At 39.8% G+C, this 117,635-nt stretch overlaps 6 protein-coding genes across 12 annotated transcripts; 3 read left to right on the forward strand and 3 right to left on the reverse strand.

Moving 5' to 3' along the window:
* Window positions 1–12,468: 12,468 nt before the first annotated feature.
* On the forward strand, window positions 12,469–29,962 carry kita (KIT proto-oncogene, receptor tyrosine kinase a). 2 transcript variants are annotated; one of them, XM_026345414.1, is made up of 21 exons: window positions 12,469–12,812; window positions 15,200–15,454; window positions 17,190–17,474; window positions 17,637–17,776; window positions 18,337–18,529; window positions 18,895–19,081; window positions 19,778–19,893; window positions 20,120–20,234; window positions 21,339–21,523; window positions 22,910–23,016; window positions 23,183–23,309; window positions 23,846–23,950; window positions 24,308–24,418; window positions 24,564–24,705; window positions 24,874–24,968; window positions 25,078–25,208; window positions 25,484–25,606; window positions 26,229–26,340; window positions 26,432–26,531; window positions 26,821–26,926; window positions 27,785–29,962. In XM_026345414.1, the coding sequence occupies exons 1-21, from the start codon at window positions 12,758–12,760 to the stop codon at window positions 27,911–27,913; spliced, it is 2,919 nt and encodes a 972-aa protein (XP_026201199.1). In that variant the 5' UTR covers window positions 12,469–12,757; the 3' UTR covers window positions 27,914–29,962. The 2 variants fall into 2 exon arrangements, with proteins under 2 accessions (XP_026201199.1, XP_026201200.1); XM_026345415.1 differs by having other exon boundaries at window positions 18,358–18,529.
* Window positions 29,963–47,283: 17,321 nt separating this feature from the next.
* Window positions 47,284–61,887, reverse strand: kdr (kinase insert domain receptor (a type III receptor tyrosine kinase)). The gene is made up of 30 exons (XM_026345331.1): window positions 61,576–61,887; window positions 60,688–60,781; window positions 60,395–60,597; window positions 59,883–60,004; window positions 58,657–58,825; window positions 58,260–58,399; window positions 57,732–57,903; window positions 57,001–57,115; window positions 56,738–56,904; window positions 56,488–56,644; window positions 55,572–55,692; window positions 55,354–55,465; window positions 54,917–55,261; window positions 54,427–54,573; window positions 54,211–54,342; window positions 52,032–52,138; window positions 51,485–51,620; window positions 50,990–51,094; window positions 50,760–50,873; window positions 50,509–50,597; window positions 50,075–50,231; window positions 49,892–49,983; window positions 49,657–49,779; window positions 49,467–49,578; window positions 49,281–49,380; window positions 49,080–49,185; window positions 48,626–48,768; window positions 48,462–48,534; window positions 48,131–48,216; window positions 47,284–48,034 (listed from the first exon to the last, which is right to left on the reverse strand). The coding sequence occupies exons 1-30, from the start codon at window positions 61,670–61,672 to the stop codon at window positions 47,818–47,820; spliced, it is 4,053 nt and encodes a 1,350-aa protein (XP_026201116.1). The 5' UTR covers window positions 61,673–61,887; the 3' UTR covers window positions 47,284–47,817.
* A 3,437-nt stretch (window positions 61,888–65,324) lies between these two features.
* Window positions 65,325–67,070, forward strand: srd5a3 (steroid 5 alpha-reductase 3). Its single transcript, XM_026345393.1, has 5 exons — window positions 65,325–65,561; window positions 65,687–65,838; window positions 65,929–66,114; window positions 66,198–66,323; window positions 66,460–67,070. The coding sequence occupies exons 1-5, from the start codon at window positions 65,350–65,352 to the stop codon at window positions 66,717–66,719; spliced, it is 936 nt and encodes a 311-aa protein (XP_026201178.1). The 5' UTR covers window positions 65,325–65,349; the 3' UTR covers window positions 66,720–67,070.
* Window positions 67,071–68,275: 1,205 nt separating this feature from the next.
* tmem165 (transmembrane protein 165) lies at window positions 68,276–73,519 on the forward strand. The gene is made up of 6 exons (XM_026345394.1): window positions 68,276–68,607; window positions 69,002–69,227; window positions 69,327–69,502; window positions 69,992–70,174; window positions 70,429–70,534; window positions 72,084–73,519. Exons 1-6 carry the CDS (start codon window positions 68,458–68,460, stop codon window positions 72,158–72,160), a joined length of 918 nt encoding a protein of 305 aa, XP_026201179.1. The 5' UTR covers window positions 68,276–68,457; the 3' UTR covers window positions 72,161–73,519.
* Window positions 73,520–78,044: 4,525 nt separating this feature from the next.
* clocka (clock circadian regulator a) lies at window positions 78,045–104,867 on the reverse strand. 6 transcript variants are annotated; one of them, XM_026345350.1, is made up of 25 exons: window positions 104,812–104,867; window positions 104,278–104,482; window positions 99,014–99,100; window positions 98,130–98,227; window positions 89,380–89,580; window positions 89,195–89,286; window positions 88,192–88,251; window positions 87,885–88,033; window positions 87,678–87,769; window positions 87,496–87,585; window positions 87,205–87,325; window positions 86,950–87,063; window positions 86,741–86,859; window positions 86,071–86,153; window positions 84,726–84,832; window positions 84,460–84,607; window positions 84,281–84,359; window positions 84,011–84,152; window positions 83,799–83,899; window positions 83,579–83,686; window positions 82,261–82,419; window positions 81,905–82,114; window positions 81,586–81,773; window positions 81,089–81,368; window positions 78,045–79,192 (listed from the first exon to the last, which is right to left on the reverse strand). In XM_026345350.1, exons 6-25 carry the CDS (start codon window positions 89,212–89,214, stop codon window positions 78,956–78,958), a joined length of 2,607 nt encoding a protein of 868 aa, XP_026201135.1. In that variant the 5' UTR covers window positions 89,215–89,286; window positions 89,380–89,580; window positions 98,130–98,227; window positions 99,014–99,100; window positions 104,278–104,482; window positions 104,812–104,867; the 3' UTR covers window positions 78,045–78,955. The 6 variants fall into 6 exon arrangements, with proteins under 6 accessions (XP_026201135.1, XP_026201140.1, XP_026201139.1 ...); XM_026345355.1 differs by lacking the exon at window positions 104,812–104,867 and having other exon boundaries at window positions 81,905–82,066; window positions 104,278–104,672; XM_026345354.1 differs by lacking the exon at window positions 104,812–104,867 and having other exon boundaries at window positions 81,586–81,746; window positions 104,278–104,672.
* Window positions 104,868–107,593: 2,726 nt separating this feature from the next.
* Window positions 107,594–111,135, reverse strand: nmu (neuromedin U). Its single transcript, XM_026345411.1, has 8 exons — window positions 110,945–111,135; window positions 109,876–109,931; window positions 109,753–109,800; window positions 109,586–109,639; window positions 109,445–109,474; window positions 108,447–108,521; window positions 107,709–107,762; window positions 107,594–107,629 (listed from the first exon to the last, which is right to left on the reverse strand). Exons 1-8 carry the CDS (start codon window positions 111,090–111,092, stop codon window positions 107,594–107,596), a joined length of 501 nt encoding a protein of 166 aa, XP_026201196.1. The 5' UTR covers window positions 111,093–111,135.
* Between the last annotated feature and the right edge of the window lie 6,500 nt (window positions 111,136–117,635).

Raw genomic sequence — 117,635 nt, forward strand, 5'->3', positions numbered from 1 at the left:
ACTAAACGCTTTGAGAATCAAGCTGACACCAGATTTGATTTAAAATGACAAATAAAGATCTCTTTTAACAATATGGAAAGAGTCAGTGAGATGTTACCAGATCATAAGTCATAGAAGAGATTGAGGGAAATTTGATTGTATCATGTTTTACTTTCCAAGAGTGAGAGGGAATCTGATTTTGATATATTTGGGTGCACGAGTGAGTGTGAGACAATTAGATTAGGAATCTCTTTGGTTTGTTTGATATGTAACATCAGTCTCCTTTGTGAAACTCGATGCCTTGTTGCCATCCGTACGGTCTCCATCCTATGCTCCTCTGGGAGCGCTGGTCCAGCAGCAGTCTGGGGTTTGGACAGATCCGCTGTAAAATGGATTTGTCTCTTGGCCGCAGCGTGTCCTCGAGGCCAGTGTCCCATTTCAACGTTTTCCTCTGAGGGGCTGTGTGTGCTTCCCAGGCTTTTTGTTTAACAGAGGGCATCACATCCAGATTAAAACACAGTTTCTGTGAGAGGTAGTGCCATCGATTTGTCCCACTATAAGCTGTGAAAATAAACAGTTGTCACATTACATAAACTGTACTTAAAACACACTTACCATACATACTGTACTGTATATGCTGTTGAACCACTAAAACCCAGTTGACCTTGTATCTAATTTATAGCTGCAATCACATAGACCTTGTTGTTGGGAACATGCTACAAGCCAAAAAAATAAGCTAACTCATGACTATGAAGCAAGTTGCTTTCAGGAATCATATGAGGCTGCTCAAGGCTACAGCACAGGATACTCAACAGTACTTTTAAGGCCTCCTTTTCTATTTATTCTTTTACCCAGCCAACTTTCGTCTGGTACCACTTTCTCCTTAAAGATGAGACAACCAGTTGGAAACAAGGAATTTCAGGACACATGCAATTCAAATGTCTCTACTTATCTTGAAGTTCAAGAAAATTTAATAAAGATCTTCAGAAAACTCAGGAACTTCATTTGTTTTCATGCACTGTTTTGTTTAGTCGTTCATCTTTTTAAATACTATATAACACTGTATAATACTGTACTATATTACAGTATTAGCAGCCCTTTTTTAGGATTTTTCTTCAAGCATTACTGTTAATTCACGGGTTGGGCCAAAGTTTAGGCAGCTTCACTGTTTTCGATTGGATTAATCCTGTGTCTATTTGTGGGTAAAGCTCAGTGACACCAGACTACAATTCAAAGTTTATGTGTAGATGACACACTCACTGTTTAACTTGTTCCTATCTAATCATTCACCCCCTCAACTTTAACAGTAACTGGAGATTTCATTCAGATTTGTCAGCATACTAAAGACACTGTATATTTTAATGTGCTTTGAAGCCTAATGTTAATTGTTCATGAGAGAAAAGTTAATTTGAAAAGTAAGTCTTTGATAGTTCAGCTTTGACAAGCACTCTTGGTCTTGGACTATAGTGGTACCTGTTGAGGATACAGGACACCCAGCTACTCAGTTCACCTGTGCCTACACCACTGCGGTCACATAGTATCTTTAAACATTTATGTGCCCAGTCTGCCTCATGTTACAGTACTTCCTGAATCCTGAATGTCCACACTCCGTTGATGAGATGTTGAAAATGTTTCTTGAAACTTCTCGAGCTGCGTGGAAAAACAACTTTTCAGTATGCTGACGATCTGTCCTCACCATGTCTTTGTCTTCTCTGCCCCTAAGCCAAATGTAGGAACCAAGCAAACAGTCGCTCTCTACTGCTTCCAAACTTGTACAAAGGAACAACAGTCATGACATCTTCATCCGCCTCAAACTGAGGGGCTGTGTGCTTCTCTCCAAACACACACACACATACACACACACACACAGACACACACATTTTGGAAATTCTGGACAGAGTGATGATTGTTTTTTTTGTTTTGTTTTTTTTATTGCATTTTTCACTTCTTCCCCTCACCAGCTCTCCATTTATAGTTTTCAGTCTCAAACACTGTGGCTCTTATTTCTTCCTGGAGGGTTTGACCTGGATACAACAATGTTTACTCAAAGTAATTGTGCATGTGGCTTGTTTTTTCCCAACTTTTTAGGGAGGGCTTGTTTTTGCAGAGAACTGTTTTTGCTAGTTCATGTGTGGGATTGTGTGTGTGTATTTAGGGGGGTGGGTGCGGTGGGGGTTGCGCTCGTGCGTTCGCTTGCCTGTGTAGATACATGTGCACTTGTGTGCCAATGTAGTAGTCATGTGATATTTGACTTGTGGCCCTGGCCTGAGGATGACAACCTAACATTCATGTGATCAGCGACCGAGGGCTTTGGCGGTGCTCTGTAGCAGCCTCGGGCTTAAGTGGGGGAGATACTCTTTTATATGCCAGACTGACAGAAATAAACTGTCTGAAGTCACCAAAGTGCATCTGTTTCCTAAGTGGTTTGATCCGCCCTCCGTGCAAACAGTCATAACTACACATATTTCTTTTGTGCACTGTTGGCCTTTTTTAATCAGTCTTAGTGAAGATGGTTTTAATCCTAAAGTGATCTGGAAGAACCGGGAGGCAGGGACTCAGTGTTTTCTTTTTTTTTCTTTTTGCATCAATTTTCTCAGCACAAAATAATGCAAAGTTGCTTGCAGCATCCAGTTTTCTATTTCCCAATGGTGATAATAACTTTAAGATGGTCATTCAATTCCAAAAGATATCTTACAGTACATGTAGAAATCTATTTATTGTAAGGTTTGTTTAAATGATCTCTCACCCTCAGAGTACTGCTCCCACTAGCATAATTTGCTTTAAGGGTTAAATGGCAACTGAGCAACAAAAAACACATTATGTAAATAAGCAATAACAGACAAAGTGAACACATGTCAAATCCACAACACAAATATAAAAACAGAAACAGAAATGCCATATACACATACCACTGATTAATTCCCTCAATGTTCTGTGCACAGCATGTTACTGAATCAGCTGTCATTACTCACACTTCAACACTTAACATGCTGATGTTGTCTTCAACAACATAATTGTCCAAGATGTCACTTTCAAGTAGGAACATTATGTTAGAAGTATTTATAATTGACTGACACATCATCTAACCCAAAGGTTGATAATTAAATAATAATGTGAAAGCAATCATGTCATGTATTTACTGGTCCTAAGTGTTATTGTAGGTATTTTACTGGCATCTCTCCTTGTTTCCCTGTTGTAGTGTCTCCTGAAAGCTAAATCTACAATATCTACAGACCCTGCTTGCATGTTTTGGTGAAGCAGCAGTTTAATTATCTTTAAACATTCACAGCATACAGGTAAGAATGACACATGAGAATATGTGTGTTTAGCAGTTCTCTCACTGGGCAAACGCATTAGTTATTAATATTTATTATTTCCAAATGCGTAACCTTATTTGAGCATGTGTCCCACTCAGGTCCCCTAGTTTGAATTGTCCTAGGCACACCCCTGCTAGCTGTATATGTTTTCTAACTTGCAGTGTGTTGAGCTCTTGTGGCCACTACAGTCACATCTGGTTTGAACAAAACACTCTGTGATACCAAGAGACCACAGTTCAGTGTCATGTGTAGAGCAGAACAATCAAATTTGTTGCTTCTGATCTTGCAGCTGCTTAAGTGTCAGTTGTTTTGCAGAGACTATCGCCGCACAGTGTAAGCGTCTTAGCATCCAAATGAGAAGAACATTGTGGTTTTTACAGACTAACATGCAGCGATCACAATGATTTCACAGTGACATTGTTTAAATCTCCATGTTATGCTTTTCATTTGGCAGCAGTTGGAGCTTGTCAGGGGGTAACAGATAACCTTTTATTGATTTACTCAGGCGTTGGTCAACATTTCATTATGAATAATCCCATTACATTTATGTCTTGTTGAAATCTGATTAAAAATACACACAGAATAAAGGGTGACAATACACACAAAATGACACTCTAAGTACTTTTTAAATTACTTGTACATATTAAATAATGAGTGTGCAGACAGAGTACCAATAGACAAATAGACCTCTAACCTCTAACCCTAACCATTAGATGAAAGCGCGGTTCTTTTACCTACTGTAAACTCTAATGTAGACTCTAGCTAGACAGTGGAAGAATGTAAAAGCAACCACTTTATTTTACAGCCCATATACACTTACTTACTCTGAAATAAGAGAATTTCTTGTTTCCTTTTTATGTGCTGACAAATTGACAACGATTGTCAATTTGCCATTGTCCATTTGGCAGTCTTGCATGCACATAGAAGGGTAGTGTGCTTGTCCACAGCCAGGGCATTTAATCAAAGTGACAGCTGTTAAGTTAGTTAAGAGATGTGATTGTTATAAGGCCGATGTAAAGGGGGCAGCTCACAGACTCTAAGGAGGGAGCAGTTTGAGCAGGATCTGATTTTTCTTAAGTTAAACTCCCACCATCAATCACTGAAGCATAATGTAAAGTACCAAAGAGAAAAGCGTCAGGAGGCTGCCCCCTCTCACTCCGAAGTCAGATTTTAACACCGTTGTGTCCAGGCATTGCATTTTGGTGCTAAAACAGCATCGGTATGAGACACATAGATATGTCAATCCACTGTGTGTGTGTGTGTGTGTGTGTTGTAACAAGACCATTAAGAAAAACTTAGCCTATTAATTTCACCTGACTTTGAAGTTTCTTTGCCTAACCCTAAAACATTTCTGTTGGTGCATAAAGTGATGTGTCCACCCTGTAACTGATTGTTTATGATCGTTTTTGTGACACACTCGATGCGTCCAATGGTATCTTTAGTGTCAGGATGAGTTGCCAAGTGGGGAGCATCTTTATGTGATGCTGTGGCATCAGAACACGTACCACGAACACACGCACTCTTCAATAAATCTTTAAATTCCGATAACATCCATCCATCCATGCATTATACTAACCACTTTTCCTTTTAATGGTGACAGAAGTGATGGAGCTCATAGCAGTCAGTGGGTGAAAGGCAGGGTACACCCTAGATAGGTCGCCAATCTGTCACAGGGCCAACACAAAGATACAGACAAACATTCACACTCACGCTCACACCTATGAGCATTTTAGAGTCATCAGTTAACCTAACATGCATGAAGCCCGAGTACCCGGAGAGAACCCACGTACACACGGTGAGAACATGCAAACTCCACAAACAAAGGCACCCAGCCAGGTAGAGGTCCTTCTAGCTGTGAGGCAACGGTGCTAACCACCACACCAACATGTTGGCAATGCAACATAGTTGTAAATAAATAAAGAAGAAGTAACATAATAATAAAAAGGAACTTCAGACATTTAAGCAAATAAAGAAAACAGTAGCAGTAAGAGTAGGAATTCTTCCTCATTTCACCACAAAAAGGGAAAAAATACATTTGATATTTAAGATGATTTAATATGTTGTTGAATGTTTTAACCAGGTGGTGAAGAGAAGTCCAGAACACCATCGTTTCATTACTGCATTAAAATATATCCTGGTCAAATGCTTTCCACAAATCCTCTGATACTATGATGGATGGTATGTTGTTTTCTTTGGCTTTACGCACCAAACTGAACAGTGTGCAAACATTTTCAGAGGAGTGTCTCCCTGTAATTAATCCAGTTTGGGCAGGGTGGATAACAGTTTTTCATCTATGTGACAGCCACAGACAGTGAATATTATACTGTATACAATATATAATAAAGTCATATGTCTGTATTAATAAAGTACATCATTCTTGTTTGGTTTAGGAATTAGTGTTATTAAGGGAGTGTTTATATGTTTGGGCGAGACAAAGGTTTCTTGAAACATTCTGTTGAATAGTAGAGATAAGAGATGCCAGAAACATTTATAATACTCAGCAGTGGATCAGTCTGGTCCAGGCGCCTTGTTGTTTTGCATGGACAACAGTCATTCCTTTAATAAACATAATTTTTTAACTGATGATTATCTTCATACATTACAATTGGTAGTGAGACACTATGGAAATCTCAGGTACAGTGCATCAGACTTCTTGAAAATGTTAACCATTTAAAATAGAAACAGCTTGATACTATTCAAAACTCTGATTTACAATAGATCCCCGAGTGTCTTTGAGCTTGAGAAAGAATGTCCACTGTCATAATATTCTGTGAAGTCCTTGTGAGTAGTGTGTCGGAGCTACAGAGGTGCACAGTACAAGCACTTCTTCATTTGTATTTAGCAGAGCTCTGGGAAAAACAAGCCACAGTCAGCTAGGAGGAACTAAAGCAAACAGCATATACAGTAACACGCTGCCATTTTCTATAAATAAAAAGTTCAATGCAAATTCAGATTCTATTACTGCTTATCTAATGCCTGAATGGAAAGTCAAATTCAAATACAAACATCTTTACACAAAGACTTGCAGGTGTTAGTCATAGCCTGTCAGAAAACCACTGTGGGAAATTACTTTAGATCAGGTTTCTTTGGTGTGTGAAGTGTGTGAATTGTCGTAGTGATTAAATAGTTAATTATATTTGTTTTACCCTCATCCAGTTTTCTGGATCTGCACATTTGCAGCTTTGAAGTAAGTTTATTTCTAACAAGCTGAGTAGGTCCTATCCTCTGTGATCCACAAACCAATTAACTTCTCTCCCAGACACACCCTGTTGTCCTCGTGCACTGTTTCTTATCTGTACTATAATAGTGCTCTGTAACAGCACAAATCTTCCATGTTTTTACACAAAATTCAACTAGAAGCATCAAGTGACCCTGACACTCTAAGACACCGCAGATAAACAGATACTGGTCAACACATGCCTCAAATTTCATTTGACTGATTTGGCACAATGAGATCATAAATTCTTCACACTACAGCTCTGATTATAAACCAGAACAGATGGAAAAATATCACACACTCTACTGCCTTTATTGAAACATCTTTTTTTCCTCTCCTGAATGATGATTATATGAAATAGCCATAAATGATCTGACAAGATTCAACACATATTGCATTTGTTAATCCATCCATTTTCACAATGAGATGCTCCTGTTCTGCAGATGCAATATGGTATTTTGATACCTAGGTTATTTCACTATACTTTCATTGGTTATATCAATATTGGTATAGGCAGACAAGCCCTGCAGCAAATCCTGCAGGAGCCCCACTGAAGTTTATTGTCACAAGCTTTTTTTCACCTGCCTGTTCCCAAGAAAATCTGAAACAAAAATAAAAGGCAATGGATGGATTTAATCTGAAACCGGGCTCAGTGGAGTAAATAAACTGTCATAAAAACACCTCTTCTCTCAAGGCAGCTATTTCCAGTCATATCTACGTCGTAAATGTGTCTGAACTCAAGCAACACACGACCTTCCCTCTCTGGGAAAATGGATTTTTAAATCCCACAGTGTGATGCATAACTGACAGCTGGACCGCCTCGATGTGGAGTATAGTATAGTATAGCTGTGTCAGACCTGTTACTTCCTCTCTTGTGACTCTCAGAAACCCATTGCAGACTGTTAGTATCATGTTGACAGGTTTATGGCTCATGACAAACAAAGCATTATATTTGGAAAAGATTGCAACAAGTTCAGGAGACATGTATAAAATTGAAGGAAGTGCAAAGTTGGCAACTCACACCACAGAGTACAGCAAGTGATAAGCACTGAGTTTTCACACAGGCGTCTTTTTAAAAGCAGAATCCTTCTGACTCGTCATCCCGGGAACCATAAAGGGTCCAATGAGGAACTGAGAAAGAAAAAAATGTGTGTTAGAGATGGATGGAGTGTAGAGCTCTCAGTTCTTCATTAGCTATTACTAGGATATAACATACCTTTACGTACATTTCACAGTTGCTGAGGTTTTTTTACCCAGAACCAGACATTTCAACTGTTTTAGTGATGCTAGAGGGATAAAGGGATTACCGAAGTCATGGGGAGAATCCATCATGTGGGGACCATAAATGTTTGCACAATCGTTATGCAAATCTATCTCTTGGATGTTGATAATGTTTCCTGGACAAGTAAAAATGCTAACTTGCTTTTAGAATTGGGGGGAAAGTCTGAGGATTATCCTCTGGGGCCCAATGATTATGATGTATTGACTTTCACATTAGTCCATCGTCCAATAGTTCCAATAGTTGTTGAGATATTTCAGTCCAAATAGAAGTGGTGGACCAACCAACCAGACACACCAATGCTGATCTGCCCACAGCCAGCTGGAATGACTTTTCAGAAAAACTGATGATCAGCAAAGGAGATCCAACAAACACTGCAATCATTGGGAACATTTTGTTCACCTGCTGTCCTGAGTCTTCCCTCATCCCCTAATGTTGTATGAAGCAACAGTGTGGAAGATGTTATTAACAATGACACATACATAAGCTGTATAAAGCGTTCATACCCAAGTTCAAAGTTCAAGTTCAAGTTCAAGTTGGAAGTGTGTGGCTCTCCTACATTTATTTCATAAATGTAAACAAGTTCTATTCCGACATCATTCCAGTCTGTATCATGACTGTTTTCATGTCATTGTTAACATGGGCACATCTATAGTTTCCTTACTGTTGTGCTGGCTGCTGTGTAACATTATGAAATCAGTGAACCCCTACATTCATTCATTTTGTTCTTCCCCCCAGAAGTTCTGTCTGCCTCTCACACATTAATAGCAGCTCCCTGACCCCTGAAAAGTGTATTGAAAGCTGTACCATCACCTTTCTTCTTCAAAGTGCTCCCATCATTTATCATCTACGTTAAGAAAGTAACGTCTACATAGAAGATGTGATGTGAGCAGCCTGTTACCACTACTGTGTCATTATGTGTGAACATTAACAATTATGCTGCAGTTCTCACAGCGGCTGTTCAACAACGTTTACATAGCTCTGAGTTAATAAATGCATTGGTTTTGTAGTCTTTATGTTAGAGGCCCATTGGCTTTGGGTTTTTTGTAAGAGTTCTGCTCATGGAAGACATTATCAAATGTTTCTAAAAACACAAGAATGGTTTCTGGCCTGTATCTGGTACAAATCTTTAAATTGTGGCCAAGATTCCATCACGTCTTGAAGAAAAGTCATTCATTGTGTTTGTTATAGCCAATATTGTCTCTGGTATGTACACCCAGCAAACTCCCACCATCCTCCCCCCAGTCTCCATGTCAGTTTCTTTGTTTTTCATCCACATTGTGTGTAACAAATTTGTTTAACTCCCATTGCTTTGTTTCTCATCTGTATGTGTGTGAGTGTCAGTGTTTTGCTGGAATGCCAGCGTCCTTTTGTGAACCAGGATGTGTCTGTGGCCCCTCAACACTTCCATGCTTTAACTATGGGCACCGTGGAACCCTAAATTCACCCAAGGTGACCTTCTGGTTAGGTCAAATGCCCTGTGGCATGTAGCACTCTGTGGTGACCTCTTTTGGGAACAATGAAGCATATCTCTGAACATAGCCCGAACCCTTCACACAGTATGGATGCCCTCGAGGAGCTTATAAATGCCACATCTGTGTTTGACCTTCCTATTTTGAGCATTCACCAGGCTCCATTTACCTGCATTTCCCCCACATATTCAATTAGGTATATAAAATGTATTAACACAGTATTTAAAATGGTTGGTTAGCTACCTAGCATCACCATAAGCACAGAGGTGCATGTTAATCCCATTCTGGGAAGTCAGACCTAACAACCAGAAATCTAAGAGTAAGTATGATTCATGGGGTCACACACGCAGCACAAAACCTTTATTTGAAGAAACGTCAGGCAAGGAGAGTGTTGAGTTGGACGAAAGTTGGTCTAAATCTAAATATGATTCATTTTCCTCTCTTAGCAGGAAATAAAATGTGTTCTCACCATTGCAATGCTATGGAGCCAACTTCTTGTCACCTCCCTGTATCACTTACTCTGTGTTTAGAGAATCGTCACGATGTCTCTTATATTACTTATGTTTAGTAGGTTGTAACTTTTCCAACCATGCAGTTCTGTGACAATCAGATGTATTATATTATTATTAGGTATTACAGAACACAGGATATGTGATTACAGATCCGCAGGTGAAAGCTTCTCCAAGTGTGCCCAGTATTTTGCAACTTTATCTGTTTCCATTTGTTTCCAACAGTTTGAACTCATTTCATGACTTTAACTGTAGCCCGAGTGCATTCATTTTGTTGATCAGTTTTCTTCTTGTCTTACAAACAAGAAACAAAGAATAGTTATTTTGGTATCAGTACTCAGTTGAAGGCTCCTAAGGGGGTATTGAGCAAATCACAAGCACGCAAGTTTTCACTAGCCTGAGTTCCCTAAAAGGTTGCAAGGTTCGTTCACAGTTTTACCAAAATTGATAGTGACTAAAGGAGCAGCAGAGTCCGGTGTCCATAAAAGGCCAGGTGTGGCACATGCAAACATTATTTAGCATGAAGACAGCTATCATGTTCCTACTTCCCTCTCATAGCATCCCTGTGTATTCCCCTTCTCTTTCCCACCACACAAATCATAGGAAATGTTTTGGACACAGAAACAGTTAATTCTTTGTTTTGGTATCCAAGAGATACTGATGCTTCCTTGTTGTGTGCACGGCACAGAGCACACACTAACCCCCCCCCACATCATGTTTTTCTGGGTAGATATTTTGCACTGGATAAAGAAAAAATTATATATAGCTTGTTTGTTTGCAGTATGTACTTTACAATATCATGTGAAAAAAACAATTTTCCATATAACAATATGAGGTAATATAACAAGTAGTATTGAGATAATAGAATCCATCTTTTTTAAGTGATGACTAATGTATTCATACACTTTATATGAACAAAAATCAAATGGAATAACGTCTATGATATATTACATTTATCATTCTAAATGTATTAAAGCTTGACTTGCTCATGTCACAAATTCACCATGTCATTCATTGCTATGACACCACCCATTTCTCTTGGTTCTCTAGTCTGCAGGGAGCTTCATTGTGGGATATGCCACTTACAGCATGCTGTGAAATATTTGATTTTCCCTTTCAACGGCTGTGTTTCTGAATAACCATTTTCTGACTATAAGAACTATAAACTACAAAAACCTGCAACAGCATCCTCTCATCAGCTGCTGTGTTTTTACATGCTGGTCAGACAAAAGTTATTTTGTGTTACCCTAAAAGACATTTATGTGAATGGGAAAATCGATGTGTGATAATTGATGGGTCTTTTACAGGAGTTAATGCTTTGAGAAAGTTAAATTAGAGATTTGGTTTCAGCGTGTGAGCCATCTGAGCTCTTAAGAGTGGTCTGTGGTGCTGTGCGTTATGAGAAATAATTTTGGAAGATCTTAAATGACAGAAGAAATCCATCCCGGTTTGAATTTATGGTTCATACTTTTCATGTGGTGCAGTATTTTTACAGCAATGTTTTTCACTAGTTTATTGTTTACAGGTCAAAAAGGGAAGATTTGCTCTGCAAACAGAAAGAAAACGGGTGTAAACGTTCACTTTTCTTTCTCCTCGTCAGTTAAAACAATGTGTTGCTGCAGTGTTTACAAGTTGTGACATTTCTATTTGCTTGCTATTTCAGATGGTTCTCTGGGGAACCATGTCAGGAGGCTTGTGTTAAATAAATATGTTAATAAAACAGTGATTTTCATGCACTTGTGGCACTCATGAACATGCACACAAACTACAAACCAATAAGCAAATGATGTGTATTTACTGTTGTAGTTATAAATATAAGGTACGAGAGTTACACTTGACATTTTTGTCAAATGGGCTTACCATTAAACTCTGTAGTTGTGCATCAATTGAGCAATCAGCCATGGCGTTATCTGCTTCCTCCACATGTTATTATAGCCAGGGTTTATTTTGATTGATTACCTGCCTCCTGGGCAGCTGATCGATTTCTTGTTTTAAAATTTTTAACTGGTTTAGTAGAGACATATATGGCCTCGGGTTAAACATGCCAGAGCAGACATGTTTGTTATCATTTGTTAAACATGTAGACAAAGTATTTTATTAATCAAACACAGTGTTTTGGTTGCGGGTGTGTTTGGACAAGGCGATACCCACAACCAAAGTCATTTGCATGTGCATGTGACGTTTGTCAGAAAATGTGACAGTGACACATACTTACACACACACACACACACACACACACACACACACTACACTATACTATATATAAGCAAATAAAAGCCATCGAGTGTCACAACATTATAGAAGTTATAGATAATAAAGGCAAACCTAAATAAAAATCATACATTTAATACAAACCTACTAAACTTGTTTTAAATTAATTAAATTAAATTATTCACATAATTGTGTTAGGAATACTCCAGAAATGGTGCACATTTGTAACACGACCAGATTGGACTTTGGTCTACTTGCAAACTATACCTCTACTATAATTTAAGGTGCGCGGCCTATGGCGTCATGCAAAACATTTGAAATCTATAATCTAACAACATAAACATATATAAACTGGACAGGTCGCATCGTTGTCTCGATCAGTCAGCGTGACTGAGCTCGGTTTTCTTGTCAGGAAGCACACAACACGTCCCAAACGCCTCCCTGTGTGTGTGTGTGTGTGTATCGTGTGATAATAGGCTGCTCCTCCACTGGTTCATAAACATGTTGACGCACAGTCAGCCAGAGATACCTGGTCGCTGTGCACGGTCCACCCTGGCGCGCTCCAGGAAAACAGCATGTTTGCAGACAGACGACGGTTGCTGCAGTTGCGAACTGTTCTGAGCATCTGTGCCTTTAAAGACTTGTAAGTGCGCCTCTACCAGAGCCCGTACTCAACTTCCCACAACTCCGACGCGCTCGACGAGTAGAGTAGAGCTACCTTGACCAGAAAGGCACGAGCTCACCTTCACGGCTAGACCCATGGAATAATAACTATGGAATATCACTGGATACTTCTGTCTGTCTTTTTACACTTAACCTTCCATCCAGGTAGGTTTGCATTTAATGCGCCAGTTTGCGCAGTCAACTTGTTGAACCACCACAGGATCGTCTGTGTTTTTTTTTGTTTTTTTTTGACTACATTAAATACAGCTAAGACCACGATCATTCATATTACGGACAACTGAAGTTACGCACACTTTTCTTTGTTCTGGGAAGAGGCGCAGACAGATCTAAAGGTTGCTGATAAGACGAGCTGAAGTCACTGAAACCTAATGAGGAAAGTGGATACCTTAGCTGATGATCTGGATACCAAGCGCGCTGCTTTATTAATTAATGTTCTATTCAGAGAACAGGGCGCCATTAACAAAAAAAGTAATCAAACTGTGGAATGAAAGTAGGATGCTAGAGGATATGTCTGCGATTAGACTTTGTGATTGTGCTATGTTGAATGCACATGAATGCGGCAGGTTCATGAGGTTTTCCTCCTCTTTGAGAGACACATAACCGTCTTTATGGAAACATACTGGCAACTCCTGATTCCTAGGAAGCATGCAGACGAGCGGCTGCTCTCTCCAGGACTGGCTTTAGCTGGAGTCGCATCCTTATGTAATTCCTCACTTTTTGGACATAACCTTGTCTCATGTGTGACTTTGACGCGGAGCCCTTTATTGCATTTCCCCTCACTCCGCGTTGGTTTGTTGCGCTTTGTTCTGAGGGAATAGCTTTTTGGAAAAACACATTGCAACTATTATAGCTTGGCATCATCTTCTGAGTGTGGCTGCAGAGGTCAAGATCCATAAACACCCATCTGTATTTTTACGGGCTGTTACACTAATGCTGTAGCTGTTACTTTCTGTATGCATAGTGTTTATTAGTCTGCTCACAGGAAACAATTCAGTCTGTTAACTTTTTGTTTTCTCGGGAAACAGAGTGTGGGCTTTCCCTCAGAGATAGCTCGCAAATTTATGGAAATCAGTCGAGCCGTTTTTACTGATACAAGCGGTCAACCACAAACTTTGCGCTCCTTGGCGCACTCGGTGCGTCCGCGGAGCCTCGTGCTGCTCCGGGCGCCTTCAGGTGGACTCGGGTTTCTGCCTCTAATTCTATCTTATCGATAGTGATGTGATGCGCCCGCGATAGACCGTGGATACTCACGCCATGTTGATATCAGCAGGGAATCTGAGTGACTGCCACGTCTCCAGGCACTGTGCACAGGCTTACCTGTCATGTGATGAAATAAGGCACGCCATGAAGTTTGCCTTAAGTCCGTTTACGCACGCTACAGACCTAGTTAACTTTTATCAGGTATCCCGAGGCTCTCTGGGCGTCCAATAAAAAAACATATAAAGAATAATTTAAAGAATACCTGACTTGAAGAACGCGTTCCTTTACGTTCAACATACGTCAAATATGTACGTAAACATATACAGAAGGAAAAAAACATTAGTGACAGTGTCTAGACCCGTATTTGCCTACTGGTGCACTGCTATTTGCTGTTCTGTGATTCTGCGAATTTAAGCGTTTAAAGATGTCTCCAGACCCTCCCGCCTTCGTGGTGGATGTATATTGTCTTTGAAGGCAGTGAAAAGGCGACAGATGTCCTTCTTATGTGAAACGTATTCATTGTACCCAAAGATGGATGGGTGGTGGGTGTGAAGGAGCAGCTCTGCAGTGTCCCCAGTGGAAGCTGCAGCCATAGTCCTGCACTTGAGTGGATATAGTGGGTTGAATGCCCCCACCCCAATGATGTTTTCTCAGGGAACAAAACAAATTACTTGCTACGTCCCCACACCTGTTTTCAGTTGATGCAGCAAATGCAATATATTTGGCTTAGCATGCTCTTTAGAAATCCACAGCCATGGCTTCATGTCGAGCTAATGCTACACACATTTGTTTGCTTTTATACCGTGACTGGGATAATGCGATAGAAGAGCTTTCATGTGTACCTGTGTTTAATATTATAGATAGCCCTGTGATTACAAGGATCTGTTCCGATGTCTCAGGTATCTCAAAATATTCCTTTGTATGTGTGAACACTGCCCATTTTTATCCTTTAAACAGCCAATCAAAGGAAGTTCAACTCTGAGGCTACATTCCACATTAAGGGATTATAACCTTTATTTGTGAATGTTAGGAACCATCACTTTGACAGGAGTTTGTCGAAAGGCCTGTTCAGATTGGCTGAGAAAGCCTTCGCAGATCCGGTGTTTTGAAACTTTTGCTGGGACAATGTTAACATTGGGTCCAGGTATTGTTGTATCTTTAAAATGATCTGATGCATGTGAATCTTCTGAGGGTGTAAGATGTAGGCATTTTACAAAAGGATTTCTTGTATTGAAAGCACCCCTCCTCTGATCAGCTCACTTTTCCATTAAGGCAGCATGTTTTTTTGCATGTTTGCTGTGCAGTAGAACATCTTCTCTATCTCGTTGCAGGCAACAGCAAGCCCGTTATCACCCCCTTTGAACAGGACCACCTCGTCATCGATCTCAACAAATCATTTGAGCTGCGTTGCCAGGGCGAGAAGGAGATGCAGTGGTTGAAGGACCGGCGGAAGGTGCGGGGGGAGAAAGCGGTCGATGGCATGTCCACACTGCACATCAGCAAGGCTCAACTTGTTCACATGGGCCGCTACACCTGCTTGGAGAAGAACTCGGGGGAGCAAGTCTCCATCTATGTCTATGTCAGAGGTATAGGTGGATGTAAATGTTTATCTAGGGATGTATCTCACTGATTAAATGACTGTGTGGTGTTTGCGTATGATAGAGACAAGAACGATGATTGAAATCTAGAGCAGGTGGAAACAGTCTGCCTGCTAGAGCTGAGGAAATCATCTGGCATTACTCACTGCAGTGACAGAGAGTAGTGTGTGTGGGTGTGTTTGCAGAAGAAGGTGTTTGTAACTTTGCCCTGGAAAGGTACAGAACATACAGTAGCTATTTACTGAGTGCATAACTGAGGTCTACTGGGTTTCCTCTTCTGTGTGACTCCACATTACTTTGGCCCAGTGCCATCACTGCAGGCTTCTCCTTTTTTTTGTGGAGGTATCTTTCTCTCGACATTACACACATCTACCTTTGAGGCAACAAACCATTTTTTAGATGAGAGGCTTAGATGTAGCATTGCTAAATATCACTTAGCCCTCTGATGGATTTGTGCCGGATGTAAATTTGAAAGTAATATTTTACTAACTGGATTGACTATTCAAAATATGACGGCTCTTTTAATGTTTGTGTTTAGATACTCTAAGTAAAACTGAAAAAGGCAGCCATGAGCCATCTGTCTGTGTGCCTGTGATTTCAACAAATCTGGAAGAAGTAGAAGTGTGAAATGTCTCCATCTCAAGTTGTAATCTTTACAAATTCAAAGAGTTATTTACAAAGATGAGCAAACCTTTCATTTTACAAGAAAAAATAGGTTTCATTTGGAGTCATGTTTGTTTTCACCTTGCAAATATGTTATATGTAAATGTTTGGTTGTAACAGAGTTTAAATGACAGTGCGCCCACTAGATTTTATTTAACTGGTGATAGAAGAGACCAGCCATTGTAAAAAGCAAGCAGTTCCTAGCGATCTATCCGACGTAGCGTAGCGTGGAGTGTGTTTATGTGTTTTTATCCAGGTGTAATTATTGTTGCTTTTGGTGACCTGTATTTATTTTAATATGCCCCATAATACACATAATAATAAAATAATACATTTATTTAAAGAGCACCTCTCTAATTATCTGTTACAAAGTGCTTCACACAAGAAATAAAAAACACAGGTAACCAAACAAATCCATGTAATTATTACCAGCCTCAGGATGGGACAGGTGAGAAGAGAGAGGGGAGAGAGGGGGGAGCCAAAGGGGGAGAAAGACAAGGAGGGGCACTCTTTCCTCCTGCTCTTTAGGCGGTCTCTTCCTGTGCCTTTTTCTGGTCCCCTCCTCCCCGTGTGGTGGGTCTGTTGTGGTCCCTAGGGCAATGTGGCTGGTCTGTTGGGGTGTGCTCTGCTTTGTCCATGCTGAGACGGGTGTCCGGGGGTGTTGTGTCCCCCTTGGGGCATGGTGGGCTCCTCGCTGGCCAGGTGCACGTGCTCGGATCCTTGGGGTTAGTCCTCGCACTGGGGGGATTGTATGCTCCTGCCTTTCCTGGGATGCACCTGTTCTGGCCCACTCACAAACCAACCTACACCCACACACACTCCCACAGACACCTACCCATCCAGACATAAATCTGCACCTGTACACACAAACATGCATCATATTTCAAAGGGTTAAAGTAACACTTCATAAAACTAAAACTGCTCTGGTAGCTGTTATACCGTGTAGACTTGTTTTACTGGATAATAGGTTTCACAAAACAAAGCGTTAACAACTCTGTGTGCAGACCTGCTTACACCTCTGACACCACCTCTGATATGCAGTTGTGTGTTTTTTTGGCAGATCCTAATAATCCCTTCAGGAGATCATTGGTGAATAACATTCTTACTCGTGAGGGAGAAAATGCTTCCATGTCCTGCCTGGCAACTGATCCAAGTCTGGAAAACCTGCACTTGGAAACATGCTCCGGCACAGCACTGGCCTCTGGTCTCCAATACACTGTCAGCCTGGAGCAAGGCATCATCATCCAGAACACGCAAAAGACCTATGAAGGTTGCTATGTGTGCACAGGAAGACTCGGGGAAAAGCACGTCCGATCACATGACTACACACTGATAGTGAAACCAGGTAAAATTGTGTGTTGTTGGGCCTGTATACTTACATTCCTCTGTTTTTTTCTGTCGATTCTTATCGAAGAATTTGACAAAGTCTTAAACCTTACACACTGTAAAGTGCCTTGAGATGATGGTTCAAATTCAATTATTATTATTATTTTTTTTGTCTTTACAGTCCCCATCGCTCCTCCGACAATCGAGATGGACACCCACAAAAGAGTGATTCTTACTCGGGGTGAGCGGCTTTCCCTCACCTGTAACACCACCAACGTCAACGGTGACATCAAGCTGGAGTGGGTCACCCCGCCTGGCTCGGTGAGACCCTTCTTCCTTTGCTTTGCTGTGTGCTTTGCTGCTGCTCGTTTTTATGTATTGAACTGTGCAAAAACACTGCAGTCGGACTATAGATTGCTGCCTTGTAAGATCAACCACATTGATCAGTCCAAAGAGCTATTTGACTTAACAATTAGGAGGAGTCAGCCACTAAATGTCAGCTGTCCTGAGGGTTTCTAGTGTTTGTAGTGTTTTTTCTAGTTTATAGATTACTTGTGATAAGCTGGAAGTCTGTCCCAATTAAGCTGACTTTTTCTTGTTTTATAATTTCCCCTGTTTTTTTGTTTGTTTTTCCGGAGAGCTTGTCTTCCTGTGTAGGCAGCAGTCTGTTCTTATGAGTCAGGGTGAAAGGGGTCACGCTGTCTAGGCTTCAAGGTCTTGCCTGTGTGTGTACCATGCAGCCTTTCATGTGTATATATGTGTGTGTCTGCAAGCAGTCGTGTGTATGTGCGCCAAATGTATGTCTGTGTCAGTATTTCTGTGCTTGGCGAGGATAGACATGCAGACGGGGTTAATCTTTAGAGATCTCTGGGCGTTGACAGGGTGCCGTCTGGTATCCACAGCAACCAGCAAAGTTTGACGCTGCTTCCCATATCTTGACGGAGCACTTCACTCACGTGCGCAGCTCCACATTGCACATCGCAGAGGTCAGGCCACAAGACACTGGGAGGTACCAATGTAAAGCTGAGAATGACAGAGGGGTCAGCAGTCAGTCAGTGTGGCTTGACGTTTATGGTGAGTACATAAAGACATTAGCCCTAATTAAAGCTGCAGGAACTAACTTACTGTGCACTCATAAAAATGTAAGCAAATAAATGTCAACAGGCTAATGTGATCTGTCAATCATTCATAGTTAGGCATTCATAGACATGTCTTTACTTTTTGTTTCCTGAATGCTCATGTCTCACTTTACAGAATCACTTATAGCTCAGCTTTCAAAATCACTGGATGTCAAAGTAATATGTTGGCTTTTAAAGAAATGCATATATTCACTTCTTGCTGAGATTTAGATTCAATTGTCTTAATTTTATTTATATAGCGGTATTGATTTTCTGCAACGTCTGTAACTATATCTAATTTCTTTCTTTCTTATTTTACAGAAAAAGGGTTCATCATCGTGAAACCCACAAACAACCGAACGATTCATGTCCGTTCAGGTGAGAGTTTGACCTTAACTGTTGACATGGAGGCTTATCCAAAACCACACACTTTCTCCTGGAGGTTCATGGGCCACGAGTTGAGGAACACAACTGACCACGTAATCACCACACACAGCCATGAATACAGGTATGACAACACACTAACACATGCCTGCTTTAAGTGCTTAGTTTGCCCACGTTTTACCACATAGATGAATGTTCATTACCTTTGCTCAGAAGAATTTAACACCTTTGCTTGGCTGCAGGTGCTGATGCACCAGCTGCACTTATTACATGTCCTTGTGAAGTACAGCTGAAATTCTAAAAGCGTCCCGGGTTCTACAGTGAAACGGGAACTGTCACGTTGTAAATAGCTTTCACAGGAAAATGAACCGTGAAATATTTGCAGTATTAACTCGGTTCTGCACATAGAGGTGTTACTGGTGTTCAGAATAATGCATTTTAGCTCACGGTTCCTGATGTCTGTTACAAATATATATATTTTTTATATGAAGGCTAGAAAATACCCTTTAAGCCACAGTAGACATGAATCCCTTAAGTCAAAAACCAATAAATCCATATTAGCAGCTGTAGAGAACAGAATTGATTTCTACTGTAGCCCCAAGAGCATTTGCATGTACAAGAAAGTGCAATGGTATAATATATTTATTTATGGTTTGCATGTGCAATGAACAGCTGTGCATAAAAGCAAACGACTGGTTATAATCTAAAATACAAATTTAAACTTTTTGGTTTGGACTCTTTTGTAGTAATAAACTATTAAATCATTAATTGAAAATTAACAAAAGAATTAGAGCTAAGAATGTAATTTTTACCTGTTTAGGTTCATCAGTGAGTTGAGGCTTGTGCGACTGAAAACGTCAGAGAGTGGAGTTTACAGCTTCCGAGCCTCCAACAGTGACGCTTCAGTAAATCAGACATTCAACATCTACGTGATCAGTAAGTTGTTTCAAAGCTTTCGTTAAAGGTTTTCTGTTCCCTTAAGCCACATCATATGTTTCATTCCACCACATTTCATTGATCTTCGGTAGCTGATGTGCAATCCGTTCAACCTTTTCTTTGAGAAATTAAATCTGCCTGCCCCTCACCCTGCATCATGTATCCTTCTCTTTCCTTTCATTTCTATCTCCCCGTAAATGCTCTTACATCAACTTGTACACACTAGGTAAACCTGAGATCGTATCTCACGAGGGTCCAGTTGATGGACAAGTTCGCTGTGTAGCCGAGGGGTTCCCTGCCCCCCAGATCACCTGGTACTACTGTGAGCAGCCGTATGTCAGGTGAGGCCCTGAAGACCTTGATTATCATCTATTTCTATCAAGGTTACAACTGCTTTGGTTGTTTTTGATGAAAGGTTTATTTGTTTTTGTTCTGTTTTTGGTTTGGCTAATTTGGGAAACGTGATGTCATCTCTCCCTGCACCGATCAGAGCTCAGAGCTTATTTGAATATGCTATCAGGGAATATGCAAATAACCCTCGAGTTAAACTTTAAATACAAAATAACTGAAGGATTATTTTCAGTCTTTAACCACTGTTGCTTACATTTTTTAAAGAGATTTAAAACAACATATGAATGAGAACTACTAAAGATTAAAGTTTTACAAAAAGCATGAGAAGTGCAACACGAGGGTCCTAAAGGTCACACATGCTGGATAGTGGAAAGATGATGACGGTGGAATGTGGGATTTGACCAAGCTGCCTTTTGATTGGCTGACAGTGATAAGATGACCCCCATGTGACAAGCAATTGCAAAGAGGTGACTTGTGATTGGTAGGGGGCCGGGACATCTGCCCAGATACAAGTGGATATGGTTCATCTGTGTCATATATAAAGTGTGTTGAAGGAGGAGCACCTAGTTGCTATAGCAACATAAATCCCAAGCAGCACATGCAATGAATCATAAGTGATTATCCAAACTTTATCCAGTCATTTTTTAATTATAATCAAATCCACTTAATGATCATTACAAACAGACACGCAAATGCATGGACAGAAACAAAAAGTATTGTGACCTGAGTTAGCCTGTGACCAGAGAACGTTTAAATAAGTGGCTGTGGTGCAGTGCTGTGAAATATGGATCCCTGGGCTTATTTTACACATTTCACCTCTGTTTCATGGTGACAGAGAGAACTCCTCATTACTGTTATGGCTTCTGGTGAAACTAACTGCAAAGAACTGGTGCATGAGGACTTGTCTCTGCTGTTCTACATATGGTGTCAAGTTGTTGTTCACACAACTCTTTCCATGACACGGGAAAGGAATGAGTCTCTTACGGAGACTTACTACAAGAGAGATGACAGAGTGTCCTGACAAGAGACAGTTGATGAACAGCCCAGTGATCCCATCAGACCTTTGTCAACATTGTATAATCTTCTGCCTTCAGGTGCTCCCAACAGGTGAATGCCACACAGCAGGAGCACAATGTCATCACCATCGTATTGTTCAGCCCCATGTTTGGGAAAACAGAGGTGGAGAGTCGGGTGAACATCAGCAGAGGACGGTACAATACTCTCGAATGTGTGGCTACAGTGGAGGGAGAGCAGGCCTACACACTTTTCTCTATTAGTGGTGAGTGGAGTCATGACACATACGTCCACACATGTTGTCTGTCCTAAGGCCTATATGGTCCTGAGGGCATGTCAGCAGCATGTTTTTATCAGTGGACTGATGTAATCCTTCGCATGTCCTCACCTTGCAGACGTGAAAATCAGTTTTCAGTTTGCAATTCTTTATTCGTCCTGTTTTAGTTTCCAAAAGACTTTGCACGAGCAGCCTCAGTGACATAAATTCTTTCACCTGCCTGTGACTCTCTGCACTGTGGACAGAAAAAACAAAGTTATCTCAGCAGTTCTGTTCCTCAGTAAACCCCGCATTGGATTTATTTGCCAGCTCAAAATATTTACTAAAAGCATGATTTCAGCATGGATTAACCTGTAAGTGGAGTTTTACAACTGCAGTAGAAGTTGGTCTGTAATATGTTAGGTAAACATTAACACGGAGAGTTACCTCAGAGAAGATGTTGTCACATACAAAAAGGAATTAGCTTTAGTCCATTGTTTACTTTCTGCCTCCAAATCTGTTCTGTTGTAACGGCTTCCCCATCTGCTGTGCTCTGTCGGTGTGAGTGCAGGAACTGAAAGTACAGCAAAGTTTGCCTGAACCTGGAGAGCCAGGTTTATTTAGGACATGATGGGCTAACTGTGGCTACAGCGGGTATGTGGGTGAGCATTATGAGGGAGGAGAGTGTCTGCAGCCAGGCAGGACGACAAGCCTTTGGGAGCGTGTGCCCAGCATTTTTGTGCTTCACAGAGTAACAGCAGACCAGGCGGAGGCGCTGAGAGTGTGGAGCGCAGTGGGAGTCCTGGCGGTGCTGGGCGTTCTGGGGCTGTGGGAGGCTTGGAGGTGTCAGTGAGCTGCGGCAGAGAACACACGCAGCTTTAGAAGCCACTGACAGGTTTACAGGGGATTAGTTCCTGCAGACTCTGCATTCTCAGATTTGAAGTGGAGAGAAAGCTTCTTAACTCTAAAGAGCTTATTACACCCTACTGTACAGAGGAGCAAAACAATAAGGCATCACAAACAGCCAGACACAAAGGAACAGAACACTGATTACATGTAATTACTCACTGCCACAGCTGTAAAATCAACCACAATAAAGTAAAATACTGGATTGCCAAAGGGGGTTTTTAGAAAGCTAAAACAATAAGGTGCAGAATTTGTAAAGTAGAATAAAGCAGAAAACTCTGGTATGTATACATAGTGTATATAATTGGATTAGTTTGCTGTGATTTGGCCAAAGTGGGCTTCACTGTGACTTAGCCTTCTCTGGCTTACTTTAATACCCCTTTGCAATGTCATTCAGAGTGTAAACATGGGAAACCAACGAAAGAGTCTCTGATTGACTCTATTGTCACTGATCTCCCATCTAACTTTATTGTTTCTGTCTCCCTGCAGAGAGAATTGTTCCACATGATCTTTTCACCCCTCTGCTAATTGGCTCTGTATCAGCAGCGGGCATCCTCTGTCTCATCGTTATCATGCTGTTCTACAAGTACATGCAGGTAAGACAGCTCTGCAGTTTTCCTGCATGGCACACCCTCTCTCATCAAATAGAGACATAACAAGGTCCAGAAAAAGAGTAGAGGATGTTGAAACCCTTTTGTGCTAATGATGTTTTGTTTTTGTTTTTGTGTTTTTTTAACTATTTGTCATCTGCCTTCATGCCAGAAACCCAAATACCAGGTTCAGTGGAAAGTCATTGAGGGCATCCATGGAAACAACTATGTGTATATTGACCCCAGCCAGCTCCCATATGATCACCAGTGGGAGTTTCCACGAAACAACTTGCGTTTCGGTGAGCCCTTTGCCTTCTTTTATCCGAATCATCTGCGGTGCCTGCTTTATCGGACATACTGTGCAGCACTGAGTCGTACATCCTGGTCGTCATGTGCTAGGTGTAAAACGCCATAGGAGCAGCGTGATATGGAGATAAATGGGGGTTTGTCTCAGTAATAAAGCCTAACAGTGCAGTTGGCATGACATCATCTCTGCCACCCTCAGGCTACTTCACGCTGATTGACACACTCTGTTTTCTGAGTATATGGACATAGCATTAAGGCTCTCGTCACATCTGTGGTTTACCGAATAACCAGTTCTATGGCTCATTAATGATGTAAACCCACTCCCTCACTGCAAACAAAATATTGTTGACATATTCTGGGTGTTGTTTTTAACAAACCACCTAAAACAGGATCCTGCATGTCCTGGTGCCTTCGCTCACAGCCCGGGGGCTAAAACTGGTGTTGTCCTAGGAACGCTGGCACGGGGCCAGATTGTGGGAGGGAAGCAGGATGGGTAATAACAGTTTTGTGTCTGTCTTCTCGTCTACAGGCAAGACGCTAGGATCTGGTGCGTTTGGAAAAGTGGTGGAAGCTACCGCATATGGACTCTCCAAAGCAGATTCAGTCATGACGGTGGCTGTAAAAATGCTCAAATGTAAGCACTGTCAACACACATGCAAATGAAGTGGGACCAACACAGTGTAGCTATTTTGGCTGAGTTTGCATAGCTGCTGTGCACTTTTCAGACATGAATTGTGAATAAATAATTTGCTCGCAGGTGTTTCAGACACAAGCAGCTACAGTATTATGTGGCTATTTCTATTCGGTGGTTTGCACACCACTGATAGATACACTATATGTAACAGTCGCCTATTTTATTTCATTTAGCAACTGCCTGCAGTATTTTTAAACCTGCCAAGAACAGCTCGTAATATGTAATCATAGTTCCTCGTTAGCTAAGTTTGCTCTTAATCCTTTTGTAAATGCTGATTGTGTTCCTTTTTTTCCACAGCAAGTGCACATGCCACGGAGAAAGAGGCACTCATGTCAGAGCTGAAAGTCCTCAGTTACTTGGGGAACCACATGAATATTGTCAACCTTTTGGGAGCCTGCACTGTTGGAGGTGTGCCAGCCATGTTGTCCTTCTTTATCGTTTAGGTTTCAGATTTTTACAGAGTTTAAGGAGATGAATCATACTATGATCCTAGCTGTCTGCATAGTGCTCTCTGTCACCTCATTATTCAAGCAGTGTTCCTCTTTGTCTGCAGGCCCTACACTGGTGATCACGGAGTACTGCTGCTTTGGAGACCTTCTTAACTTCCTGCGCAGGAAGAGAGAGTCCTTCATTAGCTTTAAGCTGGAGGAAGACTGCTACTACCGCAATGTCACACCGCAGAGCGACGCCGCCGGGTCAGGTTCTTTTTAGTGTGGAAAGAGTCGTTTATTGTGTGTGGAGGAGAATAGAGAGTACTAGTATTTACTATCCAGAACATGCGTAGGAGGAGGGTATTTGGACAGCAGCGTGCCTATGTGTGGCTGTGCTCAGCTGAGACCAGACTGCTCCTTTCCTCTTCACAGTGACAGCTTGAACGGCTACATGACCATGAGGCCTTCTGTTGCTGGCAACCCACTGTTCAGCTCGTCCTCAGAGAAGAGGCGCTCACTACGCAAAGGCAAGCAAGCCAGCCATTCATCAGATTTCTCAGTCTTAAAATATACAGTAGTTAACACGTGGCTTATGTAATTTCAGAAAGATAATCGTCGTCCTGTTTGTCTCCTCAGGTGGCTCCTACGTTGAAGCAGACACTGAGAGTGACTTGTTTGATGAGGACAGTATGTCCATAGACACCGAAGACCTTCTCAGCTTCTCATACCAAGTGGCCAAAGGCATGGAGTTCTTAGCCTCGAAAAATGTGAGCATCAGCCTGAGTGTGCATATTTTAGAATAACAACTGTCAGACTACACATGTTGGAGCATGCTGCTAAAACATTTATCAGTTGTGGATGCAAAGGTACTGTGACCGGTAGGCTCAAGTATCAGTGGTTGTGTGCTACAGTTTCAGGCGTGGAAATTCAGTACCTAACTCCATTAGAGAAGCACTTCATTCAGAACTAATGCTGTATTATTGATTGTTCATGTATATAGCATATACCATGAGAATTTAAAGTTAGTGCCTTTATTTCACAGTGTATCCACAGAGATCTGGCAGCCAGAAATATCCTCCTGACTGAGGGAAGAGTGGCAAAGATCTGTGATTTCGGCCTGGCTCGGGACATCACCACAGACTCCAACTATGTAGTTAAAGGAAATGTAAGTCTGTGGCATTTGGTAATTTTAAATGACATGCAGGAAATGTTATTGGTGGGACCCTGCTTTGTCCATTATAACTGTGATGTACTGTCTCTTTAGGGTGAAAAGGGGAATATGGAATATGGTTTAAACACCTCATGTGACATAACTGAAATTTAGAAATGACATTACATTAATATTAAGTTAGCATAATGAGTTAGTTCCCACTTGGTCTAAGTATATCTGATTCTCTACTTTTTAAATGCTTCCACTTAACTAAAATAAAAAACTAAATACAACAAAGTTTCTCATTGGTACAGTTGTACTGTGCTGACTCATCTGTTTGATATAGACAAATGTTGAAATAAATCATTGGCCTTAAGCAAAACACAGAGCATATTAAACAGTTGCTGTGGCTCATGGCAATGAGTGTGTGTGTGAGCCAAACTGATCTGTGTGCCTTTAGATCTTCAAAGGAGCACTGTATCTGCATACCTTTAATTTGGTGTGTTCACCCAGCAGTTGTCAGTCACGAACATCTTTAAACTTAGTATTGGGGAAAAAAAGAACAAGGGAAGGTTGCAAAATGTCGATGATGAGCCTTCCAGCCAAACCTTCATTTCACTGAGAGTTTTTCTTTCAGGCTCGTCTCCCTGTGAAGTGGATGTCTCCAGAAAGTATCTTTGAGTGTGTGTACACATTTGAGAGTGACGTGTGGTCCTATGGCATCTTGCTCTGGGAAATCTTCTCCCTAGGTATGTGTAGCCATTAATTCTGTGTATATTTGTCTAACTATCTGTGTTTTCAGAGGTGTTCAGTGTAACCGAATCTCTCCACTCAATGTAGGAAACAGTCCATATCCTGGTATGCCTGTAGATGCCAAGTTCTACAAACTGATAAAAGAAGGATACAGAATGGATGCTCCAGAGTTTGCGCCCAGTGAAATGTGAGTTGTTGGTGTGAAATATGAATGCAAGAGTTCATAAAATGAACCTAGGAATGAAGGTGTGGCTCTGAGGATGGAGATGGTGAGACTATGAAAGAATGCAGTGTGGGGTATTTGAATAACAGCCTGTTCTCATCCTGTTGCATTTGGCTGTTCACAAGCATAAAAATGAGAACATGGAAAACTTATAGGTGGAACTAAAAACATAAAGCAATATGCACACACGCACACAAAAAAAAGGGATGTAATAAGTGTAGACAAATAAAAGTGTTTGTATGCTGCTGTGCAGGTATCAGATTATGAGGTCCTGCTGGGAAGCTGACCCCTTCAACAGACCCCCCTTCAGGAAGGTTGTGGAAAGGATTGAACAGCAGCTGTCAGATGCTACGAAGCATGTAAGTGGTCCACACTGACAGTGCTCACTTTCAGTGCACAAGGTTCAAAATTACATTCCTTCAAAATAATGACCCATGTGGTCTTCACAGGCCGTTTAGCAGGATTAGGAGGTGCTTACAAAATGCTGATGTGACCCTCCAGACAAGACAAAATACACATTGATCAAGAGAAGTCTAAGCAATGACGTCTATTCTACTGTATCTGTTAAACGAATGCTGACATGCACAGAGCTTACTTCTCTCTGAAGACGTTTTATTCTTTGAGTAGATGATGAATTAGGCATGTGATCCCGGGAAAGCACAGTTTTAGCACAGTCACCTCCTGAGTGTGTGGACTTTGTTCAGTCAAAGGTCTAGAGCCTCTCACAGCATGAGCAGATGTGTTTGAATCCTCAGCTCATCTGATTTACTCATGCCACATATGAGGGTGTCCATTGTTCTCATAACTGTTCTTAAATACCCAAAGCAGCTTTAACCATTCAGGAAATCAAGGGTAGCTGGACATTTTTGGATAAATGCTGGAAATGGGGAAATGGCAAGCTTGGCTCAAAGGTTAATTAGCAAATGTTTGCATGGTAACATAGCAAAAACGATTCCCTCTATACACCGGCATGTAAACATTGTGGAGACTTAAAGCCTTGTTTAGCTTTAAACACAGAGAGACTAGTTGTTTCTTGTCTGTATACTAAACTAACTTCAGGCTCTATAATTAAAGGAGGTGACTTTGAGCTTCCAGTAATCCGAAAGAGATCAGAAGAATCCTGAAATGTCACTCAGATGTTTGAAACTGCAGCGCTGAAACAATACACTGTACAACAATGACAAACTTTCCTCTTTCCACCTCTTTGTTACCTTCAGATTTATTTGAACTTCAGCTCCAAGCTCCCTGTGACGCCCAGAGCCAGGGAGGAGCCAAGTTCTCAGCCCTTACTGGTCCAGCACGAGGTCTTCCTGGAGGGGACAACCCTCAGAGCCCAACGGGTTTAACGACCCACCCGACCTGTCTGGCTGCCTCATGAAGTGCCTGTAATGTTCCGCCACAACCCACTACATCTGCGCGACGCGCTGGAACCCACAGCATTTGTTGTCATATGTTGCAGATGGAAAGGTAATTGCCATCTATTGCCGGCAAGAAAAACAAAGGACAAATGGCTTTTATTGTTGTTACTGCCTACTGATTAGAGGGAGAACAGTTGGGCTAATGATCCCCTGCTCACAGCAAAGAACTGTCAAGGTGCTGGGGAGGTTGATGGGACATCGACCATTACTCTGAATCTGTCATTAAGTACATTATTACACTGTTTTGTCATTGTCAGATTTTTCAGTTCCATTTTTTTCGACCACATTTCATAAAAGTTGTTCTGTTGTTTGTTTGTTTTTTTTGGCACTCCATATATAACTGTTTCTGTCTGTCTACTGGAGGTTGATTTTTCTTTCTACGTTTTCTGTTTTGTTATCTTGTGTTATTTTTCTGTCATAGAAATGTATGTAATGTTTCTACATTTGGTTGACTGTTGCAGTTGTTGGAGGGGAAAAAAAAAACCTCTCCACATCATTCTGTACCCCACATAATGCAGCTTTCATTTTTGTTTTGTTTTGTTTTGTTTTTTTACTCTTTATTGTCAGTATTATTTCCAACTGTTCCGATCTATGTTTATGTGAAGGAGATACTTTTCAGGGGCCAATATAAGAGATATTGAGACACTGGTAAATAAGCTATTAGACAGCGTGGTCACTCATGCTTAGAGTCCGTAAGTGCTTCAAGGTGATTAGGAGAGACATTTCTGCTCTTTTTATCTTATGGTTTTACTACACACACAGCAAAAAAAAAAAAACAGTTTTGACTGGATTTGTTAACACACATTTTACTATGGATAAAACCTTGATCCATGGTAACACTACACACAGCTGTTTTCAGAGATATGGTACGCTAGCTTTTAATTTATGTGCTTGTTGACTGTATATGTGTACATATGTGAAAGTAATGATAATAGTCATTGCTGTAATATGATGAGATGGGAGGAGTTAAGCGTTTGACAAAGAATATAACCTGTGAAGCCTGCCGCTGTCAGCATTCTTCTTAGCTTTGTTACATTAGAAGGCAATGCAGGTGTATTGTTTCCCTTTTTTTACGACAGCTGGACTGCTGGAGAGTTCTCTTGTAATGGTGTAAATAACAGTTTCTGTGATTCCTCACCTGCTACTTCCACTGTATTATCGTTGTTTACAAGCATAACACAGGTACTGCCGTTTCCGAGATGTGTTTTTTCTGCTTTTCACCTTCTTCCCCTACATGAAACGGGAACCTTTATGTTTTGGTTGACAGGCTGTTGGTGTGTTTTTGCCCACGCTACCACTGTAGTTCTCCACTGGAGAGTACACAGTGTGTTAGTGGTTAAAGTCAGTGCGGTGCTGACGTGAAATGCCATCTATTAGGCTGCAGTATTCCCTGAAGTGACGAGCTGGAGGAAAGTACAGGGTCTTCAAGGCTCTTTGTCCAGGTGTCAACACTGAGTGCAGAGCTCAGACTCAGTGTGTTGGTCATCTCATTGTTCTCGGGCCAGTAGCTGGTTTCCCAGCTGTCCCTCTCTTCTTTCTTTGTCTCCAGCTGTTTCCTCCATCAGAAGTGGGACTTTCAGCACCTCTCAGCCAGTAGTCTGCATCAGTCCAGACCATTATGATTCCCCTCTTCCCGCTGGTGGATGTTGTTGTGAAGAGCACCAGGAAAGTGTCCTGTTTGTGTGTATGATTATGTGTCTGTGTGTGTGTGTGCGTGTGCATGTCTGTATGACTGCTGAAGATTTATTGTTAAGAGGTGCCACTACTAACTAGTCATCAAGTCATGTAGGCTACTAAAATCCCACAGTCTTACTGCTCTGTCTTTTTGTAAATATAAATGTGCGTATATTGTAAAGCAGTGTCGATGCTTTTGAGAATGTTTATCTTAATGAAGATATGGTACACTGATGCAGAGTTTTATTATGCTGTATTTTCTTATGTGTGTGCAAATTCTGTAATATAGACTGAACTGGAAAAGCTGTTTGTTTCTCTGTCACCACGGTAGCTTAAACAGTAGACATCGCTTTGGCTAGTATCTTAATTTTGGCAAATTCATCACTTGAACCAGTTCTTTCACTTGGTAAGTGCTACAGAAACACTGCTCCCGATGGTCAAATCTGATCAATATTCGTTGTCATTTCATAAAAATACAAGAGCATTTTTTATCCAGAAAGCAGATGATTCAGAAGCATAGAGATTTTTCCATTGCTTCCCTGAAACTTTTTTCAGGGAGTTTTCCTGCATTTTGCTACATATTTATTAAAGTCTTAGTGCTCCTGTGTAAATTTAATGTGTTGCTATGTGTCAATGTAAATAAAATTGTGTATATTGACTTCACAATTAAGTTTTCTGTGTCATTATTTGTCAGCATGCATGATGCTCAACATACTGTCATTATGTGCATCTCTGGTCATTTAAAGAATTCAGCATTGTAATAGAAGGAAATCTTGTCACAATTGACGTATGACAGTCATTATATTTTTACATTTTTTGGTGTGTGTGTGTGTGTGTGTGTGTGTGTGTGTGTGTGTGTGCTTGTAGCAGGCTGTCCCCTGAGGCAGTTGTCACAAGTGAGTCAGATCATGTCTATGTTGCCGTGAAATGGAGGTTAAATTGCTGGATCTCAGTTTTGCCCCACGCTAATGTAAAATTCAGTAATGGATGACACACTATCTGATTTCTTAAGCCATTATTCCTGCTCTACTCTAAATCTGTTGGCTCCAGCCCAGAAAGGGACATCTGGCCGTGAGGGGAAAGCCACGAGGCGGACAGTAGCACTTGGATCAGACAGGCCCCGTGCACAAATTTGCGTGGGCAGAGTCCATTGTTTGAGGATCTAACTGATAGGAGACAAGCAGGAAATCCCACCATTGAGGCAGAGTGGCTGAAAGCAAATATTTGTTACTCAGACTTAGGTAAAGTCTTGAAGAAAGAGGTTAATCTATGTGGTATTATGTATTTAGTACAACAACAACAATACTCAACAAAACACACACATGTGCATTAACTAAATCTTTTATTATCTTGCCTTCACAATTGGCTGTTTAGATACTGTTGCTCTGATGAACATATTTATGCTGTTTTGCTAATGAACAGTCAGTTTGAGTGAATATAGAATAGAGAGTGATTATGATGCTTTGAAATGCTGATTAACCTGTCAAAATACAACCATAAATGTAATCTGTCATCGCTTTTCTTCCTCCTACCAACCAGTGCTTTTCCAAAGCGGCATAATCACATTGACTCGAGGGCTAAGAGCTGTGTACTGTGCAGAATATTCACATTGTGATGAATATGATAAAGCAAGCGTGCTAAATCCTGACATTTGAACTTTGTGTCACTCAGTAAAGCCATCATTCATCTTGACTCATTTGTCTCTTTTCTCTCTTTCTTCTTCTGGAGCGATGCGCTGGGACGTGAGCCGAGTCCAGAACAACAGATGCGCTTGTATTTTGTTAAATCTGAAAAAAAATAAGAACATGTGCATGTGCTGCAACCCCTGAGTTTTGTGTAACAGATCCCCTGTCAATATGTGGTGGATGAAATTGCTCAACTCGCTGTGGTTCCTTGCTGGGGTTGTAAATTTGATAAGCATGTCACTCCCCTTTCCGACACTGGTGGTGGTAAATCTGGCAGTTTAATATGAAACACCTCCTGTGTTTAATCTTAAGATGAGAAAGAAACAGACAAGCTTTTGCACTGTGGCCAGTACAAAGATTAGAGATGGGAACGTGACTTCTTGTGCTATCTGATTGTCTATATTGCGGAATTTCCAGAAAGGAAAATTTAGCAGCTGATACGCAGAAACTTTATTGCCTTCAGGGTCAGTAATCACAAATTTATTTAAAGAAAGGGAACATTTGACAGCACACCTTTAGGGCTTCTATTAAATTACATTCTTTGACCAGATCACAATGTCTTTCATCAGCATCATGTGATGCTTCATGCCTCACCATGTGACGCTCGAGCTCCATCTTTTTTTTCTGAGAGCTGCTATGTAACGGAGATAGGATCAAGGCTTCAGTGAGAAAAAAAGGCCTGTCTTGATGCAGAGCAGAACTCATTCCCATAGCCACTAGCTTCCCACGGCTTTGTGGAGCTGAATGCTGGTATTGTCACAGACATACTTCAGCTTGAAGAACTCATAAACTGGTCATTTGACTGAATACATATTTACTTTATCTGTTAGTGAACATTTCTAATAGTAAAACAATGTGCTTGTTTGAGGGCAACATGGGTGCCACATATGGGTTACTTATTGGGTCACCACCACTTCCCATATTTGCTCAAGCTGCTCAGGAAACATGCACCCCTGTGTGTACTCTGACCGAGGGGTCCTACTGAGGCCTGCAAGCCAGAAGCTCTGAGATACACAGACCACAAAGGGATTAGGCAGAGATGGGTGAGTGAGGACATGTAGTGCATGTTTATGTGTGTGCAGAAGGCTTGTAAGGGTGTGTTTGTGTGGCTGATGGGGGGGGGGGGGGGGGGGCAACATTTTATCTAAGGTACACTGCACTTCCTCATGTTAAGAGTGAACCTTCTGCTCCCAGAGTCAGGTCAGTAACAGCCAGTCCCAGGCTGGCAGAGCTCAGGACCCCAGCAGATGGCCGCCATGACTCTGCTGCTAACATAAAAACACTGAGCAAACGTGATGGACAAACAAGTTTTTTGTGTTATGTTTAATTTTGAACATTTTATAGGTTTATGACATTGAAAGACATCACAGACATTGTCTTGTTTGGTGAAACCAGAAAAGAAGTGACTGATTATACTTAGCTTCATATTGTAGATGTAATGTTATGCGATGCCAAACATCTCCATGTTCCCGCTTTCTATTTAAAGGGGCCGGTTGACAATTTTGGAAATAAACTCATTTGTTCCCCAGTAGAAAGTTAAATAAAAAAAACATAGGCAATCATTTAGATATGTCTCCATTAAACATGAAGCTGCAGTCGGCAACTGCTTAGCTTATTATAAAGACTGGAGGGGCAGAAGCTGGCATGGCTCAGTCCAAAGGTAATAAAAGCCACATATCATTGTGTTTAATGTTTAAAATCTCATTGAGATTTAATATTAATGAACACCATATGCCGTAAGCCCTAGAAGTTTGTAGGCTAAACTCCATAGCTTGAAAGAAGTAGTGAGTTGAGGGGTTATAGTGGGGTCATATCATGAATGTAATAAGAGCAGGACAGACGAGACTGAATGCTGCAGATTCTAGACAGCAGAGATTACAGGTAGATCACTGAAAGAATGAAGAGAACATGGGTGAGTTTTACACACGTGGATGAAACTGCATAGCAGTCATGCAAGTACCAGCAGCATGAAGACAGTAAATCAAACTGCACTTTTTCCGATATAGTGAAACTGAGCTGTATACAAAGTGCATCTCTCAACAATCGCCTCTAGTTCTCGGGGGTCAGCTTGGCGTGCCATGGCTCCAACATGCTCAAATTGACAACATGCTTATATTTAGCAGGTAGAGTCCTGTCCATGACATATATTAAAGAAGCTGGAAGAATGGTGGGGCCATGTCAGAGCGTTCACCTGGGGGCACTTGGGCCTAGTTTGCTATGCATAATATTTATGCACAATACTTGCTTGTTAAAAAGCACAACAGATACCAACATCCTCCAGGTGATTATTAATCTGCCACATTGTTTGTGGCAGCACACACAAGGGTACCATGGCAACCTGTATCTGTACTTGTGCCATTTCAAACTGGCCCATATTCCTGAGAAACAGGATAAAGGATCTGTTTAAACTGCTGCGAATGTTGTGGTGAATCACACAATGAACTGATGTCTCCAACTCAGTTTAAAGAACTATGTGTGTGTCAGTCTATGCTTCCGACCCCACTTTTGGAAACTCTAGGAACCACAAGTACGTCCCAATACTTCATTCATGCTATTGTGTAGAAAGTATGGGTGCATGCAATTCTTGGCAAGCTGGAAGAGTTGGAATTACACCGACTGCTACTGTACTCTTATGTTCTGTGCTGTGTGCGTCAACCTGATGTGGCTGTAACTCTATTCCAGCCGCATGATTGGTTTGGTATCTTCTTTCTACTGTGTGACTTTAAAAATATTAATTTCACTTAGAGCCCTCATGCAGGCACATAATAAATTAGCATTTCAGTGTTTAGTGCATTTTCCTCTCTAGCATCTCCACAGACATCTCAGCTGTTCAATGAGGCCGTTTTGTGCTGTGAAACATTTTCCCCAGCCTCTCCGTGTGCTGGAACAGTCCACTGGTTAAAAAGATATCACCTGTCTGCTTATCAAATATTTAAGTGGTGCTGCACGGTTGACAAAAGGTATTGAGTTAATTTTAATCTCCAGTTTCCTTGGATCTGGTTCTAAGATGTGATGTGGCATTTGTTCTATTGTGTGCTCCACAGTGTGATCTTTGACTTTTAAGAAGCTGTGCATTGTCACGATGCAATTGAACCAAGGTGATTGCAGTGCACTGTGATTGATCATCAATGATAGATCTAATTATTCGAAAGTTGGATACTTACTTCTTACAAGGGGAAATATACATTTTGTCATCTTTATTTACAAAGATTATATTATCACATCTCCACTTTCATTTCATTCTCAGAGACATTAATTCCCACGTGTATAAAAAAAAATCTTCAGAATTATGTGAGAATGTCCTCACATCAGCTGACACTCTGTAGAAGTTGGGTGATAGAATAGGACAATGACACAAAACACACAACATTACGGCTTCAGAAAACCAAAATCTGCCTTTTGGAGTGTCCAAGTCAGAGCCCAGACCTCAACCTAATAGAGATGTTGAAAGAGGAGAAAGAAAAGAACAGCAGGCGACAAAAACAACAACAAGCAGCAAGAGTTCTGCTGGGAAAATATGGTGCTATGAGGTCTTTAAGATAAGATTGAGCCTGATTATTAAGTGCTTTATATGTGAGGACAAGTATGTTAAATTCAATTCTGGATTTTACAGGGAGCCAATAGAGAAAAACTAACATAGGAGAAATATGATCTCTCTTGCTAATTCCAGTCAGAACTCTGGCTGCAGCATTTTGGATTACCTGGAGACTTTCTAAGGAGTTATTGGGACAAACCATTAACAATCCAAAGAATATGACAGAGCTAAAGCAGTTCTGCAGGAAGAATGGGATAAAATCCCTTCTGAATTTGGTCAGGTCTGATCCACAGCTAAAGGATGAGGCTGGTTGAAGTTACTGGGTTCACATACTTTTTTCCATTAGCACTGAGGTTTTTATGGTTGTTCTCAAAAAAGACATGAAAAAACAGCATTTTTTTAATGTTATTATTTTAGGCACATTTTATTTGTTAATACTCTTGACTTAGATTAAGACCAGATCACATTTTATAACAAATTAATGCAGAAAACAATGAAATTCCACTTTGCATTCCTTGCCACTGTATCATACACCTCTAAAAGATTATTTTACTCTCTTCAGATTTCTGTTGTCAACGTCTTTTAACCTTGATAATTTTGCGTGAATGATATGTGTCTTTAAAAGTTCCAAAATATTATTTTTTGCTTTTTTTGTTTTAAACAAAATTATTTCAAAAGTGTGTTTTTGAGTTGGGGTTTTGTAAAACATATGTATAATATTGACACGTTTTGTAGCATATGATGTATGTCACCATATGTTGAGGCAGCTCAGATATTGAGTGCTCTCAACTGTGCTCTGAACTCCCTCAGCCCCATCACATATGTGTGTGAGGAGAGAGGAACGTCCATGAGCGCGTGTCCTAGAAGTTAACCAGGGTGTGGAGGCCTTTAGCTAGATGATGCATGTGAGCAGTTCACATCTGAAAGTTTGAGAATGTACATGTACAAAAAATCTATAAGAAAACTATTGCTATTCAAGTTATTTTAACTTTTTTCTATTGATGGAAATAGATATAGGCTTTCTTTTTTGCGAATGACTTGATCCCATTTACACCTGGTTGCTGCCCAGTACAGCCACAGTCTGATCTGCTGACCACTGAGTAGCTCCACTGGCTCGCTCTGCTAAGCTTCAGGCCCCACTTATCCAGATTACAGCATAAGCCCAGTGATTTATGTTTTTGTTATTGCCAACAAATACTATAAAAAGAATAAAACCAGTAATGAACTGTGTCTACTTACTGTAATGTCTGAGGATACAGCATGTTATTTTAGCTTATTCATCTGTGCTATGGAGCTCTACTGCTGTTTCAATATCAGTGAGTCACAAAGCTGCACTCAGTGACATGTCCTCACACTAAATATTTTTTAAAGAAGACTTTCATGGGCTAAAAATTACCATAATCTTTTACAATCTCTGAACTGAACATCTGCAAGAGTCAAATAAAAAGTGAGGGTTGGTGAGCTCTTTTTTTTCTTTGACAAAAATGCTACATGCTTATCATATTTTATCATATTTAAAGACTATAAATAAGCTAAAATTCTGGATTCTGGATTCAGAAGTTACCAGCCCCGTCCTTTACCTTAACTCCTTCATACAGAAGGTCAGATCTCTGAGAGTTGTCTCTAAAGCACTGAAGCCCACATTCAGGTAATCCTCAGGAACTAAAAGACTCATAGAAGCCTAAATCAACTTGCTGCAACTTGCCCACTTGAAGGTTTCTAAGGGGGCAGTGCACTGCAACCTAACACTTTGCAAAAATGACCACATGATCAGACCATGAATGCATCAAGCTTTGTTCACAGAGTCTCAGAGAACAGGGAGCCCTCGCTGAAAAACCCAGCCCAAGCTTTTGGCCTTTCTTCCCTTCCTCACAAGTGGTTTAGAGCCTGATACTTGTAAATAAAATTTACGGAGGATTGTAAATGTGTGTTTCATTCTCTGGTGAAATGTTTGCTCAGCTGATATTTGCTCTCCAGATGAGAACTCATATTATTAGATTATTAGAATGTCCATTGCAATGAATGGCAAAACTAAACAAATGTAAAATGTCAAGAAGTCTCTTTTTTGCTATATTCATGTATGCAGATTCATCTTAAAGTAGTAATGAACAGTTAACAAAGTAAAAGTTAGGTCATCTAACAATAAGAGGAAGTCTCACAATATTTAAGAGGTCCAAGATCTTTCAAACTTCTCTGTATGTGCACATGCTTACTTCAGTGCGCGTGTGTGAGTTTGTGTATATGAGTCTACACATGCAGTGAATTAACACAGTTTAAATGATAAAAGTTTACATTTTTATTGGTCTACAGCAAAAACAAAATGTCATGTCCGTTCCAATGGAACCAGGGTGTGAAGGGTCTGTTAATTCATGCAATAGTTGTCAAAACAACAAATGTCTGGCTCATGCTGGTGAAAGTGAGAAAGCCAATGGAATCACCAAAGTTAGGAGAATTCCCTCTCTGGGGATCTGTACACATGTTCACTGCGATTCATCATTTCATCATTTTCAAGCTAATTTAGGCAGACTTTGTCGTCATGCCACTAGCAAGGGTAAAATATCACAAATAAAGTAAGTAAAGTAAGATGGTTTGCTGATTATAATGAGACAGTTTTGTCATTACAGATAACATGAAGATGCTCCTGCTAATTAGCATCATTACTATATCAGCATAACTGTGAGAAGTTATTTCTGTAATGATTGCAGCTGTGCGCTGCTGCAGAAAACAGGGGTTACGTTAAAGGGTTTAGTTCAAACTAACACTTTCTAACTCCTGTAAAAACAGCCCTGCGTGTTTTAACACACAGTGCTCATTTTCCAGTGTGTGACGCTGAGGAAACATAAAGCTGCAGCTGCATGTAACAAACTGAGACACTGATGATGATTGTGACATCTGCAGTTACCTGTCTGGTATTTTGGTATTTGTTGTCACATACCAGACGTGTTTTTTTTTTTTTTTTTTCTTTGTTTTTCAGACATGATGAATGCATCTTTCCTTAGTGAAGCATGTGTGGGTTGGGCAGATGTGGCCATTAACAGAGTTTTTAAAAACAAAGCCTGCGGTGATTTCTCTCTCAGTGGTGTTAGATAAGTAGATGTTGATAGACAGATGTTCTTTTCATAATACGTTAAACATCTAAGCCCTTTACGCTGTACCATAAATAATAACTAACAGCACTGGTGTCAGGGGCGGTTCTAGACCCTTTTCAGGGGGGTTAGGATTAGGTCTCGCATTTCAGCCCCCCTAAAATGATCAAATGATCAAAATGTATTGGAAGTATAATTTTTACTCCTTGAATGTGGTAGATAGGTAAACAATTTCTCAAATGAGAGACAAGAGTTTCAAGTTCAGGCTGTTTATTTGTCTCCCAAATGAAAACGCTGTATAACTGAAACATACTGTACATAAGAAAAGACATATAAATCAACCATAGCAAAATGGATAGCACATTTAAATATCTACAACAGTAGGACACGTTTCCCATCCTAGTCAAATGACAATGAAAGTGTGCCATGATGTGCTAAAAACTAGCCTATTAGCTCAATGCTAATACATAATGTAATTCCCCATTAACACGCTAAAGATGAAATCCTAGAACTGCCCCTGACTGTTAGTATAGAACTTGGTACGTTTGGTATTTCCTGTTTATTACTACCACCCCAAGCCTCATTCACTCCAAGCTATAACACAATATAGTGTCTATATAGTCAACATTTTTTATTATTTCATGTTTTTGTTTCTAAGCTAAAATAATTTAATTATCTATTGTTAAACATTTTAATTATTTCACTTTGTGCCGAGAAAAGTTTACCAATTACAATCAATTATATTTGGGGGAGAATTGAATAAGTAAGTACTAAAGAACTAAATATGTGATCAGTATATGTATTTATGACAGCATCCAGTATGTTGATAAAACTAGAGATGCAGACATTCTGTTATTACATTGTTACATTATCAATAGATTATTATTGAACAAAAAAAGTAGTAACACAACATAACAAACAATTTCCGCTTATATATAATAAAGTAATCTAAAACAAATAAATAAATAAAGTAGCAGTGTAAGGCAACCTACTTAAGAAGAGTCATATTACTTAACAGTGACTTCAGACACTTTAATTAACCTCATTTTAAACAAAACCACGATCTACTATTGAATTACCATTTAAGAAATTGTAATTTCTTACTTTACCTGTTGCTGCTACTAGTTGTGTATCACCTAACACCAATTAACAGTGGTGAAAAATAGTTTTGTCTTTAAGTTATATGATTTTGTGGGGATCTGCGAGGCCCTCAACACCGGCTGCTCCAGTGAGCCAGTTCTAACACATTATTTTAATTTCAGATATTGTATTAATCAGTCATATGTTGTCTTTTTGAGAGTTTTGTTGTGAAGAGAACTATGACACTCTGGGGTCTTCAAGCCATCAATAGATTGCACATTTTTCTCATGTCTGCACCTCACTTTGTGATTATGGACAGATTTGAACATAAATTCTATCTCCCTGCATTGCTTTTTGACATTTGTGATTGCACTGTCTTGCCTCCAGATGTCTTCAGGGTTACGTCTTACGAAATATAGTGTGTACATTGTGGTCGTTCAAATTAAAGGTCCTGATGAATGTTCAGGATGTGGCTATCTTGGCAGGAGATAAATCTTTGTGTTGGTTATGTTGGATATGCAACATGTAGGCATTTATGTGCTGTTTGTTCCTATTTGATTGAATACTAGTTAAGTCAAATTAAAAATCAAAATGCTGAACAAAAGTTAAAACCAAGATGGGGAAACGTTTAAAATCGTGTGCTATAACTATAACAGGCAAATTAATGCAGCAAAAATAATGGTTATTTGTTTCCAGTGAAAATAGTATAGGGTCCAAAATGGAGTCTTGTAGTACACCACCAGGGACAACAGAAGAAGAAGAAAAGACATCTCCCAGATTTAATAAGACAAGGGCATGGCCCTGAATGTCTAATGACTTTAAAATAAACGTAATTACTTTTCCTTTCTTAAGTAGCATCTATCCACTACCCGTCCACATCTTTTTTTTACCACAAGATAATATCCCTTCAATCAAACTCTGTTGTGAGGCTTACTGATTCATTCATTTAAATGGGATTAGTGGTCATCCTGTACTAAAAGCCAGCGTATAGTGAAAGACAGTGCCACGGAAGACTCCTCCATGCCAACCCAGACTGAGGAAATGATTAACAGACAGATGTGCGGGGAGGACTGTGGTTTGAGGCTGTTTCATCTGCAGCTGAAGTTCCAGGATCTGTGGAGATTCTGTCACCTGCACATGATTTTGGGGCCATAAGTTAATGTTTTTTGATGAGCTGTGGTGTTATTGTAAGTAGATTGTTGGTATTATTAGGTTTAATATCCCTGAAGACATGCAGCCCCGAGGACACTTACTGTTGTTTTAGGGATAACTGGTTAAAGCTGTCTGAAACTCCCCAGGATGTTTGGAGGTCAGTGACCAGCAAAAGCAGCACACCACTTGTTGTATTTATTCAGACTTTGTTTATTTGATTTTACTTGACTTTGGTTTTATTTAATAATATCATGTAAGTTTCAACAATTTACACCAAAGTACATAATTTCACATCTGAAACTGAGCCTAAATGACTTGAGAGGAAGAATGTCTTTTTGTCTTTTTGCAGTTTTCCCACTGATCGTACTGTGCACAATGTCTTTATCGCTTCACCTTGTATAGCGTGGACCAAACATCCTGTTTCTGCATTCGTTATTTTCAGAGTGAGGATATCAGTCTTCCTTCCCTTTCAATCTGTGCTGCTTGCAGCTAAATAAACATCCACATGCACACACATTCTCTCTCACACACTTTTACATCTGTGCTCATTAAGATAGCAGTTTAACATCCTCCTTTTACTAGACAGGAAACCATGACCAGAGATTTAAGATCAATTACAATGTTCACAAGAAAGAAAAGGTGAAAAATGTGATTTCAGATGTTACACTTTGACACTTACCTGTGTTATTACTTACTCTTCAAAGATGCTCGGGTCCATGTACATTAAATAACTTTGAACTGTGCATGTACTGTCATCAGGACTTTATAGCATTCATTAGTCTATCATAGCGGGATAGCTAATAAAATGCTGTGCCAGTTGACCAGAAAGCGAACTTTAAAGGGTACCCTAATGAAATGCAGGCGTCATTAATATTAGGAAATGACACTGTGCAAGAAAAGTAGTTACTCATCAGGCTTCAGTATGTGCACATGCTCACAGACAGCCTGTAGGACTGTTCTGGTTTAAAATGTGGGTGAAAACACTAGAGATAACACATTTTTTTAATTTTAAAAACAAAACGTTCTATGTCGGGCTATTGGAAAAAATTCTAATTTAGTGGTATTTAAAATAGACATAAGTGGAAAAATCAACATGACTATATTTAATCAGAATAAATATGACCGCACTGCAAGAGAAAGTGACTGGTTAGCTACTGACTCTGACACTACTGATCCTGCTGTTCACTTTTTGCAGAGAAACAGCCGCAGCAAATCAGTTAAAGATTTTGCTGTAATAAAAGTCTCATTGTCTCACTGGGAAACAAGTTTGCATTTGTGTGTCCAATGCAGCTTGTCAAATAAAACCTGGCTCTTGGAAAAACAAACTGAGGCTGGGTGGAGCTGTCCTGGGAATTAAGAGAGGCCTGCTGACATCAATTTTTTTTATTTCTCTTGTGGAGGGATGCATGGATCTAAATACAGCATGTTGTCTCTCCTTGACGGAGTACTGTAAATCAGCAGCAGTTTTCTGTTACTTCTCCAAAGGTAATAGACAGCTGAGCTACAGTTAAGGTAGCCACGTCAGGCTACATAAAAAAAAAAAGTTTGTTAGAAAACTTGAAAAATGTCACTCAACATGCTGTTAATGTCTAATTGTGCATCAGCGGCCTCTTTGCCTTCGTATTCAAGATACGACTGGTTCAGGTGCCACTTTATACATGTCTTATGCTTTATACTTCTTCAGCATCAAGTTAAGATGACGTAAAGATGTGGGCTAAGAGAATTTGCATTGCTCCGTGGAGGGTGTGGTGGCAACGCAACCAGCCAATCAGGGTTGGTGGTCATGAATGAAACACATTTAATGTAAACAGAGGGGGATCTCAGCTGCCAGGCAAGATATGATGGAGAAAACTAAAGAATCAGTGTTTTGCCTTTAAAAATAAGGACTACAAAGCTTAGAGGACCTTCATTGTCCCAAACACATAGTTAAGATTGCTTCACAATCCATTTACTTTGGCTTCATATCAAAACCACAACATCTGAACTCATCAATTCACTTCACAACACTTACAGTAAACGTTTAATGTTAAGCTAACTTGATTTCAGGTAAGAGAAGTGCTTTCTAAAGAGTGATAAGCCTTCAAAATCTAAATCAAGTTCTTCCTTCTCAAATAGTTGTAGTTCCTGTTTTTTTCTTCCTACTACACAGTTGATCAAAATTAACTTTCATATTGCTCTATCAGCTACTACAAGGCCACATTTGGTGTTTTATTCCAGAGTAGTGTCTTGAGGTTTACTTGACATACTGTATCTTCAGTTTTGGGTTCATGACTTGTGACACATGACAGCTGACAAGTGGCATGCAACAAGTGATAATGTGGTTTCAGCTGATTTTGTGACTTTCTCGTAGAATATGTTTCAGCTCATTCTGAGGAACAACAACTTCACATATGACTTTTCCCTCTGTGTTGCAGCCGCGTCACCGCTGTAATTTCCCTGCCACGTTTTCCCCTTTGAGCGCAGAGAAAGCCCACATCTGCATTGTAGCTGGGGAATGACTTGAGTGTCCGGTGAGAGCACGGATAACCTGAGAGGGTCTCCTTCCTGTACAGCTGTGCTTAACTCGGACAACAACACTTGTGAATGAATTATTCACCAAAGACACACGCACGCACACGGACGCAAAGACGTGCTACAGTGACACAGACACTTGTCTTTTCCTTGATATGAAGCGAAGTCGGTGTAGTTGGACGTTCCTCTTCTGAAGGAAGGAACCAGCAGTGTTATCATGACAGAGAGAAAAACATCCTGAAGATTAATACTTTCTCACCCTCGCCACCCCCCCCACTCCTCCCCACTGGCTTTTAATATCCAACAGCTGAGTGACCTCATGAGAAATTTGTGAATGGACAGTCCGGCCAGTCCTCTTATCTGGCTCCACAGATTCCAGCCGCTCGCAGGACCATGAGACACAATAACAGTGAGGCAGCACATCCTGCTTTACTCAGTGCATAATGGATAATTGTGCAATCAATTGTTGTGAATATACAGTGCAGTTAGCATAGGAATCATTCAGTTCATGCCCTGATACCAGCTGCAGATAGTTGTGTTAGACTAACAATGATTATTCAGGTCCCATTGCATCACACTCACTTTTTCAAACAAAGCGATGTGGACAAATAGCACCATGGGAAGTCTGAGGCTCTGTGTGATTAAATAAACGTCCATTAAAATTATCTCGTGATCTGTTGTTGTGTGAGCCACCTGTCAGCATTTCACAATCAACTGTCTCTGAAATAGAATAATTTCAAAGACAGCCTACTTGATTAAACTTTTTCATTCTATGTTTTCCATTGACAAAATATTGTGGTTTTTAAAAGCTATGTTAATCTTATTGTGGGAAATGTGTGAGCAGCACCTCCTTCCATTTACTTCTGAAAGGTTCTGCAATGTGATTTATCATGTCACATCTCATCTCTGCACAATGCAAATACCAGTGGATTAATAATTGTGGCTTTATGGGCCATACAGTGTAATCTTGATTCTGTTTACTACCTCAATCCATGTCAGTACCTCTAAAACTATTTCCCCTTTCCTTTTCAAAAAAAGTTAAAATAAAGTGCATCTTGTTCCAGTATATTCCACCTCCTATTGTTGTGCAATTGTTTCCTGAAACTAGCAAAATAAGACTTATCTGCAAGGATGTTTTATTAAATAGATATGTACGGTTCTGTTCCTCGTTGATATTAATCACAACGAACATTGTTCAAAGTTTACAAGAGTGTTTATATGACAACAATCAACATGCTGGTTGCCAAGTCACACAGCAACATTTCAACAATTGTTTGCATTTCAACTGGCTGGTTTGGATTTCTGTCAGTTGTGAGTTAAATTATGACTTTAATTTAACCATGTGTTGGCAGATGCCTGGAAAATTACTGTCAGGTTTCTGTTATTACATACATGCACTTAAATCTGCCTTTTTCTCTAAGAGGAATCTTTTGTTCGCTTGATGAGCATGTGTTTCACAGATTCGTTCCCCTGCCTGAGACCAGGTGTTCTGAGGTGGTTATGGCTCCTAAATGAACTGCAGAGGTTGGCAGCATCTGTCATCCACCTAAAACACACAAGACAGTGATTGATGGGTGGATGGGGCTGCACACCACCTGTCACAGACTACTAGAGGAATCACTAATTTCTTTATCCAGTGTCGGTGGTGACAGAATGGCTCCAATGACAATACTGAGACATCAGATATGAGCTAAAGAGAAGAGATCAGATGGAGATGATGCAGGGCCTGCACGTGCATGGAACAGTCAGTGAATGAGATATGCGAGGCCTCCTGTGGTGAATGTGAGATCTGATAAGCTGGAGTGTGTGTTGTGTTTATTTAGCAGTATATATAGAGTAAAAGAATAATGATGCATGTTGTTTTAGCATGCCTGCACTCTGATGACCCGAAAGGTGATTAATACTTGAAATACTTGATCAATGGGATACAAATTTCCTGGTACAATTAACCACACCAAGCTAGTGCACTGTCCCACTGCCAAGTTCACAGACCACAGAAGCGCAGGAGCATGTATGAACAACTGCATCTAAACAGCGTTGCTGCTGGGCTGCGCAATGTTACACACATCTTTGGAGGAACAACTGTAAAAACTGTGAAAACTAAATGATACGCACAGTCACTCTCCAGCCTGGGTTAAAGGCAATAACTCATGAGACTGACTCTGCACACTGCATCTTCATCACTTTTTGTGTATTGTGGTTGAGTTAATACTTTAATTAGTATGTTTTTTTAATTGCATGAAATGATTCACTCTTCTGTTTCAATTTCATTGTGTTTGTGAAAATCCAAAAGCACATTCTAGGGAACCTTCTCCCTCCCTGCCTCTGAGCACCAAATGCCACCAGGAGTTGATTTGCTGCTAAAATTGTTGTTGTGTATCGCAGAAGTCAATCTCGACTGCCAGCAAGTGAGTGACAGGCTCGTATAAGCAGCCTTTAAAAGCTTAGGGCATATGACAAGAATAAGAGATAAAGCTGCTACAATTCTGTCAGTGAGACAAGCGTATCTATTAAATCAATACATGCGTCTGTGTGTTGCGGTTGTGTAATAAAATGCAACTAATCCCACGTGTTGATTGGTGGTAGTTGGTTTTCTCTGTCTGTATTTAGCCTGGTTAGATAGTTGTTTGCAAAGTGACATTCTAATGACAGAACCTGGTTACAGAAAATCCCAGTTTGCTATCTCTGAGCAACACACCGATTCCAGTCTGACAGCTTGATAAGCCGATCCAGCAACTCCACAACTGCGTGAACCTGAAAAGCTCTACTACCTTCTTTCATTTCTGATCACACATGAAATGTCACATATCATCAGGATCTCGGGGTGTAAAGTTTAGGGTGTGCCTGTCTAGTTACATAATCCAAGATCCTGCTAGCTGCTCTGCCTCTGTGTGATCTCAGGCTAAGGCAGAGCTCGGAGAACTGATGTTAGAGCGTTACTACCACTTAGTGGCAGCAGTTATAGCCTCAACAAAATAGAAATCAGATTATCCTTCAGCTTCATCCTCGCGTGAAATCGTGTGCTGATATTTATGGTGGAGCTGTCCATTGTAAGACCTTGTGTTGGTTGTGAGATTTGTGTATGATAACTATATACTTGTACATGTGTATAGTGCAGCGCTCCAAAAACACAAGCACACTTTTATTGACACTATTCACGTTCCAAATGTGCTCGTTTGAATTTACAGTAAATCAGTTATTACCTTTTTTTTTTTTTTTTTTTTTTTACAATTTAGCTGTCAATTCAAAAGTAACTCTCTATCAATCACTTTTACCACTTGTCTGGCTCCATCTGGTGAGCTGGCAGCCTGTCGTGGTGTGTGCTACTATTACACAGACACTGGTGATGTCTGTTTGCGTTTGCCAAGATATTTCCTGCCAGTTCAGATCTCTGCCTTCGGCATGTTTGGCCATTCCTCAGGAAATTAGACTGAGTTCCTGCAGAGGTTGATCCTTTGTTCCAGATGTAAGTGTGGCGTCTGTGTCTGTCTTCTGAAAACACCAGCAACAGCTGAAGCGCGATTCTGTGCTTTCATATTTACTTACAGCTTTGCCCTATGTCCTACATGTGCACCGATCAGTAACTGTCTAACCTGCTGAATTGAAGGAGGAATCCAACACAGGTGATTACACCTTCAACACAGCAGAGGGCATTGTTGCTCAATAATCCCTGCACTAATAAAGGCATCAACAGAACTGAGAACTGTGGAATAATAAGGGGAATTTATCATGTTTTGCTTGTTGTAGTAATATTCATTCGGTGATTTTAAAGCTTCATTATATCTATCAACTTTGATGAATAAAAGTAATTTCTCATGCACATTCTGTCATCCTCAAGCTGTAAGTTTTATTAAAAGGGTGATTTAGAAACAAAATGAAACAAACTGTCTTGAATACACCTATTGTAGAGACACATTAAGGCGTCTTTATCCAGAGGTAACAAGGGGCTGCGCTCTATATTTAACCCCCCAGTATTACGTGTGGAAACACTCCACTCCTCACAGCCTACATGTCATTTCCTCTAGTCTTCTATAATTAGTCAGGTTTATTGTCCTTGATTGTAGACAAAACTCATTGAGTTCTCATGCAATGCATCACCCATTCTAAGCTTTTAGGCCCATTATCAGAAGTTAGAGTAACACTCCATAAACATTCACCAATCATCTAAGAATATGTTGGAAAAACTCTCACGTCACATTATGACTTTATGACTTTATGACATTATGAGCACCCAGAATCCTTCGTGGATGATTTCACATTGAAGCTCTCACACCTGCTTTTTTAATGTGCTATTTGCTTTGTTGTCATAGTGACCCACACTGGCCTTGGCAGGGATATTATGGGCACTTTTAGCTGAAGAAAATACCCAAGGCTAGAAGGGTATTGTTCTTATACAACAAACACACACACACACAGCAACAGAGCAAGGTTGAGAGGATATTGTTTTCTTCGCGTAAGACTCAGAGAAAGGAAATGAGAGTTGTAACAAAGAAACAGACAAACACACAGATGACGACTGACGAGTACCACTGAGACTTCCGCGCCGAACAAAAAGGCAAAGCACAACAGCATTCGGAAACTGTGAGTATTTTTATTTTATAAAACTAGTTACATTTATTGCAGGTTTAGTAATACACTTTCAATAAAATACAGCATGTTATACGAATAAAGGACCTGTACAAATGTGACTCACAGTTCTGATAGAGCTGAGAGAACTGCCTCCTTGCCAGCAATTTATTGTGCCAGTAAATAAAAAAAGAAAAGAAAAGAAAAAACATTTGCTGACTGAATTATCTAAAAATTCCAGATAGCAACTCCTGCATTGGAGGAAGTGGGTGGATGTCGCCTTGGGAAGTAGGCGTGTCCTTAGACCTTTGACTCGCTGTGTAAACATGATAGTATCCCTCTGGCTGTCCAAGGAGAGATGCACACACTTATCATTCAACCTTTAGTTCCCCCACGCTGACTTATTAAGTTATTTATTGTGAACCGAGCTCTATTGTATATGCTGCCATCGTTCCTAACATGAAATACCTGTGGAAGGAAAACAAATGCTGTACAGTGAAAAGACTCCCGGGGTAAGAGTTTAATGGGGAGGGACGTTTGAGGTCAGACAGGTGGTGTGCTGTAGCGGATCTCCACATTGAACTTGTCTGGCGTCATGGACAGAGGAGATTTCTTCAGCATGTTGTGCTTCATAATCACCTCCTCGTTGGCGTAGATCGGGGTGTCTGTGTCGTCAGAGTGGTACCCTGACTGGTATCCGCTTGTCTGATTGGAAGATTCTGAAGCCAAAGACTCTTTACTTTTACAGCGCATTAGCTGGCTAAAGAGTGAGAAAAAAAGAGAGAGGGACACTTGCAATGTCAAACTCTTAGATTTACACCCACAAAATCAAGAAACCGTGAATGAATGTCCTCACTTGAAGTTTGGCGTGATTTGCAGCTGCTGATTCAAACCCTTCACCTCCTCTGGAGAGAAGCCCATACCACTGTCTGTGTGTCCCTCCTGCAGGAGAGGCAACAGTAGAATTGGATGTTGGTACTTGACAGGAAAACACTGACCCTCAATAACATCTTAACATTTTAGCTGAAAGTAACATTTACTTAAGTACTGTACTTACTGTACTTTTACTTTTGTACTTGAGGTCAAATTTAGAGATTGTACTTTTGCTTGAGTGTTGAGTTTCTGCAAATGTATGATAACATCTGTCTGTGTGCATGCACTGATTCTGTGAATTCACAGCCACTGACCATGACACTGCTGTGTGCCAATGGGATGTCCTCAAACGTCTTCACACTGAGCGGTCGACTCTGTTGGGACAGTCTGCACAGAGTAGGTACATTAAATTAATGACTCTTCCACACCAGTGGGTGGATTAAGTTTTAGGAGTGGTAGCTGAGATGATTGTGCTGACCCAAGAGATGATGGGTTGTCATAGTGAAGCTGAGCTTCAAGGATTTGCCCACTTTGGGGCCTGCTGTAGGGGATCCTGGGGCCAGGGGTCACTGGAGATCCTTCTTCCTCGCCTGCTGTCAATGGGATATAGTCCTTCCCATCCTGGAGATCAAAAGTACATTAAAATAATATCGCTTTTACAACCACTAGATCAATTCCACATGGATTACTTAAAACGTGGTTTTACATTCAAAGCAACAAAGTGATATCAAATATATCCCACTAATTACTTTTCCTTGTGCTGTTTCGGATGTAGTAGTTTGCGTCATCCTGGTTGTTCTACTTCAGCGTCACATAATGACTTCCTAAATTTCCCAAAATGACTTGGCAACGCTCACTGAATGCATTATCGAGATATAGAGGGAACACTCACAGCCATAACAATAGCACACTGTAAAATAAGACTGACAGACCTGCTGAGCACTGGCCTGTAGCAGGTTGCCCAGATGTTCAACCAGCTCTGCAAATGTTGGCCTGTCTGTGGGCCGATCCAACCAGCAATCCAACATGGTCTGGTATCTGTAAACGCATAACGTATTAAATCCCAGTAAGACAGTAGTTTGAGTTATATTTCTTTGATGTACTTGAATGCATCATTCTAAATCTCCACTTACATCTCAGTTGTGGCGTATTCTGGTGGTCTCATCCTGGTGCCTTCCTTAAGCCTCCTGCAGAAAGACTCATCGATGCAAACACCCGGGTAAGGAGACGCTCCTGCAGGACAGAGAGAGGTGATATTACATGTACACAGTGGTTAGTATGTATTCAGAATTAAGTTTACTAGTGGCTCCTAAACTTACCTAGGGAGAAGATCTCCCAGAGGAGAACCCCAAAAGACCAGACATCACTTTGTGTTGTGTACACCCGGTCAAAGATGGTCTCGGGAGCCATCCACTTTAGAGGAAGACGGGCCTGCAGCAATGACAGATATGTATATTTAGTTCAGAAGGAATCTACTTTAAAGGCTATAACAGTGTCTTGGGAACTCACATCTCCCTTGCGGACATAGTCAGGGTCCTTGTAGACATCTCTAGCGAGGCCAAAGTCACAGATCTTTACCACATTGTTCTCTGAGAGCAGAATGTTTCTAGCTGCTAGATCTCTGTGGATACACTACATGGAAAAAACAGAAATAGGGGAATTTGCATTCACAACCATCACAGCGTGGAAATAATGTTTTGATTGCTACATGCACACTCAGATTTCTAGATGATTTTAGTTTTACCTTGCGGGACGACAGAAACTCCATGCCTTTGGCCACCTGGAAGCTGTAGCTTATCAGGTCCTCCATAGTCAGATGGTCATCATCTGTGCTCTCTATGATTATATGTAAGTATTTTACAATCATAAATGGGAACCAAGTGTGTACAAGCATTGCAATGGGTGCATACAAGATATGTGTCAGCACCTTCCTGAGAGTTGGCGCCTGAAGCCTTGTCTTTAACTGTGGAGCAGACAGCCGTTCCTGTGCAGATGTCCAGCTCGGCAATCTTCCCCAGACCCAGATCCCCTTCTGTCACATCCTCCTCTAGAGATGCCCACCTCTGGCTATCCACGCGCTTCCTCTGTGGACCGCCAGAAAATATGGCTATGGTTATCATTCCAAAAAATGAGGAGAAACTTGTTTGACTCATATTAATGTTATGGTTATTATGTTGTTTGATTCAGGGGGCAGATTTTGTTTTGTCCACATTAGCTCTCAATCTGTGGGTCAGCAGTTGAGCGAATAGCTATGTAATGGTCCGTGGTCAATTATATGACTGCGTGCAGGATTCTGGGAGAAGTGTAACCACATCAGAGGGTCGGCTGCGGTTTACACTTACGTGGGTACACTTAATTTACCTTGTAGGGGCTGTACTCTCCACGCTTGCTCTTCAAGTAGCTGGAGAGATTTCCATGTTTACAGAACTCTACGATCACCATCAGCGGCCCTGAGGAGTCAGAAAAGTGCAAAGAGGAACTCATAACTACACATTATTGTAAGATCCACGAGAACAGGAGACATTCAAAATAAATAAGCAAGAAAAACACGGATAGGTTTGGAAAAACTTGTTGTCGTACAGTACAGCTTTGCCCTCTGTGTAATGACTCACCCCCAGGCTTCGTGCAGGCTCCCAGTAGGTTGACCACATTAAGATGATGTCCAATATGGATGAGGATTTTGAGCTCTGACATCAAGGCACGGTACTCACTAGATGTAGCTCCCTCTGTCGCATAATGAAACACGTTTAACCGTATGTGCATGTGTTTTAAAGGTTTGTATTGTGTTTACTCTTTGTTTGTTTGTGTGCGTGTGAAGAGAAAGGGTGGGCAAAATACTAACCCTTAAGCATCTTGACTGCAACAGTGGTGCACGTAGTAGCTTTCTCGATGCCAAAGGCAGCTGCTTCCACCACCTGACCAAATGCTCCTCGTCCAAGGGGATCACCTGTAATGCAAAATAAATATTTACTGACTTTTTGTTGCACTATCAAGAGTTTTTGGGGATTTTTTCTACCGTTGCTTAACAAACATAATGTTCTTCACATTTAAATCCGAACTTTTGAAAAATTAAAAAGAAACTATATATATTAGATAACAGTCATAAGCATTGATTATTGCTATGATTAATCCTGCTTGGTGTAATACCCCCACTTAGACTCTAGTTTCTGGGAGGCAGGTGTCTGACTGGTGGACATTTAATTTGTTTGCAGAACCAAAGCTGACATCTTCAGCTACATCTACGCATTCCCCCGAATGGTGAAGTGTTAAAATTAGTTTATGTATGACTTGTGAAGTAGCAAAGTAGCCTCCACAATGCTGGAGATTTGTGTCTCACCCAGTTTCAGCCTGTCCCGGGGAAACTCCCATTTGTTAGCGTCATACGTGAGCCTTTCACATTGCTCGTCCATGGGCATGTCCTCTGAGTCCAGGATCATGGACAGGTAGCCCGTCTTCAGATCCCCACCATTTGGCTGAAACAGTGATAAAGTGATATGAAAGGACAAGCAGAGCTGTGATGTGTGAATTAATGAGCCTCTGTTTGTCTCTGTTCTCTCCTCCTACAGTAAAATGGACCAGCAGTTTTTAATGATTCTGGTGTCTTTCCAATAAAAGGGGCCCAGTTGCTGTTGTGGGTGTACGTGACTTATGGGAGCAGAGAGTGGCCCCGTTGTTCCTAAATACAAAGGAGAGCAACCTCTGAGAGCCAGACAAATCACTACCAATCAGTCATGTGCCCCCTCAGTATGTGTACTTGAGTGTGTGTTTTCACTGTTCATATTTGAATCTCTCTCCCGTGTGAGATTACCCTCTGCGTAATTGGAGGGAAAATCCAAGAGAGGAAAAGCGTGGCAAAGGAAGGACAAGGGTGAGGAAGTTCTTACTCTCTTTCTTCCACGGATGACGAAGACGACTAATAACCAGAAAAACATGGCGATGACCACTGACCCAATAGGAACAATCAATTCCACGTTTGTTTTTTCTTCTGCACCTGAAAAAAAAAACAAGAATACAAGTTGCGGGTCAATTCGCAAATTAGTTCAGGATTTAAAAATTAAACATGTCAGTGAACACAGAAAACTAATTTGGGGCCCTCTTTTCAGCGTAAAACGCAGGTCAGTCACAGCTGATTGTCGAGGATAATTTCAGTGACGTACTTTGTCAGTGTTGCATACTGTCCAGGCAGGTTTTTCATTGTCTTTGGCATGTACACAAGTGTATGTGTGTGTCTGTGTTTAGGTTGGAGGAAGGAGACTGTTGGAATCTGGACTGTAAGCAAACTGATATTTTATCTAGTGATAACAAATGGTCAGGACGTACAAACAACAACTGCCAAAGACAACTTGGAAAAGGCCTATCTAAGTCACAGTAGTGTGTAACTACATGCTGTAATGAACCTCTCTATGCTACAATTCAGCTTAGAGGCTGTACAAAAATAATTAGGGGGGAAAGACAGGGTCAGAGCAGGGGAGGGCTATCTATTCTCTTTGTTGAAAAAAAAAGAAGGCAGTTAGAATTTTTGGGGAGAGCAAGAACTTTTTCCCATCAAAGATTCATTTTTCCCATGTGAAATATATTGTAAAAGTTATCACATCACGTATTTATTTTGAAGAAACAAGCCCAGACGTGGGAGTTAGCCGTCATGTGGTTGATGTAACAGACAGTCAGACGTCTGACTGGTTGCAATGACCATTTAGTATTTAACCTAAATATATTATTTTTTATTATTATTGATATTGTGAGGAGTTTATTGTGTTTCTTTTCTAGGTAGGGTCCAATGAAAATATCAATAATGCTATTTTATCAGACAAAATATATGTTTCTATAATTCCAAAATTGATTTTCTTGTTGGTGTTACCACTCCCCATTAGCAGTGCTGTCCTCTGAGAAAAGCTACTGTAACTGGGTCTGTATTCTGCTGGCGGGGACCAGGTCACGTAGGCCCTGGTTCAGCTCAGCACATTTTTGTTTGTTTGCCACTGTGTCTCTCTGATGGGGACAGAAAATCATGGATAAGAGAGCAGAGGCTGGAGCTGGGGTAAGGCTGACCTCTCCCTTTGTCCTGCAGTCTGCTCATTGTTTTGGATTTAGAAACTCCCAGGAGGATGTGTGCTAACTGGGACAACTTCCTGTCATGCGGAAGCAAAGTTATTCTTACTCTACATCTTTGACATCAGAAATGTTGTGTTACGTGAATTAGTGAAACCTTTAGGTCCAATACACCACCCGTCCAAAAAAAAGTCACCACCTGGATTTAACTAAACAATTAGGTAAGAGCCTCCTATTGGACAAATACTGCATGAATGATTATGTTTTAGCTGGCAACAAGTTATTTAACTCTAACTGATGCAGTGAGTAGCTTCTAATTTCCTAAACAACCATGTCAGAAGACACATGCTGTGGTTGTGGAAAAGATGTTAAACTGTTTAAGACAGGTCAAATTATTGGAATGTATGAAGCAAAGAAAACATCTGAGGAGATTGATGAAACTACTAAGAAGAACTGTCCAATAGAAGAAGGTCATGTGGTCTGTCTGTGGGGGCAGTGCTATGATCTGGGGTTGCTGCAGTTGGTCAGGTCTAGATTCAACAACGTTATGTGTCCAAACAATGTGGTCAGATGACTACCTGAATATACTGAATGACCAGGTTATTCCATCAATGGATTTTTTCTTAACCCTAACTTGACCTTTGAGAAGCTTTGGAATGTGCTGGAGAAGAATTAATACACACACTTTGTGAGTATTGTAGGTAAATTGCCAAAAGGCTAAACTCTCTTGCATCAGCTATGTTATTTTTAGTAACAGCTGTGGATGGATTACTGAAAATACCTTTCAACAGAGGTCAAGGGTCATGGTAATGTATTATGATATTAAAATGAACTAAAAACTACCACACTACTACAGCCTCTTGTGGCTGTGCGGCCTTTCATATCTGTGCCCAGGCTCCCATTGTCTAACAATCCATCCATGATATCAGCAAACAGGAAATATATCATTGTAGTACACTGAAGTATTTTAGCTTTATTTAGCATGACTTGGATCCTGTTCAAGCAGGAACTGACCTTCAGTTGTCAAAACGGCTTGTGATGTGTCACAGCTATGGCTGTTACAAGCAGTGCAGGTGTACAGACCACTGTCCTCCTTCTTTACACGCTGAATGGTCAACATGTGCTTATGTTGGCTCAGAATCACACCTGAAAGCAAAGAAATGTGTTCTTAATTGCAGCACCAACTCATGAAGTGAGTCTCATTTCTTTCAATTGCCGTGGACGTCTCACCTGAGCCCTCCACCACAGTACGGTTGTTTTTGGTCCACACCACTGTTGGGGTTGGTGTCCCAGTCACATTACAGAAGAGAGTGATCGTTGCACTCATGTTAACTTTTTGGTCGGTTAAGTTATTAACAATCTTGGCAGGCTCAAGACCTAAAATCAGAATCAAACGCAAAAATATAAATTAACGTCAGTTTTTAAAGGTGCTTTCCAACAACTTTCCACAGTCAAATGCCCCATTCTTAATATTTCTTCTTTTGTATGTATATTACTACATATTCTTCATGATCCCAGTATTCATGTGTACTACTTTCAAGGTAGTAACATCAAGATTATGTAATTAACACAGAAAACAAGATGTCTTACTCTACTGGGCTTAAGCACCACTTCGAGGACTAACAGTAACATGCCTGCTAGACTTCGCAGATTATGAATGTGTGACATTTGTGTACTTTATAAAAAATATTAAGATTGAAATGTGTTGAAATGTTCTTACCCCTGAGAGAAAGACGGCGTAGCAGGCAGGTTCTCTCCCCAGTCCTGATGCTTACCACCTGACAGGCATACAGACCCTCATCTTTGCGAGACGCGTTGGGCAGTGGCAGCTCCAGGGTTACGTTGGTGCCCTGATCTTTGGACAGCACGGCCTGTGACAGGGGTTTCGGCTGCAGCATCAGGGAACGACAGGGCTGCACCGAGGCCACCTGTTCTGACCCAGACATGGTAGTCACGCGGTACCAGGTGAGGTTGCTGTAGATCTGCCTGTCTGCCTTACACCTCATAGTCACATAGTCGTCTACTAAGGGTTCATTGGATGGTGAAACACTGACCTGCAGGCCACCTGATGGAGATGGACAATTAAAAATTAGAACAGGATGAATACTGAAAGGATTACAAACAGAACAGAAGAAAAAGAAAAAGCGCAATGCTCACGTGTGACATGGAAAAAGATAATGCGTGAATCCACTCCTACTTTGGTGGCAGCCATGCATCTGTAGAGGGAATGTGCCTCAGCTTTCTTAATCTTTAAAAAGCTCATGATTTTCTATGGGAACAAATGCACTCAATTAATAATTGTTCACAGATATATCCACAGGTTATCTGATGGCATTATAAAAAAGTACTGAGGTGGAATAAGAGGAATATTTTACCTTTTGGGCATAATCAGTGTCCAGCGTAATTTGTTCTACAGTGTTGGGAATAGCGCCTCTGCGGATATCGATCCAATTTGTGCAGTTCACATGCTGTATGTCAGGCTTAACCAGCCCTGACCTGTTGAACAAAAACCAGTTGAAATTAAAAGACAGATTTTTAAACATTGTGGCACTAACTGTGTGCTTATTAATGCTGCTAAGTGACAGAAATAAAGAATTTGTTCATTAATTATCGCCTTTTATTCTCTTGTTATATAATATATTTTAGTTATTTGAATATATTTTTAATTACCCTGATAAATAACTGAGTATTAACAATAATGATGAAAAGAAGCTTCAGCTTCAGCAAGAAGAATTTCTTTATTGACAGAGAGCACGACAGGAACAACAGGAAGCATAGTCCCTGACTGACAAAGTGTTCAGATGTGTAAGCAGAAGATAAGGAAACTGTTGCTACCTAAAACAAGCCTCCTCAATTCTGTAAACACTGGTCAAATGACAGCGTAGCCTCCTGCCGAGAGTTCCCGTGTGTACAGTAAATTACACAGACAGAGCTGCTTGTATCTTAAACAGTCGATCTACAGAGGCACATACTGTAGCTTGAGGTAAAAATCTGATTTTACAACTTTGGTAAACACATTCTGAGTCTGAATAATTGATGTCACTCTAAAAATGGACATTGTGAAGAGCATGAATCACGAATGCTGATCTGCATCGGTCAAAGTGCGCTCTCATTGTCTCCTCTCTTGTTTTTGTCAACATCACGAAAGGAGCCATTCCTCTCTCAAATCAACAACCTGTTTACAATGAGTGACTGAGCAGCATGTGAACACTGCGTGCTTACACAAAAGGAAGTCCCCCCTCTCGCTCTATTTTTTCTGCTTCGCACATGTACTGACTAAAATGATCTTACTCAAAGGCATCTGGACAGTCCTTTTTAGACGTCCACTGCCAGTCGATGCGTGTAGGTGTGGGAAATCCACGAGCAGTGCACCTCAAGGTGGGGCTGCTGCCGTATGGGTACACATCAGTGTCCACAGCCACCTCTTTCTCGATGATATGAGGAGGAACTGTGGAAGAATACACAAAGTGTTATCATCACTGACTGACAGCATCAGACAACTAAAGAAGAAGAAAAAAGGGGAATAGCAGGGAGTACATACTGTTGACCAGCAGCTGGAAGGAGCGTCTCTGTTCCTCTTTAGTTATCTTATTGGTCAAGACAATTGTGTAGTTCCCTGCATCCATTTCTGTGACTCCTCTGATAATTAGAGAATCACTTCTCTGTTTGATTCTGTAGTCATCCTTCAGTGTTTGGCCATTTTTTAACCTGACAGACATGACAGAACAAAGCAATGCTACTGAGGAAACAGTTAATGAAGGGTATGACCAAGTGAAACTACTTTTTCTTCTACTGTGAACGTACCATTTGAAGCTGGGGTCAGGGTAAGCGGAGTACTTCACAGTGAGCGTAGCCTGCTCTGTCACATTTACCTCCCAAACCTTTTTCACAGAGTCCTTTATATCAATGAAAGGCTTTTCTAGAAAACGCAAGAAAAATCATGAAAAGCTGTTAGTTACACAGGTTAACAATAAAACCTCATGACAATGTCAAAGTAACCTTTTCAAACACATCTACTCATCAGACTAGGAGCTCAGAAAGCAAAAAACTGTCGCTCTTTAACTCCTCTTTATGTTTCAGGGGGGTCACATTGAGAAATACAGTCCCATGTGTTCAGCAAGAGATAGTTCGGCAAACCTTTCATGAGGTCTGGTAATATTATTAACAAAAGTCTCACAAAACCCTCAGATTTGAATTACTATAACTGAGTAAACAAAAGAAGTACCAATTTTAAATTGAATAGGCTCTAAGAAATCACCCCACTCAAACTTCTGCAATAGTTTTTTACATGACATTTTTTAAATTTTCTCAATTGACAGACATCCCGTCTCTTCCATCGCTTCACGAATGTTAAATACTGTAGACCGCAGAACAGCAAAAGGAAAATCTAAAGTATTAGCGGTTTCTGCATCAGCAGTGAAAAAAAGTGAAAAAAATCAATCTCAGAACGCTTTAGATGTGTTTTTACCCAACACTGTTCTAGTTCGAGCAGCAACATCACTAATGACAGCCACATATATTCTCAGTGCACATACCATAGACTTTAAGAAATGTAGAGGCACTTTTCTCCATCTGCCCGCTGGATGCAGTGCAGGTGTATTCTCCGGTGTGGTCGACTGTCACGTTCTCCACTATGAGCGTGTTCGACAGCTCCAGAGAGTTCCACAGCTTCTTCTTGTGGGGCGTTTTCGAACCGTTAACTGAGGTCTGACATAAGGGGGACACATAAGAAATACATCTTTTTAACACACAATCTGGAGTGTGGAGGAAACAGTTAAATACTGGCTTGAGTCCACTAAGCCTATTTTTCTTATGTAAGCAGTCTGAACATTTACAACACATCTGGTTCCCCTTTGCACTTTGACCTGATGGTACAGAGATAAACCGAAGGATTCCTGGAAACAGGAAGTCAGGACTATGTGCGAGGATAACAGGAAGTGAAACACGGGACTCTGTGTATCTCTGCCTGTCTTCAGCTCTGAGCCAAGCAGGCTGATTGAAGGTGGTCACACGAGTTCACCGAACATATGGAAAGACATCAGCAGTAAAGGCTTGGGACTGACCAGGGCCTGACCAGAGTGCGTCCAGTTGAATTCCAGGCCCACATTGAGCTCGGTGTGGGCAGTACAGCTGAGCACAAGCCGCTCCCCCACAGACAGCCTCACTTGCGTGGGGGTCAGGGTGAGGTCATAGATTTTGAATCCTGCGGAAAAGGAAGGGAAGACACGGTACTCAGTCGACAGCCTATTGTTCTCAAGAGACTGCAGACTCCCTCTCTGCACTTACTCTCCCTCGCTCACTCACTTCAGGTCCCTCTCTCATCTGATTATCACTATCACTTCATCTCTCACAGACACTAAAGTTAGACATGTTCTTTCCGTTACCTATGTGTTATTCCCTCAGACTCACAAAACACACATAGAAAGTGCACATTATTGTTTGTATCTTTGCTCATCTTACCCACAACAGCCACAATGTAGACAGGGGAGCTAAAAGTCTCATTTCCAATACGAGTCTGACAGGACACGACGCCTGCAAAGCTGATCAGGTAACTGGGAACGGTGAAACCCGTCCTGGCGTCCCACAGAGACTCCTTCCCATCAGGATAAAGCTCCTTCTTTGGATACTTCTAATAGACACAGAATATTACTCAATTTCATAAAGGAATTCACAAAAACAAAAGTCAAACAAGAAGTTATGTTCCACATTAGGTAAAAGCTCAGTAAACCAACAAATACACAGCTGGAGTTACTGATAAAAGAGGAACTGATTTCACTCCTGAGAATGTTTCTTTATTATTAGAATTATTCATATATAGTAATAATAATAGTACTATTATTATTATTATTATTATTATTATTATTATTATTATTATTATTATTATTATTATTATTGTTATTTTTATTATTAATCTAGCCACAGGGGTTGCAAGCCAGTGATTTCTGTGCCGGTCCCAAGCCCGGATAAATAGAGAGGGTTGCGTCAGGAAGGGCATCCGGCGTAAAAATTGCCAAAATAACCATGCGAATCATCCACAAGACTTTCATTATTATTATTATTATTATTATTATTATTATTATTATTACTGAACTGAACTGAACTGAACCGAACATCTAGGAGTGTTAATGTTACTTTGGATACAACTTCATATGAGATCTGTCAAAATTAAGAAAATGCAAAAGTGAAAAAGCAAAGGAAACTAACATCAGTGGTGCCAACGCAGTCTTTTTGGGAAAAAATGACTTTGAGGTTGACAACAGAATTGTTTCAGAGAGTCAGAAAACAAGATCATCTCAAATCAAATCATCTCATCAATACATCATTTGGGCCTCTGTAATATCCAGCAAATGTTGCACATGAGTCTTTAGTTTTGCTATAAGCTTATGCAAGTGCATCTTTTTTGTTTTGATTCTCACAGACTCTGCAGGGTTCACATATAAGTGGGGAAATGGTATTGGGTAAATAGGTGTATTGATACATCAAATCCATGGTTCAGTTAAGACCTGATTTATGTTTTTCAACAGATAAATGTCAGACAGATGAGAGTTCATGCTCTGCCTTCTATATTGTCACTCTTTTACTGTCTTATTGTATGGTCTCTGCACAAAAGGCCAGTGATAGGTGGTCTTAGGACAATAAGGTTTGAGTCTCCACTGTGAGCGACACACAAACAAACTCGTCCTTACAGTGTAGAGCGTAACGTTGAGATTCTCCACCGACCCCCGGCATGGTATCACCACTCGCTCTCCTTCACGGATGAACACCAACTCATATTCTTTCTCAGATGGCACAAATGGCACCTTGTAATCTAAAATAAAATCACAGCAAACATTTGTTGAGGGTTTAGATGTTAAAAGGAAAGCAAATAAGAAGGTAAACAGATCAACTCTAATGGGACGAGGAGGAGGTCAGGATGGAACCAGCTAATCATTAAATATGATTGGTGCTCTGAGCATTTGCTTAAACATGATGTTGACATACAACGTCCTGCTGTAGCAGTTTATTCTTTGTGGTGGTATTGAACATGAACTTTTCCAATGACCCACTTCAAGTGATCTTAGTACTGAAAAAAAATATCTCACCATGTTTTAACCTTGTAACAGTTTAACTATTTTGATGGTGCCACTGGATTTACATCATTTTGCCAAACACTTTATATAAAGTAACTCTCCAAATATTGTGTTAAAATAGATTATACCGTGGACAAAAACGTGAACTGCTACTGAAGTCTTTCCATCTTCAACTTTCAGGTCTCTGTAGGAGCACTGGTACTGTCCCGTTTCATTGACAGTTGCATTGAAGATCCTCAATGTTGTGCAGAACAGTCCTGACCCACTGCAGTCACTGGTGTAGAAGCGTGTGCTTGTTGGAGGTGTTGTCCACCTCAGGTACAGCCGACCTCTGCCAGGCAACAGATAAACATTAAATGACCTGTTTGCACAAAATGTTCATGAAGCATGGATAGAGGGAATTTAGTAAGTTTATATGTACCTGCAGGTAAGCTCTAGGTTTTCAGACTTGTTCATCCTATGGATGCCATCGATGTTAAGCATTGGTGCATCAGGCATGAACCTCATTCCAATGCCTGCAGGAATCAACAACACAACTCACAATCACAGAAAAGACTGACAGCAGACACTGTCTCGAATGATCACATCATCAGTCACATTGCTATATATTCCAAAAACACAGTGTTGTGCCTTAAAAAGGTCTAATTTAGATCAGGTCAAAAGCATGTTGTAGTAACTGAGTAAAACATGGGAAGTCTCCAGTATGGGGTGTGTGTGGTAACTAGATCTCTGGCTGCAAGGGCCATTTTTCCATTGTTGAAGCAAATGGCGGAGCTGTGTCAAAACAGGAAGCAGGGGAAGATGGGCCGGGTCAGGCCCAATGGCCAAGCACAGTGTGGCCTAGGTGGGGTTCCTGTTTCTGAGGATACACCACCCCACCACCCCCCTGTGAGGCCCTAAAGTTCACACTGTATTGTATGGAGAAAAAAAGCTTACAAATAGGAATAATACACATTTGTTTTAACATCATGACTTAATTAATGTCGCTTAACGACCTCTAAAATATCTTTAAATAAACTAAGATCATGACTGGTTGAACTTCTCAACATGCTCCTTTGTGGTTAAAGGAGCTCATAATGCGAGTTTTCATCTTCTTCAAATGTATGTATTGCACACACTTTTGTAGCTGTTCAACACAAGTCTGCACAACATGATACAACTAAAACTATTCAGTAGTACTGTACATTGTAGCATGTATTAACAAGTATGAATGTGTTTCAGTATCAACAAACGTCCATTCAATTATGTAACTGAGGAGAATTGTTAAGTTATACACTAAGACTTGATGAGTATTATTTGATTGTCCTACCAGCAACAAAGCTTATTTCCAGAATAATGCAGGATAGTGTGTGAATCACGGAGACTGCCCGAGTCATCATCCGACAGGAGACATGGACAGTCTTCATGAAAGTAAAAAAAAAAAAAAAAAGCTTCACTGCTGTAATAGTAGTCCTCCGGGCTCCTAAAGATCCATTAACTTTTGATGCTTTATGTTCCACCCCAGGTAAAGTTTTCCTCTTCGAAATGTCATGAAAACGAGCAGCGGTGGACGGTGACCAGCAGTGCGTAAAGTGCGTGCGTCCCCATGGAGCTGGAGCTGCTGCTGAGGATGGAGAGACGCGCTGCGGCGGAGCAGCCTGCAGGGGAGGAGCGTCCCTCTCTGTCCCTCTCTGTCCCTCTCTGTCTCTGTGTAATGTTGTCAACTGCTGGTGAAACGATGCTCAGATTGTTTTTTTTTACCAGAGTTTTACTTTGAGTGCTCAACTTAATAAGCAGAAAGAAATATTTTAATACTTTACCCACTAAATACTCCACTGTGTTCCCCAGTCTGCAAAGAGACAGACAGCCAGCAGCTGAATTTGGCGACTTTTTGTCCTTTTTGTGCATCAAACCTATCACATAAAGACACTTAGAAGGGGAACTGGTGATAAATATCTGAGCATATTGATTTTATTGATGATAAAACAAAACAAGTGACTATGAGTCAGTAATTCAAAGGCTAGTTTTAAGATTAGAGCACAGGGGCTATAGGGGTGGTTGATTGATATTTGTACAACCCTACAGGTACATTCAAGTTTACTTTAAGTATTCTTCTTCTAAGCTAAAATTGTGGTTTAACTTTGTAAACAAACAACTATGAAACAAATCACTGATATTTTAAATTTTTGGCTTAAAATAAATTTGTTACAATTTCTTGTGTGACATGAACAGTATGTATAGACGCTTTTTTGTTTGTTTGTTTTTTGTTTTGTTTTTTGTTTTTCAATAACTGTAACTCATGTGCAATAGTTTACTTTTAATATTATATAATATAATATTTAGTATGTAAAGTATAGTTTCATTTAAAAAAAGACGTGAGCCAATTTAGTATACTACAAGAAGTATACTTGGGAAGTACAGTATACTTGGACCTAGAGCATTATAAATACAGAAACCCACAAATAAAAAGAGAGAGTAAGTAATTAATTGTATCTGTTAAATACTCTTCAGCTGAACAACAATGTCTGATAAGGTTTGGAAAGTGGGGACAGTGGAGTCTTGGACAAACAACATACAGTCACTTAAATTAGTTGATATCAGATTAATTCTACTTTTAAAACAACAGCAGGGCCTAAATTGCAGCAGATTATTAAGTCTGATGACCATATTTTCCACAGGAGTGGAATTTCACTTGACGCGTGAAGGCGTGGATTCAGGAAGGTTTTGGGAGATGGTGGGGCTGCATGTTTAATGTCCACATGTTTCCTGACCTGGTCGCTTCTACAGGGACTCACTGGGTAGTAACCCTCCTAGCTCCCTACTAACCAACACTTCCTGGAGGGCACTCCACACTAAATAAACCTCTGGAAAGCTGGAAACTGATAACATTTTCCTTTTCTTTTGTTTTTTATCCGACTTTGTTTTCCAAGCTCAATATGAGGTTATTGCTTTGAACTCTGGCCCATGCAAAGACAAAGAGACACATGAAAGACACATTTTAAAGTATATAGGGAAAACACAGGAGGAGGAAAGACTGGGCAAGGAAATGTTTGTGTGGAACATAATTTACAAGATACTTTTATGGGTCTTGACCATTAAAAAAGACTGAATGTGAGAAATATTGATTTTGAAGGACTTTCCCAATTACTAATAAAATTGTGATTAAATATAATTAGAAAGACACTATAAACTTTTATTTTTTTACCACAAACCTCTTCTAGTTTTTACATCAACAGTGAGCTATGGCAACATCCTGTCTTTCTGGTGTTTGTAATGAAATGACATCTAAAAAAAACTCCTATTCAAATATCTTCAAAAAGCTGTTTGTGTTTATGCTCTGAGATCACAGGAGGGATTTGTCCCACAATGCAGTTCAGATGAGAAGTGCACTGTGACTGACGCAGAAAGTGACTGATGTAATTTTAAACAAAGGGCAGTCTTTATGTCTATACTTCAAAGAAAACATATATATATAAATGCTTAGAGTGATTAGACTTTATTATCAATGTTTTTTTCTTAAATGACATATTTTATACAAGCAATTAATTCATAATAATGAGTCAGCCATGAGTCAAATCGAAATGTCAAAAACATAACCCAAATCTCAGGAAACAGTAAATACCTAGTTAAAAGAGGACAAGAAGATTTTTTTAAATAAAAATCATTACCAACAATGCACAAGCGGTCAGCAAACCCCTGTAGAAAACCTGCAAATACAGGAGCAGGAATAGTTCTACATTTAGGACAAACATAAAATCATATTCACATTGGAGCTGAGAGTCCCTGAGATAAAACTAGGTTCTACAGGAACTCCTGTGTTGTTCTAAGTGTTTCAACAGTGCTCAAGCTCCGTCTTCGCTTTTAAAGGGCAGCTGCAAGAGCAGTAAAAGAGAGAATGTCAGTAAAAGTTCATTTTAACTTCCTGAAATTATCAATAGAGCGAGAAAACCGTAGAGCAGGAGGAAGCCCTGGATTTAGGGATAAACATGAGCCTTTGGTCAGATATTATCAGCACTTTGTGTGGTATGGGAGACAGGAGTTGTAGGCATGTACAGTACAGTAAGTGGCACAAAGCCATTTCAAGTTTTTTATTATCACACTTTCTATTGTAATTCATTCCAGTATCTCTGAGATTTGTTTGTAGCTACATTAAAGTGTGGTGGCCGTGCCAGATTACTCACAAGCTTCTGGATATATTGTGTCCTCCAGCATGTAACAACCAAAGGGACAACAGGCTCTCACTCTCTGTGTCTCATTTCATTATGTCAACATTTTTCTTTTGAATTTTTTTGTCTAAATCCTCACACGCTGAGCAAAATTTTTTAACACACATTTAATTTTTTATGGTGTACTGGCCATAAAGCACCACCTTGACTGAGCGGAAGGAGTTTTATGCAATGACTGGGGGGTCCTGCTTCTGGCACAGTAAAAAAAAAAACAGGAGGACACTGAGGACAGCAAAGGAAAGGGGGCAGGAAAAAGTCCACGCTTCCTCAGACAGGATACTGTCCTCCTCTAAGAGGTATCCTGGAATCTAAAGTCTCAAAGGACTTAGCAAGTCATTCACACAAACACGCTTCTTTTCTTATGACACATTACTGCATTGTCAAGAGGAGGAAGACACGCAAGTGACGCATGAACCTGTGAGAAGAAACCTCAGCAAAACTGAACGTGAGTGAAGAACCAAGGCCATCGTGTGTTTTAACGCTGTCCTAATGAAACATTAACATGCTGATTTGATGTTAGTGCATTGGTAATAATCCAATAACAGAATAGAATAGGTTAATCAGTACGAAATGAGAAAGTAACCACTAGGCCTGTAATCTGAACACTTCTGAAGAAGGGTCCTGCATGTGGGTGATGCTGCCACCTGATGTGGCACCTCCCCAACTTGTTAGCTTAGTCTAAAGGCCACAGTCAAAACTATTCTCATGGACACTGTGTATAATACATTTCGCACAAACACTTGTAAAGTTGCTAAATTGTTTAGATTAATCTTTACTCTCCCGTCGTCAGCATTTTATCCGGAACTGTTGCGACCGTTTCCTTACGGTCTCATTTCAGTGTTGCACAAAACAATGCCCGCGACGCTTAGAGCTCGAAGATGATTAGGAGCTCTGCGACTTTCAGCCTCGTTGATACTTTGTGGTCTTTTCTAGCTTTGTGTTTCTTTGTGGCTTTTTGTGTTCACAAAACCACGAGTAGATACTCAACATGTCGCCTCCTCGTGTTATTTCAGGATCTCATACGGTACGGAAAAACCAAACAGAACCTGAAACGAGACGACTGGCTGCGTGTGTTTGATGTCCCAAAAAGGTTAAAAGCCCTTATTGTGTCTTTGTGTAGACTATATACGTTTATGTTATATTGAACCGAAATGTTAAGGCTCCAGATCATTAAAACTTAATAGTCATTTAGTTGTGCGTCCTTTTTGTTTCCAGGTGGTTCTGGCACTTCTATGCCCTCTCTGTTTGCTGGAATGGACTTCTCCTGGTCCTGTACCTGAACTTCATGTTTCAGCAGCAGTCACTGCCGTCGTGGTTGACTGGGATCTTAGACATATTAACAGGTGTACCCAGCAGTGCCAGTCAAGGTGAGCTGACGTGTCTCTGCTCTCTTACCAGTTGTGCTTTTCTGTTTGATTCATACTGGTTGTTGTCTGTGTCTGTGTCTGTGTCTGTAGTCCCACGGCTGTCTACTCTGCTGGTGCAGCTGCTGCTCTGGGTCCACTCCCTCAGGAGGCTGCTCGAGTGCCTGTTTGTCAGTGTTTTCTCTGATGGAGCCATGCATTTGGTGCAGTACATGTTTGGACTGGGGTATTACATTGTACTAGGGTTGACGGTGCTCTGCTCAGATAGGCTAGACACAGGTTAGAAACACATATTAGTTCACTCTACATCGAGTATTCACTGGTTCTGCTATGTGGTAGTGAAGTTTGTGCTTTCCATTTAGGGACTGGCACTCTCCTCTCTCAGCATGCTTGGCTTCATGTGGCTGGATTCGCACTTTTCACTGGGTCCTCACTGCTGCAGCATCAATCCATGGTTCTGCTGGCCAGGCTTCGTACTGGAAAGTCAGGTAAGCTTGTGCAGTTGTGCATGTTGCTTTGATCACCTGAGACAAATATCTGCAACCTCATAACTAGCAACATGAACGATTGCTATATTGGTTACACAGTTAGTGATGTTTGTTTTTTTCTTTTCTTGTTTTGTAGGAACAGTGGAGACACTGGCGCACAAAATGCCAAAGGGTGGCTGGTTCGAGCTGGTTTCGTGCCCACATTACTTTGCTGAGCTTCTGATTTATGTCTCACTGAGCTTGGTTTTTGGTGGCCTGTCTCTTACCTGGTGGCTTGTTGTCCTTTATGTGCTCTTCAACCAGGCACTGGCAGCACAGCTGTGTCATGACCTTTATATTAGTAAATATGAGTCCTACCCAAAGCACAGAAAAGCATTTATACCTTTTTTGCTGTGAATACACTAAAAGTTGTCCGGGGATCTGAAGGATATAAAAGGTAAACTCATGTCTCCTTCAGTATTAACATGGTGCTTGTGACCAAATAAAGCTGCTCAGTAGCCAATGATGAAACACTGGCTGTAGTTGGTGTAAATATGAAATATTCATATTGAATATGGGATGCCTTCAGGTGAGAGGCAATGTGTTTTAAAGAGACTGCAGTAAGGTTGTTATGTTGAAGTCACCTGAATGAATGTGTTAATTGAAACAAGAATGCTTGTGCCAAAGTAAAGTACCTTTGTCTATGACTACACATTTTAAGTCCTACAGCATGCCATTTTCTCATGTCATCACTCACAAGTAAGTTGTTCTGCTATTAAAATAAAAAAATAAATAATTAAAATGTTTTTCTCATTTATAAAAGGTAGTTTTAAACTGAAGGAAAAATCAGCTTTAATTTCCAGATATATAACAACTATGGTAAAGCAAATGAGCACATATAATGATGAGAGAAGTATCATTACACATAAGTTATTTTGGTTTAAGAGGAAAATGTTCTCATTATTTTGAGAAACAGAAGAACTTGGAGAATCCACCAGATGGCGATGTAATTTACTGTCAGTCTCATTAAAAGTTAGATGAAGTTGTGAAAGAGTATTTGCATCTTTGTAAAATGCAAAGTAAAATAAACACAAGATTATTCAGACTTTTACAGTGGCCAGAGTAGAATTAATATTTAGAATGATGTCATTTAATTTACAATTTAAAAATGTACAGCACGTTTTGAGCGCACATTTGTTGTTTGTTTATTTGTTTTTTTATTTGTGTTTTTTGGTTATGAGCAGCGACAAACTAACTTTTATCTGTTTCCTTATAAGTATGTAAAGGACTGAAGTACATCACTTCCTGAGGGTTTTGTTACTGACAACGAAACTGTCCAATCACTGAACTTTCCGTTGCGTACGTCAGTCTACACGGTGACGTCATGACGCTGCTGGTCCAATCAGCTCTCTGGTTTGCTGCTCAATGCGGCAGAGCCGTATAGAGAGCAGAGCTGCAACAATGAAGAGGGTCATGTGATTCATGAACCATTTTCTACTGACAAAAACTGTAGATGTAGCAGCTAAAAACACTTGATCTAATTTATATATTAGATATAAAGTAATGGTGTTGTGAAATATTATTTATATTTACTACAATTGTAAAGATTTGTGTTTGTGGAAGAAACAGATTAGAATGAAAATGTACCACTGTCTACTCCACCTCTGGTGTAAGACGTGTTGTCGTCTTTTACTTACTGCTATTATTATTAATCTCTCCATTAAGTGCTTTAATTAAATTAAGCCGTTAATATGAATGTATCCTGCATAAAAGTGAGGGTAAACGCACTGAAAATCAGGGAGCTCTGTAGTAATAAGTTAATATGACACTGTGAATGGTCTGCAATAGCTGCAATATACAGTGCTAAAGTACTTTTGCTGACTTGCATCTAGCTGAAGTCATAAGACTGCAGCTACACAGCTAGCTACTGCTGCTACTGCTGCTACAGCTGCACCGGTGTTGACTGCTGATGTCGTCACTCTCCTTCTTAACGCACTCTGGGTCGCTGTGATCGTGACGTGTATCACCGAGGCGTCCCTGAAATTACTCGGCTTTCTAATATGAAGTTAGCCGCTCATGTTGCCGGTGATAATAAGTGATTGACGGTAGTTAGATTAAGGCGCAGATCATCTTGAAGCAGTGTTCTGGAGCAATAATGCCTCTCATGGTCGGTGGAGGAGATGGACGGGCTGCTAGCAAACTGATGTACGTCTTGTTTCCGCTCGCCGCCGTGTTGTTGTTGACGGTCGGAGTTGCTGCTGTTCCAGAGGAGCAAAAAGCCGTCCAAGAGCAGCCCGCCGAAGAGGTACGGCTTTTAACTTCATTATTACCGATTAAAACTGCTGTCGTCGTCGGTAGGGAGGCTTTTAGAAGACGCCGGCGCGGCCGCTGCTTCCTAGTAGTAAGCTAACGTCACCACTCTGTTAGCCAGCATGCTAACAGAGACATGTCACGTTTTGTTCCGGGTGTTGGGTTCAGCTGGCTAAAGTTGGTCTTTCATTGAGAAATGTGTCTGGAACAAATGTAAAGGAAAGCTAAGACGTGTGTGTGTTAGCACAAGAGGGTCACCCTGACCTAAAGCCACCACCTTAGTTCCATTATCGGTATTTAGCAGAAGCGTGGGGCCCCTAACCGTGACGGATATTCAAGCTTTTATTACGAGCTGAATGCAACTGTTGATGTGTTTCTTTGCTTTTCAGAAAGCACTAACTACACATACGGTAGGCCCAGTCGTTTCTGAAGATGGCTCCACCAAAGGGAACCTGGGTTTCATCCATGCTTTCGTGGCCTCTATCTCAGTCATCATCGTCTCTGAGTTGGGAGACAAGACTTTCTTCATTGCTGCCATCATGGCCATGCGTTACAATCGCCTCACTGTGCTGACAGGTGCTATGCTGGCCCTGGGAGTCATGACCTGTCTCTCAGGTTAGTAGTACTAAACACCTTGCTCTTGTAGAAAACTATGGTGGGGTTCTTCTTAGTTTTCTGAAGAGTAATGCACTAATCTCTGTCCCCACTCTGCAGTGCTGTTTGGCTATGCCACCACCATCATCCCGAGAATCTACACATACTATGTATCTACGGCTCTGTTTGCCATCTTTGGTGTACGCATGCTGAGAGAGGGGCTGAAAATGAGTCCAGACGAAGGCCAGGAGGAGCTGGAGGAGGTGCAGGCAGAGATCAAGAAAAAAGATGAAGAGGTAGGTCAGCTGTTTACTTTACGCGTGTAAACATCCATCATTTTTATATGAACTAGCCACATATCAGCGCTCAGTGTGGGTACTGTTTCTGACTGGTAGCTTCATCTGTGACTCACAGATGGCTCACATTACTTTATAAGCAGCAGAGCAGTCACAGGGCTGCTGCTTTCCCGAGGAACATACTGTGGTACATGCATATGCAAAGAGAAAATACCAAAAAGATGTAAATGTAAAATTAATTGAATTTAATTAATTAAGTTAATGATTTTATCGTACCAATGTGACCTAAAGCATTTTAAAATATATTATTGTATTACTTGACTGCATGAGAGCATGCACTCAAATGGTCTTTTATTATATTTTATTGTTATTGTTGTAATAATCTCCTCACTGTTTGCAGTTACAAAAATTCCACCGTATTTCAAAATGTAAATGCGGCAAAATGTTAAGTGTTTCAAGGAAAATTTATGACTTTTGTTGTCTGTGCAGCTCCAGCGAACTAAGCTGGCCAACGGGACTCCAGATGTGGAGGCTGGATCAGGGACTGCCGTACCTCAGGCAAAGTGGCACAGCTTCATCTCACCCATCTTCCTCCAAGCCTTCAGTCTCACCTTCCTTGCAGAGTGGGGGGACCGCTCGCAGCTGACCACCATTATTCTAGCGGCCCGGGAGGTTGGTCCCATTTCTTGTCTGGCACGCTGCTGTGTTTTGTTTTTTTTAAAATACCTTTTTGTAGAATATCTTAAAGCAAGATTTGGGGTTTTCAACTTGTGTGGCTCCTGAGCAGAATAAATCTTTTTAGCCCCACTGCAAACGGCAAATGCCCCTCGCTGCTGTGTGAATACACTACTCGTTAATGTCTGAGGTAGAGCAATGTATAATTTTCTGTAGTATCAACATAAAACATGGTGTTTTTATATTCCCAGGATCCATTTGGAGTTGCAGTGGGTGGAACACTTGGACACTGTTTGTGTACAGGACTGGCTGTAATAGGAGGGAGAATGATCGCCCAGAAAATATCTGTCAGGACAGGTAAAAGGATTATATTTTTAAATAGTGACTGTGGCTCACAGTGGCTCAAAACATTTGTAGAAAGAGAATTGATGTGTACACACAACCTAAGAATGTCTGTTCAGTTCATCAGTGTCAAATTATATCCTGAATGTTGTTCCTCAATGAAAGTATTTAAGAACAGAAACCGCAAGTGGGAAAGACCACAGCGAGTAAAATAAACAATAGTAGCAGTGACAGCAGTGTGTGTTCAGGCACAGATATAAAGTGAATGATCACATATCCGAAGAGTGACGGTGTGTTTCCACTGCACACACCTGTCCCACTCCCAGTGTCCTGCTCAGCCAGCCCAAACAAAACACCTGACAGATGGTGTTAAATTTTAATTGAAACTTCAGTTTGTCTTCTTAATTTACTGAAGGAGGGACATAGCACAGTCTGTTTTTCAGGACACGTTGCTCCACATCACATGGTCAGGTGGTAACAAACGGAGATGCAGTGTTGACTTTTTATTATTAATTTATTCATTTACTTTTGCTAATGCCAGTCTGGGAAAAAAACGTAGTAAATGATAAGTTTGTTTGTTTGTTTTTTTTCACATAAAGTCATAGCACACTATCAGGTGTTATATAATGTCACTGTCACACGTTTGTGTAGAAATTACAGAAGTGATACCCAGTTCCCCAATTTCAGGCCGCCATAAGGTTTTCCAGACACGTGGTTGCTTGCAGTTTGTCTCATGTGTTTAATTGCCTGCTTGTAGCCAAAGTTGTAATGGTGATGACAGAAGCCAATGTGAGATACACCTTGTGAGCCACACTTCAGTATTACCAAAATCCACTGGTTGTAATATAAACAAAGCGAGCGCTGGTGAGCCAAAGAAGACTTGACTGCAGAACTCTCTCCATAATAGAGAAACCGGTTCAGCAGATCAGAGGCACTCTTAAGGAATCAGGTGTGAGTTTTCCAATGACCACTGAGCACAGAGGATTTCATGAACATGTACAGAGGTTACGTCGCAAGACTCAGACCTCTGTTAGCCACAAAACAGCACGGCCCTGTTACGGTTTGCCATGACGTATCTGCCCCTTGACTTCACCAATAATGAAGCTGTTGCTTGTAGAATCCAAATGAATTCTGAAGTATCCTATTTGCTCAAGTTAACCTGAAACCAAAGTTAAAAACCAGACAGGTTAATCACCTGATCTGAAGCCTTTTGTGTGCTAAAGATAAAACTTATCATGCATCACCAGAGAAGATACCCCGCAACTGGTGTCGTCACACGCTTTCAGCAGTCATTGAGTGCATAGGAAATGCAACACTGTAGTAAACATGACTGCTGCACATAGTAAAAGTACCCTGAAACAAAACCCAAGCATGTGAAGCATGTGCACTTTGACCAGACTTTATTTTATTTTTCACAAATCTCAAATTGTGGAATACAGAACGAAATAAGTGTCCCAAACTTTATGGCGGGTGCTGTACATGTTTGTTTTGTTTTTATTATTATTTTTGTTTTTTTTATGAGACACTGTATAATTGACTGTGCTTTCCTATTTTGTTTCTACAGTTACAATCATTGGAGGGATTGTTTTCCTGGCGTTTGCTTTCTCTGCCCTGTTCATCAAGCCAGAGACGGGGTTGTAATTGGATGAAGACGTCCGGTTTCACTCTGTATATACATGTAAAATGTGGTTATGTTGCTGTAGAAGGACTGTAGTTTTAACTCGGTATGTGTCCAACAGAGTCACTGGCTAAACAGACAGACTAAGCTCTGCCCCCTCTTTTCTCAGAGAAGCTCTCCTATCCTACAGGTCAGACCTCTTATAGAATATGAAGTAATATTTCCCACGAGTCTCCACCTGTACAACACAGCAAAGCCTCATGGGAGGTGTAGTTATATGTAAATGCTAACAAAATGTATCAGTATTTTCACTTGATGAAGTACTAGATACACATTTAGCTTGGTTGAAAACGGTGCATTAGTGAGCGGAGGGGGCAGGACTGTGGCCCATTGAGGAACGTTGCTACCTTTCAGCCATTTTCCTCACTCTCACCCGTCTCAGTTAGACGATCCGAGTCCATTTTTAAAAAAATCTTTTGCCTTTATGTTTTTTTGAAAATGGGGAAATGGTTGATATTTGTAAGTTAACATGATGCCAGCTGCTGTCAGATGAGAGAAGACTGACCGTAGACCGAGCTGTTGCCTGAGCCGAGCCTGGTTGTTTATTTCCACTTCCTCTCTAGGTGACACTTACGCTACAGTACAATAAACCTCATGGGGAGTGGGCCTACTTTCACTGGAAATGGAACCATTTTAGTAAGAACGTATTTTTGAGGTCAGATTTGAGTTGAGATTTTATTTGAGGCGAAGACATCACTTAAAATGTTCCCCATCATTGTTCTCCCGGTTTTACTGCTGATTTGTAGAGACAGTTTTTTTTCTTTTAACAGAGACCTGAACCAGTCGAACACCTCTGCATCCAGGTGTCACCATACCAGTGTTGAATACCTGTGTAGGTACAGTATCCAGAGAGCTACACCACAGCTTACAGCTTGTGTGCGCCTCTTTAAAATGCAAATTACACATTGAAGACTTTGCCCGGAGGCCCCTCATATTTCCTCCTACCTGTGTCAGGTACCGACAGTAAACAAAACAGGGTGAAGAAAGGCCAGTAAATGAGCAGCTTTACAGCTTCACTCTGATATGTGATAAAAGCCATTCTCAGTATGAACTCCGCTGCCTACGGTTCACCTTTTTATTTAAGATAGTGTATTTATTCAGCCTCATTTTCTTTCTTTTTAGCATCTGTACTGTACACACAAAGGGTGGGGTAACACTATAAACAAGGATGGACATATTTTTTTAAGTGAACTGGCTAAAGCTGCTTTGTCAATATTTGACAGGCTGTGGCCAGCTGTGAAATACTTCAGTTTGTGATACAGGTTGAATGAAATGCCTATAAATTTAAAATCCTCAATAAAAAGGTTTCATGTGTTGTCTGATTTCCAAACCAGTTCTTTGCGCTGTACTGAAGGTGAATGACAACAGTGCACACACCTTAAACAACACCTCGGACGATTGATACAGATTTATTTTCCAATTGAAGGGAAGCAAACGATTGATACAATTGCCTGAAAAGGTTATGTTTTAATTTTTGAATGGTTTGGCTCCAGAAATCAACACGAAGCAGCACACGTTTTCCAGACGAGAAGCTTCGATGGTGCAGTAGGGGGTTATTTTGAAATGAAGTGCAACCACACCCACTGAAATGGACATGTTTCATATACGTTATGAGACAGCAGTGTTGATCAGGATGTTTGAGTGAGAGCAAAGTTTAATTCTGACCAAAGAGCTTCGAAAAGCTTGGAGCATAAAAGTGGTGTTTTAAGCTCCAACTGGACTGCAGGTGGCAGTAGAGGATGAGGAGAGCATAAAGTAAATGGCCTAATGTGCAGGATTCATGTGTAGTCTTTGTCAGCGGTTATGCTTTCAATGACGGCAGTACTGATATGTGTACCTTTTAAAGACCATGAACACAGGCGTTGTGACAAATACATTAATAAATATTATCTGCTTACAGCTACATACATGTGTTACTATGTATCAAATACCTCAATGCTGTACTATCAAAACTTTGTTCCCACGTTGTAATAACACCGTCAACTCATGGCTTCATTCATTTTTTGTGTAACAACAGAAATTGAAGTCAAGCTGACACAGGACACAGGTTTCATTCATTTAAGTAGATTCATTTTTATAATGACAAAGCCAATAGTTACAACTTGTGAACCCTAATAAGAAAGTGACGCCAAAATGTCTTGGCACAGCCATCACATTGTCTGGAAACCCCTCCTGCGCCTCTGGCCACACCTGAGCCAGTGACGTCACGGTTGGTGTTGATCACTAGTGTCACTAAAGAGCAAAACAGCCGCCCTGACGTCACTGATCGGGCTATGACAGGTACCTGTGGTATTTCATATCAATCGCCTTTTTTATGCTCTGTGTAGAGTGTGCTGTGAAAGTGAATTTAAAGAGCCAACCATAAACACCACACAAGAAAGAACTGAAAGTGGAGAGAGAGAGAGAGAGAGAGAGAACACGAATAAGACATTCAGAGTTTCTAGCGTCTACACAACATTTAACAAAATGCACCGTGTCCTTTCATTTAGAGCTCACCTCTCCTTGGATAACTACAGTTTCCCCTCGTGCTTTTTGTGATGTGGAAATGATTCACTCATACAATAACTTTCAAAGACAAAAGTTGAAGTTTGTATTTCTGTACTTTAAAATTCTGTATTGTCGCCTTTAAAAATGTGCCATTTTCCAACATGAAGGAAAACCACTTTACCCTTAAGATTCAATATTAACATTGAATCAAAGCTTGTGAAAACAAGTCCTTGCATGACTGTAAACTCACAAGAATTCTTTCCGTGGGAAAAGGTTCAACGGCCTTTGTGGTTATGTCACAGTTAGTTTAGATCCTTAGCTTGTCGGTAAAACCTTAATTTGTGTTTGATGCCCTCTGTGCGTGCTGTAGCTTGAAGTTTCTTCTGGCAATAGAAAAATAATTCAGTTCTTATTCACTGTCATCATACATTGTACAGTTTTACAACCATTACCATTCTTGTAGATATATAGCCCCACTTATATCGCACTCGAGACCAGATGGGAAGTGTTAAGCGCCTTGTGTGTATTGATGAGTTGGTGCAGCACCACTGATTTTAGTGCATAGTGAGACAGAGACAAACCGCTTTAGGAGGTCCAAACTACAATGTAGCTAGGTGTTTATGAAGCCCCACAGTGGGGAAAGCGGTTATTAGGGACTGTAGTGAAATGAAAAGTGAAGAGGTAAGGTTAGGAAAGGGGCAGTGTGTGAGTGTCTACTTTTCCTCTTGCTGAATTAAGAATTAATACAATTAAATTGAATTCTCTAAAAAAAAATTTATGATTCTAGATGTAGATGACATCATGTTTAACATGGTTATATTTTCTTGTTGTTATTAGGATGATTTGAAAAGAAAAAAAAATTATACTTAGTAAGAACTGAACATCAACATATCTGCATTATAAAATTATGTCAGCCTGTGATATAATGTGTGATCCAGGCTGTGCCACTAGGTTATTGGTCATAGTTAAAGCTAAATAAAACGGCCAGTTCCTACTTTCTGTTTGTCCTTCCACAGATTCAAACTTCACAAGTCTATTCAAACTAAAGCTGGGGATGCACACACAGAAAGGTTGCAAAGATGCACACTACAAAACATGACAGGTCTGTGTTGAATTTAAACATTGTGGAAAAAGTCAAGAAATAACAGTATGTGTAATTGCGTCACAAGACAAGTGTCAAAGATGCTGAAATAACCACTACATATATCTAATGTCTAAACTCTGGACAGTTAGGGTGGGCTGAGAGATAAATATTAATAATCCTGGAGTGTCTTGGTTTTAAAGTCAAACATAGGGTTCAGTCCTTTAGACAGCTTAACTTCAGTTTGGAAAAAGAATAGATGACTGTATGTAGTAGGCATAGTGGAACATGATGGACTGACACTTGTTGCAGTGTGGTAGACATGGGTCTTTATCATAAACAGTTAAGATATTAAAACACCAATTACAACATGAAATGAGAAGAATTCATAGTGGGAGCCATCTCCTGATAAAATGACTATTCCACTTACTGAACATTCAGACCATCACAGATTTAGAGTTAAACTGAAGTTTCATAATGCAAAGGCAGTTTTTAAAAGTAAAAGATCTTTTCCAAACTCATACTCATATAAACTAAGCTCAGCTCCGGGACATCTCACAGTAGAAACAGCAGCTGTTCTCCTGTCGTGTTATTTCTACACAAACACATCCACTTTATCCTATTAGAAAAGCTGCCAACTCAAAGGTATAACATCCAAAAGCAATAAACCACAAATGAGGGGTATTGTTAGCATTTCACCATTGCCATCCAAGGCTATGAGTAAGCCAAACATGACATCTACGGTGCATCATTCACATTTTTCACAGAGGATGAAAGATGTTTTTCCCTCCTCATTGTTCTTAAGTAAAGGTGTGAAGTTAAAGACTGATTTAAAAACAACCTATACTGTGATAAGTTGGGATCTCTTCATAGGAAAAAGGCAAAATTCTATGTGATATAGATGGTAAAGGCAGGCTTAAGTAAACTCTTGTTATTGGACGTCTGCTGGACTTGGAGTGCCCATTGTGACCACGATACTTTCAGAATGCGCATAGTATCATCACCAACACCTAGGGCCGAGAGGTCAGAAACTGATTTTGTATGTATTTCACCAGACCTGGAGCCATGTGTTGAGCTCAGCCTGTCACTTCACATGCATGGAGAATGGGCTGAGCTGTCAGCTTGATACCATCTGGTGGTGAATTAGATCAGATGGTGAGGAGGCTGCCAGGCGAGCCTGCTAAACTAGAATGCGTAGGGGGTCTGCTGCGGAGTTTGGTTGACAGAGTGATCCCAGTTACGAACACACTAAGTATTTTCACCTAACTCTAAAGTTTGGTTTTCCAACATCGAAATGTTTCCCATTTTCCTCACTTTTGTGGTTGAAACACTGGCCAATAATCTAGTAGATTAGTTTTTAGCTGGTCGATGCTAAAAAAAGGCCAGTGAGAGGTGACTAGGAGAGTATAATAAATCCAGTTCTTCATTTATTTCATAAACTGCTGGTTGGCAAAGGAAAAAACAAAGTAGTTTGCTTTAATTTTAGCTAGTTTATCTCATTGCATTATCACGTCACCATTCTCATTGTTGCATTTTTGGCAACAGCTGCGGTCAGCAAAAACGCTCTAAAATCCTGCCCAGCCTCACTTGGCAGACCATATTAGCAAAAAGCTGGTGAACATAATGAAGCCGCCATAAATCAGCCAGATTTTTCACTTAGTTGATGGAGACACGCAAACTGAGTGAACACTAAACTTTGTTTGAGTGTATCATAAATCTATTGGATGTGCAAATAGGCAACTGTCAAAGATAATGTCAACTGGTTTCCCCTCTGTTTATGTGGAGACAAATCAGTTGCAGGTTTAAATGAAACTCTAGGTGGTAAGTATATGAGTGAATTTGCAGATTTAAGGACAATAAAGAAAGTCATAAGCGGGAGTGGCTTTGTTATTTTAGACAGACCTGGGTTCAAACCCACCAGTCGGCCAGGTGCCTTTCTGTGTGGAGTTTGCATGTTCTGCCTAGTTTTTCTCCAGGTACTGCGACTTCCTCCTGCTGTGTAAAGACGTGCAGTTAGGGGACAGGGCTAGGGTTAATTGGTGGCTCTGAATTGCCCATTGGGGTGAATGATTGTCTGTCTATATGTATCAGCCCCGTAATAGGCTGGCAACCGTTAACAGGAAAAGAAATCAGGATAATGGATGGATGGCAAAAGCAATGAAGGGATGCTAAGTGTTAAAAATGAAGAAAAAAGGATGTGAAATGTTATGTTGTGAAATCCTCCATACATCTATCTTAACCTTGGTTGCTTATTTCATTCATTTTTTTTTTAGTGTGCGATTTTAAGCACATGCAACATATCCGTGATTTCGATATTTTTATGGAACTATGGGCCATGGATTAAACAAACTGTGACACAACAAGCAGCATCGTCATTATCTGCTATGCAGACACAAACACATCCCCTAGGAGAAAGGAAGTCTGTGAAAATATCAGCCACTGAGCATTTTAAGATCTTTCTTCTCAGAGTACTAGAAAAAAGCATATTCAAAGCTGCAAATAACAGACTATGTAATTTCATTTCATGCATCATATAAAATATTAGTTCTTTCTTTTTCAATATATTTACATTATATATTACATATGATGTTCTGTACAATAAAAGTTCAATCTACACCATATTCTTAAAAATATTTTCTGAGCCATCATTAATTTTTACACAAAAAAACAAAAATAGGAAAAACAATCCAAAATGAACAAGCGTTTGGCTGTTCTGCAGGATGTCTGTGAAGCCCTGACAGAAACCTCACTGTGTTGACTTGAGAGCAGCTCTGCATAAAATAATCTTGTGAGGATGACTAGAACACACACGCATACACACACAAAACACAAGGAGACCAGAGGAGGGGTAGGAGGGAAAGTCCATTACAGGGAGAGTGGCTCCCTGCTTTCTTGGAGAAAAGGCTTCGACCAAGCTGAGCCAAAGCTGACTACCAGAGCCAAAGCTGACTACCAGAGCCACAGTGACCCCAGTCCTGGGTTCTCTGCAGCACTCAGTGCAGTGCTCAGAAGTTAAGTGCAAACAGCAAAAGATCCTGGAGGGGAGGGTAGCCACAGCCTGCCCATATTGTCTCAGCCTCTGAGGCATGGTCTCAGCGCTGCACTTTCAGCAGAATTCATCTTTAGACTCCGGTCACAAAGACACCCATGCATGGGTTTGGCTCCTCCACTTCTGCCTTCCTTCAGCCATTTACTGTGGCTGCGAAGCAGAGCGGTCAGACAAACCGTCTACTCTGTGAGTTGCTAGTTGTTGGTGCTGCTGTTGCTGAAGTTGTTGTTTCTGCTGTTGTAACTGCTGCTGCTGATGATGTTGTTGTTGTAAGTGCTGTTGCTGCTGTTGTGTGGCAGTGAAGGTACCCTGCTGCTGCAAGGGGAATGCCTGCAGGATCAACTGAGTGGACTGGTTTCCATGAAGAAGCCGAGGAGCCTTAAGTGAAAAATTTAGATTAGCTCTGTTGTAGCTCAGAAATGAACCTTTTGACTGATACAAGACCAGATTTAATTTCACTGAACTGCAGTAGGCAACATTTTGGTTTTAACATTAGAAAATGACTACACTGCTCAAAAAATTAAGGGAACACTTAAACAACACAATGTAACTCCAAGTCAATCACACTTCTGTGTAAATCAAACTGCCCACTTAGGAAGCAACACTGATTGACAATCAGTTTCACATGCTGTTGTGCAAATGGAATAGACAACAGGTAGAAATTATAGGCAATTAGCAAGACACCCCCAATAAAGGAGTGGTTCTGCAGGTAGTGACCACAGACCACTTCTTCTGCTTTCTGGCTGATGTTTTGGTCACTTTTGAATGCTAGTGGTTCTTTCACTCTAGTGGTAGCATTAGACGGAGTCTACAACCCACACAAGTGGCTCAGGTAGTGCAGCTCATCCAGGATGGCACATCTATGCGAGCTGTTGCAAGGTTTGCTGTGTCTGTCAGCGTAGTGTCCAGAGCATGGAGGCGCTACCAGGAGACAGGCCAGTACATCAGGAGACGTGGAGGAGGCCGTAGGAGAGCAACAACCCAACAACAGAACCACTACCCCTGCCTTTGTGCAAGGAGGAATAGGAGGAACACTGCCAGAGCCCTGCAAAAGACCTCCAACAGGCCACGAATGTGCACGTGTCTGCCCAAACAGTCAGAAACAGACTCCATGAGGGTGGTATGAGGGCCCGACGTCCACAGGTGGGGGTTGTGCTTACAGCCCAATACTGTGCAGCACATTTGGCATTTGCTAGAGAACACCAAGATTGGCAAATTCGCCACTGGCGCCCTGTGCTCTGCACAGATGAAAGCAGGTTCACAATGAGCACATGTGAAAGATGTGACAGAGTCTGGAGACGCCAAGGAGAACGTTCTGCTGCCTGCAATATCCTCCAGCATGACCGGTTTTGGCAGTGGGTCAGGAATGGTGTGGGGGGCATTTCTTTGGCGGGCCGCACAGCCCTCCATGTGCTCGCCACAGGCAGCCTGACTGCCATTAGGTACCGAGATGAGATCCTCAGACCCTTGTGAGACTATATGCCGGTGTGGTTGGCCTTGGGTTCCTCCTAATGCAAGACAATGCTAGACCTCATGTGGCTGGTGTGTCAGCAGTTCCTGCAAGACCAAGGCATCGATGCTATGGACTGGCCCGCCCGTTCCCCTGACCTGAATCCAGTTGAACACATCTGGGATATCATGTCTCACTCTATCCACCAATGCCATGTTGCACCACACACTGTCCAGGAGTTGGTGGATGCTTTAGTCCAGGTCTGGGAGGAGATCCCTCAGGAGACCATCTGCCATCTCATCAGGAGTATGCCTAGGCGTTGGAGGTCATACAGGCACGTGGAGGCCACAGACACTACTGAGCCTCATTTTGACTTGTTTTAAGGACATTACATCAAAGTTGGATCAGCCTGTAGTGTGTTTTTCCACTTCAATTTTGAGTGAGTCCAAATCCAGACCTCCATAGGTTAATACATTTGATTTCCATTGATAATTTTTGTGTTATTTTGTTGTCAGTACATTCAACTATGAAAACAACAAAGTATTTAATAAGAATATTTAATTCAGTCAGATCTAGGTTGTGTTATTTTAGTGTTCCCTTTATTTTTCTGAGCAGTGTATATTCAATCACTTTGTAAAGACTTTGCAATTCTATCACTTTTTAAAGTCCCACTCACAGCCACTGTGGTAGTAAGTACTCACAAGCAAATTTTAAATCGTCATTTATATAGGAAGCTAACAGTATGTAGTGTTGGGAAACAAGAGCTTACACAGTCACCTAACATACACGATGCAGGTCAACATCAACATCATATGGAGCATTACCTGTAGGAACTGTGTTTGCTGCTGGCCCAGTGGAGTCTGCCCTGGCTGCATGGCTGTGACCTGTGTTTGAGGTTGTACTTGCTGCTGTTCCTGCTGCTGTTGCTGTTGTTGCTGCTGTGTTGGTGGCTGCTGGGAAATGCTGATGGTCTGGGTCTGGCCCTGCTGAGGAGCAAAGGCCGTCACCACTTGCCCCATAAACATGGTTGTGGGGACCATGACTGCCTGACATGCCATCGGTCCTGCCACTAGCTTGGTGAGAAGCTGAGGAGTGGCAGGAAACCTATAAGAGACAGGAAGTAGGCAAAGGCAAGGGAGAGGTAACTGAGTCTGATGGAAAATTCTTTTAATTTTTATTCTTTCACATACAGGACTACATTGTAGATACTAGTACTATATGAAAGAAAGGTGGTGAGACAGTGGGGAAAATCACTACAAATCTTACGCTACTAGATAAAGAATTCATCTTGTGTAAAGAAATATAATATAACTATTCAAACCTAATCTGAGCTGCACGGTCCTGTGCAAATGTAGCCACTGCAGGTGTGTTAGGTCCAGTATTCTGAGCCAAGCTAGTGGCAATCTGGACCACATTAGCAGGACTTTGCTGAGGGATCATCATTGTATTATAGAGAGACGCAGGCAGTGAATTTTGTTGAGGCTGCAGAGTGAGAGACAACCGCTGAGACTGAAATACACAGAACCAGAGTCAGTAACAAGATCTGGACTGAAAATGAAACTAAAATCTGCCAGCAAGCAGGCAAATTAGATATTTCTATTAGCAAGGGGGAAAAAGAAGAAATATTTAGGTTATCTGACCTGTGAGAGTGCTGTGCTCTGTTCTCGCAGGTGTGTTTGTTGCTGGGACTGGGACTGGACAGCATGTTGTTGTGGTATGCTGTTCTGTAGAGGCCCTGAAGACACCACCTGGCCTTGCATGCTGAGCCCTCCCCCCTGCTGCACAGCATTCCCCTGGGGTATCTGAACAGAGCTGAGGTTTAGTCCTCCATTTCCTTTCTGCAAAAACATCTGAAACATACACAATTAATTCAGATTCCTATAGCAACATATCCATCTTAACAGTAAAGGAAATGAAGACACTAGAAATCTAAGTAAATAATATATCCATGGGGCTGTATGTTTAGCTGTTTACCATGCACTCCCAAACAGCTCACCTGCAGGCTTTGTCCCTGCACCCTCTGCAGCTCCTCTTGGATCTGACGCAGCTCATCCTGCTGCCGCTGGATGTTGGCCTCAATCAACCTGGTCCTCTGCTCCAGCTGCTCTTTCAGGTGCTGCATGGCTTCAAGCTGGTTAGAAAACTGCACCATCGACTGTCAAAAAACAATGACATGCAAACATAGCAGGAAGTGAAAAGACAGTTACGGTTAAACTGGGCATTGCCTGCAACTAGCTATTCACTAGCTTTTTCTTTAAAAAAATTCTAATGTTTGAACCATACACCAATGAGTTCTAAATATTTTGGGGAACACAACAGCAGTTCAAGGTGTTGTCAGGGCATCCAAATTCTCAAGATCTTAATCCAATCGAGCATCTGGTGTAGGTGCTGGAAAAACAATCGTCATCCATGGAGGCTCCACCTTGCAGCTTAAAGGACTTAAAAGATGTGTTGCTGGCAGATACCAGAGGACACCCTATGAGGTCTTCAATAGCTCAGAGCTGTTTTGGTGGCTCAAGGGAAACCACCATGTGCATCGGCAAGAAAAAGTGTGTGAACCCTATGTTGAACTACAAACAGGGGCTTCTAGTAGCTGTGGATCAGACCTACACATCGTTCAGGAGGAATTTTAGCCCATTATTCCTGCAGAACTGCTTTAGCTCTGTCATATTCTTTGGTTGTCTCGTGTGTGGCTCTCTTCAAGTTGTTCCATAGCATCTTTATTGGGTTGAGGTCTGGGCTCTGACTTGGACACTCCAAAAGGTGGATTTTGTTTTTCTGAAGCCATTCTGTTGTGTGTTTTTGTGTGACAATGTGTCATTGTCCTGTGGCATCACCCAACTTCCAGAGAGTTTCAGCTGATGCAAACTCAAAAATTTAATATTTTTTTGTGAGTCAAAGTAGCCCTAGTCCATACCCTCCAAACAAAGGTTATTATTCCAGAGGTTCACATACTTTATCAACTAGCACTATGAGGTTTTAATGGTTGTTTTCAATATAGATATGAAAGATCAAATTTCTTTGGTGTTATTTTTTAAGCACATTATATTTGTTAATACTTTTGACTTAGATGAAGATCATATCACATTTTATGACAAATTATTGCAGAAAACCATGAAACACCAAAAGGTTCCACTTGTCAGTGTGTTTGTTATTTTTATAATTCAGATGGCATAGCATGTTGGCATGGCGTGTTTAAGAACACATCCAATAATTAGGCTCCAATCAGCAAGATCCGGGTTGCATGAAAGGCTGGCAGTCCCTGATTTATAGACATGAATTAGACTTTCACAAAAATGATGTAAATATCTTACTTGGCTGTTGGTCTGAACTTGTTGTGGCTGTTGAGGCTGCTGAGGCTGCTGTTGTGAAACCAAGGATGAAGCTATATTTTGTCCTGTATTTTGGGAGCTCATTGACTGCTGATGGAAACAATGCAGAGACCAAACAAAAGTCAGGATAAAGGGCAGAGTTATCTCTAATCTGACCCTCATGGTCAAAATAATTCCACCCTGTTCTAGTCCGCTCACTGACCTGACTGCTGATAGATGATCTTCGCTGTGGTGTCATGTCCACGGCAGAGACAGACTGGCGACCTGGTGTACTTCTGTCACCCTGAAGTTTCATCTGTGATGCTGAGAGGAACATTTAAATATGGTTGGGTTTAAAAAGAAGACAAATTCATATAAAATATCTTGGAGTGTCACATAGTTCGATAGCAAACAGCAATTTATGAAGGTGCTTACAGGCTGGGTCAGACACAGCAGTGTGCGAGGATTTGCGTGAGCTGCGAGACGAGGCCGAGGGCGTCCTGCTGTGGTTGAGGCGGTCTAAAGCTTCCTTCAGGCTCGGAGTATTGAACTGGGATTCAGAGCCTGAATCCTGAGACTGCCATTAGTTGAGGTAAAAATTCACTTTAGTCACTATCAGTGTGGGAATAGCTTAAAATTGGTTGTTTGTCCTCAAAAAAAAATTTAAAAATAAATTACATTTCTGTTGAACAACTTGTGTCTCACCTTCAGGTCTGCCGTGACTTCAAGTGGTGATTCCTCTATTCCAAGCTCTCTTCGCTGTTCTGCTCTTACTTCTGCATAACTATAGAATAAAATCCATATGCATGTATATAAGATTAAAGATTTATTTTCTACTTTTGTACCTAACAATATAAATATTAAAGGATAAATCTTACATTTACCTTACAACAGTGTGTGTACAGACAATAAACTCTGGTCTGGAGTTCCACTGATGGTAGGTGATGTAGTAGTGGGTCTGCAGCCAAATCCACTGCTGCCCTTTGGTAAGGAATCTGTAGTAGCAGGACTTTCCTTTGCCATACTGCATTACTACAGGCATACAAAGAGAAGTGTTCTGTTTACAGTTTCAAAGCTCAAGAGGAAGCAGATAATCACAGATCAACTCACTTTTATCATGTGAGGTGACTATAGACAGCACTGTACTCACAGTGTTCATGGCATTTTGCCAGTGTCTCCAGGTCATCTACATGGTAATAGTCATATCCTGATGTACCCAGGACCTCAAACGGGAGGTATCCTATAATGGGTGGAGCTCTGAACAAAGTAAATGTAAATGTCATTGAGATGCGGAAGATTAAACGTTTTTCTTCTGTTAAAGTATTAAATGAGTCACGTTCACACATTATTCATCATAAAGCTTCCAAAGTACAAAAAACAAGTGTGTAAGCTCAAAGGGCTCAAAGCCATTTGCTCTTAGAGTTCATCAGCAGAGCTAAATGAAAAAACACTGTAGAAACATCATATGATTTAAGAGCCTGCTGACTTCAACCATATTGACATTTCTGTATTCTAGGTTACAGAAAAATATGCACTTTTTTTTTTTTTTGACCTGGGCAAACTTGTTCCAGCCGCAGTGATTCATTCAAATCATTCAACCACAAAAAATCACCAAGATGAACCCTCATCATTAGATGGGAACAATGTCTGCATTTCTGCTGTTCTTTCTAATTAAGCAGCAATCTCAAATAAGCAGGAACACATGCCAAATACATCTGTCACAAAACGAGGAACGCAAGGGCTGAGGAAGGGAGATAGGCTTCATTAAGCTGCAACAAGAAATAGAAAGCTTGTAAGAAATGTTGACTTAACTTGTTGTGGAATGAGTGATGAGTAATTTGTTTTCCAATTACTTTGACATTATAATTTTATTAATATTAATAAGTGCATTGAGAGCAGTGGTAGGGGGATGGGGTGCTATTATGGATAGTACCACTGTATTCGAGTTTACTGCCTGTTCAGGTTTAGTGGCTACACACAACTGCTGAAAGTCTCTAGAAAAGACTTAAAGGCTTCAAATGCCTTTAAATTTAGCCTACACGGAAAAATTGTTTTGTAACTAATATATGTTATACTTCATACGTCATTGCTGTAAGCTGCACATAAAGGATCTGTAGTGAAAGCACTCCAGCTGATCTGACACCCATTTCACAGTATTTACATAGGCACACAACACGACATGAAAGGAATTTATGATCTAAAATAAAAGTAACAACTCTCCACACGTGTTCTCATCAATCACATTATTGGCATTACATTATTTTAATGTTTTAAATAAATGCATTAAATTGGCTTTATTATTTACTGTAGCTTTAGAAATACTGGTGCCTTTTGGTTTTGGCCTAATTCATGTTAACACCGGTTTAGTAGAAACATACAACATAAAAATAAACAACAAAGTAAAAAACATCTAATGACATCTTTACCCAATGAAAAACACACACACTGAAGTTAATTATCTTGAAGAGCCACTGAAAAATAACTAAAAACTGTACCTGTGATCCAAGAAGAGAAATTTCCATTCTAAACTATGCCTGGAGGTAAATTCCTCATTAGGCTCTTCTACAGTGCACATCTCCTGTGGGGGATAAAGGATAGTTAGACCTTTTTTTTTTTTTTACATTTATTAAAAATATTTATGTACTAAATGATCTGAACCATTTTGATCTGAAACTGCAGTTCAGACTGTGCTCTGCCATAAATAGTATGAACTTCCAGTTATTCCTGGTTTCCTTTTTCTTTTGGGTTTTAATGAAACTAAGTTTCTCTTTAATTCACTGTCTCAGTTAAAGTCCAACTGTCTTGCGTTTTTTCCGTTACACATTTATTAATTATAACAGAATAATACAACTATTCTAGACTAAATTCCACTCAGCTTCTAAGGAAGTAAAATGGACAATAGTTCTTAAACTCAGCTGAAACTGTGGGTAAGAGACAAATCAGGTCCTTTTCATTTTTTAACAAAGGAAAAGTGGCAACAGGGGGCTCCACATAATGGTTGACAGTAGTCCAAAAGTTGTTTGCCTGGGCTGACTGGGCAACAGTTACTGTTGAGCCCTGTTTTAATTAAAACTATGTTTTTCAAACCCTGAAGCATGAAATTGAAAGTGTGCTGAGTAGATAAAAGGAGAAGTCTCAAATGGAAGAACAGCTAATGATTCTCACCTTGATAAACTGCGGTTTGGCTAGCCTCACAGTAGCTATGAGGCACACTCTGTCTTCAAAGGCAGAGTGAAATGATCGCTGGATCACTCCTTCGAAACCATTTCGGGTACAGTTAGGCACTGATGAGGAAAAAACAAATTAACAATAACTCAAGAGAAACTCAAGAAAACTTAGCTCAAGGCTGTAGCAGTTTGTGTAGTAAAACACACCATTGTTCAGGGACTTGAAGTTTCCGATGAACTTGACATATTCGTACACAGAGGGCTCTTTGGGGTCAATAGTCCCTCGGAGCATGTGGCAACAGAACTCTAGCTGATTTTTTGCTAAAAAAAATATATATATATAGTAACAGCATTAAAATATAAAAAGACAACTGGGACTTGATGAAATATACCACTTAGGCAACAAAGTAACAAAATAAGACAAGTGGACATGTTAAGATACAAATAAATGATTCCACTTACTTTTCAGATATTCTGGTGTCAGCGTCTCTCCCTCCATGATATGAGAGGACAGAGCCTTGTACACATCTGAATGTTCCCCTATAGGCAGGAAGTCCAACAGGTTCTGATCCACAAGATCAGACTGAAAAATAAAACATTTTAACACTAATGAGCCCTTTTGTATATGTATCGTTTTTTTACTTTTTAAAATGTATTTTGTAATAATGCACTAAAATCTGTAAAAAGTGAAGGGGCCTGAATACTAAAGACACTGTATCCAATTAATGCAGAACTTAAACACATAATACTCACTGGTAAATGTTCTAGTAGAGATGTCACACTCTCAGAGACATATATTATATTTCCATCAGTCATAATTACAAGGAAAAATCCATCTAATGCCTGCCAGAAACAAAATATATAAAAAATACTCATTTTTAATTCACTCAAACACTGGGATGTATACAATCTGAAAGCATGTTGAAGTCCCTCACCTCCAACATCAGCTGAGTAAATTCTTCATTACTAAGAAAAGGAGGCTTCCAATCTTGCCTGATCTCAGTGGACTCTGACTGAGCAGCGATTTCTGATAAATGAAGTGTAAAACATGTAAGCAAATAGGTTAGCTGAAGAGTATGTAACTTTATTCAATCTAAATTTCTGTGACAAAAAAACCTCCAGCAGTCACGAGAGCTCCTCACCCTTATGTTTATGGAGAAAGTCAATGCTCTTCTGCAAAATAGTGGACTTGTCCATTTTCCGAGTGTTGCCCGGCAACATGGTACCCAGCTCCTTGATGAGGACATTGAACTGGTCTCTACGTTTCTTCTCAGATTTATTACGCGACACACTGTGGATTTAGAGACAAATCTCAAATTTCCTTTCTATTACATAGTCTGAGGAGTGCTGCAAGTATTGAGGATTGGGACAACAGGTACGTGGGACAAAGCATCATGATAAAGGCAGGGGTATTTTTAAATGAACTAAACTAAACTAAAGGGATCTCACCGTTTTGCTTTGTCCTTTTCATCTTCTTCCATTAAACCATCAAAAATACTGCTGTCATCACTGCAGCAAACAAACCAAGCAAATCCTTTAATATTAATAACCTTTTATGCACATTATGATAACACTCCTAATTCTAAAACATTTTATTTTGAGTTACAGTGGCTTGTAAAAGTATTCATACCCCTTGAACTTTTCTACATTTTCTCACATTATGACCACAAACATAAATATATTTTATTGGAATGTTATGTGAAAGACCAACACAAAGTGGCATACAATTGTGAAGTAGAAAGAAAATTATGCATCATTTTTTTTTTTTTTTCCAAAGAAAAACCCCCTGAGTCAATACTTTGTGGAACCCCGTTTTGCCGCAATTACAGCTGCACGTCTTCTAGGGTATGTCTCCACCAGCTTTGCACATCTAGAGACTGAAATCTTTGTCCATTCTTCCTTGCAAAAAAATTCAAGCAGCAGTCAGATTAGAAGTGTTTTGCAGACTCCAACAGGTTTTCCTCCAAGATCGCCCTGTATTTGGCTCCATCCATCTTCCCATCAACTCTGACCAGCTTCCCTTGAGATGTTCAAAGCTTGGGAAATCTTTTTATAGCCTAACCCTGCTTTTCAGTTTTTATTTGTAAAAAAAAAAAGAAAAAAGAAAAAAGAACTCATGTATAATTTTCTTTCTACTTCACAATTGTATGCCACTTTGTGTTGGTCTTTCACATAAGATTCCAATAAAATATATTTATGTTTGTGGTCATAATGTGAGAAAATGTGGAAAGGGGTATGAATACTTTTGCAAGCCACTGTAAGTCAAATCAAATCAAAAAATCAATATACAATTATAATAAATGACAAAAAAAAAACACTAAACATTTTAATAAATAGATAAAATAGAAAAATATTGCAAAAAATGGATAAATAAATACATATTTTATAGACTGAGTAATAAAATAATAATAAAAACAAGCCAAATCCAAGTAACTCAAAGAATATAACTCACCGGTCAATACTTGAGGTCATTTTGTATCCTGTTCAAGGTTGCAATACTAGAGAGGGGTCTTTTACTCGTGAGGTAGACATTTGTGAATGAATCTTTATGAGAAAAACATATAAAAATCACAACCTAACACAGCTTGATTACCTTCAAGTAATTAAAAACTGTTTCTAACAGTTCTAAATTCTAACCTTAGTGACAGTACAGCCAGAGCTGTGAGAGGATGAGGAAGGTGCTGCTGAGAGTCTGGTGGTGGAGCTCTGTGAGTCTTGGAGGAGAGTTACTGACGTTGTCCTCAGTCAGAAGGTAGAAATTTGACAAAAGGTTTTCAACAAGTTGAGTTTTTCGTCTGCTTCTTGAGTGAGCAGGGCACATGGCAGCACCACCTGAGTCTGAGAGTTTAGAAAAACATAAATTTTTCCATAAGTAAAGTACAAAAAGATGCATATTATGACAATTGTGCAATCAACTGGCACAGACAGCACTTACAAAACTATTACATAACAAGGATGACAGAGATCCAGCATTATGGCTACATCCATTTTATCCATCAATTTTTAATCTATCCATCCAATACCTCTATACCACTTATTTCAAAGGGATCACAAAGGGGTTGGAGCCGATGCACGCCGTCAAAGGTGATGTACTTCGTGGAAACAGTCTGTCACATGGCTCACACAGAGACAGACAGCTATTTACAATGACATTCACACCTACAGGTAATTAGAGTCGCCCGGTAAATTAACCAGTAACTAATAAATCTGCTTGTCTTTGGAATTGAGGAGGAAATCATATTACCCAGAGAACACAGATTTGCAAAAAGGTCCAAGATCATGAAACAAAGGTTTGTTCACATGTAGACACAAACTGTAGACAGGCAGTGATGTTCCTTTTAAAGAGTTGTCGCTTCCTCTTTTCAACTCTGACATGCACAACATTGTGCACTGATATTAGCTACTGCAAGAGGGGCCTTTAGTTTTCTAGATTAAGTTGTGACCCCCCAGCTTATTATGACTCTTGTTCTTAGGGCCATCTTTGTTGGAGAAGGTACCAATGGTGCTTGACAGTTGTTTTGTCACACACACAAAGGTTTAGATGGCATCTTTTTCTTTAGTAAATGAGTGAAGCAGTTGTGCAGCCTAATCCTGTTTCCATTATTTAGTTTTAGGACTAAAATGAACCAAAAAACATTTAATAAATGGCAATTTTACCCATTAAAAACTGAATCACAACACAATTAAGTCATTAATAAGCAAAGGAGTCAGAATAGTTCTTGAAGCCAGGGAGGTTGGTAGACAAACATGGCAGGTAGTAAAAAATGACTTGCAATTTCCTCTTAAGTATTAGTGAATGGTGAAATAAACTGGCAAAGATTTGGAAGAATGTTAGTAAGTGTAGTGGCCAAACCTCTGAAATGCCAAATCAAATTATGCAATACGTGAGAAACAGCTTAATAATATGGTATGAAACGCCAGTTGGAGACTGATAGCAAGGACAGATATTAGTACAACACTATGGGACCTATCAGCCATTCTCTGATCACTGTATCACTGACTAGAGACTACCCTATCACCTATTATTCTGCTGCAGGTACTGTCGGCCTACAATAGATTGTCAAATTAAAAGCAGAAGGCCCATTGGGTCTCTAGCCTAAATATTTGACCCATTTCATGAACCAATTACCATCAGAAACCTGTGTGGAAGGTTTTTACACCACAATGTCCTATTTATGTTGGTGAGAAAATCCCTTTGTTGTTATTCTCTGTTTATCAGGGTGCACACACAGATTTCCAAAACACACCTTTATTATTTTCACACAGAAAATTATATTTAGGTTTTCCCGTTTTAAGTTATACAAAAGCTAATACATTTAGCTAACCCAATAGCTAAAACAAAAAAAAAATTAAAAAGATTTTAAAAAGAGCCTGTTATTGCGAGAAACATTTTCTTAGCAGCATCAAACACACTGTTGCTTATTGATACAACTGTCATAATGCCACATTCACATTTAGGGAAGCACCAATAATATCAAAGCAACTACTGCACATTTGATAAAAATTGAATTTTTTCACATTAAGCAGCATCAAAAACATAATACAAAAAAAGAATACAACACAACTCACTTTCATCCTTTCAGGTAAATACATTCTCATTCTTATAAACTACTGACCAAGGATCACAGTCTACTTTCCTGGCAACACACCTGTGAGAGAAGCCCAGCCAGGGCTTATTCTGTTGTTATAAATTTGTGTTGAGGCTTTACTTAATGTGTTCATCAAATCAGCATGGTGAGTACATACACCTTCGTGCTAGGACATGTATATGGAAAAATTACAGTAAGGAGGAGTTCCTTTTATCATGGCATGTTGACTTTCAGCTATGCAGTGTTATTCCATTACTCATATTATGTGTCTTTAGAGACAAACAAGTTGCAAAGAATGGGTCTCTTATCTGGGATTAATGATTTTCAATACAAGAAGCCAATTACACTTTGCACTATAAAGGGCATGGAGAGTTGAAGGCTTTGAATCTACTGAAAGCACATAGCTTTTACGTTTCTGCTCCACAGTATCTCAAACAGTCAAGCTAACCAGCAGCAGATCAAGACAGAAAACTAGACGCTAAATAATCAATACAGACATTTGTGACATGCGAGGTAAATAAAAAGAGGAAGGAAAATGTTGTGAAACTGTACGTTTCAGCAGAGTTTGAAGCAGCAGCAGCAGCACAGAGTGAGCGTTGTGTAAGCAGGAGCGCGAGGGTTGTATAACTGTGATGTCATCTGTGCTTCACTGACCTGCTGGCCCAATGACCTACTTTCCTCCTCCTCCGATCAAACTTAATCACAGCTCCATGGGCAACACCTTCCTGTTCTTACCAATAAGACTACACTCCTTGTCAACACAAATCCTTTAAATAGCCAATTTTCACAGCAAGTAAATTCACAAAAGGTGTGAGCAGAGAACTAACTGCATATTGCATTACATCATTTAATCACATAAGATGCAAATACCTCCTGGTGCTTCCCCACCCTGAGCAGACACAGACGTCAAGGAAAAAAAGCATTGCCAATGTGTATAGGAGATGAATTTTCAACAGCTAATTATCAGTTTTTGGTATGTCAACCATGTTGACTCAAAGATATATTCAAGTTGACACAGCCTACACATGTAGTGTTTTTTTACCCTGAAAGGCATCAAATCACAAAAACAAAAACACTCTTTTATCACAATTTCTCTACTGCTCACGCAGCATTGTTGAATCTCTCTGAGTGTGTGTGGGTGTGCGCACGTATACTCAGATGTAGGGCAGCAGAGCTCTGAGGATATGAGTCACTCTGAAGTGGATCTATGGTGCTGCTTGTCACGCACCCTGCCACACCCCACACTGAGATGCCAACACAGCAACGGTGCCAATGGGCAAAACCATAGCAACTGGCCTCACGGTGTGGTGTAAAAATAGCCCTCCTGAATTTCTCCACAGCTGATATTTCCTCCATCATACATAGATTTTTGGATTATAGTCCATAAACTCTTAGTGTGTGCTGTTTTTTGACTTTGTCATGAATGATATAAAACACTGTGACGGGCTACTTGTGCAGCACAGCTGTAACAGTGTATCATGAAAAATGACTGTGCTTTTCTCTCTCCCCCTCTTTCTCTCTCTCCCTCACTTCTCTCTCTGTGGCAAAAAATGACATAATTTTCCAAGTACAAAACCTGATTTCATACTATGAGATTTGTAAACTCTCACAATCTCTCTTGTCACAACATAGAACACAGCTTTTACATGATTTCTAGAAAGACTGGAATTCAGTCAAAGCCATTGTCACATATTTACACCAGACTATGTCTGGAGAATCTGGTCCGCACATTGTGCGGAATCGTGTGTTTACACATACAGCACAACGGAAGTCAAGGTGACATGTCTTGTCACTTGTAGAAATGGTTGGGGTCTGGTTTTGGGGGGGGTTGCTGTGTAGAGTGTGCAGGAGGAACGGTGTAACATAAAAAAGTACACATCCAAAATCATGGTGTTTTGTTTACAGAATACTGAAGTACAATGTACTATGAATATAACCCCAGTTTCCTGGAGAAGAGAAGTGCGATACAACTCCAGAAAACTGTTAATATGTTAAATATTGTCTATAGTTTCTGGTGTTGCACTGAGCAGACGCCAACTCGCTTGGTGTGAATACTATAGGCTATTACCTGCTGTATTCACACGTGGGGTTACACAAGCATTGTGCATGGACTTTGCACTAGGGGGCTCACAGAATAAAGTCTGTTTAAAGTCTGTCTGGAGAAGTTCAGGATTCCAGCACATGTATGAAAGCAGCTTAAAGGTATAAACTAGATTTACCACACACGCATGTCTGTCCAGGCTCATATCCTCATAAATTTATCCATGAATCAGATGTAATTCATCCATGACACCAAGTTACAATTTGTGCCATATTCTGAAGAAATTCCCTCAAGATGTTCCTGAAACATCACATTTACAACAAGAACTAGATGAATATGAGGTGACAGTGACTATGACTGTGACATTTGGCCACCAAAATTTAAACAGATCATCACAGAGCCCAAATGGACAGTTTTGGCAAATTTGAAAAAATTCCTGACATTCACAAGGACTGTATGAAGGTGACATTACTATGACCACCAAAAACTAATCAGTTCATCAAAGACTCCAATTGGGCAGCTCTACCAAATTTGAAGAAACTTTCTCAAAGCATTCCTGATGTATCAGTTCACAAGGACTGCATGAATATGATGTCATTATGATCCTGATCTTTGACGAACAAAAAAATTATCTGTTCAGTACAATAATAATAATAATAATAATAATAATAATAATAATAATAATAATAACAACAACAACAGCATACTTTATTGATCCCCTTTGGAAAATTGGTGTTTAACTGCTGCCAGACAGCACAAGTAAGTGCTACTACAAGGTTTTGTCATTTTTTTGACTTCTTGACATGTAGCCAGGATGAACTGGAAATCGAATCACAACCAAGCTTCTGCGGCCCCAAAAAGTGCCTCTGGCCCTGGCTATTGCTGGCACAAAGGCATAAAAACACACTGGTTCTTGGAGACACCCTACTGTACTAGGGGAACTCAAAGCATAAGAAAAGACAAATACATCTTGGTACATACAGATACAGAGGAGGTAGGTTTTAGTCTGATGTAAGTGCTGGGAAATATCAAGGATAATGTTATGCAGTTTTTAAACAGTTGGCAAGAAATAGCCTCACTGCCAAGGAGGTTACACAAATAAACAAAAACATGTCAACGAATAAATTACATATTCTGTCTAAGGCAGCTTCAGGGTTTGCACATCTTGAAGGAATCAACACAGCAATCAAAGACGTTATTCCATCAGTGTTTCCTGTTGACTGCAGTACAATAGTCATCTGAGGATGACAACCTATCCTGGCATCCTGACCTGAATGACTGAGAATCCCCACCATCTACTGAGGATGTTTTTTTTTTATTTTGTCATGAATATTTGGCCAGTTAACAATAAAACCAACCAGTCTTTGTGCTGGGCAGCCAGCTGTGTTTCCACTTACTGCACATACATCCACAGACCAGGCAACACATAGGGAGTCTTTGTTTTGCATTTTCACTCCACAGCCCACAGACAGGAATGTTTGAGAGGCAAGCAGCAGCGGTTGGCAGGGGCCTCTCAACTGCTGCTGGCCTTCTGTCCCAGCAGGAATTCAGCCAGGGGCTTCATACTGCTGCCAAGTGGGTCACTCAAGTTCAGAAGGATGATTCGCAACTTAAAAGTGACTAAGAAATTACTATTGACCCAGTGCCCTGTAAGACCACATATCATCATCAGCATACAGTTACAAGACAAATGTAAGTTTCAATTTCCCAATTTTTTTGCATAAATTAGTCATAACGTGGTCTGATCTTCACCAAAGTAACAACTATCAACAAACACAATATATATAATAAGGTGATAAAACACCAACAATCAAGATCTTATATGTCTTTATTGAACACGCCCATTAAACATACAGTGATGCTGATGCTGTGTGTGAATAGCACACTGACACCATTAGGGTGTTTTTATGAGTAAAGGTAGCTCGAAACCGCATCTCCATTTTCATTCCATTAATTCACTCCAGGTTTGCCAACACCTGATTCCATCTAGTGTCATCAGAAGCCTTGTGTTTCATTTAGTTTGTCCACCATCATTTTGTATGTTTAATGGGTGTGTTCAATAAAAAAATAAAAGATTGTTTTCTTTTATCAACACAGAAATATTTAGATTTATAGGTTGATATTTGTGATGAACACCTTTCATGAGAATTTATGCAGAAGGCCAGGAAATTGAAAATGGTTATTTTTTCTTGTAACTGTATTTGACTGACGTGACAACAAATCCCAGACACACACACCAAAGATGCTGCCATCATGCTGCTTATACTATGCTTTCTGTGGAGACACAGCACAAAGTGTTAGAGCAAGCCTAACCTTTATGTCCCGACCAAGATCACCTTGACTGTGGTTTAATCTCAGATTAAGAAAATGTTTTCATGTTCTGCCACTGTACAATATAAAAATAAACATCATTCATCATGCAGAACTAAAAAAAACAACCTGATGCAATATGCTACTAGATAATATTTCAATGCTCAGTCAGACATACTCTGTGCTTTTCCTTACATTAGACATTATTGCTAAAATCAATCAGGTAGCAGATTGATCAAAATCAATTTACAAAGCTAACAATTATTACTAACTAGCCATCTAGCCACTGTCTTCTGTTAAGGGTTGCAGGGGATCTAGAGTTGGTCCCATCTGTTATTGGGTGTATGCAGGGTATACCCTGGACAGATCGCTAGTTTATCACAGGGCTGACACAAAAAGACGACAACATTAACATTCACACCTACAGGCAATTTAGAGTCACGAATCAACCTAACCTGCAAGTCTTTAAATTGTCGTGCTGAGAGTACAAGGGAATGAGGCATGAGGAGAACAATTAACCTCCACAGATAGCCCAACCAGTGAGAAAGTTCAAATGTGGGACCTTCTTGCTGTGAGGCAAAAATGGCTAACCAGCCATTTATTTCTGATCATTTAATCATTCTTCAAGCAAAAATTTAAACCAATCAATTATGGCCACTCTTATGCGATTTGCTGTTATTGTCTTCATTGAAATTTAACATCTCACATCTAACATTGTAAACTAAATATGTTTTGACTAATAGAAACAAATACAACAACAAATAAAACATTGTGACATGACAGACTAGAAAATGAGCCCTTAAAGACGCTTATGGAGTTAATAGAAAAATTAGGTAACTGGTCTATTTGCATCAAACATGAGAATGCAAAGATTAGTCAATTCATTAATCCATATATATGTACATACGAATTTTTATGAAAAAATACTATTTAGTAGTTTCATGTCTTAAAATCATTACTGTTCATTATCTTATATTCTTATTTTTAGGTTTTGGACCATTGGTCAAACAAAACAACACATTTCATGATGTCACATTGGGGCTGTTTTACTGTTATACTCATCAAAACAATAAATCAGGAAACAAATCGATTATTTATTTATAGTAAAAATAATTGCAATAAAGAGGACAAAAGTGCTTAGCAGTATATTCTCTAAGTTTGTGCGTTATACTGTATGTATCACTTGCATAATGTAATCATGTCTGTCAGATAATTACTATGTTGTGAGAATTGTGGGTGTAATTATAATACTCCTGTAAAGTTCGAACAAACCTTTTAATAACAAAGACAAATTTGTGTAAGCCATAACCCCATTACTTCTGAAAGGTAATATATGTTCTCTAGGGCAACATAAATCAACCTTTAAAAAAGTAGTTTCTTTTAGGTTATTTATAAAAGTTACCACTCAAAAATGTATTTTCACTTGCATTTATTGAACTATACATTGTTCTATAAATGCAATTTATATATCTTTTGCAGAGTTTGACACAAGGACATAGTTACTCTATTATTATTATTATTCCCCTGCTCTAGAGAAAGTTTCTGTTTGCCTTACATCTGACTTTTACACATGTAACTGCAACTGATACAAGTGTAGACTTGCTCATTACTAGATACCTTTTAAGACAGGATTGATGTAATTTTAGGTATTATATATTATATTTTGATGTCTTAAGAGAATCTTTAAACATTTGAACAAGTACCACCCACTTTGAGGTAAGTCCTCAAAAGTCTTGTGTGTCTGAAATGCCAAATTATTAAATTAAAAAATAAAATTTAAATAAATAACACAGAAGAAAGAAAGGATAGAAAAGCAGAAAGGCATTGTATGCAAAAAATCTAAAATAAAATAAATTTTAAAAGTAAAATTAAATAAAAGTTTATCTCCAGGTTGGAACGTCTGTTTCCATTTGGATCTTTCTGTTACTGTCCACTGCACATTTGACCAGTAAGACTGGTCTAGTCACAAGGTGTCAGACATAAAACCACTTAGAGCTCAACAGATGTTAAGACGCACACCAAATAGCAACTGCAGTCAGAAAAGGCTGATCATTGAGCATCAGCTAAGGTTAGCTAACTTTAATTTATCACAGCTACCTGTAGGAACAGCTATTTTTATCAATTTAAGTTCAGGTTCTGGCATCCATTCTCTGGTGAGTGCACAGACAGTTTATCATGGCTGGGAATATTTGAGCCACACAGTTGATGAAGTGATCTCAACTCTTGCTGGTTATCTGGAGCTTGGGAAGTATAACTATAACTCTAAAGTGAGTATTTTTCCAGAAGTTGGCGTTTCTTTTCACGATAACAGACTTAGCTTTGGCTGCGGTCCTTAAAGCCAGCCACACATCAAACTAACACTGACAAATAATATAACATGCACAGAAACTGAATTTGCAAACAACAAACATTGCAAATTTATAGATTAGCTGAGCAACATCACATACCGTTTACGACTCATCATCGTTTGGTGACCTGTACTCTTCTCCTCGTCTCCCTTCCACCAGCCGTAGCTACGGGCACACCCTGCCTGTGTAAGTGGCACCTGCAGAGTCATCACCATGGTTTAAATTCATGCCCATGAAAGCACTTAATTTCTTCATCAAGATGCCTGAGAAATCCATGTGAAGTGATCTGTTACATTGAACAATGTTATCAGCGGTTTGGAAAGTAATATCTCTAGCTCCAGAGTGTGTGTATATTTTCTCTGCAGTGGGTGATTATTTTCAGCATAATGGGCTCAGCTTTGGCTGCAGTACATATAACCAGCCTTGCATCAAGTTCCCACTGACAGAATAATATAACATTTTTATGAGCTGGTTTATAATTGTGAAACAACAAAAATATGTTAGCGGCAACTTAACATAGTGTAGGCCACAACGTCACTTTTCACTGTTAAAATCAAGTGTGGGGAGGATGGTTGGGGGGAAACAACACTGTCTTGTCAAAACATGCTTAACACTCATTATGTGTTTGGTGGTTCTAGTTGGTACCAAACCTTGGGACTAAATGCCTTTAAGTACTCAGACACCTACAAAGCTACACAGACACAGCAATATTTGCAGTACAGGCATGTTCCAGAAAATTATGAAATATTTGACTGTAGCATCTTACCTATCTAAACAACAGACTGCAAATGAAAAATATAATATTACTGAAAAATAGATTAATAATAACTTTGCAAAAGATTCCTTATGAATTAGGCATCATAGAGCTAAATTACCACAGACTGTCCATTTTCTCGTGTGACAAACACTAAAACAGCCAACTGCTACAATCAAGGGATTGATCAAAATTCAGTATACATCAAGTCCACAGTGTCTTACAGTACCTTGTGTCTTTGTGTGATGGTTAATCAGGCAACCATTTAGTTCAACCATTCATGACTCTGTAGTCAGTTCTTATATGAGTCCGTCCCCTGTAGAACAGAAAAATAAAAGCTACATTGACAAAAGGGCAGTTTATGGTAAAGAAACTCACATAACTGAATCAAAACTACAACATCTGGGTGATCGCAAGCGTCCCACAGCACTGCAGAAATAAGAGAGCAGCTCATGTCATGCACACACATCTCTTGGAAGTTCTTTCACAACAAAAACCCCTGGCCGTCTGCTGAGAAGGTGGTCTATTTCCAGACAACACATACATTAACATCTGAACCTAGAAATATGTCAACGTAGGGGTATTTTATGTCACTGACTGCTAAGAAAGCAATGAAGATGTGTGAGTATGTGTTTGAGCACCGGAACCGGATACTTTAATAATTAAGGAATTTATCATACTAACACTCATAAACAGTGTCATAAAATGGTTAATATGCTATTCAAGATAAGACACAGGTCTTAAAATACATTGTTACTTATTTGAAGGAGCCGTGCCGTATATTTTTTAATATGGGTGTATTAAAATAATATTTTTTGAAAATAAATATAAAGTATTGCAATATTATGTTTTGTAATACTGTGTATATTTTCATTAAGGGTTTACATGCAAAGATTTGTGGCAGACAGATGTTATTTTGAGTTGCATTTAAACTAAAGTTTAATTTTTAAAATCTCTTTTAAATCTCTTACGACATGTTGTGTTCATTATACTGTGACAAAATTGGATTACAACATTACTACACAGCCCTATTTTTTAAAACACAGATGATCTTTTATTGTTGGGCAGAAAATATTTCTAATTTCTATAATCCAAGAACTCATCTCTAATAATAGGGAAATTGTCATTTCTACAACAAGAGTGGAGTGGCTGAATACCAGTCACAGTGATCAATAATGTGTGATTCAGTAGCATGGAATGAGGCAACTAAAGGGGGCTGAGCAGCAAGTATCTAATTATTATGTTCATTGTCAATCAAATGTCCCTAATTTTTCTATGTAATAGTTGACTGTAGGAGTAGAAAAAGTAGGACAATAGTTCAAAAAGACAGTTGCATAATGTAAGAACTCAAGTGTAAATTTTAAGGCAGTGAGGGAAAACTAGGGGTTGCCTTTGTGGACCTTGGTTCAATATGTCACAGGAGACAAGAAAACCTCTTACAAAGAAAGGTAACTATTCTCTCACTGCAATAAATATATTATGCTATTGTGAATCACAGTCCGCATATGACAGCTTTTGTGAAAACAATCAGTTGCAGCTTTCAAAACAGTAAAATTAATTTGTTAATGACTAATTTAAGAGCTAGGGAGCTGTCGACAATGATACTGATGCTACAGATAAGACTTGTGTACCTCTACCCCCAACACTTTTTAGGGAAAACCCAATAGACTTGACCCATTTTTTCTTGATCATAGTAAAATCAGATAGCGTCACTCTAAGACAGTTTTCAATAGCCCCTGATCTCCATGTAGGTCAACTTTAACAAGAAACAACTTCTCTCTGAAATTCACTGGCCATGTGCCTTGTTGGTACATCTATATTTAAAGGTCTGTTGTGCATTTATACCTTACTAGATTTACTTCACGTAAAAAGTGATAATGTTGTCAAAAAAACAACAACACACAATTCCACATTACCAGAAAGGTGCAATTTACTACAAGATGAACCCAGTTAAGATTAGGGGCACCATATTTTCACTAAACTGAGTTTTACCAGCTCAAGTCTGGAAGTGCTTATGTTTATTAACTCACTCAAAGTACATTTTCCTTTTTTTAATGGTACTACAGCAGCATGAATCAGCTCAGTTCAGCGTTAAAGGGTAACATAACAGTATGTCTCTACAATCAAATCAAACTTTATTATAGAGCACAAAAAAAAAACAACCAAAGTTGACCAAAGTGCCTTGCAGAATGTGCATCTACTGTGTGCTGGAGATGCGTAGCTCAAATGTTTAAATCAGTAACCCACTTGTTCTAGTTTAAAAGAGCAACATCAAACAAGCCTCCCACTTCACCACACCGGCTAGCATTAGTGTGTAACTGGGACAAACGCCAGAGACATATTTCATATGTCAAGTAATGGAACTTTGTTTTTGATGAGAAAGCATGTTAGCCACATGGGCTTGGGAGTACTTTAGAAAACTGCTCACTGTCACTTACAGTCTGCCACTGCATCCAGAAATGCAACCTGAATCTCTGTTGTGCAAAGAGAAAGCCATACATCAGTTCTGTGCAGAAATACCTCTGCGTGGTTCTCTGACCCCAAGTTCAGATGGACAAGACAGTGGAAACATGTTAGATGGCCTCTTTCTGCACCAGCAGAAGGGTAGTGAAGGGTGGCTTCACACATTAAGACTGTGTGTGCTTGAAAGGAGTAGATCTGCCACCTACTGAAAATGTATGGGGTATCATGAAGAGGAGAATTAAACAACAGCCAGCAGAGACTAATGAACAGGTGAAGCTTTGTAACAAAACAAAGCATGTCGTCAAATTTATGTCTGTATGTCTTGTAAATGTTTGGCTTGTGTAGTTATTGATTAATTTTTAGTTTTTTTACTTTATCTTGCTTTGTTTTCATTGGAAGACGTGTAGTGGTTTATAGAAGTATATGTTATGGTAAATAATAAGATTACACTTTTACCTTTTTATTATTCTTTATGTTATATTCAGTTTATTATCAGGTGTAATGCACGCAAAACAATATAAAATCTTATGGATAATGGGACAGTGAACAAAAGTTAATCTGTTAGATGCTCAATAGCTCATATTAATACATCTTACAAATTAAAGACTGTTAGCTTGTTAGATCAAATTTAAAAAGTGTCAAAACATGTGATCCTCCTGTCTCCTGAGTTTCAACATTTGAAAAACTCTGTACTATACCTTTACTTTCTAAAGTGACAAGTAAGAGATTAAACTACAAAGTCATGATCATCTCTGTTTTCACTGAGTTAAAACAAAAGTCTTGTGTCAAGTCTTTCACTTTATGGTAGCAGGTCTGACAGACTATAGCAAAAGCACAGTCAGTCTTGACTAATGAAATTAGTGCTAAAATTTCAAATGTTATGAATCATGCAAGCCCACTGCATGTAAATCTGGTTCCAGCAGTTCCAACACTTCTTAACTGTGCTCTGAATGATAGAAGGTGCCTGCATTAGTCCAGTACCAGAGATTATTACATCAGTGCTGCTACTCTGTATGAGAAAAGATTGATATGGCAGGCGTATAGTAATTACATTATTAGGCGTAGCATGTTATAATGTAAACTGGATGTCTTCCTTCCTTAGTTCTAGTAGTGTTGTCAGTTCCAACCCCTCCTCTGAAGAAGCGAGACAGAAAACAAACTTGTCAGTTCTCCACTGCCAAGCTTGCCCATGTTTATTGTAGAATAACACAATATACATAAAAACCATGAATGTATACGCGCCTTAGGTTTAATAGCTAACCTAGAGAAACTTGTCAAACTTGCTTAACATGTTTCAATGTTTGAAAGATGCCACGCAACAATAACCTATACAGGTAGCAGTAACCATAACAAGCAGAGAAACTACTCTTACAGTTGGAAAAAGAGGAAGAAAAAGGGAGGGAGCATCCCTGTTTCCACTCCTCACCTGCCGCCAGCCACAGCGGCAGCAACAAAAAAGGTGTCAAAGTATTTTTCCATGCTCCACTAACAGCTTGTACAATATCATGAAATACTGTAAAGCGATTTCTCATAGAGAAAAAGTCATTAGAAAAAAATTACACTGGGAATCTAATTGGTTTTATCGTGTTGCACGAAAATGTGAATTTCAAGTCATAATTTAATTATTCTGAACGCTGAAGACCAACATAAAACATAACAGATGACACATGAAAACTGCTTAGGTATTGTTGCATTACTTTAAAATCATCCACTGATGATCAGTGTCTTTGTACTAAACCAATTGACCAACTTACTCTGTCACTGTATACAGATTAAAATAAATCTAACATGGAACTGTTAGCATAGGTGAAATTCATTGTATAGCTGCAACAGTCCTGTGCCAAACCACATCACACCATATCATATTAAATCGTACAGTCATGGGACTCTGACGACGTTTGATCATTGGGGCATGTTTAGAAATGTGGATCAAACCAGTGCCAGAAAGATATTCATTCTTATGCTTGCTTCAATTGACTCATACAAAACATGCCTGGAAAAACACAAGATCTGAGTTGTCAAGCAGAAACAAAGTGAGCCAGATTCAGCCTATGTATATATGTATCTTTTGATCTCATTAAATTACTGCATAACACATCTTGCTGATAACCTGATGACATTTTTAGGAGCCAAATTGGAGCTTTAGTCCATAACATGAAGCAGCTATCATGCTTACATATGTGGTAGGTTTAAAAAAAACACAAATTTGATCCAGCCCTGATACAAAACACAGCTTCCTACAGTTAGGACAGTAAATGAACGGATGACGTGACTAAGTGGAAATATAAATACATATATCTGCATATATATATAGATATATATCTATATGTGTGTGTGTGTGTGTGTGTGTTGAATGGGAAGCAGCAGAGAACATACACGAAATTTGGCGAAACGCAGCTGCGACAGATCTATTAATTATCGCCGGAATAAAAACAGATATACCTTTAAAACAAGCTGCAGCAGATGTGGGAAGGACTGTGCCGGTGAGATGTGCACGGTTTTCATTTAGGTAAAGTCACCTAAACAAAAAGTCAGCCTTGAAGTGTCAAATACAGGTACACATCGATCTATCTCCCTGCAGCCGGTGATGCCGGCCGGTAAACCGGCCAGTGATTGCTAGACGGCTAACGCCACCTAGCTTGCTTGCTAACGTCATATACAGAAACAAAACAACAGCTTAATAGTTTGACACACTTACTGCGACATATGACACACACAGTGAAGGCACCTTTATCCTTGGAAAATGACATAGGCGTTATTTTACCGCTCGGTAGCCACTTTATAATGTAACGTAGCGAGCATTCAACTCGTGTCAACCCACTTTTAGCTGGAGCTAGCTAGCTAACGTTCAGCGTTAACGTTAGATAAGAATGTGGGTCACCGGGCCTCTGGCCAGTCTGTCACCAAACAAGCAAAAGCAAAACTGTCCGCTTCGCAGCGGCACGCCTGTCAATAACACGCACAGAGAGGCTTCGCGTAAAAGCGACACCGGTATGGAGCGGAGCTGACCGGTCGAGATGCCACACTTACCCCGAGCAGTCTCCGCTTTCATCGGGATATCCCTGCACCCAGTGGCGCTGCTGACGGTTGACTGCGCAGAGCCGAGGCAGGCGGACTGGAGTTGGAACCGGAGCCAAAAGAGCCTACCTCTGAGCTCCGGTCACCGCACAAGAAGCGATCCACAGCCGGCCTTAGCTCGATTACATGAACTGTCCTATCAGTCTCACCTAAGAAGCTGAATTGTGAAAACTGTTAGTTTGTTTCTCACAGAGTAAGAAGTGTAAAGTGTTGTATGCAGCCAGGAGCGTTACATGCCCACACTACGCTACGGAGAGTGCTCCCAAAAGGGCAGCTTGTGTTTGTAGGTTTCATGTTTAATGTTTATATTTTCATTGTGTACGTTTCACAGGAATAAAATAGTCACCTGTTCCTTAGGCCGTCTTTTACACTGTTACAAGCATGCTACTGTTTATGAGGCAGTGAATTTTACAGAAGGTTTTGTTTGTTTTGTTTTTTTTTGGACAGTGAGCAGATAAATACTTGTAGTTAGTTCTGTTTTCTGACCTTTAGATGAGTCTTTAGATTAATTGTCCATCAGATTGTTTTTCTCCGCATCTGCGGCGTGCTACTCGTCACCATGGCAACAGTCGAAGTAGCAAAAGGTGCAATACCCATGTTGGCCACCGCGAAGTTAGCAACGGGCTGGTGGCGCTGTTTCGGCGTTTTGAAGAGAGGGAGATTAGAAGTGTTAACCAGACGTTTAGTGAATGGAAAAGGTGTTAATGTACCAATGTGCATTCACTGTATTTAATGTTCATGTAGATCTTTATTAAAATTACTCCCTCTATTCGGTTTATTATTATTCTGGCTAAAGAAGCCGAGATAATGTTCTGGCATATTATAGTACCTATATACAGGTTTTGCATTTCCCAGGCATCCAGTGCATGCAGCACAGTCTGTTCTTTTTCTGCGAGCATCTCTTGAATAGTCATCATGTTCTCTGTAAAGTGCTGATTTTATGTGTCTGTTTAAGGATTTAAATGCCAGACGCAATGCTTGGGCAGGAAACCAAGAAGTTACTAAATAACCCATTTATTTATTTTAGGAATAGTAAAGTGTAAATGAGTACTCGTATGTTTTCTGTGTCCATTTGTGACAAAATATTACTACAAATATGAATAACAATGAGGTGGCATGACTATCATTGAGTGTTCAGTAAAACAGTTCTAAGTCATTGTTATATTATTGATTAGAGGCTAATATGAAGTGTTGTAGTGCTTTATTTTATTGAGTTGGCCCGAGGTCCTGTGATATTTAAGAAACTCGGGTCCTCATTCTCTCAAGCTAATTAAAACCTTTCTGTGAAAATACCTAGGATACAAATAAACTGTATTTATCGTTGTTAGTGGTGAAATGACTATTTATGGCTGTAAATTCAAGCACTCCATCCTGACATGCAGCCAAAAAGGTTCCTTATTTGACTGATATTGAGAAACACAAGGAATAGCTACAAAAGATTTTTTCAAAATCTTTCTGTATTTATTTAAACTTTTTATATACATTTTCTCTTCAAGCAAAGCAGATTTCAGTTTTGGATTAGGATGTTGAGTTGACTGTAATAAAAATAATAATAAAAAACTACAATTAGTGCAGGAGTGTCAGTGCTAAAACAGCAAGTAAGCATTCATCATTACATAATCAACAATAAAACTACTTGAAACAAACTGTGCAAACAAGAGGATTTTCATTTGCAAATTCTTTTGACAATATTATGTGGTCGTATATATCTGAAACTGTAACTGAAACCTCTAAGATTGGGAGAAAGAGCTTCCAATTTAAACTAGCTGGTGATGGTGACATCTGCTGTTAATAACTATATTTGCAAGTTTTATTTAAAAGTATTGGTTTAAAAACACACATTTTATTCTCCCTCATAACAATTTTGCAAGAAGATGAATAAAGAAATGGATTAAAATCTTATAAATCTGAAGGAAAATAACTTTGTGCTGCTAATTTGCAGTGCACACATAATTTGTTTACATTAGTGTGTTTTTATTTTAGTTTTTTATTGAGAATAACTTTATGGGGTGTGAATATTGCAGTTTTATTTAGAACACGTGAGCTGGCAATGCAGTTTTATAACACACATACTAAACTATGTGTGTTACTATGAGCGTTATTAGTTGAGCCTGTCATTTTCAACATCATTAGTTAGTTTAGTTTTTATGTAAATCTAAAAGTATGACCAAACCTAATGTTAAAAATGGTCTTGTGCTCAGTTTATTCTTCACTAAGGGATGATGACAGCGCACATGATGGACACAGTAATTCTCGTTCACCTTATACAGACAGATGCAGTGAACAGTAATAACATGTAGCTCTTCCTTTACCTTATCTTTAGTCATTTGAAATGTTTGAAGTAGAACTTGTGTATACTTATATATGTTAATACTTGTACTTCTATTTGACAGCATGTTAAAATGTAAAAATGCAGTACATTTTTGCATGTTTTCCAAATGCAATAAAAGATTCCTGGTTCCATGGCACATGGTGACAAATCCAACTTAACACTTCACATTGTAGCACTTTTAATGCAAATAACACACAACACAAAATAAAATCTGACAAATGAACACTGTTATGTATTTTATATTCTTTGTGTATATTCAAACATCACTATACAGGAGTGGCAGAGGGCTGTGGTTTAAATTTGGATCACTCAGTCATGGTGCATGTGGCTTGGTTCTCGGGGTCTGTGTCATCTCTGTACACTGAAGTTCAGAGGTGAAGACTAACACACAGAAATATACATGATTAGATCACTACAATGACACACACACGTCTCTCACATTATAACTCTATACTGACAGTCTTAGCCGTTGACAGTTTTTTCTATTGTCTAGTCACTACATCAGTGGAGCTAAAAGCAGAAATTAGGGACCATGTAAAAAATAATAATGTATCTGTCTGTCAGTGTCTATCAACCATCTATAGATAACAGAGCAATTAAACTCACAATTTTGACACTAGTTAAAAAGGAAATGTTTTAAAATAGGTTGGCTATCAAACAAAAATAGTAATAAAGGATGACAGGAGAGATATAATTCTGACTGCATTCCTCTAAATGTAGTATATCACACAAACAAATTATTTTTGTTGATACTATTTAGGCAATTACCTGTGTATTATTGAATATATTTAACAGTGAGATAAACCCTACTAATTGTGTGACCTGTTCCTTAAGCTTTTAAATGTCACTGTGACATGTCAATTGCAACAGTGCTTCTGTGGATGTTTATTTAAAAAGCAACAAAGGAAAAAGTGTCACAATAATATTACCTTTAGTTCACTCATATTCTAAGGATCTTCTTCCATTTCGTGGCTGCAAATGCAAACAAAATGTGATTGTATGTTCATATGATCTAGAGGAATTTCTTTCCTGGCACAAATGATGTTCATACCCGATAGAGGAAGTATCCTCTGCTCTGGATTCCTCCAGGTCCCTGTAGTTCAGCCTATATAGACACAAAAAACGTGGAACATTAACTTTAATAAAAGAATGTCCCCATCTTATTTTATTAAATCTCCCCCACCAGCAAAAGCTGACAGGACACACACTCGAGCACTCACTTCTGCATTTTCCAAAACAAAAACTGTGCATGTTTCTTGTTTACAATTCCTCTGTGTCCACTATGCAAATGTCAGGACTTGGTAGTACACCTGTCAGATGGACTAATTTTAGACTGTAATTACGTGCGGCTTTGGAAAGAACAACTAATGAACACTACGCTCATCCAGAGAATGAGGAGAGATGCCCAATGTGAAACAGTATTACTGACATGTAAGCTCAGAGGAGGGAAAACATACATCAAAACAACTAAAGTGGCACATCAGCATTTGGTCATTATACTAATTCCACCATACTACGGTTAGATGTTTTTCCATTTCTTTATTTCTTCTCAACTATGTATCTTACTGCAGTTGAGAAATTTGAATGAAAAAATATATACAAAATTAAATAAAAACAAATTTGAATTGTGGAAAATTGTGGAAACATGTCCCAAAATAATGCATGCAGTTATGTGTTTGCAGAAAACAAAGCATCTTAAATTTTAATATCTTTGTTTTACCAATCACTGACAGTGATATTATATATAGCCAAGCAAACTGAGAAGAGAACTGACGTGAGAGGTACATACGCGCGCTGAGAGTCCCCTTTCTCTTCTGGTATGGAGCTGAGAAACTAGATGTAGAAGAGGGTGCGACACAGGGGTCTGACCAACAGATAAACACACACAGGTAGAGCCAGACACACAGACGTGAATACCAGCTCCAGGAAAAGAAGTGTACTGGAGAGTTCACAGGCAAAGAGAGAAACACTGCTTCCCTCTACTTAACACACAGAGACATGCAACACATAAGTGCAATTATCATACAAATGCTTCCTCAGCGCAGGTGTTTATTCATTGCACATTTAGCGTCAGTGCTGTAATAAACACATAACATTCTGCATTATTTACCATACCGGTGGTGGAGGGGTACAAAACGAAATAGCTTCATATTTCATTGGAAAAATATGGCTTGAGAATTAATGCACATGAAGCAAAATGAATACAATTCAGTGTGAAGTAGAGTCAGGGTGAGGAGAAAAAAAACAACACAAGTTTTCATGTAACCAAGGAGTAAATCTGGCTGTGAAGCCATGCAGTTGCCTTCCTTTCCAAAATGCTGCCAGGGTACTAGGATAAGCATTTGACATGCAGGGCACACAAGCAGTAAAGGGAGCACTAGGAAAAGTTTCCATTTTGTATTTGTGCATATAAGTATTGAATATTACGTGATGATTCAGTGTTTGTCTTCATCCATATGTTGATCTACTTGCATGGCTTTTGGTTTGGGATAAAAATGTGTGGATACTTTACACAGCTGGCATTACTGTCTGCCAAACGATGTCAGGGGCAGCGTAGATTTATCTTTTACTTACTTACCATCCCCCATGACACAAGGTACAACTTTGTGGTCTAGAGTAATAAAATAAAAACTGCACATACAATGTGTGACATTAAAACTACTACTACTTGTGAACTACTCATTCACACACACAATCCAAAATAAGTGTGCCATTAGATTTTATCATTTATTTCTGCTGGTCCATGTTCTACACATCAGGGCAAATAGTTTACAAAGTTGTACTCACCCTTTTAGTGTTTTCTTGCACTTTCAGCTCCTAAGAGAACAAACAAATATCCCTTTCTGTGTCCCATTGGGAAATTTAACATAAAATCAAGTGTGAAATCATCTGTTTTACTTGTAAGTAATGGCATAAAGTGTGACGTACCTTTGACTTCTCAACCAGCATCAAGACACAGAGTTCCCCTAAGACATCAGATGCCTGGAAAAATGTACAGAGAAGATTAAAAAAGTGTTAAAATAATAGTTAAACACTAAATTTGTAGTATGTCTTTGCTTAAAAATAAAAGCAAGACAGAATCACACCTCACCCACCCAAAACTTCAGGTCTGCAGAGAGGTAAGACGAGCACACAGCGTCTATCTGCGTCAAAGGAGATGATGGATGGATTAACCAAGAAAGAAACAAAGAAAAAGAAAGAAAAACAGTGCTGCATACCTGACTGATTAGCTGCCTCTGATCCCTTGTGACTTGCTGAAGTTCCGTTGGACCACCTTTGGTTTCACACAACACAACAAAGAAACAGACAACACAACACAGTTAATGCTGAAACTGAAACAACTTATGATACATAATACTAATAATGCATTTTGATATTCTGTAGGCTACAGGTCAGCAGTGCCTCTGCTGTGCCGTGATGCTGAACAGCACCTCCTGCGCTGACTTCCAACTCCATTAACAGGGATAAAAGCTTCGTTGTGGAACACAGATGGCTTATTGTCCGATGTGTTGATGTAAGATTGCTGCCTGTTGGATAAAAATCTCATATGTAACTACATATTCCTCTACTTTTACCGCACTGCATTCTCATGTTTCGACAGATATCCGCAGTGTCACTCATTCAGTGACGATGCTGAGCCACTGCAAAGGTCAGAGGGAAAAGCGACTGTCAGTCTACATCTGTGCGCATCTCAGTGATGACTGACTTTATGTCACTTAGTCAGTAAACACATTGTGTCAGAAGTTTCAAGACCAGAGTGGTGTTTTAGTATAAAAAAACTGACCAAACTGTCTCAGGTGACAGGGATGGATGGATTGATTTAAAATCTATAATAAGTCATGATAGTAGATACTTGAGGTACAAACATTAAGTCACATGAAAATAAAAAAGTATTTTTACATTTTTTTATATACAAAATGTCCATATCTTTATATCTATAAGGTCCCTTAATTTTTGAATCTTCAAAATATCTATTCAATTGTATCCTAAGCTATATGTTAAACCAAGAACTCATATTAACCACACACATAAATTAATCACATTACGTGTTATCAACCACATCATTTTTATTGTTACCAAGATGTTATAACACTTTTGGTATTTCTTTTCTAAATTTGAATAAAAACAGACCATTATAGCTAATACTTATAATGGATACCTGTAATAGATGTTAAAAGTTGTTTTGGTGCAATGCCAGTAGATAGAAGTTGTCCTCTGGTGTAAAATCACCATATACTATTAAACAGGCTGAGTTTTAACAGCTAAAATGAAATAACTGTAACTCACTTTTGCAGACTGGGATGGTGAGGATGAGTAGGGCTGCGAGGGTGATGCTGGCCGTGCTGAGGGGACTCATGGCGCTGCTGCTGAGGCTGTGCAGGCTGCTGGGGGCTCCGCGCTGCGCAGGCTGACTTTGGCTCCGGATGGTCCTCATCTCCTTCTCTCTGGTTGGCCTTTCTTGTCGTTTTTTTTTTTTCTTGTTTTATTGAGTCTGTCCGCTTGACTTCTTGCTCCTGAGAGTTTCTGTCTCACGCCAGAGAAATATGAAGGCTCGTGTCACACACCCTCCTCGCTCGCTGACACTTGAGTGCGTCATTAGAACCTCGGCGCGCGTAAAAAGTTCCTGGATTGATCAACGTGAAGCTTCAGGGAGTTGCTGGCGGTGATGAAATTATCAAAACTAAAAACAGGGATGAGTAAAGTGTGGACTCCAGCTGGCGACCATCAGAAAACCTACAGGCAACAGTTTGTTCTTTATGAAAGTATCGTATTTAGTGCGGCTGTAGTTAATTTTCTTCAGTTGCATTTTTATGAAATGCGTAAAAGTAATTAGAGGCGGTTTCCATATAATTCCATCATTCTGTGAATACAGAGGGACTTTTGTTTTTTTTTACAACAACACTAATGATTTGACTGAAAGTAGAAAATCGATTATATCTAAATTAAGAGAGAGTTGTATTAAATCTTTTCTTGTGTCTTGTGTCTCGGGTTTTTTTTTTTTTTTTTTTTTTTTTTTTGCATGTGTAATACATGGCATCCAGGGATGGATTGAAAAAATAATTCAGGCTGGGAATTCGACTGCATCCCAGGCCACACTGTTGATCAATTTCGCCACTATTAAAACAGGTAGAATGAGTACTGAGCTCTCAAGGTGTGCTACAGCTATGGATGAACCTTCAGACACTCATTAGTAATATGATAATCATAGCACATACAAATCACAATTAGCCTGCACCTTTTGCTCAAATGCTCAAATAATTATCATTATAATCAAGCATCAATCATGTAACAATGTATAAGACTACTGAAAATACACACATTTAACCAAACTAAACATAAGCCACTGCCATGCACTGTAAATAACTTACACATTTTAAATGACGGTGTTTACTCACAGGGTCCCTCAAGAAAACAGCACAACAATAAACCTTTAGGTTAATAAAATTGAAGATTGGCCACATAACTGCACGCTGTTATTAGCATCTTGCTGTGCGGCAAGGGCCCTTTTTTTTCAGCTGGACATGACAAGTCCATTTTTCTGATCTTGCCTAAAATGTTAGTAATGATGAAGCAGGTACTGTAGACAGTGCAGTGCTGAATATGAATAGTATTGGAAAGCACAGGAAGCTAGTTCAAAGAAGTGAGAACTAAACTGATGTGGTTTGTTCTTAGTGAGAAATACACTTGTTTTTTCTGTCAAAGCTTGAAATTAGTTGCGTTGTTATGTTGTCCTCACCTCACTTGTGCGATGGAAAATGTTATTTCACGCTTGAGCCACAGTGAAATGATCATTGGTAAGTCGAAATGCAATGTGATGTTATAGGGGCATCACGTCATTTAGACCTGAATATCATATGCTCAGATTGTAGATTTTAAAACTATAAACGTTTTTCCAGTCATCCACCACAGTGTCATATTCTTTCCTGCAAAATGAAGACTCAGTAATGGCCTCGATGGTGTTGTGCCACAAGTCATACACACGCACAATGAATTTTAACATGACCAAAATGACATCAGTGGTGATAAGGATTTATTTTAAAGCAGTAACTGTGCACTGATGTAGTATAATTGTATAAAATCTGCCTTCATTTCCCACTTTTGTTCAATATTTCATGCATTCATACTGCCGCGTACATTCGAATACGCTTCAGTATTAGACAGACTCATTATGGATCATTACTAAATCTCTCATAAAACTCTAGTAATGTGTTGGTCTTTGTGTAAAGCTGCTTATGTGAAGGCATAACATAATAAAAAAATAAAAAGCACATAATATAATGAAGAAAAACAACCACTGTCCTGATTTCTTAAGAAAACCAGCACTGAACATGAGATGAATTAATATGCTTTTACAAAGGAAGGTGGCTTTACTTTGGCTGTTACATGCTTTATTGTTACAAAAAGAGACTTTACGGTTATAAAAGCACTTTGAAGAGGAGATGTGGGACAAGTGAGGGAGGCAGGATGAGAAGGGAGGAGAGGATTTTGAAGATTTACTGCATTTGTGTAGATGTTGCTTGAGGATTTTGCACCCAGAAGAATATGTGATGCTTTTGAATTGTAGTGCTGGATATTAAAAAAAAACAAAAACAAAATAAATCTTGTTGAGAAAATATCTAAATCTTTATTCGGTCCTTTTAATATCTGGTATGAATAAAAAATATTTTTTTTCAGCCTACAAATGAAAGTTAAATTCAACGTGATGAAAACATGAGACATACTTGACGGAGAACTAACACAACAGCTTTGTATGTGAAAACTGATGTGACTTTGTTTCAGAGCATGGGTAGCAACAAATGGAGTGCACTGATAATTGACCAGTTCCTGGGAATCATCACACTCATCCCCACCCTTGTCATCCTCCTACACTAATCTCTCTACCCACTTTAATCTCCCACTTTTCCTTATTATCTTGAATTAAGTGAAGGCCAGTGAGCAACAGTGGAGCTCAATGGACATGCATAGCAACAGGATGACCACAGATATTGTTTTTGTAGATTTATTACAGTAACATTAATTACATCCCAAACATTGTGTTAACATCAGAGTTACGTACAATAAACAGACTCCACAGTCTCTAGAGGAAGTTCCTCTTTTTCCACTGTTCAGGAAAAGTCCTGAAATGTCATGACCTTTAAGGAGTTTTCTTTCATTACAAAGTTGATTGGCATTTACATGTTTTGGTCTAATTGGTTTGTTTGAGTTAAAACCCAAAGGTACTTAGGGAAGGTTACTGTCTGTGATTCACACATTGTCATACCTTGACACCACAACACAGATAACAGGCTGTATTGTGTTGCTCTAAGTCTTCATTTGTACTATCCTACTTTAGCCCTTATTGTTTTTGTCAGCAGGCTATTAAAACCAAGTAATTATTCGTATTAGTATTGTTCTGCATTGAGTTACTATCTAATTCAGAAAGTTACCTTATATTACACAATAATATAAGTATAATTCATTTGAATCGTTATTATTATTATTATTATTATTAATATTACCATTGCTAACAGACCAAGTGGTTTAAGTCTTTGTAACATGTGGTAAAATCATAGCAATAAATACATTTTAGCTGTTTTAGGATCTCTAATTCATAATGCCACTCATGCTAATGTATCAATGGCCAAATTCACTTATATTACATCCGCTCATAGAGTTTTTGTGCAATTGCGTTCTACTAAATGCCTAGTATCATTATATTTTATCATTACACCAAGTATCACATTCTCTCCCAGTACATTAACAATTTCCTGCGTAGGCAGAGTTTACTAAATGAACACAATCCTGCAATAAGCAATTCTCTTATCGTCACTGTGACAAATATGAACTATACAGTGCTAAGATTTCATAATCTCACTCTTTTGTCCATGTTTGTCTTTCCTCACTTTCCTCAGATATCTATATGTGCAGTTTTCTCCTGGCATGAGGCTGACAACATTAATGTGAGGCTGTACATACAGCTTTATTTCAAAAAATAGGTTTTAGGCTCACAAGGACTTCTTCTTCTTTTTTGGTCCCACCCAGATACTGCAGGTTCCAACAAACCAGCCATACTGCAAGCAGAGTGGATGACAGGTTTCAGAAATCATGTATGTTACCCTGATTTATTTTATAAGCAATTAGCTGCTAGTTCTAGCTCCACAGTGGGCGCTCCTCAGCTATAAATGAGTAAGTGTATTTCTCCAAATGTTGAACTGTTTCTTATTTACACCATGCATACACTCTGTAAACAATTCAGCCTTAGTTTCATCAGTCCACAAATGTTTTCCCAATAGTACTGTGGCTTTTCAAGATGGTTTTTGGAAAACTTTAGGTGCACTAAAGAGCTTGCTTGAGTTTATTGCTGTTTAAGGTGGTTCAAACAGTCATTAAAACACTCTTGCCACCGCCACTCTGTACACTGTAAATGAACAGTAAAATACTGGCAGCAGGGTTGCCAGTATTCTACTGTTAAATTTATAGTACCCCTACTGTTTACAGTATGTTCCTTTAATAATATCACTTACATTACATTTCTGTGATTTCTTGATTTAACTTATGGCAGCAGGGATGCCAGTACATTGCTGTTTTTTCTACATTAATACTGTTAAAAGCTGCTCCAATTAATTGAAAATTTCCGTATACTATTTATGTGTTGTATATTCTATAAAATATATGCTGAAAGATTGTCTTAACCAAAATGCAATAATAAAACATCTATGGTAAGAAGAGACTAAGAAACTATGAAAATGATAACCCAACAGTTATTAACAGAACACACCACTAACTAAAAACTGGTCCTAATGTGTTCATGCAAACACTTTCTTTCACTACAGTTGTAAAGTTCAAGTACTCATAACAAAACAAACGTGAAAATGAACATATACAAGCACATTCCTGTCCCAAGACAAGTGGACATCTTACCTTCTGGTAGTTTTCCTTCAGAGAGCTACAGCATAAAAACAAGTGCAGTGTATATTGAGTAGATAGGAAAACGAGAACATGTATATAATCTAAGATGAAGATCGGGAACTGACCATGAAATTCCATTCAGTCTATGAGCTTCTTCAGAAGAGAGGACACATGAGGGTTGACTGGGACGGACCTCTCCTGAACAACTCTCCCTGTCCTTTATCCCGGCTGGGTCATGGTCCCTCTTTCTGGGTTAATCATGAGGAATCTCCTGAAAAACAAAGTAGATGGAGATTAGAGCTTGAAATGAAGTCTGCTGGAAAGTAGGGCTTGGTGATCCAAACTAAATCATGTATCCTACAATTCTAAATGTAATGCCACAGCATTGATGTCGTAAAGACACAAGCATGAATACTCGTGCTTTGATAGTTACTCAGTAGTTTTCTGATGAACAATCTTCAGTAAATTAATCTGTGAAGGGATTTTATTTTATTATTTCAGTGAGTTTATTTCTGTTTTATTTTCAACTAAGTAAACCTTAGACAGACCTACTTTAAAGAGACCAGAAATGTGTTTATAGAAAAAAATACACAGAAAAGAAAGAAGAAACTTCAAAGTTGCAAAAAAACTACATGTACATTTACATTTAGTTATTTTAAAGATGCTCTTATCTAAAGCAACTTACAAGTGAGGTTCAAGGCAAAATATCTAACCAAGCTAAAGAGAAAACATTAAAGCCATACGAAGAAATGTTTCAATTTCAAGAGATGCAAACTGACTGATGCAAAGTTTTTTATTTAATCTGTCAAAAAGGTGATAATTCTGCTTCATGTTTATTACCAAGAGTGTACTGGACTTCACCTAATATATTTTACCAATATTTTCTGCACTCACCAACAGAATCCATGAGAACAAATAAACTTTACAGACTTATTTTTTGGTGTTCATTCATATAAAACCCCTCTCTCTCTTTTTAATCACATGCTCTCTCTCGCTCACTTAACTCTCACCTAATCCCAATCTTCCACAAACAAACAGGAGAGCACTCCTACACTCACACGCACACTTTAAATTACATGATTACTTAAAAAAAAAACGCACAGATGATCGACCCTCTTAACAAGCAAAGAGCTCTACACTGAGTGTTGCTCATGTAATAGCGGGCTCTCAGTTTGAAAGGCCGGTGTGTTCTTCTTTGTGTGCGATGGCAGCCATGAGCGAGGACCTCACCTTTGGGTGAGGTTACCGAAGCGGGTTGTGTTTCCCACCGCTGCGTTTTGCTACACAGGGTTTGATTCAGTGTGGTGTCACTGTCATTTCTGCACTTCTTCCAGGATTAAATACACAATGAGTCAAGAGAAAAAACCATAACAAGGCTGTTTGAGGCTCAAAAAATGGAAAAGTTAGGACTTCATCCCAGACAGTTACAGTAGTGTATTGTGCCTGTATACATATGCAGATGTATTCATGTGTATGGGTCTAAAACAATACTGATACGGTCTTCTTCAAGCGCATTAAAGGCCTGCACAAAATGCCATCCAGATAGCAACTCAAACATTCCTGATTCCAAACAGAAATAGAAAATGCTATCAGCCTTTAATCACCGGTGTGAATGTCAAATGTAGATTACACAGATGTAATCACCTTCCCTTGATGCTGCAGCGTTGGAGTGAAAAGCCATTTTGTTTGCAAGGCGCATCTGCGTGTCATCCTGCATGCGTGTCACTGGGGCTCCCTCATCGGCGTAGTGTCCTCCTGACACAACAAGCTCATCTAATGGAAACACCTCTCACCTGCCACCACCACCACAGGAAGTTCGAGTCTCTGTGGTTAAACACCGTATTTTGTTTTTTGTTTTGAATTATGTTTCATTCAAACTTTGACATATAAGCAAACAGGTTTTCTGCAGTTATTCCAATCTATTAAGCTCTGCTGAGGCTAATGTTTTTGTGTCAGCATCAACGTCAGCACTGATTAGAGACTTTGACCTTCACGTACTACAGTATATGGACAGCAAGTGCTAGAATAGCCACAAGTGAATCATGCAGGAAATTTAACATGTAGCAAAACAAAAATGTTCAAAGATAAT

This window comes from Anabas testudineus, chromosome 4 (genome assembly GCF_900324465.2).
Source record: "Anabas testudineus chromosome 4, fAnaTes1.2, whole genome shotgun sequence".
Lineage (NCBI taxonomy): Eukaryota > Metazoa > Chordata > Actinopteri > Anabantiformes > Anabantidae > Anabas > Anabas testudineus.

What these genes read in the sequence shown, in the direction of transcription:
- kdr (XM_026345331.1), bottom strand. Translation starts at nt 61,672, where the DNA reads ATGAAGACTGTCCATGTCTCCTGTCGGATGATGACTCGGGCAGTCTCC. An exon ending in TACTGTGGTGGAGGGCTCAG is followed by an intron (nt 54,343 to 54,426) that starts GTGAGACGTCCA and finishes CTTTGCTTTCAG; the next exon opens with GTGTGATTCTGAGCCAACAT. An exon ending in CAAATCACGCCAAACTTCAA is followed by an intron (nt 48,035 to 48,130) that starts GTGAGGACATTC and finishes CTCACTCTTTAG; the next exon opens with CCAGCTAATGCGCTGTAAAA.
- srd5a3 (XM_026345393.1), top strand. Translation starts at nt 65,350, where the DNA reads ATGATTAGGAGCTCTGCGACTTTCAGCCTCGTTGATACTTTGTGGTCT. An exon ending in GTGTTTGATGTCCCAAAAAG is followed by an intron (nt 65,562 to 65,686) that starts GTTAAAAGCCCT and finishes TTTTGTTTCCAG; the next exon opens with GTGGTTCTGGCACTTCTATG. An exon ending in ACCCAGCAGTGCCAGTCAAG is followed by an intron (nt 65,839 to 65,928) that starts GTGAGCTGACGT and finishes CTGTGTCTGTAG; the next exon opens with TCCCACGGCTGTCTACTCTG.
- nmu (XM_026345411.1), bottom strand. Translation starts at nt 111,092, where the DNA reads ATGAGGACCATCCGGAGCCAAAGTCAGCCTGCGCAGCGCGGAGCCCCC. An exon ending in AGAGGCAGCTAATCAGTCAG is followed by an intron (nt 109,801 to 109,875) that starts GTATGCAGCACT and finishes CCTTTGACGCAG; the next exon opens with ATAGACGCTGTGTGCTCGTC. An exon ending in CTGCAGACCTGAAGTTTTGG is followed by an intron (nt 109,640 to 109,752) that starts GTGGGTGAGGTG and finishes ACATTTTTCCAG; the next exon opens with GCATCTGATGTCTTAGGGGA.
- kita (XM_026345414.1), top strand. Translation starts at nt 12,758, where the DNA reads ATGGAATATCACTGGATACTTCTGTCTGTCTTTTTACACTTAACCTTC. An exon ending in GGGTCACCCCGCCTGGCTCG is followed by an intron (nt 17,777 to 18,336) that starts GTGAGACCCTTC and finishes GGGCGTTGACAG; the next exon opens with GGTGCCGTCTGGTATCCACA. An exon ending in AGTGTGGCTTGACGTTTATG is followed by an intron (nt 18,530 to 18,894) that starts GTGAGTACATAA and finishes CTTATTTTACAG; the next exon opens with AAAAAGGGTTCATCATCGTG.
- clocka (XM_026345350.1), bottom strand. Translation starts at nt 89,214, where the DNA reads ATGACCTCAAGTATTGACCG. An exon ending in TGTACACACACTGTTGTAAG is followed by an intron (nt 84,360 to 84,459) that starts GTAAATGTAAGA and finishes TTTATTCTATAG; the next exon opens with TTATGCAGAAGTAAGAGCAG. An exon ending in TGCAGGGACAAAGCCTGCAG is followed by an intron (nt 82,115 to 82,260) that starts GTGAGCTGTTTG and finishes TGTATGTTTCAG; the next exon opens with ATGTTTTTGCAGAAAGGAAA.
- tmem165 (XM_026345394.1), top strand. Translation starts at nt 68,458, where the DNA reads ATGCCTCTCATGGTCGGTGGAGGAGATGGACGGGCTGCTAGCAAACTG. An exon ending in AGTCATGACCTGTCTCTCAG is followed by an intron (nt 69,228 to 69,326) that starts GTTAGTAGTACT and finishes CCCACTCTGCAG; the next exon opens with TGCTGTTTGGCTATGCCACC. An exon ending in TTATTCTAGCGGCCCGGGAG is followed by an intron (nt 70,175 to 70,428) that starts GTTGGTCCCATT and finishes TTATATTCCCAG; the next exon opens with GATCCATTTGGAGTTGCAGT.